Genomic DNA, 139,944 nt, shown 5'->3' with positions numbered 1-139,944 from the left:
AAAAAATTATTTTTAATGTTTATTCTTGAGAGAGACAGACAGACAGAGCATGAGCAGGGGAGGGGCAGAGAGAGAGGGGGAGACACAGAATCTGAAGCAGGCTCCAGGCTTCAAGCTATCAGCACAGAGCCTGATGAGGGGCTTGAACTCATGAGCCACTGTGGGAGATGCAGGAGAGAAGCATCAAAGGAAAAGACTTCAAAAGGGAAGAGCTGGAGAAGGTGCAAGGCCTTAGGACATGTTTACACAGCTGAACATGGCTGCGGCTCATAAGGAATGCCTAGAGCCATTAACATTGTCCAGGGCCGGATCCTTCTTCACACCTGACCCTTCCTAGTGTTATAGAAACCAATTAACTCAAAATTCAACCTTGAAAAGCTAAACCATTAGATTGATTAACACACTTGCGTAGCTGACTTTATGCACATAGTCTTTAGCAATTATCCTAATAAAAAGAAGTTTCATTCTGGAGTCAGGGTCTCATTCCGACTCGAGTATGAGGACCTTCACTTAACTGTATTTTGTTTGTGGACTCATCTTTTGCGACTCTGGCCATACTCCCTGCGACAAACCACGAGATCATGACCTGAGCCAAAGTCGAATGCTTAACAGACTGAACCACCCCAGGTGCCCAAATCTTTTCCTTTTTTAAGTAATTCTTTAAAATGCCTGATCAATGATGACATTATTTCTGATTTTCAGGATTATTATAGAGTGATTACATTTCTTATTCAGCCATCTTGATCCAATACAGCTTTAATTTGTATAACAATGTAATAATTGACACCATATGTCAGCCAAGTATTTGAATTTTTATTATGAATTTTCATTAACTTTCAAGTTAATTAATCGTATTCTATAAAGAAAGGGTCCAAAAAGATTCAAAGGACAGAAAAGGGATTTTAAAATTTCTGAACACATGAGACTGGCATATCATTTGAATATATTTATATTTGAATATATATTAAATATGTCTTTGAATATATTTTGAATATATTCAATAGTCAAATGATATGCTAGTACTCATGTGTTTAGATACCATATTAAAATACATGTTACAAAAATGATGTTGACTGACCTATTCCTATACTATGCTGTGCAGTTAAAATGCATCCGTGTGCTTATTTAAATACATTCTAACAACACTGCATCAAATATTAATGGTGCCTAGCAATATTTAATGTCCTTCTAGAGAGCCTACTGCTAGTGATTGAACTGGGAGTCCAGCCCAGGTTTTCTGAACACACATCCAGCACCAATTCCATACAAAAGCTGCCCTTTTCCATTTGCCCTCCATGTAACCCTATTTAGGGTTTAGCCCTCACCTTGGGCTATTTACTGATAATACCAGGATTTATTTTTCTCTTAATCCTGAAGCTACATACTCCTCTGGGCTCTGCCTTAAAACAAACAAACTCTACTGCTAACAATCTTACAACTCTTGCCTCATTAAAGAGTTTCTAATGAGCTAATTAAACAGGAATGTAGTTTGGCAAGGAAAGGCCCCCAGACAATGTGAATTCTGAGGCAGGGAGAGTAGGGATTTAACCCTCCGGAGAGCTCAGCCTAATAACCTAGGATCCTAATGAGCCTGGTGTGGCTCCCAACTAGCTCCCAGGAAGCCCGTCTGATCAAACTGCATATCATAATGAATATGGTCTCCTGACCCCAGCCTCTAGTGAGCCAGCTTGGCAAGCTGCATCTTCCAAGGTATTTGCCAAATCAACACGTCCAAAGTTAAGTCTCACAATCCATCTGTCCGGCTGAGCAACCCGTCCTCACACAAAGGCTTCTTACCTGTCAAAACTCTCAAAACACTGGGTTTTAAATAGTTCAGTATCTCATGGATCCAGAGTGGAAGAACATGGAACTACCCAAAATCTCATTTGGTCAAACCCCATCCTTTCATGAAGGAAGGATATGAGACCTAGACAATATGGGATCTGACTTGCTGTAGAAATTCAGAAAGCAAGCAGAAGAAGGTGCGAAAGTAACAAAGAATACTAAATAGGCATGAAAAAGAGTAATAAATAGGCATTTTTTCAGCCAGATGTTAACATTTATTTTAAAAGTAATGGTCTCTTATATGTTTTGCCTTGACGAACAGCCATTTTCTCTGTTAGCTGCCTGTTTGCATAGCTACCCACCCATAACAGACTGAAAATACCAGATATTAGCTTTCTTAGTGTCTCACAGCTAGTCTAGTTGTGACCAACAACACATGAAGGGAAACATCTAGAAAATACTCATGAACAAAAGAAGGGGGACATATACTCTTTGAAGAAGACTGATAATGCCTTTCAACATCCAATTCCTTTTGTTATATTGTAATAGAATCCTTATTATTATCCTTATTATGATCGCTCAGAATAAAGACAGTAATTTTCATCCTCTCTTGCAATGTGTGTGGCCGCATAACCAAGTCCTGATAAATGTAATACAGCAACAATTTTATTAAAGAAAAATTACTGAACCTTGATAAGAACAGCAAAGGCTATGTCATATTGACCTGGGCTTCTCCCAATCTCCCCTTTCTGGCCACCATGGGTTGGTAGCCTTGAAAGGCAGCCTTGCAGATACCAGAAGGGGAAGAGTGATTTTACAGGTTGTCAAAAAACCTTGTCCCTAGAGCAGTGTCACTGTTTCCCCCAATCTGCCATCTCCTGGAAAGGCCACATTCACGTGGTAGCTGTTTGGTCTGACCTAGAGCCCAGTTCTACCCCCAGAGAATCATTGGCATCACCAGCAATGAAGCAGATGCCAGATGTTACAGTACCAGCATTGCTGGGATAAAGAAGTGCTCAATCAAAATGTAAAAGGAAGACCTGGGGAATAAGAGGTCTGGCGGGGGGAGGGGTTTGAAAAGCTCACACATATCACTGGGGTCCTATAAGGCTGTATTCATCATATGGCCGTGTGCATGCCCAAGGACGATTAGAGGGCCCCGGTCACTTGTCAGTGGTCTTGAGGTTCTGCACAAGCAGGAAGTGAAGGCTAAGACAGATGAGATGTGTCAGTTGCCTGAGCTTTGAAGGAGTGCCTCAACACAGACAGATCTTAGCACAGGTTGGAAGATTTACTGGCTGAAGACATTTAAGAAAACCTGAGCAATCATTGACTATTAAGTTAGTCTGAGCAAGTATTGCATTGTTATATTATCCAAATTGTTAATTTATCAATGAAAAATTATGAAACACCCAAAGAAAGAGGAAAGTATGGCCACATTAAAAAATAAGGCAGTCAATTGAAACTGTCCTTAATGGGGACTAGATGGTTGGCTTACTAGACAAACATTCATGTTTTTGTAAATATATTTACATTATTTTGTAAATATATTTACATATAATTACATACAAAAAACATTCAGTTTTTGCAAATATATTCAAAGAACAGAAGGAAATCATATTTAAAGAATTCAAGTAAATTATGACAACTGTGTTTTATCAAATAGAAAATACCAATAGAGGAAAAAATTATATATATTTATTTATAATTTTAATGTATATTTAATATATAATATATAATTTTAATATATTTTAATATATATTTAAATATATAATATATGTTTATACTTTATATATATAAATTATATATTTTTCAAATAGAAATTCTAAGATAGAAAGTATAATAACTGTAATGAAACTTCACTAGAGGAGCTTAACTGTAGGAGGAAGAATCAACTGGAAGAAGAAAAACTCAGTGAACTTGAAGATAAGTCAATAGAGGTCATTCAGTCTGAGGAACAGAAAAAGAATGACTAAAAATGAGCAGAGCTTCAGAGACCTGTGGGACATTATCAAGCATACCATCATACACATAGTAGAATCCCAGGAGGAGAAAAGACAGAGAATGGAGCTGAGAAAAGATTTGAAAAAATAATGGTGGAAAATTTCCCAAACTGGATGAAAACATTAATCTGTACATACTGGAAGCTAAATGAATTCCAGTACATAAATCTGAAGATATCCCCACCTAAAAACATCATAGTCAAAGGGTTGGAAGTCAAAGACGAAAAGAAAACATTGAAAGAAGGAAAATTAAAAATAACTTATCACACAAAATGAATCCTCGATCAGATTAACGGCTGACACCAGGGGCACCTGGGTGGCTCAGTTGGTTAAGCATCTGAATCTTGATTTCAGCTCAGGTCATGGTCTCATGGTTCCTGAGTTCAAGCCTTGCATTGAGCTCTGTGCTGACAGGACAGAGCCTGCTTTGGATCCTGTTTCCCTCTCTGGGGCACCTGGGTGGTTCAGTCGGTTAAGAGTCTGACTTTGGCTGAGGTTATGATCTTGAGGTTCTGAGTTTAAGCCCTGTGTGGGGCTCTGTGCAGACAGTTCAGAGCCTTGAGCCTGCTTCGGATTCTCTATCTCCCTCTCTCTGCCCCTCCCCTTCTCATGCTCTGTCTGTCTGTCTGTCTCTCTCTCTCTCTCTCTCTCTCTCTCAAAAATAAACACTAAAAAAATTGTTATAAAAAAAACCTGACATCAGAAAATGTGGAAGTCAGAAATTAGTGGGATGACATCATCAAACTGCCGAAAGAAAGGCTCATTGGCCAAGAATCAATATATAGCGATCAATAAGGATACTTTGAATATTCTTCAAAAATGAAGAATAAGACATTTCCAGATTGAAAAAAATAATGTCACTGGCCTCTACGAGAAATACTAAAAAGTGTCTTTCTGGTTGAAAAGAAAGAACACTAGATGGTAATTGAAATCATGAAGAAATAAAGAGTACTAGTAAAGGTAATTACATAAGTAAATATAAGGACAATATAAATGTATGGTAACGCTTTTTTTCTCTTAATTTAAAATATAACTGCATAAAACAGTAATTATAAAACTGTTGATTGGCTTATAACATACAAAAATGTAATTTGTGTGACAGTAGTAGGGAACTATAGGAAGGGAACTATATTGTAATAAAGGTTCTATATGCTATTGAAATTAAATCAGTATTTACCCAAATTGTGTTATTCTAACTTGAGATGTTAATCTAAATTACCATGGGAGCCACTAAGAAAATTACTCTGAAAACATACTAAAGAGAAGGAACTAAAAGGGTACACTAGAAAATATTTATAAGCCTAAAGGAAAAAAATAATGGAGTGATAGAGGAGCCAAAAAACCAAAAAACAAAAAACAAAAGACATACAGAAAACCAATGTCCCAGAGCACCTGGGTGGCTCAGTTGGTTAAGCATCCAACTTTTTTTTTAATTTTTTTTTTCAACGTTTATTTTTATTTTTGGGACAGAGAGAGACAGAGCATGAATGGGGGAGGGGCAGAGAGAGAGGGAGACACAGAATCGGAAACAGGCTCCAGGCTCTGAGCCATCAGCCCAGAGCCCGACGTGGGGCTCGAACTCACGGACCGCTAGATCGTGACCTGGCTGAAGTCGGACGCTTAACCGACTGCGCCACCCAGGCGCCCCAAGCATCCAACTTTTGATTTCAGCTCAGGTCATGATCCCATGGTTCAGGCCGGTGTTGGACTCTGTGCTAAAAGTGTGAAGCCTGCTTGGGATTTTTTTCTCTCCCTCTCTCTCTGCCCCTCGCCCCCAATGTTATCTGCCCCCCCTCAAAATAAATAAATAAACATTAAAAAAAGAAAAGAAAATTAATGGCCCAATGGTAAGTATAAATTCTACCATATTGGTAATTACACTAAATGAATTAGATCAAACAAAAAGCAAAGATTAGTAGAATGGGTTTTTAAAACACAGGATCTAATGAATGTACTGTCTATATAAGACACACTTTACATTCAAAGACACAAATGGATTAAAAATTTAAAAATGGAAAAAAGATGAAACATACAAACAGAAAACAAAGGAGAGCTGGATTAGCTATACTAATATCAAACAAAAAAGACTTTAAAATGAACATTCTTACTACATATAAAGAAGATTCTATACTAATAGATGGGTTAATTCAACAATAAGATACAGCAATTATAAATATAAACATACCTAAGAATTGAGCCCCAAACACATGAAACTAAGAATGATAGAATTGTAGGAGGCATAGCTCAACAATAATAGTTGGAGATTTTAATATTCTCAATAATCGATAGGACAAATGGACAAACAATTAAGCAAAGATAGAAAAGACTTGAACAACACTATCAACCAACTTGACCTAACAGACATTTATAAAACACTCCACCTAATCACAGAGTGCATATTCTTTTCAAGCCCACATGGAACATTCTTCAGGATACACCAATGCTAAGCCATAAAAAAAGTCTTAGTAAATGTAAAAGAATTGAGATCATACAAAATACATTCTCTGACCATATTAGAAGTAAATTAGAAATGAATAACAGAATAAAAATTGGGAAATCCACAAGTATATGGAAATTAACAACATAGTTATAAATAGTCCATGTGTCAAAAGAGAATTTGTTGCAAGATAAATTAGAAAGCATTTTGAACTCAGTGAAAATGAAAACACAGCTTATCAAAATTTATTGGATGCAGCTAAAAAAGTACTTATAGGTAAATTTATAGCTTTAAATGCCTGTCTTAGAAAAGAAGAAAGATCTCAGATAAAAAGTCCTAAACTTCTACTTTAAAAATCTGGGGGAGAAAAAAGAAAGCAAATTTAGCCAAAGGTAAACAGGAGGAAGGAAATAATAAAGATTAGAGTGGAAATTGGTGGACTACACAGCAGAACAATGACAGAGAAAATCAATTAAACCAAAAGCTGGCTCTTGGAAAAGATCAATGAAATTGTAAGACCTTTAGCTAGACTAACAAACAAACAAGATGAGAGGGGATACATAGTTCATAAAACGTGGGAGTGAGATGGGGTCAATTAGCATGGGCCCTTCAGAAATCAAAAGGATTATAAGGAAGTACCATAAACAACTTGATGCTAAAAATTTGAAAGCTTCAATAAAATGGACAATTTCCCAGAAAGTCACAAATTACCAAGTGGACTCAAGAAAAAAAATGTAAAATCTGGATAGACCTACTACAGGTAAATAAGTTAAGTTAGTAACTTTACTTTTTGCCACACACGAAAAAGGCCCAGGCCCGACTGCCTTAGCTGGTCAATTTTATCGAATGTTTAGAGAAAAAATAATGACAATTCTCCAAAGCCCCAGGAATATGCCCATGCTGACATGACCAACTGATTATTGAAAAGGGGGCAAAAGCAATTCAGTGGAGTGAAGATGGCCTTTCAACAAGTGGAGCTGGAGCCATCGGACATCCAGAGAGAAAAGCAAACAGATCAGCAAAACAGCTCCACCTGAATTTCCCACCTTATATAAAAATGACCACAAATGGATCATGAGCCTAAATGGAAAACTTAGAACTATAAACCCTGTGTATAATTTCTTACAGCGACATGCAAACCCACAGTTATCTCAAGGTAAAAACGTAATTGAAAACACTCCTCAGTGGGCTTGAGGACCAGACAAAACCTAGGTGCCAAACATCTCATAGGATAAAAAAATTCTACAGCTGTTCACGTCCTTGGCATGGCTCTGTAAGGAAAAGGAATCCATTGCAGGGTTGCGTTGGGGGAGGAGCACACAGGCAAGCTTTCCCTGAACTTTTAGTCCTCTCATCTCACTGGCATGGGAAAATGGAACCTGGTCCCACTAAAGTGGAGTTGCAGCCATCTGGAAACTTGTAGTCAGGGGTCTTCACCTGCTGCAGGGGCCAGATGGCAATGGGCGAGGGGTGGGCAGAGAACGAGTTGAGAGACATCGGTCTGCAAAGGGATGTACATGTGTGGGGCAGTGGGGAGTTGCTCAGAGGAACCCATCAAGAGGCACTCATGGCTCTTGGCCACAGAAGCTCAGAGTGTGCAGCTCAACTTGAACTCTGCAGATTCTTTTGTGTTGCAGCTAGGAAAGGCCGAGGGCGGGGCAGGGAAACTAAGAGAAACCCCTCCAAGTCATTGCTGACATTCCCAGAATGGACCACAGCACTCTGCCCTGCAGAGCACCTTGGCACATTAAATACCCTTCGCTGGAGGATTTTTTAATTTTTTAAAATTTTTATTTAAATTTTACTTAGTTAACATACAGCGCGATGTTGGTTTCAGGAGTAGAATTCAGTGATCCATCACTTACATACAACACTCAGTGCTCATCACAAGTGCTCTCCTTAGTGCCAATCACCCATCTAGCCCATCCCCCACTCTCCTTCTCCATCAACCCTCAGTTTGTTCTCTATCCTTAAGAGTCCCTGATGGCTTGGGGAGCCTGAGCGGCCTCGGTGGCATCTGTCTTCAGCTCAGGTCATGATTTCGCGGTTCACAGGTTTGAGCTCCATAACAGGCTCTCTGCTGTCAGCGTGGAACCTGTTTTGGATCCTCTGTCCTCCTCTCTCTCTGCCCCTCTCTTGCTTGCATGCACGTTCTCTCTCTGTCTCTCTCTTTCTCTCTCTTTCTCTCTCTCTCAAAACTAAATAAACATTAAAAAAAGAGTCTCTTATAGTTTGCTTCCCTCTCTCATTCTCCCGCCTCCCATATGCTCATCTGTTTTGTTTCTTAAATTCCACATTTGAGTGAAATCACAAGTATTTCGCTTTCTTTGATGACTTATTTCACTTAGCAGGATACATTCTAGCCCCATCCCTGTCATTGCAAATGGCAAGATTTCATTCTTTTTGATGGCTGAATAATAATTTGATGGCTGAATATCCATTCATCAGTCGACGGACGTTCCATAGCTTGGCTATTGTTGATAACGTTGCTACAAATGTTGGGGTGCAGTACCCCTTCAAATCTGTATTTTTGTGTCCTTTGGGTAAATACCTAGCTATGCAATTGCTGGATCATAGGGTAGTTCTAGTTTTAGTTTTCTGAGAAACCTCCGTACTGTTCTCCAGAGTGGCTGCACCAGTTTGCATTCCCACCAACAACGCAAGAGGGTTCCCCTTTCTCCTCATCCTCACCAACACCTATTTCTTGTAATTTTAGCCATTCTGACAGGTGTCAGATGGTATCTCAATGTGGTTTTGATTTGTATTTCCCTGATAATGAGTGATGTTGAGCATCTTTTCATGTGCCTGTTAGCCATCTGGATGTCTCCTTTCAAAAAGTGTCTATTCATGTCTTCTGCTCATTTCTTAACTGGGTTATTTTTTGGGGGGTGTTGAGTTTGTTAAGTTCTTTATAGATTTTGGATACTAACCCTCTATCCGATAATGTCATTTGCAAATATTTTCTCCCATTCCATAGGCTACCTTTTAGTGTTGCTGATTGTTACCTTCACTGTGCAGAAGCTTTTCATCTTTATGAGGCCCCAATAGTTCATTTTTGCTTTTATTTCCCTGATAATGAGTGATGTTGAGCATCTTTTCATGTGCCTGTTAGCCATCTGGATGTCTCCTTTCAAAAAGTGTCTATTCATGTCTTCTGCTCATTTCTTAACTGGGTTATTTTTTGGGGGGTGTTGAGTTTGTTAAGTTCTTTATAGATTTTGGATACTAACCCTCTATCCGATAATGTCATTTGCAAATATTTTCTCCCATTCCATAGGCTACCTTTTAGTGTTGCTGATTGTTACCTTCACTGTGCAGAAGCTTTTCATCTTTATGAGGCCCCAATAGTTCATTTTTGATTTGTATTTCCCTTCTCTCTGGTGACATGCCTACTAAGAAGTCTCTATGGCAAAGGTCAAAGAGGTCACTGCCCATGTTCTTCTCAAGGATTCTGACGGTTTCTTATCTCACACTTCGGTCTTTCATCCATTTTGAAGTTATTTTTATGTATGGTCTATGAAAGTGGTACAGTTTCATTCTACTGCGCGTTGCTGTCCAGTTTTCCCAACACCATTTGTCGAAGAGACTCTTCTTTTCCATCCTTTCCTGCTTTGTCAAAGATTAGTTGACCATGTAGTTGTGGGTCCATTTCTGGGTTTTCTATTCTGTTCCATTGATCTATGTGCCTGAGTTTGTGGTAGTACCATACTGACTTGAGGACTATAGCTTTGTAGTATAGTTTGAAATCCAGAATCATGATGCCTCTGGTTTTGTTTTCCTTTTTCAGAATTACTTTGGCTATTTGGGGTCTTTTGTGGTTCCATGCAAATTTCAGGATTGTTTGTTCTAGCTCTGTGAAAAATGTTGGTGGTATTTTGATAGGAATTGCATTAAATGTGTAGATTGCTTTGGGTAGCATAGACATTTTAATAATATTTGTTCTCCCAATCCATGAACATGGAATGCTTTTCCATTTCCTTATATCCTCTTCAATTTCTTTCATAAGTGTTCAGTAGTTTTCAGAGTACAGATCTTTTGCCTCTGATTTATTTCTAGGTATCTCACTGCTTTTGATGCAATTACAAATGGGATCGATTTTTTAATTTCTTTTTCTGCTGCTGCATTATTGGTGTATAGAAATGCAACAGATTTCTGCACATTGACTTTATATCTTGTGACTTTGCTGAATTCATGTATCGGTTCTGGCAATTTTTTGGTGGAGTCTTTTGGATTTTCTACAGAGTATCATGTCATCTGGAAATACTGAAAGTTTGGCTTCTGCCTTGCTGATTTGGATGCCTTTTATTTCTTTTTGTTATCTGATTGCTGAGGCTAAGCTGAAGGATTTTTTAAAATTTTTTTAATGTTTATTCATTTTTTGATAGAGAGACAGAGTGGGAGTGGGGGAGGGGTGGGGAGAGAGGGAGACACAGAATCCGAAGCAGGCTCCAGGCTCTGAGCTGTCAGCACAGAGCCCAACGCGGGGCTCGAACTCACACCGTGAGATCGTGACCTGAGCCGAAGTCGGACGCTCAACGGACTGAGCCCCACAGGTGCCCCTGAAGGATTTGTTTTTTTAATGGCAAAGGCAGGAAGTTCTCTGATAGCCCCTTCTCACCCTTCTCCCCTGAAACAGGTCAGAAGACATCCATGTGTGAGTTTCCCTCCCTGTAGCAGGAGGAGGGAAGACATTCTTTTCACCAGAGGTGAGGAATCAGGGGCCAAGAAATCTGTACAAACAAACCTCGTTAAAAACACCCTTATCTTCCTACTTACTTTTTCACCATTTACATTTGCCCAAATCTTCACAAATTTCCCGTTCCCTTTACTGTCTAAATGTATAAAAGCTGCAGGCTCTGGGCACTTGTTTGGGTCTTCTTTCTGTCGTGAAGGTTCCCACGTAAAAACTCTATAAAGTCTGTCTGCTTTTCTCCTGTTAATCTTTGTGAGTTCACCTTTCAGACCCAGCCAACAACCCTAACAGGTGGCAGTGAATGCCACTGAAGCTCTCTCTTGTGGCACAGAAAACAGGCATGTGACCGGAGAACAAAGAGAAAAGTCCTCCATAGCCCGGAATCCTGGGTGCTATGGTATAAAGCGGGAGGAGACTTCCCACAGTTTCTAAAGAAGGCGCCGACTGCAGGCCCCCGAGATCTCGCCAACACACAGACCCTAGATGCCGCTACCACCCTTAAACCATTTAAAGCTCATGGGGGCTGGGACGCCTGGGTGGCTCAGTCGGTTAAGCGTCCGACTTCAGCTCAGGTCACGATCTCATGGTCCATGAGTTCGAGCCCCTCGTCGGGCTCTGGGCTGATGGCTCAGAGCCTGGATGCCTGCTTCCGATTCTGTGTCTCCCTCTCTCTGCCCCTCCCCCATTCATGCTCTGTCTCTCTCTGTCTCAAAAATAAATAAACGTTAAAAAAAATTTTTTTAAAAAAAACCCCGTGGGGAAGTGGATCAAACTAAAGCTGCCACAGGACCCACAGCTTGCCCAGTTGCAGCCAGACTGGCTCACACCCCACTTCGATACACCCCAGTGAAACTGCTGAAAAACAAAAACCAACAGCAGATCTGACAGCATCAGACAGAGAGAAAAGACACATAACATAGTTGGAATGACGGCAAACGTTTATCTGGCTTCTTGTAAAAGACAGGTTCTAAAGACAGTGGAACAGCATCTTCAAGTTGTTGAAAGGAAAACACTGTCGGTGTAAAATTCTATATCCAGCAAAGCTATCTTTCAAAGTGAATGAGGAAATGAAGACATTCTGAGGCAGAGGGAAGCTGAGATAATTTGGGAGTCTGCAGACCTGCACTATGAGAAATTCTAAAAGAATATCTCCTGGCAGAAAGAAAGTGAAATGATGTAGAACCCTGAGTCTTCAGGGAAGGAATAAAGAAGGCTGAAAGAGTAAGAGTGAGCATATGGGAAAGATAAAGCCGAGTCTTAGAAAATATAAGATAACGAGAGCAAGACGTTCAGGAGGGGAGTGAATGGGGTCAGACAGATGGAGTGTGCATACTGCTTATGTAATAGGGTGGGATTAATTGGAGATAGATATGCTATATTAAAGAGACATGTTTCAATTTCTAGAATAATCCCTGAAGCTAACCATATTAGTTTCCTGTTGCTGCTGTAACAAATTAACACACCCTTAGTGGCTTGAACCAACATAAAACTATTATCTTATGATTTTGGAAGTCAGACATCCAAAATCGGTCTGATGGGGATAAAATCCAGGAGTACAAATGCCGTGCTCCCTCTGGAGACTCCAGGAAAGAATCAATGCCTTGCCTTTTCCTGCTTCTGGAGGTCACTGCCATCTGTGGCTTATGCTTCATGGCTCCTGCTGGTGACACTCTGATCTATGCCTCTAATCAGAAATCTTCCTCTCCTTCTATCTTTTAAGCATCTAAGCATCCTAGTGATTATGTGGGACCCACGCAGATAATCCAGGATAATCTCCCTTCAAAAGAGATCCTTATCTTAATCAGATCTGCAAAGTCCCTTTGCAGTATAAGGTAATATTCACAGATCCTGGGAATTAGGATGTGGGCACAGTTGCAGGGGGAAGGGGGTGCATCATGTGGAAAACATCACTGTTATTCTGTCTACGACACTAACCAAAGAAGTAGAGCTAAAATATCCATACGGACTTCAAAATGAAACACTAAAAAATGCACACTTTACCCAAAAGAGAAGAAGAGAGAAACAGAGAAATAAAGATTCAAGGGAATAGATAGAAAACATGAGACTAATGTGGGACACTTAGAAAAGAACATGCACTTAATTATATTAAGTGTAAATGGAGCAAATGCTTGAGATAAAGTACAGAAAGTTGCCTTTGTTTTTAAAACACACATCTAATTTCTAAATCAATAACCTTTAAAAAGGAAGAATTGTTTTGAAAGTGCTGTTCACTCAGTTTTGCTGTGCTTGTCCAAGAATTGCAAGATGCCTGTCTCCTTTGCTTAGTGGTTTCCTGAGCTCTGGCATATGGGGCCAGTCTCTTTCTCCTCAAATAAATATCCACCGCAAAGACTGATGAGCGTTTAATTAGCATTTTCCTTTTTGGAGAAGGAAGGGGCAACGTAGGCCAAGTAAAGTAAAAGCTCTCTCCAAACATCCCTGACTGTGAAATTCTCAGCCCAACACAGGTTGAACTGCCAACAATTTCCATCCTGCCATTAGCTTCCAAACTCAAAGACTCTGCAGCCAAACCTAATGTGACCTGCATGGTTAGATTTGTATCACGTTGTTTAGAAAGGGAGCTGTTCCAGTAGGGCTCTCTCTTCTTCTAAGTCCCAGGAACCTAACATTTAAAGTTGATAGAAAGTAGTTTCCAAGGAAACTACCTGGACACTTTGCGGCACTCACCCATGTTCCTCAGTTTGGCATGCCTTTCCTTGTTGAAAACATGCACCCATGAGTGTGTGCTTTGAATGAATGCTGTCACCCTCTCACATGTTCAGGATCTTGCTCACTCTTGTTTTGTTGGGGGAAGGCACTGAGGAGAAGTTGGGACGACCAGAAGTCTTCCCCAGGATTTTAAAAAACAGCCTTAGACAGGGGCGTTTGGGTTGATCAGTCGGTTGAGCATCTGACTCTTGATTTTGGCTCAGGTTGTGACACTAGGGTCATGGGATAGAGCCCTGTGTAGGGCTCCATGCTGAGTATGGAGCCTGCTTGGGATTTTCTCTCTCCCTCTCTCTGTGCCCTCTCCCCACTTGCTTCACTCTCTCTCTCTCTCAAAAAAGAAAATTAAAAATAAATAAAACATCTTTAGACAGACCAGAAGAGTAACTCACAACTCCCCAGAGAGGTGAAATAAGAGATGTGGAGCATGGAATGTGTTGGCAGCTGTTTTCTGTTGTGTAGACAAAGACTCTGGCCAAAAAAGGTCATGGGCAGAGGAAAGCAAAGTCAGGAAATTGTGAGAACATCCCTGAGCCCTGGAACCCCTGAGACCAGCTGATCATCTGCTCTGCCTGTTCTTCCATGAATGGTCCCATGAATTTCCATTCTTCAATGTCTTAGCTACAGTTGAACTCCCAGCTTTTTGAGGTATAACCGCCCCCCACTCTCTCTTGTTTTTTTCCCTCATGGGACAGTCTTCTCCAAGCCACCACTGAATTTTCTCCAGCTAGCAGAGATGCTCCTCCAAGGAACACACAGTTATTCCAATTAGAGCTGATGGTCTCAAGCTGTAATGTGTTTTTTTTCCCCCAATGTAATATAAACTTTCTAGCTTCTGAGCTTATAATCAACAATAATATTGCTTTCATTTACAGCAGGACTTCTAGATGTGGCAAAAAATGTTATTTTTTTATTAAGGCAATTTTAAAAAGTAAAATAAATATATTTTCTATATATATGCATATATATTTTTATCTGTCTAAATATATATACATATATATATATATATTTATCTATCCATTTATTTTATTGTATCAGTGACAGCTATTCTTGAAGATGTTTGGAATTGTAAGAATATTGTGCCAACAAATTTGACAATTCAGATGAGAAGTCCACATACTTAAAGATTCACCTTATCAAATCTGACACAAGGCATAATAGAAAGTCTCAGTAGTCCTATTTCAATTAAATAATAGAATTTTTAAACAAAAATCTTCCTACAAAGAAAATTCTATGGTTTCACAGAAATTGCTATCAAAACATAAAGAAGACATAAATAGAAAAGAAGACTGCAGACTAATCCCTCGTTAACATACTCAGAGAAGTTTCTAAAAATATTAGACAAGAGACGCCTGGGTGGCTCAGTCGGTTGAGCGTCCAACTTTGGCTCGGGACATGATCTCACTGCTCATGAGTTCGAGCCCCGCATCAGGCTCTGTGTTGACAGCTCAGAGCCTGGAGCCTGCTTCACATTCTGCGTCTCCCTCTCTCTCTGCCCCTCGTCCACTCATGGTCTGTCTCTCTCTCTTTCTCAAAAATAAATAAACTTAAAAAAAAATTTTAAAAACTTATTAGATAAAATATCCGGAAATACAAAAAGTATCAAATCATGATCAAATAGGATTTATTCCATGAATTCAAGATTACAGAACATTAAAAAATTCACTACTTTAATTCACCGTATTAATAGAATTAAAAGGGGAAAATGTATGGTCTTCTCAATAAATGCATAAAAATAAATCTTTGACCAAAAAAATCAACACCCACTCAGAGTTAATATCTCAGAAAGTAGGAATACTCACTTGAGCTGAAAAGGGCATCTTTAAACTTATAGCTAAAATTATACATGATGGCAAAAAATGAAATGTTTTCCCCTAAGATTGGGAATGAGGCAGGGATATCTGCTCTCACTGCTTCCATTTAACACTGTGCTAGAGGTTTTAGCAAGGTCAAGACGACAAGGAATAGAAATACAAGACACAGAAAATGAAGAAGAAATCATTAAAATGCTTATTCACAAATAGCATGAGTTTCTGTGTATACAAATATTCAGGAATCTACAATCCAGCTATTCAATTGAATAAGTGAACTTGGTTAGGCCACAAGATATACATATGCAAAATTAACCATTTTCCTATACACTAGCAACAAATAACAGGAAAATAAAAAATTTGAAAGTCATTTAGAATACAATCATCAAAAATAAGGAGTACGTTTAGTAAAAGTACAAGATGTCTGCACTAGAAACTGTAAAACCTTGAGAAAGGAAATTAAGAAAGTCTTAAGTAAATAGAGCCATGTACCAGACCAATACCATTCAAACGCCAGTTCCTTTAAATGATCCCAGATGGAAACATCAAAATATAAAAGTCGATGAAGAGTAGCGGAAGTGTAAGTGGGAGGATAAATATTACTTATTTTGGGTTGTGTTAAATAAGAGTAACAGCATGTAGACATTAAGATTTATGCAGAATTTTGGAAAAGTTGGGAGAGACTAAATGAATTTAGACTTTCAAAGATGTGGTAGTTTTCATGAAGCTACGAAAAGAGAATAATGCACATTGGCTTGCACTGAATAAAGAAAAAAATAATAGTTACGGAGTGTGTAATAATGTGGTAAAAGTAAAAATGAAAAACTGAAAATTTAATTCATTCAATGGCAAGTAGAGAAAAGTACACACAAACGGGGGTCAAATGAAAAACCGGCAATAGATGTCAAAGAAATGTTATCATTTACATTAAATGTGAGTGGACTAAACACTCTATTTAAAAGACTCAAATTATCAGATTGGCTAAATAAAAACCCTATATGCTTTTTACAAGAGATCTACCATAAATGTAAGGATACAGAAAAGATGAGAGCAAGAGTGAGGGGAAAATGTACATCATGTAAAGTTAAACGAAAGAAATCTTGTGTAGTTATACTAGTATCAGGTAAGTGTACTTTAAGCAATTCAATAAAAAAAAAGAGATTTTAAACTGATAAAGGCAGCTTTGTGTGGTGTGGAACCTGGGCAAGTTTACCCGCAGCCCCTTCTGAAAGATTGGGGTCTTAGTAGTTTCGTGGTAGTGGTAGAAACTCAGTTTGAACGCAATATCCACCTGGGCCACTCAACATCATCCCTGTGGTACTGGAGAGTGGACAAGGGGAAACTGATGCAAGTAAAAAAATCATTCTGCCTGCTGTGTCAAGAGTAATGAAAGTCTTTGTCTCTGATCCAGGAGCCTCGTGTTTTCTGCCAGCCTCCATGAAACCACGGCGGACCCAACTGTTCGCTTATAAGCTGGTAAAACCTCAGGTCCTTCAGTTCTCGACACATAAGGAGTGCCAATGAGCATGTGAAAAGATGTTCAACATTATCAGTAATGAAAGAAATGCAAATTAAAACCACAATAAAATACCTCCCACAGTCACTAGAATGGCTAATATTTAAAAGAATGGTGTTACTGTTTTCGTGCCAATACCACACTGTCTTGATGATTACAGCTTTGCAATACAGCTTGAAGTCCGGAATTGTGATGCCTCCAGCTTTGGCTTTCTTTTTCAACACTACTTTGGCCATTTGGGGCCGGTTCTGGTTCCATACAAATTTTGGGATTGTTTGTTCTAGGTCTGTGAAGAATGCTGATGTCATTTTGATAGGAGTTGCGTTGAATATGTAGGTTGCTTTGGGTAGTATCGACATTTTAACAATATTTGTTCTTCCGATCCAGGAGCATGGAATGTTTTTCCATTTCTTTGTGTCTTCCCCAGTTTCTTTCATAGGCTTTCTAAGGTTTTCAGCATACAGATCTTTTACCTCTTCGGTTAGGTTTATTATTAGTTATCTTCTGGGTTTTGGTGCAATTGTAAATGGGATCAATTCTTTGAGATCCCTTTCTGCTGCTTCATTACTGATGTATAGAAATGCAACTGATTCTGGACATTGATTCTGTTCCTGGGATTTTGCTGAACTGTTTGGATGCGGGAGGCTGCACATCCCATATCTGGGAGTATTGCTAACTTCTATGCATATCCAAAAGGAGACCATCCATTCTTGAAGAGGGGTCTGGACAACAGTAGGCTGTGTCTGAATTCCAAAAAAACAGTAGCTCAGTGGTTGCCCTTGGCCCTAATGATTCAGTCACACATGATTCTGGAAGGATCTGCGGCTCACACTCTCCCAAAGGAGCTCACGGCTAAAGTCCATGAGTGCCGCCTAGCGGCAAACACTGGAACTTGGGACCAGAACGTTTCCAGATACCGCGATATGGTGTATGCCTTCTGAGAGACAATTACTAGGGTGATAGTGGCATTAGCTGAGAGCTAAGACTGAGGATACAAAACAAACTCGAAACCCGAAATACCCGTAATATCTTAGGTGGTGCCAGAGAAACACTGATAAGAAGAGCAGTGCCCAGAAGAGTTCCACGACGGAATGGAAATGGTTATTCCGGAGCACGTTGTCCGGGGAGCGCGAGGAGGGCCTCGCATTCAGGAGCAGGGAGCCTCTTCCTCTGTGGCTTTAGAGCCACCCGATGAGATTCCAGATCCTACGGCCACATGGCCAGCGTCCTGTGAGCGCCTCTTTATTGGCCGGCCATGAGCCGATTAGGTTTAGTTCAAGGTGGGCAGACAGCATCCTGTTTCAAAGTTCAGCCACCCTTTGACCAACTGATGGAAAAGCCCTGAGTGAGGAAGGTGAGAACCAGTCTGCTCCGAAGGCTGCAGAACATGCCACTTTCTTTGCAGGGATGGAAGGACTGAACAAGAAAGATCCGTGTTTGGGTGTTTACTCTCTCAGGGGCTGTGTGGCCAGCAGACGGGTGATGGGGACACTGGGCTAATTAACTGTGCAGGGCGCAGTTCTACAGAAATCTCTACGGTGACCTGGGGGCCCATTAAAGTGGGGCATGTCGGCGCCCGTCACAAGAATCCCTCCAGGGTCGGAGGGCGATTGCAAACCAAATGGATATCCTGGTGTGTTCACTGGAGGGGCCAGTGGGGCCCATGGGATGAGTGGACATGGGGCCGCAGTAGCGCAGAGATGGGCTGACCGTCAACATATCCCTCTCACGCCTTCCGAGGCACAAAATGCTGAGCAGAACTGACTGCAGATGGTTGTGGGGCAAGCAGACCACGACGGCCCACCGCCCGTCGCCCCAGGACCCCGATGGCCTGCTGCCCGTCACTCCAGGAGCCTTCAGAGGGGCCCTGAGAGGAGCAGACGCTTACTCGGACCAAGCTCTTTGCACACCGATGGTGGATGAAAATGCCCAAGATGGTGTAGCAGGACTGGAGGAAGATGCTGTACCCATTTGGGCCCCAGAGTGCATTTCTTACAGCCCGTGGTGTCCACAAGGGACAGAGAGAGAACACATCACACGGACCTGTGTTCGCGCTCAGAGTGGTGGTTTGACAGGACTGGAGCAGGCAATGGTGGAGGATAAAGGACATTAGGGGTTGGCTCACACGCCTTCGTGAGTGTGGGCTCACACTCAAAATGAGGGACGCCAAGAGAGGGTCTCCACTAGGTAGACCCCCCCCCACCTTTGCTGGGGAGTCACAGGGAGAGGGGTTGGGGAAGATGCATTTCTCAGCTTCCCTTTTCCCTACTGGGTGGTGGTCCGGGAAGCAGGGCTGGGTGACCGGAGGCATGAGAGGTAGGGACAGGAACTGGAAGTGTGCTTGAACTTGTTATGCCAGAATTTGTAAGGGCTGATGGGGTGGGTTGGGCCTCCATCCCATCTGGAAACCTTGGAGCTGGTGGGGAAGGCAGCTGGGCCGACCCCTGGCTCTGCACCCGCGTGTCCCCACCCACGTGAGGGGAGACCCTTGCGGGACCACGGTCTTGCTACCGGCAATGTGGACTAGCTCAGAGGCCGAACCTACTGTCTCTGCCCAAGGTGGGAAAGTTTATGCATCAAGGGGATCCAGCCAGCCTTCGAGACAAGACGCGGCAGATGTCTTTACGGCTTCTGAGAAGGCAGACGTCTCTTAAACAGGATGTTACAAAGCGCCGGCCTAAAGGAACAAATGAACCAATGAGACCGTCAACGGACCGTTAACTCCCTATTAGTGAGACCAACTCAGGTCACACGCCTACCCAAAACTGAATTTCCAAGGCAATGCCAGGGGCCGGTTTTCTTAATTCTGGGTTCCTGTGGGTCCGTCAGGGCAAAGGGATGTGATAACCACCCATGGCGTAGAGGCTCGGATTGATTAATACTTCTCCCAGGATGTAGGGATGGGCCACTTTGGTGTGAGCCCCACGGACCGGGTGGGGAAGGGGTGCACGCCCAGACAAGTCGGTGCCCGGGGTGGGGTTGCTTCTGTGCACCACAAGGAATTAGTGAGAGGGTGAACAGGCAAGACACAGGCCGGGAGAACGTACTTGTAATACGTACAAGCTCCAAAGAGACATCTGACGGCATTAGTGAGGTAAGGAATTGCTACAGATTAGTGACAAAAGTACAGTGAACCCAATTAAAACAAGGAAATGACTTGTATCCTCCTTGCGTCCCAAGGAGGACAGCTGACTGGGGCCCAGTTTTACCAGCGATTAGGGAAATGCGTACCGAAACCGTAAGATACGCAAGTGGACAGCAGGCACCTGCAAATGTGGGTTTCGTGCACACCGTGTTGCCGCATACGGTGCCAGCGGACCGCTTGCTTATCCATTCACTTGTCGAAGGGTCTGGGTCATCTCCAGCTTCCGGCGATTATGGACACGGCTACCGTAAACCTTGGCGTCCCGGTTGCCGTGGGAACAGACATGTCACTTTATAACATTGTAAGAAAGCGCTAAGCTGTCCTCCGGCCGGGCAGGACCGTCTCGCACCCAAGCTGCAGAGGGCGGGATCCCCTTGCCCGCGCGCTCCCCGGCCCCGGGTGAGGCCCTGATTTTATTTTAGCCATTCTGACGGCGCGCAGGTGTGTCTGCGGGTCTGATCTGCATTTTCCTGACGCTCACGGCCAGTTTTCTCGTTCTTTATCTTCCTTGATGAAGTGTCTACCCATCTGCCTGTTTTGTGACTGGGTCATCCTTTCCTTCCTTCCTTCCTTCCTTCCTTCCTTCCTTCCTTCCTTCCTCTCTTTCTTTCTCTTTCTTTCTTTCTTTTTAGTGTTTATTTAATTTAGAGAGAAAGCGGGGGTGGGGGGCAGAGACAGAGGGAGAGGATCCCAAGCAGGCTCCGCGCTGTCCGCACAGAGCCCAACGTGGGGCTCGAACCCACAAACTTCAAGATCATCACCTGAGCTGGAGTCGGATGCTCAACCCCTGAGCCCCCCCAGGCACCCCATCCTTTGCCCTTTCTATTGGCTGCTCTCCTGAGAGGAGGGGAAATGTGGGTGAGCTGGAATATTTGTTTATAAGAAGACACACGCTGCCACTGCGTCCTCCCCTGTGCCTGAGCTCCCTGACTCTTAGGACCCCGGGCCCCCTCGACGGCTCCCGTGTCTTCCGCTGCCTTGGGAAAGGTTTACAAGACAGACCTCTTTTGGCTTAGACTGGTCGGTGCTGTTGGGTTGGTTATATTTGCGGGAAAAGTTCTTGTCTTAGGCCAGCGCTTGAAGTTCTCTGTCCCCTTGTGAATAATAAGGTGAAGCAGTGTCTCCCAGAGTCCCTCTCCCTGGACCGGGCATGGTCACTGCATCCAGAAGAGTCCTCTGTCCCCAAGCTGGACCCGAACCCCCACCCCTGAAGGGAGGGGTGCCAGAGGCCCTGGTGGGGACAGTGCTGTGTGGCCAGAGACTGAGTGGACAGGGGAGGATGTTTGGTCCAGAGGCCTGGACCCTGGACAGCACGTGGGGGACGTTCGGACAGGCTCTGCCCCTCAGCCAGAGGCTGTCATCTGGGCCCAGGGGCCCGCGGACATGAGGTTCTGTGCTAATTGGCAGTGTGGGGCAGTCACGTCTCCGTGGCATGGTAATTGGACCCTAGGGTCCCCACATCTATGCATCAGGGGGAAGGCAGCCAACAGCCCCTTCACCCTGGCACCTCCTTTATACCAGCAGTCACTCGGGGGCTGGCCAGGTGTCGCCAGGGGCTGCCCACTCAGGGTGTCAGGGAGCAGGGTGGCCAGTGACACCTGCAGCTGCCCCAGTAGGTGCCCCCGACACCCTTCCTGTCAGCGAGCTGGCCGTCTGGGTGGCCTCTGGACCTGGTCCCTCAAGGGCGGGGGCTGGAGGGAGGCCGAGCCCCTCACCGGCACCGGCCCCTGGCCCCTGAGCGGGCGGTGTGGGGACTTCGTCCCGCAGTGCCAGGGTGTGCCCACGCCCGCCTCACACCCACCCTGTGTCTCCAGCGCCCCCATCTCTCCCTCTGAGCTCAGAAATCCGCCACCGAGGGCCACGTTCTGCTGTGTCCGCCGGCTGCTTTCCTGCCCCTCCCGCGGTGGTGCCCGCCTGCCCGCTCCAGGATCGGAGACACGCCCCAGGCCTGCCTGGTCAGCAGCCCCAAGTGGACGCCACACAGGTGATGCCAGCGCCCTGCCCTCCGGCGCCTCAGCCTGCCCTGCCTGTCCCCCTCTGTCCCCTTGGTCCTTGTAAGGAGCCCGTGGTTTGCTGAACGCGAGCATTTCAGAAGGGGCCACCTTTTCTGTGGCTGTCAACAAAACCAGGTCCCAGCAAAGCCAGAGCCGGGGGACCTGGCCGGTGGGAGAGGCAGGGTGGCAGCTGGGGCTCCTTCAGAGCCCCGCCTCCCCCCTGCCTTTGCCCCCAGTCGGGGTGCTGATGGGCCCCAGCTTCAGGGGAGGACTGCCCTGCCCACCTGCCCCTCGCCTCCCCTGCTCAGTCTCCCCTGCACCGCCCCCACGTCCGCCTCTCAGTCATCAGACCTCCGCTTACCCCGTCTTTGACGAGGCCAGAAGTGCGCACGTTCGCTTCAAAATTGGGAAGCTTGGGAGCTGCGAGAAGTGAGAAAGAAACACCGAGAGTCGCGTCCCTTAAACGCTCTGCCCGGCCAGGTGGGCTAAGGGTCAGGGGAGGTGACGCGGGACCGTTTCCCTGGCGCTGCCCCAGGCGTGCTGTGACCAGTGCACCTGAGCGGTGGCCTCGGGCGGGTCCAGCCCTAACCGGTAACGAGGGCTGAACACGGTGCCAAGCTCGAATCCGGGACAAACTCCTAAACTAGCAGTTGGACAGAGCCCCCAACCCCACTCATCAGGTCAGGGGGTGACTCCGCAGGTCTGGGATTCGGGGAGGGACGTGGAGAGGGAGGGGGCACGTTCGCAGACTCGAAGCCCCCAGACCTCTGTCTGCTCCCTCTGCCCTGCGGACTCTTCCCCGAATGGCTCGTGGCTGGGGGCCCGAGCAGGCGGCCCTGACGCCCTCCCTGACCTGCCCCAGATCACCTTCCAGAATCACCTTCCAGAGGACCCTTGTTGAAGGGCTGGTGTTTAGATTCTTGCTCCGTTCAGTCCCATGCTGTCCCCCACGCGCTCCAGACACGCCCACTGTGACCCCACGACAGCCACGCGGCTGGCACCCACCTCCTTCCAGACTGTGCCCCAGAGTCGCCTCCTCACCCCGGCCGTGCCCACCCCGACCCCTCTGCCCCCATCCCCATGCCTGCTCAGGAGTTACCTCGATGGTCAGCATTATCATCCGTCTTGTCTGCCTTCGCAAACACAGAAGATTTAGACTGCTTTCTCTCCCGATTTATCCGGGCTGCCTTGAAGCGGTGATGACCACATAGTAGGTGGTCGGGACACAGGATGGATGAATAAAGGGCGAGCCTCTTCCTCACGCCCTGCGCCTCTCCCTGAGTCCGGGCGCCACAGGCTCCTCGGGAGGCCCGCACAGGCCGGTCCACAGATGCCTCAAATCCAGCACATCTGAAACCACATTCCCCATCTTCCTCTCTTTCCGAGAATGTGCTCTTCCGTCTATACCCAAAGCCTAAGGAAGGCAGATGCCTGGAAGCCACCCTGGAATGCCCCACTTCTGGGGCATCTAGCGGCAGTGCTGGGGGCTCGAGGGACGAGGTGGGCTCCCTAGGAGGAGGTGGCGCCTGGACCAGGTCCTTCCCGGGGACGGGACAGCAGGGCACTTGGTCAGCGAGCTGCTCTGGGGGCCGGGCAGTGACTCCCCAGGGCGTGCCTGAGGGTGTGGCATTGATGGGAAGGACGCCGGATGGATGTGGTGGGACGGCGCTCCACGTGCCCTTCTCTGCCATGCGGACAACGGACCGGTCAGCGGCGGGAAAGACCACATGAAGTTGGAGGCAGCGGCAGTAGTTCAGGTTGGGGACACGGAGCCTGGACGGGGGCAGGGAGTGGAGGAAGCCCGAAGTGTGGAGACGAGAGAACGGGTTCTGGGAACACTCAGGATGCACAGGGGGTAGGACTCGTGCCCGCTTAGCTGACAGCAGGGAAGGGGTCGAGCAGAAGCTCGGTTTCTGGCCTGGACAGTGGGGTAGACCGTGCTGCCATTTCCTGGGACAGAGAACCCAAGACGGATGTCAACGCCGTGGCCAGTGCAGGCGGCCTGTGGATGGCCGGACGCCCGGGTGGAGTCTGCAGACAGACAAGGGAGGACTGAGGGGCGTCAGTGACCCTTGAAGATGCGGGCTGGGTGTTTGCTCTGAGCGTGGACAGTGAGAACACAAGGCTGGGGCCACACTGCCGAGTGCGGAAGAAGGTGCAGGGAGTGAAACAGGGAAACTAGCGACAGGTGGGTCCCTGGCATCTGCAGGACAGGCAGACCGAGGTGCATGGGGACGGAATCGAGGCGGCAGGTCGGTGGGGGGGTTGGGGGGGAGGCAGGAACCAGGCCGTGGCAGGAGGTGAGCATTTATGTAAAAGAGGAGACTTCTTGGGGCGCCTGGGTGGCGCAGTCGGTTAAGCGTCCGACTTCAGCCAGGTCACGATCTCGCGGTCCGTGAGTTCGAGCCCCGCATCAGGCTCTGGGCTGATGGCTCAGAGCCTGGAGCCTGCTTCCGATTCTGTGTCTCCCTCTCTCTCTCTGCCCCTCCCCCATTCATGCTCTGTCTCTCTCTGTCCCAAAAATAAATAAACGTTGAAAAAAAATTTAAAAAAAAAAAAAAAAAAGAGGAGACTTCTTTTTTCCTGTAAGACACAAAGTCCCAGCAGAGCCAACAGAAAGAAGAGAAGGGGGCCAAGAGGAGGGTTAGAGGTGAGCGCCTGGGGAGTGCCGGGAGCCGGATCCGGTATCCTTACCATCAGTGCCACACCCCTGCATCAGTAGCCGGGGAGCCGACAGGTGCCGCCCATGGAGGGAGGCAGGGGCTCCTGCGTGGGCCAGAGGGTCCTGCCCATTGTGGGCACACAGCGGTGCACAGCCATGTGGCCCCACATCTTCCAGAATTCTGTGCTTTTACGGTCCAATTTTCCTACACGGCCCTTCCCATCTGTTCGTATTTTCAGACGATTTTAAGAATCATTTTGTCCTGTTTTAAGAAACGTAAGATTTGGTGAGATTTCAGTGATAATTGAGTGAAATTTTGAAATCAATCTGTCCCGGGTTTTCTAGCCACCTTACGTGCAACAGTGACAGTTTTGTCTGTTCCTTTACCCCCTTTGCGGAGCAGGGGGTGACATGTTGTTTACCCTGTGGCGGTTTTCACGAGGACCCGGCTGCCTCCGTGACTCTCGTCTGTGGCTGCCGGGATGGGGTAGGCTGTTGGCTGAGACGGGGATTATTAATCACACTAAGTCAAATCACTCCTCTGGGGTGACAAATGTATAAACAATGGAATAGGTTTCCATCAAAGCTTTTCAGCATCGGCTGGGCTGTGACTGTGATCACTGGAATAGATTTGCTGCCCGTGATCCCCCCTTGCAGCCCAGAAACAAATCACGATCAGGGTGTGGCATGTGCCTTTTCAATATATTCTTGGGCTCCATTTGCTGGCGGTTCATTGGAATTTTGTAACTCTACTAAACACAAAATTTAGATCGTGGACATCAGCTTTCCTTTTGTGCAGCGCTGGCCGGGTTTTCGTGGTATCAGGAAGCTTCGGCTCCATACGACGGGTTGGGAAGCGCTTCCCCTGTCCGTGATGGTTTACAGAACACGGCAAAGCCCAGCCCCCCACAGAACTGGAGATTCGGGCAGGGAAGGAGCATCTTTGAAACCACTCCGGCAACTCCCAAAGTCCTATTGTGATGACGGTGAGTTCTCTGTTTCAGGTCTCTCGGAAGGTCGCGTCTCTGCTCCAGACTCGGACCTTTACTGTTCCACAGCTGCTTTCAGGAGCCGGGAAGCTGAGGGGGGGGGGGGGGCACCACACGGTGGTCACACGACAGGGACTTCAGAGACACGGCTGATCAGCCTTGTGGAATGTCTGTCTTCGGGGGGTCCTTTCTCTCATCATGAAAACGGTGCCTGTATTTCCCATTTATTAGACTAGCTGGGGTTTGTCTGTCCCTGTCCGCCACCCCGAGGCTGCCTCCGGGCCAGTTCTTGCCTCTATGGCTCAGTTCTATGCTTCTTCCTGATTAAGATAGCTGCTGTTCCCTTTTCTTTCCTCTGCTTGTCCTCAGATTGGCTTAATGCGTTTTCTGACTTTTTCAGGTGACCACGTATTTATTTTTTCCCTTCTTTCCGACTAAAAAGTGAAAGCACTTGGAAGCACAAAGTCGCCCACGCGCAGAGCCTGGCCGCGTTGGACACGCGCGGTGTAGTCGGCATTCTTTTCTGCACGGGCTGTGACTGCGGCTCTGATCTCCTCGCTGCCGTAGGAGTCCCCTAGCGGGGTGCTCCCTTCTTTTCCATGCGCTTGGAGTCGCATTTAGTCTGACGTTAACTAATCTCAATTTTTGTCCCTTCGCTTTTAAGAAATTGGGGAAACCATGATGTCTGCTTTGGAGATATCGTGAATTTTTCATGTTATTTCGGATTATTTTTTCCACATTCTCTGTGGGCAGTTCCCTGTTTCCAAGGCACTGAACCAATAGCTCTCAAATCAGCCTGTAGGTCACATTATTCTGACGTTCAATCCTCACTCCCTCTTGCCGTCTTGCCGTGCGGGTTCTGTCGAGGTGTCGGCGGCGTGTGCTGAGGCCTGCTGCCTCTCTCCTTCTGGCTACCTCACTGCTGACTCTGTGTTGATGTCATACTGTGCGCTACAAGGGCCGTAAATAGGACCGACCATTCGAGGTCCTGAATGTTACCTGACCAGGTATTAATTCTGAAATCCTGTCTCCTCCTTGTTTGTTTGACATGCCTGAGCTACGCCTGCAACTTCAACCTTCCTGGGTGTTTCATTCTGCAGAGTACACACGCTGATTCCTTTCTCATACACGGAGAGTCCTCTCCTTTTGCCAAATTTTATTACATTTACGTTTATTGTCACAACTGATGCATTTCTTTTCCTGTCACCGTCACACTTTATTTGTGCGCTCTCTTGGTGTTGCCTTTACTTCTCATTATAAACTCCAAGAATGAGGCACACCCGGGGTGCCTGGGTGGCTCAGTCGGTAGATCTTCCGACTTCGGCTCAGGTCATGATCTCACAGCTTGTGGGTTTGAGCCCCGCGTCGGGCTCTGTGCTGGCAGCTCGGGGCCTGGAGCCTGCTTCGGACTCTCGGTCTCCCTCTCTCTCTGCCCCTCCCCCATTCATGCCCTGTCTCTCTCTCTCTCTCTCTCAAAAATAAATAAACATAAATAATGAGACACACTCATTTGGTGTCCTGCTCTGAAAAACAAGGCAAATAACACAGTTTTTCCCCATTATAATCATTGCCTCTCTTGGGTTTTCCCTGATGTGCGTCAACCCAGTTTCTCTCTTTTTTCCAAGGAACTGTGGCTATTATTCTGCTTTATATATCTTTTCGGTCCACAAGGACTGACATTCGCATTTGGTTCTGTAACTGTGTTGACCGCGGCTGCCGGGGGAAGTGCCGTGCTGTGTGTGTGTGTGTGTTGGCTCTCCTTCCCCGCCCGTCTCTGTGTGTGGAGAGCTGTGGCAGGGGTCGCCACTCGCAGGTGGACAGCTGTGACATGTGAGCTGCATGTGGAGGAGGGGTGGGCCAGCCCCACGTTCAGAACTGGCTTGTGTGGAGAACGCCTCGTGCGATGGTCTGGACACAGCATTCTCGCCCGCACCCTCTGTCCCTCTGCCGGGTCGACCGGCTGTCCCAGGCATGTGTTCGGGTTTTTCCATTGTTTTCTGGGCTCCAGTGACCTGGGGAAAAGTAAAGCTAACCCCGCCGATCTTCCATTTTATAAAAGTTATTTTATTCTGCCTAGATACCTTTAGGATTCTTTTTCCTTGAATTTCCAAAAACGGTCTCTCCTGCGACCTGGGGTTGCCGGCACCCCGCCCTGTTACAACCTCCCGCGCCCCCAGCCAGCCGCCACACTCGTGTGAGTCCTGCTCGTTTGCAGCGGCAACGAGTCCCCCACGAGCCGTACTGCTCGCTCTGTCCAGCCCTCCTAGTCAGAGAACCGGGGTCACGTTCCCGTCGTCGCCGTGTCCTCTGGGCTGTATCGCTCCCACACGCTCTGCAGGTAAGTCGACTTCATCAGTGCTTTCTCCTCTTCCACGTGCAGGGGTCTGTCGACATACTCCAGACGTCAGGCACGTGGCCTTCTGTCCTCCCCAACTTCTGCATCAGAGGGTTTCTCTATTTCTGCATTTTCGAAGAGAAGTCTCTGGGATTCGAGGACCAGGAGGAGAGGCGAGGGGAGCAGCTGTCTGGGGGGGTCCCCACCTCTCCCTCGGCACTTTTGGCCGAGCTGCATGGGCTGCCACCCCTATCCGTCCCGGGCTTCACGTCTCCATCCACTCCCCTAAGGTTCGGGGACCCCCCTTCGGGTCCCACAACCGTGCTTGTGGCCGGGCCACTGGTGAGCGAGGGGGCAGCTCCTGCCTGGGGAAGTGAGGTCGTCAGAGACCAGGATGGCAGGCAGAGGCAAACAGAGGGAGTAGAGCCTCCATGCAGGGGGCGGGGGGGTGTGGGGTGATGGGCCCCACAGCAGGAGCAGCCAGAGCTGAGGGCGGGCCGGGGGCACCCCAGACATCAGGAACGTGTGCGCGAGGCTGGGGGCTCTCTTTACACGGTGTCCCCCTGGGCTCCATTATGGTTTATATTTGGGTTTAACCAGTATATGGACGGGAGAACTGTTTTATTATATTTCATGAATTCGGCTCCTGTGCACGTTACTACCACCATTGATGAAGTGCTCACTGCAAGCCAGGCCCTGACCTGGTATTTCCTATGCATTTTTCTCTAAAGATCTGTTAACTTCGTGTTCGTTATTTAGATTCTTAACAATGGACCTACTTATTCGTGCCCCGACAGATGCCATTGATGTACGGTTGACCTTTGAACAACACAAGTTTGAATCGCATGGGTCCACTTATATGTGGATTTTTTTCCCCCGTAAATACACTACAGTTCTGTAAATGTACCTTCTCTTCCTAATGATTTTCTTAATAGCATCTTTTTTCCAGCTGACTCTATCGTAAGTATACGGCATGTAATACATACAACATACAAAATACGTGTTCATCAACTGTTCGTGTTATTGGTAAGGCTCCCAGTCACCAGTGGTCCATCGTAGTTAGGTTTTTGGGGTGTCAGAAGTTCTCATGTGGATTTTCGACTGCACAGGCGTCAGCACCCCTCACCCCATGTTGTGCAAGGGTCAGCTGTATTTCCATGACGTGTCCGGGGTTTCTTGTCTGTGTTTTAATTACTCTATTATTTTGGGAGGACCGATGCTTTTGTTGTGATTCTGTGGTTTTTCACTCAACCTCCTTGTTTCCGCCACGATGCTGTGCGATCCCGGATTTGAGGGTTTTGCCACGTTAGAGGCACACGACACCTTATCTGATACGTTTTGCTCCCAGTGACCCGTTCAGTCTGTGGGTTTTCTGTATGGATGTAGAACTGTGGCTTAGGGAAATACCTACTTGCTGAATGTTTAATCCAGCCCGTAACACTTTCTTTTTAAAGGAGAATTTGAGAATTCAAAAATAGGTAATAGATCACTGTTTTGAATAAATAATACGTTTACAGGAAACAAAATGAAAAAAGCAGCAAAAGTCTACGCTGTGTCCCTCCACCTCTGTGTCCCAGCCACCTGCTTCCCCCCTCCTGGGGCAGCGGGCACACCAGTCCCCCGTGTGACCATCACACACGCTCCGCTCACATATGTTGCCCTTACTTACACCAGGGGAGGCGCATTGTACACGCTGCTAAGAATATCTAGAAAATGTAACTGTGTATCTCGGAATCACTCCATACCTACGGAGAGACCTGTCCCTTCTTGTCAGTGACCACACAGTGTTCCAGCACAGATGTGACAAAGCTTATGTAGCCAGCATTTCTTCCTTAAAGGGCATCGTCTGCCTCTTCCTTCTGAAAAATATTTTTATTTTGTGATCTCGGTTCGTATAAACTATTAGGGTCTCGTGTCAGAAGGCAACTCCATCTTCGTTCTTGACAACTCCGGACTTCTGACCCAGGACCAGATGGCTTTGTTTTCTCTCTTGCTGCTCTCTGGGGGGAGGGGCTGCAGCCGTGGGGACGGAGGACCCGGGCTTGTGTCCTGGTTCTGCCTTGGTGTCGGGTAAGCCCGTGAGCATTTCGATTTGGGTCTGACTTCATCTGAACCTGCAGATGTCAGCCTTGTTTTCCTAAGGCCCTGGTGACGATGGTGGGACGTGTTTCATGTTACAATACTTGGTTCGTGATGAGGGTGATGAGGGTGACGTGGTCCTTTGTCCCATCAAGGCCGGCTCTGGGAACCCACACGGGGGATGAGGAGAGCCGTGCAAGGGCAGCCACTAGACTTCTGGAAGCAGACCGCATGTAGGAGCCCTGTTTTCACCGCCTCCACCTCCTCCCGTCACACCTGTCAGGTGCTGGGAAGATACAGGCCCTTGAGAAGATTCTAGATTCCTCTACCCTTGCTGCCCCGGCCACTTTCTGCCATCTGCTTTCTTCCTTCCAGAGTTGGGTGGAAATCTTTCCCTTGCTGATATTCCCCTCCTGGTCTCTTTTGCTGTCTCGATGTTACGGGTTTTTATCTTTTGACTGCTTTGCCACACTTTTAGGGGTTTCGAGATGGCACAAAGATAGACATGTGACCGCTTTCCCTCTCAGCCTGGGAGATGCCTACTGCTCCCGTGGGTGTGCCTGGGTCTGGGGTCTGGCTAACCTGGGGCACCTTATCCCACCATCCCATGAGCCCCGCTGGTGTCCCTTCCTCTTATAAAATCAACTCTGAGACCAGGCGGAAGGTTCGGTATCTACTGATTTAGAGAGAAGGTGCGAGATGACGAACGGCGGACCGGGCGACCGTGGCGCGACCCTGGCTGCAGAGAACTGTGGGTCTCCTTACTGGGATTAGAGTCTTTGGAGAACTCCAGGTTGTAGGGAAACGACACCCCGTGGGACAGGGGGGACGACGTGGGCGGGCACTGCAGGGCCCCCTCCTTAGCATGACCGGCCCCAAGGACACCGGGAACCTCGTGATGGGAAAGGCTTCACGTGGGGACTGTTTCTGTTCCCGCAGCTGCTCGTGGAGCGCGGCATCCGCTCTTGGGGCTGAACCTCTCCTGCGGGGGGAGCTCTGCCTTCTCCCGAGTGGCCCCGAGGCCCCTCACCCTGGAACGATGGTGTTTTGCAGGCCTGGGCTCCCGGCACACGGGAATGAGGGGACAGAACGGCAGCACGGTCAGCGCGTTCGTCCTGCTGGGCTTCCCCACGGCCCCTGGGCTGCAGCCTGTGCTGTTCCTCCTCTTCCTGCTCACCTACCTCTTCGTCCTGGCGGAGAACCTGGCCGTCCTGCTCGCCGTCCGGAGCAGCTCCTCCCTGCGCAGGCCCATGTACTACTTCCTGGGCGCCCTGTCCGCCCTGGAGATCTGCTACGTGTCTGCCATCGTCCCCAAGATGCTGGACGGTCTCCTCCTGCAGCGGAAGCGCATCTCCTTTGTCGGATGCATGACCCAGCTCTATTTCTTCAGCTCCTTGGTGTGCACCGAGTGCGTGCTCCTGGCCTCCATGGCCTACGACCGCCACGTGGCCATCTGCCACCCCCTGCGCTACCACGCCATCATGACCACGGGGCTCTGCGTCCGGCTGGTGGCCTTCTCCTTCGCGTGCGGCTTCTCCGTCTCCGTGATCAAGGTGTACTTTATCTCCAGCGCCACGTTCTGTGGCTCCAACGTCCTGAACCACTTCTTCTGTGACATCTCCCCCATCCTCAAACTGGCCTGCACAGACTTCTCGACCGCAGAGCTGGTGGACTTCGTCCTGGCCTTCGTCATCCTGGTGCTGCCGCTCGTGGCCACCGTGCTGTCGTACGGGCACATCGCCCTGGCCGTCCTGCGCATCCCCTCGGCCACTGGCCGCTGGAGGGCCTTCTCCACCTGTGCGTCCCACCTCACCGTGGTCACCATCTTCTACACGGCCTTGCTTTTCATGTACGTCCGGCCCCAGGCCATTGACTCCCGGAGCTCCAACAAGCTCGTCTCTGCTGTGTACACGGTCCTCACCCCAATAATCAACCCCTTGATCTACTGCCTGAGGAACAAAGAATTTAAGGCGGCCTTGAAAAAGGTCTTGGGCTAGGTCGATTTTCACAGTAGGACAATCAGATGTCCTAAAGTCTCATGCCTAGTGATAACAAAATGCTATCTCGTGTCGCACTTTATGCTTTCGACAGTCAATTTGCAAGTGAAATTTGGCAAACTGCAGAACCGTGCCCAAATCATAAAGCTTCATCTGCTTTCGTTTTCACGAAAGGACAGCAGGCGGTTTGGTATTTTTGAGCTTTTTATGAACGCAGTCACGAAGATGCCGCTAGGTTCCTTTCATTCGCTAGGACGCTTGGGTGAATCCTTTGTGTTTTTGCATGTAGCAGTGACTCGTGCGGATCGCCTGTAATATCGCCTTGCATAAACGTATCACAACACACCTACGCATTGACTGCGTGGACGCTGCTGTAGATGCTGTCTCTTACGGGCAGTGCCCCTGCGAGCATTCTGGGTCATTTCTTCTCATCAATATACATTCACTCTCCTGGGGTCATGCTGGGATCTCACTGTACTTCAGTCTGTAGTTCCCCAGTGACAAACGCAGTGTCCCCGTGAGGTTAGCGGTCGGCTGTCCTGGAGGTGCACCTGCCCAGGTGCCCCTCACCACGTCTTCCCCTAGCCGCGTATCTACTCGCTGCTTCTTTTCAACATGTGGGCATTCTTCCACGTTCTGGGCACGTGCCTCCGTCGATGCATTTATTGCAAAAATGTCCTAGTTTCTGGGTTTCTGGGTTTGCCTTTTCCTTCTCTTACGGTGTCTTCCAATAAGGAGGACCTGCTTTATTTTCACGTCCAGTTTGTCCGTTTTCTCCCTTTACAGTCAAGTTACTTCCCACTTAGGAAATGCTTGCCCGTTCCAAGCCATAAAGATATTCCCCTATTTAATTCTAGGAGCTTTATTGTTTAAATTTTCATGTTTAGATTTACAACCCACCTGTTAATTTACGGCATGTGATACCGGCTAAAGTTCCTGCTTTTCTATCTGGATATCAAATTGACTCAGCACCTGCCATTAAAAACAGTTTTTTTAATGTTTATTTATTTATTTATTTTTTAATTTTTTTTTTCAACTTTTATTTATTTTTGGGACAGAGAGAGACAGAGCATGAACGGGGGAGGGGCAGAGAGAGAGGGAGACACAGAATCAGAAACAGGCTCCAGGCTCTGAGCCATCAGCCCAGAGCCCGACGCGGGGCTCGAACTCAGGGACCGCGAGATCGTGACCTGGCTGAAGTCAGACGCTTAGCTGACTGCGCCACCCAGGCACCCCAATGTTTATTTATTTTTGAGAGAGACAGAGACAGAACGTGAGTGGGTTAGGGGCAGAGAGAGGGAGACACAGAATCCGAAGCAGGCTCCGGGCTCCGAGCTGTCAGCACTCAGAGCCTGACGCGGGGCTTAAATCACGAACCGTGAGGTCATGACCTGGGCCGAAGTTGGACGCTCAACCGCCTGAGCCACCCAGGTGCCCGGCACTTGCCATTTATTGAGAAGACCATGTCTTCCCCCCTGTACTGTCACCCTTTCCATAAACCAAATTATCTATCTATCATCTATCTATTATCTATTATCTATTATCTATCAATCATCTATCTATCTATATATTATATATCTATCATCTATCTATTATCTATCTATCATCTATCTTTCTATCAATCATCTATTATCTATCAATCTATCATCTATCATCTATCTACCTATTATCTATCAATCAACTATCTATCATCTGTCATCTATCATCTATCAATCATCTATCTATATATCTATTATATATCTATCATGTATCTATTAGCTATCTATCTATCTATCTATCTATCTATCATCTATTATCTACCTATCACCTGTCTATCTATCTATCTATCATCTATCTATTATCTATCTATATCTTTCTATCAATCATCTATTAGCTATCTATCTATCATCTATTATCTATCTATCATCTATCATCTATCTATCATCTATTATCTATCATCTATCTATCTATGTATCTATTATCTATCCATCATCTGTCTTTCTATCAATCATCTATTATCTATCTATCATCTATCTATCATCTATTATCTATCACCTATCTATCATCTATCTATATATCTATCTATTATCTATTATATATCTATTATCTATCTATCTATTAGCTATCTATTATCTATCATCTATCATCTATTATCTATCTATTAGCTATCTATCTATCTATTATCTATCATCTATCTATCTATCTATCTATCTATCATCTATTATCTATCACCTATCTATCTATCTATATATCATCTATCATCTATCTATATATCTATTATCTATCTATCATCTATCTTTCTATCAATCATCTATTAGCTATCTATCTATCATCTATTATCTATCATCTATTATCTATCATCTATCTATGTATCTATTATCTATTTATCTATCATCTATCTATTATCTATCATCTATTTTTCTATCAATTATCTATTATCAATCTATCAATATATCTATTATCTATTATCTATCATCTATCTGTCATCTATGTATCATCTATCATCTATCTATCTATCTATCTATCTATCACCTATCTATCCACTCATCCATTCACCCAGCCATCCATCTCCCTGTCTGTCCATCCTCCTCTCTTTTTGGACTCCTAATTCTGTTCCACTTGTCTATGTGTCTATTCCTGCACTGGCCATGCAGTTGTAGTTACTATGGCTTTTTAAAATCTTGACGTCTGGTAGTAAGCCCAGCATCTCTGTTCTTGTTTTTCAAGATTGCCTTGGTTATCTTTAGCCCTTCCCAAATGGGTGGTGGAGGATACATATTTGAGAATCAGCTTGTCAATTTCAACAAAATAAAAATTTGTTGGATTTTTACTGGGATTATACTGAATCTATAGATCGGTCTGGAGAGAACTGTCATCTTTAGAATTTTGAGACTCTTAATCCAAGAGCAAGGCACACCCCTCTGTTCACTTACAACTTCTCAATACTGTTTGTTATTTTCAGTGTATTCATCTTTCACATCTTTCTGGGCATATTTGAGTTTTGGGTTTTTTTGTTTTTTGTTTTTTTTTAATTAAAAAAAATTTTTTTTCAACGTTTTTTTATTTATTTTTGGGACAGAGAGAGACAAAGCATGAACGGGGGAGGGGCAGAGAGAGAGGGAGACACAGAATCGGAAACAGGCTCCAGGCTCCGAGCCATCAGCCCAGAGCCTGACTCGGGGCTTGAACTCACAGACCACGAGATCGTGACCTGGCTGAAGTCGGACACTTAACCGACTGCGCCACCCAGGAGCCCCTGAGTTTTGGGTTTTTAAAACTAACACAAATGGTAACTTTAAAATTTTTTACTTTTTTAATTAAAAAAAAAATAATCTCTATTCCTTTGTTGCTGGCACCTAGAACACAATTTTTAGAACTTTCTTTAAAAAAATTTTTTTTAATGTTTATTTATTTTTGAGAGACAGAGAGAGACAGAGCACAAGTAGGGGAGGGGCAGAGAGAGAGAGAGAGAGAGAGAGAGAGAGATGCAGAATCCGAAGCAGGCTCCAGGCTCTGAGCAGTCAGCACAGAGCCTGACACGGGGCTTGAACTCGTGAACCATGAGATCATGACCTGAGCCAAAGTCGGATGCTCAACTGACTGAGGCACCCAAGCACCCCCTTTTTTAAAAAATTGTTTTTTAATGTTTTTATTTATTTTTGAGACAAAGAGAGACAGAGTATAAGCAGGGGAGGCACAGAGAGAGAGGGAGACACAGAATCCAAAACAGGCTCTGGGCTCCGAGTTGTCAGCACAGAGCCCGAGGCGGGACTCGAACTCATGAGCCGTGAGATCATGACCCGAGCCAAAGTCGGACGCTTAAGTGACTCAGCCACCCAGGCACCTCTAGAACTTTCTTTTTGAAATAATTATAGATTTACAGGAGGTCGCAGGGAGTCATAGAGGGAGGCTCTCTGCATCCTTCGCTCAGGCTTCCCTGATGACACCATCTAGTGTGACGAGTTCAGTGTGAATAGCAGGGCACTGACTTCAGTGCAATCCACAGAAGGTATCTGGGTTCCCACCAATTCTACGTGCACTCATCTGTGTGTGTGTGTGCGTGCGTGTGCGTGTGTGCACACACACATGTACCTCTGTAGTTTTACTGCCTGTGTCGCTTCGTGGACGGCCACCTTCTAGGATGTGGAATGTTTCTGTCACCACAGGGGGCACACTCCATGCCCTGGCCTCTGGCAAGCGCTGATCTGTTCCATCTCTGTAACTGTGCCTTCAAGGATGTTATACAAACGGAATCACACCGTGCGTTGATCTTTTGAGATCGGCTTTTCCCGTTCAGCCTGATTCCCCTGCGGTCCACCCACAGTCTGTTTTTATTGCCGACCAGTGCTCTGTAGCAGGGGTGCCCCAGCGCGGAAGGACAAGCGGGAAGGGGGGGGGGGCGTGCGAGGCACAAGGGTGCGGTAAACAGTCAAGCACAAGCACAAGTCTCTCTGTGAACCTGTTTTCACTTCTCCGCAGACCAAGGGCCGGGCTGGATCTCAGCCCGTTTTTAGCGCCAAAGGCACCTGCCGACTCTCCAGCAGAGCGGCCGCGCCGCTTCCCGTCCCGCCGGCGGCGACCGCGTGACCAGGTTCTGCGTCTTCTCCAGCGCGGGGGTCACGGCCGTGTCTCACTCCGCCCCTCCGGCAAGTGCGCGGCGGCGCCTCCTCGGGCTTTAATTTACCTTTTTCGGACGGCTAGCGATGCGGAACGTCTTCTCGCGTGCTTGGTGGCCATCGTGTGTCCTCTTCCGGGCAGTGTCTGTTCACATCTTTAAGCCGTTTTCTAGCTGGGCTGTTTCTGAATGTTCAGCTTTGAGAGTTCCTTACGGGTCCCGAACGCAAGGCCTTTGTCAGGCTGCGCGCCTCTTCTCCCCCTCTGCCGCTGCCCTTCCGTCCGCGTAGGGGCCCCGACGGAACAAACCTTTTTGATTTTGCGGGGTTCCATGAACCACCTTTCCCTTCCGTGCATCACGCTCTTGAGGTCAAGTCCAAGAAGTCCTTCCCTGGTCCTCGGTCCTGAAGGTAATTCTATCACTAGTGTCTATGACTTTGTAGGTGTACATTTACCTCCGTGATCATTTTGAGTTAATTTTCGCGTGTGGGGTGAGGGGCACATCCACGTTCAGTTTTTTGGGCCCATGGACGTTCGACTTCTGCAACACCATTGTGTAAGAAGCCCCCCTTCCTTCGCTGAATTGCATTTGTACCCGTGTCAAGTATGGGTTGAGAATATTTGTGTTGGTTTATTTATGATCCTCTGTTTTGTTTGGTTGATCTGTGTGTCTGTCCCTCCACCGAGACCACAGGGTCTTGAGAAACGTAGCTAATTGGTAAATCCCTAACATTGCAGGGATGATTGGCTCCTCCCACTTTCTTCTTCTTTTTCGAAATGATTGAAGGGCCTGTATGTTTCCTTATAAATTTTATAATAAGCTTCTTCATGTGCACAAAAAAATCTTGATGGGATTTTGTTGGGAAGTGCATTAAACTTACAGATCATTTAGAGGAGAACCGACATTATTGCTTTGCTGAGTCTTAAAGTCTGGGAACCGCAGCAAATCTCTCTGACAATTGATGTTTTCTCTGACTTCTTTCTCTGGTGGTTTGTTCCCAGCGTACAGATCCTGGACGTGCTTTGCTAGAGTATCCCTAAGTATTACACTTTTATCCTGGAGAAATTATTAACGCTATTGCATTTTTAGGTTTCAGCTTCCACTTGTTGTTAGTATATTGGAATATGCAGATTTTGTGTTGACCTTGTAACCTGCAACCTTGCAGACCTCATTTGTTACTTCTAGGGACATGTTTTGGTGTCTGGCTCTGGATCTTCTACATAGCCAGTCGTGTGATCTATGAATAAAGGCAGTCTGGTGTCTTCCTTTCCAATCGTATGCCTTTCATATCCTCTTTATTCCTACCTTGCTGTATTGTTTAGGACTTCCAAGGCTCTGCTGAACGAATGGGGAGAGCAGGTATCTTCCCAGGAAGTGTGATGTCAGCTGTATGGTTTGTACATAGATGTTCTGGGGGCGCCTGGGGGGCTCAGTCGGTTGAGCGTCCGACTTCAGCTCGGGTCATGATCTCACGGTTCGTGGGTTCGAGCCCCGCGTCGGGCTCTGTGCCGACAGCTCGGAGCCTGGAGCCTGCTTCCGATTCTGTGTCTCCTCACTCTCTGCCCCTCCCCTGCTCACGCTGTGTCTCTCTCTGTCTCAAAAATAAATAAACAGTAAAAAAAAAATTTAAAAAACATCTATCAGTGTCATATTTTGTCAAATGCTTCTTCTACCGCAGATGTTTTGATCACTGGTTTTCCTTATCTGTTAAGGGGAATCGCAGTGATCGATTTTTGAATATCAGATCAGCCTTCCAGCCTTTAAACAGATCCCATGGTGGTGGTGTCTTCACTATACATATTGCTGTACAGTATTCAATATGCTAACATTTTGATGAGGATGTTTGTGTCTAAGATCATAAGAGATATTGGTCTAACTGGGTTTTTTTCCCCCATTTTTTTGTGTATGTGCTTTGTCTGGGTAGCACAGACTGGGCTCGGGGGTGTTCCCTCTTCTATTTTCCGGAGGAGACTATATACAGTTAAATCTTTAAATGTTTGGCTGAATTCTCCAGTGAACGAGAGGGCCTGGCAATTTCCCTTTTTTGGGAGGTGGGGGAAATTTTTAATTTTTTTTAATGTTTATTTATTTATTTATTTATTTTATTATTTTTTTTTTAATTTTTTTTTTCAACGTTTATCTATCTTTGGGACAGAGAGAGACAGAGCATGAATGGGGGAGGGGCAGAGAGAGAGGGAGACACAGAATCGGAAACAGGCTCCAGGCTCTGAGCCATCAGCCCAGAGCCTGACGCGGGGCTCGAACTCACGGACTGCGAGATCGTGACCTGGCTGAAGTCGGACGCTTAACCGACTGCGCCACCCAGGCGCCCCATAATGTTTATTTATTTTTGACAGAGAGAGACAGAGCATGAGCAGGAGAGAGGCAGAGAGAGAGGGAGACACAGAATCCGAAGCAGGCTCCAGGCCCTGAGCTGTCGGCACAGAGCCCAACACGGGGCTTGAACTCATGGACCGTGAGATCACGACGTGAGCCAAAGTCAGACACTCAACCTCCTGAGCCACCCAGGCGCCCCCTAAATTACAAATTCAATTTGGATAATTTGTTAGCAAATCATTATTAGGGCTGATGTCTGTTTTTTTTTTTTCTTTCTTTCTTTCCTTTGCTCCTTTTTTCTTACCCTGGTTGGAAAGTTTTACATTCTTTAGAGAGCCATCTTGATTTAGATGTAATCTAATAATAACAATTCAGCTTACTTCTGAGGTGATGTTTTGGGCAGTACGGTTCTGTATCGTGTGGTTTCCTTAGCGCTTGCTCTAGATACCACAGCGAGTGCTGGTGACTTAACCTGTCACATCACTGCTTTATCGTTTCTGGTGGGAGAGCGAAATGCTACTTTCACTGAAGTCCTTGCACCACCACCACCCCCCAATTTCTAAATGTGCTTGTTTGAGTGTTTCCTCCACATACATTAAACACTGTACCAAATGATGTTACAATTTTTGCTTCAACCATCCAATGTGATCTGAGAAACTCCCAAGGTGAAGGATGGTCTATTACATTTACCCCCATCTCACCCATGCCATGGTCATCCCTTCTTTCCGAAGCCCCCAGCCTCCTCTTGTTACCGTTGTCTGTTTGGAGGGCTCCTTTAGCCAGACTTTAGGGGTGGGGGCCTGCTGGAAAGAGTCTCTCCGTTTTCCTTCACCCCAGAGTGTCTGTTTCCCCTTTTACATCTGAAGGACAGCCTTGCTGGGTGCAGGAGTCCCGGCCCAGGGGCTCATTCTTCCTCTGCGTTGTCGGACAGTCCCTCCAATACCGCAGGTGAGTCTGCTTGTGAAACAGGTTTCAGGGCCTGTCCCCGCTCTCCTAAGGCAGACGCTCTGGCTTTGCGGAGTAGGACTCTGCACTGTGGATAAGCAGGATTCTCGCATCGGAGGAGCATCCATTGGCCGACCTTCGTGTTCACAACGGCATTCCCACTGGGGCATGCAATTCCACGATCGTTCCGAAAAGCCGAAGCCGAGAGGAGGTTAAACGATAGAAACGTCCGGGTGTTGAGAACAAGCCCGAGAGATGGGAGATTCGGACACCTTTCCGAACGGCAGGCGGGAAAGGTATTTCACATGGAAGTCAACTCGTGCTAACCGGGGAGGCGAGCACCCGGACCCTCGAAAGGACTGCGGTGATGGAGCACTCACAGCGCGCGCGTGTTCCAGTGTCGTCCGAGGTGCCGCACGCCCTGCCAGACCCGGGGTCCCTCGGGGCCCACCTGGAGGACGAGGATGCCGGAAAGGGCCCTGGGGCGGCCAGGTCCGCCCGCAGCCCCTCTCCCTTCCCCGCCCCAGTCCCGGGCCACCTTCCCGGCCTCTCAGACTGGCTTCCGGCTCCGGGGGGGGGGGGGAGGGGGGGAGGGGGGGGAGGGGGGGAGGGGGGGGAGGGGGAAGGGGGGGAGGGGGGGAGGGGGAGGAGGGCGGGGAGACCCAGGTGATTTGCAGGTCCGCCCGGGTCGGCCTCGGGGCTGCGGGCGGGAGGGGGGTGTCCCGGGCGCAGCATCTGCCAGCGCCGGGGCGGCCTCGGGACCCCGGCGGAGTCCCGCCGACGCTCTCCAGCGTCTCTGTCGCAGCCGCAGGCCCAGGTCGGGGGGCCGGACCCTGCGAAGGCCGAGCGAGGCGCAGGCGCCGGGGGAGCCCAGCCGGGGCGGCCGTCCAACAGGAGCCCACACCCCGTCGCCCTGCGCCTGCGCCTGCGCCTCGCGCCCGGACGCTCCTGACAGGCGTCGCGCGGGCACCCCGGCCGTGACGTCACGGCGGCGCGCCGGCCGCGGAAGAGGACCCCGCCGCGACCGCGTCCCCTCGGGTCCTTGAGCCGGTGCGGACCGCGGAGCCATGGCCTTGAGGCTGCTGAGAGGGCTCCCCGCGTCGGCGGCGGCGCGGGGCCTGGCGGCGGTCGTCCAGCGCGTGGTGAGCGGCGGGCGGGGGGAGGTGCCGGCCTGTCCTCCGGCGCCGACTCCCTCACCTCCCCGCGCCTCGGGGCCGCGGCTGCCGGGGTCACTCGCGGGGGGACACCCGCGGCCCCCGGAGTATTCGGTCCTGAGTCGCGGGCAGGTTTGCTGGGGGCCGGGAGCTTCTCCAGGCCGTGTCACCTGAGCTCCAAGCACAAGGCTTGGAGGGGAGCGAGTGACTCGGCCGCCGGGCCGCCGTGGCGTGGGAGGCCAGCCTGCAGGTGCCCCGGGGGGGGGGGGGGCAGGACGACGGGCGCACGAGCAGGTGCGGCCGAGCCTAGGAGAGCCCGGGGCCCGCGCTCCTCATCCACTAAGTAAGCGGCGTCCACCGCTGCTCGGTGAAGCCCAGTTGGGGCCCAGCCCTTGCTGGGCGCCGCGGGGATGTGACTGTGGAGCAGAAAGCGAAGAGAAGGCGTTCGGTTAGATCTGAAGGGATTAGGACTTCCTATGGCTGAGAACAGTGGGATGACGTTGACGCAGAGAGAACCAAGGAAGCAAAAGAACTGAGGCCGGCAGCCTTAGGGAACTTTCTTTTGCAACTGTGGTCGCAGAGTAGCGTCTTTGCTTGCTAAGGGCTGGAACTACATTGGTGTCAAATTGTAAAGGGACTTGCTTGACCTCCTTCCTAAAGATTTTGGTGAGAGGATTTTAGAACAGTGCAACTGTCTTATCAAAGTCATATACGTGTTTTTAGGCGATAACTCAGACCGCCAAAGAAAAGTGGTTATCTTTTTAATATCTGGTGTTCTGGGAATTGTGATAGTGGAAGTGAGGGACCCAGAATAAAGGAGGTGATATTTTGCTATTTTGCTGCAGTACGTGCACTAGACAGATTGCTCCCCCCCCCCCCCCATAACCATTCACTTCCTGTTACTTTCTACAGCGGATATAGATGAACTTCAGTAAGTGGGGGAAAAATGAGTTAGATGAGAAGGGTACACACCTTGTTACTTGAATACGCAAAGGAATGGGAAATGTGTCATGAAAGGTCAGTTATTCCATATGATTCTAGAGAGCAGTAAACGGGACTGAGGATGGGAAATTGTAGAGAGTACTACTGTAACTCTATAAAAAAGCACTTCCTGAAGATTTTGAAGTCGGGAAATGGCTGATTGCTTGACCAGACATTACCGTGCACCTGCTTTGTGCCACATCGGTGCTATGTTCAAGTTGTGGACGCAAATGGAAACAGTTTGCGCATGGCCCATACGTAGCCTGGAGGAGGGGGTGATTGATGTCTAGGGTTCAAGGTACAATATGATCAACATCTCCTTATCGTCTCCTCTGCTTTTGCCTGGTCCACTTGGCATAGGCGAGCCTGGCCCTGCTGGCTTTGCAGCGCGCTGGCCTCCGGACATTTGTGCGAACAGTTTCCTCTGCCTGAAAGACCCTCTTCCACATGTCCACTTGGCCAGTTCCCTCAGCACCTTCCAGTCTTTGCTCAAATGTTACTCTTTCTTCAGAGGCTCCGTAGCCACCTGTTGTAACACACAGCCCGGCCCATGTGCCATGCTGCCCTCCACAGCACTTCATATGCTGTTGACAGTTGACTCCTGAACAACACAGGTCTGAACTGCGTGGGTCTGCTTATTTGCGATTTTTTTTTTTTTATAAGTACAGTGTTGTGAATGTAGTTTCTTTTCCTTATGATTTTCTTGGTAATTTCTAGCTTGCTTAATTTAAGAATACGGTGTATGATACATGTACAAAGTGTGTGTTCGTCAACTTTTTGTGTTACCAGTAAGGCTTCTAGTCAACAGTAGGCTATTAATAGTCAAGTTTTTAGGGAGTCAGAAGTTGTACGTGGATTTTCAACTGCATGGGGGGGGGTGTCGGCACCACAAACTCCTGTACTGTTCAAGGGTCAGCTGTAACTTCTTCTCTGTTTTGTTGTCCTGTGGAACCCTTTTGCTCATATCCACATCCCCAGTTGTCTAGAAAAAGCGCACTGCATCGTGTGGGCTCCTAGTAAATACTTGTTGAATGAATAACTAAGTGAATGAACATTTTTTCGTACAGTTTTTGGCTCTTTTTAATACTTTGAAAATAAGCTGTGAGTTCCTATTCTTCCTTATTCTGTCAGTATTCCTTATTGATCTATACAACTTTTATATACACTAAGGATTTTTTTAGTTGCTTGCCTTTTGATTGTGTTACTTTCTGTGAGCATGTGTTGTGTGCTGTGGAGAGTAGATCGTGTGGCTTTTGAGCAGAGAACGGGTATGTTGGAGACAGGAGGTGAGACGTTGCTCCGTAGATGAGAGATGTGAAGATGTCTGCACAGTCAGTGCAGTGGGGACAGGGGCAGGACAGTTCACTCCTGAGAGGTTTAAGAGTTAAGTTCAATAGGATTTTGTGAGTGCCTGTAGGGTTGGAAGGAGGAGGAGGAGATCCGAGGTGATCCTGTGTTTGCTTGGTTTTGCTGGGTGGATAGCGGATAGGGAACTTGGGAAGGAAAGCAGATTCGGGGGTTAGGGTATGGATGTTAAATTTCAGTTTTACGCCTGTTAGTTGTCAGATACCTTCAGGACTTCTGGATGGAGCTGTTTAAAGGCAGGTAACCAGGTCCAGAGCTCAGGACAGGAATCTGGACTAGAAAAATGCTCTGTTCCCTTACTCCTGTCTTCCCTTCGCCTCCTCCTCCCTGCCTTCCTTCCTTCCTTCCTTCCTTCCATCCATCCATCCATCCATCCATCCATCCATCCAACTTATATTGAACATGGTAAGTGTATTCTGTTTCAGGCACTGTTCCAGGCCCTGAGGATTTAACAGTGAACAAAACCAACAATCCCACTGTACTTACGAATTTACGCTGGGGGGTGGGGCAGGGAGACCGGTAATTAAATAACTAGGTAATAAAAATGTAGATGTTGGCTTTTTTTCAAGTTTATTTATTTTGAGAGAGCGTGCATGAGCGGGGGGAGGGGCAGAGAGCTAAGGGAGAGAGAGAGAATCCCAAGCAGGCTCTGCACTGTCCGTGCAGAGTTTTAAAACAGTTCCATCCCACAGGCCATGAGATCATGACCTGAGTCGAAACCAAGAGCTGGATACTTAACTTACTGAGCCACCCAGGTGCCCCTAGATGTTGGGTTGTTTTTGTTTTGTTTTGTTTTTTAACATTTGTTTGTTTTTGAGAGAGAGGGAGACACAGAATCCGAAGCAGGCTCCAGGCTCTGAGCTGTCAGCACAGAGCCCAACATGGGGCTTGAACTCAGGAACTGTGAGGTCATGACCTGAGCCAAAGTCGGATAGATGTTGGTATTTTTATCACCAGAGGTCTTCTTGGCATTTTTACCTAATAGCTGCTGGTGCCTGTGGGAAGTGGAATGCTCACGTCATGCTGTTGTGTTTTCCAGGAAGGAATTCATACAGGCGCCCAGTGCAGGCTACAGTATGGCCCTTTGGCATACATACTCGGCGAAAGAACAACCAAAAAATTCACAGAATACAGCAAAGTGATAACTGTAGACGGCAATATATGTTCTGGAAAAGGCGAGCTTGCAAAACAAATAGCAGAGAAACTAGGTACGGATGTACGTCACGTGGAGTTCCCTTCTCTCAGGTGCATCGTTGCTTGTTTGAGTTTGATTTTCCTTTCATATAGACTGGGTGGAATTGGGCCCGAGGTAGGTATTTTATATTTTTAAAATACACTAAAATCTATTTTTAATCTTTCGGATTTGGAAAGATTTTAAAATCCGTACTGGCTGTCAGTTTGCGTTGGAACTTTTTCTTGATAATGTCAGCGGAGCACGTTCACGTGAGCGGTCTCACCCGAGCTCTGTGACGGGCCTCCGGGGTGGGGCCCTGATCACTGCTGTCGCTTGCAGACGGGTGAGCTCCGGAGGGGGCTGCTGTCGCGCAGCTGGTGAGTGCGGAGCCGGGACCCGAACCACATCTCCCGACTCCCGGTGACGATGCTGTCGTACTCCCCGTGGTGGCTGACGGGCTGGTGCCCAGTCGCGCGTTGGGGGCTCCCCGCGGTCGTGGGCCGCTCTCCTTCTCGGGAGGAACTCCCGCGAGGGTACCAGGGACACACCGTAGGCCGGCCCTTTCGCTGACATGCTTGTCTTCCACGAGTGCTCTGGGCACGTCGTCTTTAGTGTCCTGTGTGGACGCAGACGTGAGGGTAACTTGCCCCGGGTCCTGTGCCACCGGCCTCCACCCTGTATTCAGATGGGGCTTTCTTTCTGTGAGTCCCTGCTGCCCGCCGATGGCGGGGGAGGCGTTCACATCACATTTTTTCTTCTCAGGCTTGAAGCACTTCCCCGAAGCCGGGATCCACTACGCGGACGGCGCGACGGGAGACGGGAGGCCCCTGGACGTGGAGCTTAGCGGCAGCTGCAGCGTGGAGAAGTTTTACGAGGACCCGAGAAGTAACGACGGCAACAGCTACCGCCTGCAGTCCTGGCTGTACGCCAGCCGCCTCCTGCAGTACGCGGACGCCCTGGAGCACTTGCTGAGCACGGGTATGGTGTCCGGGCGGCGCCCGGGCGTGTCCTGCACGTGAGCCCCTTCTGGCATCGCCGTTGTAGACCGCCACAAAGCAGAGCTTTTCTTTAAGGGCGTTTGCGGGGGCAGGTTCTGTCTTTTTAATAGGATCATAAATTCCCCGAGACCCACGCTGCTGTTGCTTCGGAACGAAAGTCCCCGAATCGTGTTTCATCTTCGCGTGCTGGAGCGAGGGGTATGGATGGTGTGGAATTTCTGTGCCGCCGGTGTAGGCATGGCAGTGAAATGTATCAAAGCCGTGGAAGAAAGAGAGAGCCTCTAAAGGGCTGTGAGGAAGTGGAGTCAGACTCCTGCACACGGAGCTGTGAGTCACACAGAGATGTGACACACAAAGTAAGCTCGTCCCTCGGGCCCAGAGATGGGCTGGGATCCGCCATCAGTCCACTGGGGAGCAGCTAAACCTGGAGGAAGTGCAGCGGCGGTGGAGGCAGAACACACAAGGCCCCAAGGGCCCGGACGATTGGAAGGGGGGTGTGTTTCTGGAAGTCACTGAAAGCCGGCAAGAGATGGACGAGGACTGTATGTTGGGGCGGGTACCGTTTGGAGTCTGGGAGACCAACAGCAGGGCTCAGGACATAAAGTTAGCACAGAGCAGGGTCCAATCCAGGAGGGACTGCGTTATCCTGGGCACCAGCAGCGTGGGTGACGCTCGGCCCCTACCCCAGCGTGCCCTAAGAATCGGTAACAGACACCGGGGTGCTTGGGCATAGCTCCCAAGCCTTGGCGGTGCTGAGTTCGCAGGTGGAGATGACGTGTGTGCACGTGAGAGGAGGGGGTGCAGGTTGTATGAGCCTTGTGTCCACCCCTTACGGCAGTGATGGCCACGCCCGGTCGCCAGTTACCTGGTGAGCCATTTACAGACCGCTCAGCTGCCGCCTGGAGGGTGTGCTTCGTGGGGTGTGAGGACGAGAAGGTACAGCATGTTTGACGGGGACCCCAGGTGACTGACGGAACTGGTTTGCAAAGCGGCATTTGGGAACCACTGACAGGAGGGTTCCGCGTATACGACACAGGCCAGGAGGTGCAGGATTCGCTCTTGATCGAAACGGTTACAGAGGAGTCTAGTTTTTGTCTTGGGTGTTCAGAACGTCCTTAGTGGTACTTTTCCTTCTATGAACGGAAGCCCTGATTTTCGTTGGTGCTGCTTCTAAGAAAAGATGCGGTCACCTCGTGATGTTCTGTACCAGGACCTGGCTCACGGGAACTGGTTGGTGGCTTGGGATTAACGCTGACACTTGGCTCATTCCAGATTCTTTCTGAAGCATACTTCACCTCTTGGGACTCTCCCTTTCTTTTTTTAAATTTTTTTTTTTTTTTAACGTTTTATTTATTTTTGAGACAGAGAGAGACAGAGCATGAACGGGGGAGGGGCAGAGAGAGAGGGAGACACAGAATCGGAAACAGGCTCCAGGCTCTGAGCCATCAGCCCAGAGCCCGACGCGGGGCTCGAACTCACGGACCGCGAGATCGTGACCTGAAGTGAAGTCGGACGCTTAACCGACTGAGCCACCCAGGTGCCCCGGGACTCTCCCTTTCTTAAAGTTAAGAAGAATCACTTTAAACAAAAACTTACTCGTCTCTCTCTGTGTTGTACTAGCCGTTAAGTGTTTTGTGAGTGCCCGTTGCGTGAGGTGCATTCTAGGAGCTGGGGTTCAGAAAGTGAAGCCCACACCCTCCCGGAGCTTACGTTTTCCTGGGGAGATGAACAGTAAATGTGGGGGAGTTCAGTGCCACATCAGGTCGTGAGAAGCTGAGGAGGGGTTTGCCGTGGGGCCGGGGCCCTGCTTGCAGGTGGGAAGGTTGGGGAAGGCCTCTATCCTGGCACAGCAGGGCTGAGCCCGGGGGGACCGGTACTCGGAGTGGCTGTAGTCACAGGAGGCCCCTGTGACAGGAGTGCAGAGAGTGAGGCCGGAAGTGGAAGGGGTGAGGTCAGAGAAGTTGCCTGGGCAAGATGGTTTTCCTCTGGAGGAGAGAGGAAGCCACTAGCAGATTTGAGCGGAGGAGCAACGCAGTCTGGCTTGAGTTTTGCAAATGCCCCTGTGTTGCTGTGAGAGCAGCCGGGAGTGAGCACGGAGGCAGGGCCTACTTGGTGGCGGGGGTGGGAACCTTGCCAGCAGTGAGGAGGCCTGGCTGCAGGGAGGCAGCTGTGGCGGAAAGGTCAGGTTCTGGATGTGCTTGGGAGGACGCCGGTGGTTTGCTGATGAACTGGGCACGGGGGGAGAGTGGTGGGTGCCGCTAGGGTCTGGCAGAGCCGTCGGGGTGTGTCGGGATTGCACTGAGCAGGTGGGGTGGGAAAGCTGCGGAAGCTGTGAAGCACCTTCCTCGTAACTGGGGGTTTCTGCTGCAGCCGGCGGAATGAGATGAATGTTATGTTGCCCGAACCAGAAATGTTCTAGTTCTTGAAAACAGTCTCTCACTTACGAGCCCACATACGTACGTTTGAACGGTATGGTAGAGAACTTGTCTTTTTGTAAAGTGAAGTTACTCGTTTCTGGGGCCTTGGGTTTTTTATGTGTCTGAACTTTGAATTTTGTTTCCCTGTTTTTAACCAGGACAAGGTGTCATATTGGAACGTTCCATCTTCAGCGACTTTGTTTTCTTGGACGCGATGTATAACCAAGGATTCATCCGGAAGCAGTGTGAGTCGGCGTTGCTCTCAGGCCTTCCTGGACACGCTGCGTAGCTTCGCGAAGGCTCTGGTAGACTCCCCACGTGGTCCCTGCTCTTCCTGTGCACGTCTGTTAGGCAGACGGATAGAAGCTAGTACTTGTTAAATTTCCACAGGAAGAAAGCGGGTTCCTTCCACCCTCTTTTCCTCCTAAATTCCCATCTCCCAGTGGAAGCAGGGAAGCGTTCTGGATCCTTGAACAGCTCAGCTCCCGGATTCCACCCAACCTTCCTGAGCTGCCCCGACCCTCTTCGGTCTTGCAGGATACCGCAGCCACTTTCTCTGATCTGTGGTTTAATTTCCCTGAACTGGCCAGTTTTTTAGTGTATTATCTTGTACATAATCGGGATGCCTTCTTTTTCTTGTGGCTGCACCTGCATGCCAGCGACACCATCATCCTTTCCCACTGTCTGATGTGGTGCTGGTCTGCCGCGTCCAGGGACGGTAGCCCCGGTCGGGTGTTGTGGCAGGTCTGACGGTGGCAGACGGACAGGAGTGAAGGCCTCTTGGTTCAAGGTGGCCTGACTGGGCGGTTATGGAACCACGTCAGGGTGGGGCCAGGTCGTGTAAGTAGGAGTGCGCCAGGGCGGGGCCGGGAGAGCCTGTGCCGCCTGCCTGTGGCCGTGTCCACCTGAGCGCTCGGCTGGCTGGAGCGGTGGTGGCTCACGCCTGGAGGGCAGAGCGAGAGCGCTCGGTGAGTGACTGGAGAGCGAAGCAGGCCAGGAGACGGCCTGGGATGGAGGCGCCCGGCCGTTGGTCCGCCTGCCCGTTCTGCGGTTGGGGTGCCCGCCCGTGCTCGCGGGAGGGGCCGCGGCGCCCTTGCTTCTGGCCGTGGACCTCACAGGCTATCCGAGCAGCAGCTGCGGGCAGTCAGACAGCCTTTCTGGGACGTGGGCTGCGTGCCGGGCTTCGTTTTAGGCATCGGGGATCTGGGGCGAGGAGACGGGGAAGCTCCTGCCGTCCTGGCCAGGGCGGGGCCGGCATTGAAGCGACGTGGACGCCGTTACTCCGTGACCCTGTGGAAGCACCCAGAACTCTGGCTGGGAGACAGGGTGCGGTCCGGGACGGCGCCCTGGGTGAGCCCGGAGCAGGCTGGCAGCAGGGCAGCGGGTGAGCGAGGTGCAGCGTGGCAGGGAGGCCAGCGCGGGCGGAGGACGGCCCAGGAGAGGCAGGTAGGGCGGGAGGAGGGGAGGCTTGCGCCCTGGCCGGGGGGCTTGGCTGTTTCCTGAAAGTGGCGAGGAGCCACCCAAGGTGTCGGGTGTGGGAAGGATGTGGTTGCATTGCGTTCGTTCGTCTGAAGTACGTGTTCGGTGAGGGGACATCCAAGGACAGGAGGCCAGAGGTGAGGATGTCAGAGCAGGATGGCACGCCGACACCACAGCGGGCAGGGCACAGACCCGGCGGGGCAGGGTGGGGCAGGGGCAGGCCCGGCGATCGGCCTTGTGAGGAGGAGGCCGGGGAGTACTGGGCTCAGCAGGCTCCTTGCCACGTGAAGAGGACGGGGCGCGGCAGTGGGCCGAGGTGCGGGTGTCCCACGCGGGCGTGTAAGCTGGGGATCCCTGAGGTGGCCAGGTGGTTGCGTGTCCCAGACGCGGTCTGGGGGATTGACGTGGACAGAGGATGCGCTTGTCCCGGGAGAGTCGGGAGAGGGAGTGAGGACCGAGGCCAGGGTCCTTGGGGCTGGCTTCCGGCTCTCTGGGGAGGGAAGCCCGCTGCGGAATCACACCCAAACGGGGTCGGTGAGGGTGGCAGGGGCAAGGTCGTCACTGAGTGTGTGGGATCTCGTGGGACGGGAGCGGAGAAGTGACCCAGGGTGGGGGGCAGTGGCTTTCATGAGAGTCAGTTCTGTGTTGGGCTGGGAGAACAGATTCCTTTGGGGTGGACGGCGCATGCACAGCCAGGGGTAGGGTCCCCTCAGCCGTGGGGACTCCCAGAACGCGCCCAAGGAGGGGCACTTGGCGGAGGAAGCGGGAGGACGGACGTCTTGCCTGGGGATGGGCAGGACCAGACAGGAAGCCGAGATGAGGCCGAGTGTTAGAACGGTGCCCACAGTCCCGTGAGGCTGGGTCACTTACTTGAAGCGCGCCACCGTCGTAGCCTGTCCCTCCGGCCCAGACCCTTGTGACCTTGGGTCAGAGGTCCGCCTGAATCGTCCCCAAAGCAGGCGTCGCTAGCAGTGGTCACCGGGACTTTTTTTTTTTAAATTTTTTTAACGTTTATTTATTTTTGAGACAGAGACAGAGCATGAACAGGGGAGGGGCAGAGAGAGAGGGAGACACAGAATCGGAAACGGGCTCCAGGCTCTGAGCTGTCAGCACAGAGCCCGACGCGGGGCTTGAACTCACGGACCGTGAGATCATGACCTGGGCCGAAGTCGGACGCTTAACCGACTGAGCCACCCAGGCGCCCCAATTTTTCTTTACAGCAAAGTAGTTGTCTTTCTGTGGCTCTTTGTGTGATTGCTTCTGGAAGTTTCTGCCATGTGGAAACCTGCAGATGGTCGTTTCTTGACATTGCTGCTGTGGCGGGTGAGGGTGGTGGTTTCGTTCCAGCGACCCAGACTGTGCTCTGGCTGCCTTTCCAGTGGCGTCATTGTGCGCCAGAGGACGTCCAGGTGCAGGGTGTTCTTGGAATCGGCGCGGATGGGGTTCGGCATCACCGGCCGTGCGTGGCTGTTGTGCGTACGGCTTGCTCGGTACGGCGACAGCTTCAGGAGGATTTCCCCCAGCCTTTACTGCTTGCTGCTTTGTTTTCTCATTACTAAATCTGCTTCAGAAGGTCGGTCTGCATAGCTGATTAAATTTACCGGAATACGTTGAACCCGAGTAAATGTAATCAGATGTTTTTCAGTTGAGTTTTTTGAAAAGTAAAGTGTGTACAAGATGTCCACGATGTGGACACCCGCAGGTGACAGACGTGTCCCGCTCGTGTGTGGCAGGTGTGGAGCACTACAACGAGGTGAAGAAGGTCACCGCCTCTGAGTACCTGCCTCCCCACGTGGTCATCTACATCGACGTGCCGGTTCCGGAGATCCAGAGTCGGATTCAGAAGAAAGGAAATGTAACCAGCTCTTAAATTCAAGACCCCGCTCGTTTTGCGTGTCCCCGTTGTTGCGGTGCCAGTGCTCGCGGCACTTTGCTGAGTCGCCACCTTCCTTCACGGAGCCGGGCGGCACCCACAGCGGAGCCCCCGGGGGGTGGGCCCTCGTGCGGTGGATGGAGGGGGGTCCCGGCGCAGTCCCTGCTCTCCACCGGAGCCTCGCGGTCCCTGGTGCCATCTCTCTGTCGTCCCCTGTCCCCTAAAGCACCCTGTGAGGCCGGGTCAGTGTCCTGACCGCTTCCCTGTGCCCTGCACCTTTCTGTTCTCTCGTGGGGTCTCCGTGCCCCGGTGTCTGGGCAGACCGAGTGTCATTTCAACACCTCTCAGTGCTTCAGTCCCGTTGAGCCCTGTCCCTGTGTTCCTGCCTGCTGAGCCTGCAGCGGCTGAGCAGCGAGGTCCACGCATGTGGCGCCGGGCGAGACTCGGTCAGGTGGCCTGGACACTGCAGACTGAAGGTGCCCACCGGCCGTGTGGGCGTGATGCGGGGGACAGAGGTCGTGAAGACCGTCGCCGCCTTTAGGACTGGTTCTTGGGAAGCACTGCTCCCATTTAGGGTATTTGTTCCTGACACATGGTGACAGTGTAGAGTTGTGTGAGGGGGACGCGTAGGAAGTGTATCAGGCGGAGGTAAATGCCACGAAGAAACCAGGGAACAGCGATGTGACTTGACCACAGCGTGGCTGAACTGGAAGAGGTCTTAAATTCTGAAGCTTGCTGCTCGTGATTGGAGTTTTCAGTTTCCGAATTTGGCTTAGCACACCTGGAGGTGATAGGGGGGTGAGAGGTGGACAAGTGGGAGCGGGCTGGGCGTGTGGGCAGCGGGGAAGCGAGAAGGACGGAGGGAGTGGGTGGCGGAAGGGGGGGTGAGAGGGTAGGGGAGAGGTGGGCTGGTCCTCTCGTCTTGGGCGCGCAGCGGAGCGGGCAAGCCAGGCCCGGTGTGTGTGCACACATGCACACCGTGTTCTTTCTGAGCCTGTTTGAAGCACGCGTCTGAAGGCCTGTGCAAGGTCATGCCGTGGGTTCCCTGGGCAAACGGGTTAATCCTAACCGATACCGAGGCCCCTTTTCTGTCGTCCCTACGACACCCACAAGTTGTTCCCAGAAAACCACATTTGTTGCTTGTTTTCACGTTTTACACGTGCACAAGTAAAAGAAAGAGACGCCTAAATGTTTCACGCTTGTTTTTTTCTTCTTTTGCTTAGCCACACGAAATGAAGGTCACCTCGGCCTATCTGCAGGACATCGAGAACGCCTACAAGAAAACCTTCCTGCCTGAGATGAGGTGAGCCAGGCGCACGATTCACACGTCTTCACACGCGGCTGGCTCCCTGTGCGCCGCAGCCCGGGGGGTTCACTCTCACTATGGTGGGTGTTGTGCGGCACGTTGTGCGCTGCGGTTTGCGAGGGAGCAGGACAGCACACGTTCCGGCTTGATCTGGTGGGGTCTTGTTGTTTCTTGGCTTGCTTGTTTCGTCCATCTTCCTTCTTTGTTTTACTTCTGAAATCCCGGGAAGCCGGAAGCAGACCCTTGCCGTGTTTCACGATAGGGTGTGAGCATCAGAGGACTCCTCTGACACCTGAACTGGCAGCTGGACGTTCATGTCTACCCAGGATTGCTCGGCAGTGCCCCCTGCTGGTACAGAAAATTCAGGAGGATAAACAATCCCTACAGGTTCTAAGAGTTCTTCTGAAAGGTCATTTGGATTAAATGAAACCCCACCAAACCCTCCTGTTTCTCTCTTTTCTCCTGTTCTCTTCCTTTCCTGAAGGCGCAAAGCGAATGTGTTTCCGCCCCCTCCGTGTGGCCCATCCTCGTGTGGTCGTGGGCCTCCCTCGCGTCCCACCAGAATTAGGTTGTTTGATTCTTTCACTGAAGGTTCCTAGCAGTATTTCTTAAACTTTCTGAAACTTAATCCTCTTGGTACCTAAAAATCTCATGCCTTTAAGGTTTCAGAGTGTAAAATTGTGACTAAAAACTGTGGTAACCTTGGAAGAAAAATTTGGTTTTTAAGTTGAAAACTAATTTTTTTAAGCGTGAGCATGGATGCTTACTGTTGCCGCCGTCTTGTGACAGGCCCCTTTCTGGCAGCGGCACAGAGGGTTGAGCTGCGGGCCCCCTTCGTCCCATCCTGCTGCTCTGTTTGTAAGACCAGAGGTGCGGAAACACCTCGGTTTTGTAAACCTGCGCCAGGGCAACGTGTGGAGGTGTGTGAAGAGGCAGAGGGAGACGGTGGACCGCAGCGCGTCGGTTCCGGAAATGCCTCTGGAACATCTCCGGCTGCAGAACAACTGAGAATGGCCCTGGCCCCAATTGTTCCCCGCAGATTTTCCCGTAGAACTTCGGCTCATAACGCCTGAATCCTGCTGCAGTCGGGAGGGGGTTTCCTTTCACTTGGTGGTTATTTTGAAGACCGTCTCCTTGAGGGCTTCCAGGTCACAAAGTGTGTCCGGCCGCCCCTAAGTGTCCACGGCGTGGTCTGGCTACCCGTACTTGCTTTCCCTGGGACCCCCTGCTGGGGCCGCACGTGCCACGCTCGACAGCTCACGTGCGCCCCTCTCGGGTCCAGGCAGGTGCCGCTTCCCTCCGGTGGCGCCAGAGCTCGGGGCAGAGCAGAGCAGAGCACACACCCTCCCGGGCCGGGGCGGCCATACGGCGTAGGGCTGTGCGGGCCTCGCGGATCGCTCACGGGGTCTGCACGTCATTGCCCGGCGCTAGTGTGACGGTTCCTCAGGGTGGGTTTTTACCCATCTCGGTCACGGACCCGGAGCCGCAGGAAGCCGCCGAGGCACACGGCGCACACGCCTCGGGCCAGCGCGCTGAGCTGGCTGAGTTTACACACGGCGTCGCAAACGCTGTTCCAGGCCCGCCGGCGACCGCTCCTCCTCCCCGGCGTCCTTGCCCGCGGTCCACTTTCCGAGACGCAGGTCGGGGTGCTTCCCACCCCACCGAGAGGCCCCAGCGTGGCGCTCAGGGACCTCGGGAGCCAGCCGCGCTGAGGTGAGGCGCTCTGGTGGGCAGGGCTGTGTTCTTGGGACTTGACCTGGGGCCTCGGGGCCTTTGCTAAGTCTGGGTAGGACAGTGCCGCCCCCGATGAGAAACAGAGAGCCACCCTCTGGGGGGACGAGCTCTATCTCTTGGTCCTGCTGTGATGTCTGTGTGCCCTGTCTTCTGAACAGATACGGCCTGTGCATTGTCCTGGCTCAAGCCATGTGGGTTTATGGGACCCACTTAAGTTGGAGGCCATTTGTCACAGTGAACACGTACGTGAGGTTTTCTGTGCAGTCTGCCTTATGTTAAGTGTTCACAGGCTCAGGTCACAGTGCAGCGAGGGACGTACGTGACTCCCAAGGTGTTCTCTTAGAAATTCACTGGACCTTGACTGGAACCACAAGTTTTTAAAAAAAAATTTTTTTTTCCAACGTTTATTTATTTTTGGGACAGAGAGAGAGGGAGACACAGAATCGGAAACAGGCTCCAGGCTCTGAGCCATCAGCCCAGAGCCTGACACGGGGCTCGAACTCACGGACCGCGAGATCGTGACCTGGTTGAAGTCGGACGCTTAACCGACTGTGCCACCCAGGCGCCCCATGGAACCACAAGTTTTATGTAAAACTTTAAGCAATCTACGACGAGTAGGTTATCTAAAGTGTCTAAGCGTTCGTGACTTAGAATTTGTCACAGACTCAGAGTCTGGAGTTCTCTCTTGTCCAGCAAGAGAGCGGACGCAGAATTAAATGCGAGAGAGGCTAATGTCCGGGAGGATACGAGTCTTGAGGAAGGGTCCTCGCTCCATATTTATTAGGATCAGAAGGCTCGCAAACGTGATGGACGTGCAGAAAGACAACAAAACGGCGATCGTCAGCTCGTGTGTGTCGAAGCTATGTGGTGTTAGGGGTCTGGGTCAAAATCATGGCTGCCCGAGCAAACTTGCCTAGGGGATAAGACAGATAGAGCATGCTACCTTAGGGTCAACACGACACTTTTTTTGCAAATTAGCTCCAGGCAGTTTCACCCTGCTCCGTGGTCTGTAGCCTGTTTACGTGTTTACTATTCTGGACCTTCCGTCCTGTGAAAGCAGCTTTCCGTTCTCGTCCTCTGCTGGGGGTGCTTTGCCCTGTTGACCTAATCTCCGATGCTTTAGTCCTAAACCTTGTTAACGCAAAAGCTGCAGGCTCGGGGAATTCCTAAACTTATTCCCCACAAGAGTTCAGGAGGTGTTTTCCCACAGGAACGATTTTAGGTTTCCCGGGCATGTTTATTCGAAGTCATTTGGTTCAATATTATGTATTTACAGTGACTCACCTTGGAAGAGAACATTATTGGAGTATCAGTAATTAAGCAATAAAATCAAAATTGCTTAAGAGAAATTTTTTTTAGTTCGAATGTCCGTATTTGAAGCAGAGTGGGTTTACCTGACTTGAGGGCAACTGCCGTCAGGGCTGGCTGTCCTGTCAGCTCTCCTCTCCCGAGCAGGCACGCAACGCTTCGTCGTGTTCTTATGTGTTGACCGTGAAAGCGTGGGGAGCGTTGCAGCTCTCGCCAGGAGACACAGCTACCCACCACAGGAATACGTTTTCTGGCTTTGAGACCATTTATGCTTAAAATCATTGGAAGGCCTGTGTTTTGTTCTCCTTACCTTGATTATGAAACGTGTCGGAAATGAGTTTGCACCGTGGCTTGGCTTCACACGCTCGTGAGGAGGCCTTTACGCTGCTCTGTTTGTAAATGTTGCCGCGACCACTGGCGTCACGGGAGACACGGGAGGCACAGTGGTTCCCGAGACCGGGGGGGGGGGGGGGGTGGCCTGAGGGGGTCCGGCGGACGTGAGTTCGCTCCACAGGCCTTGAGGGTGTCTCCGAATCTCTGAGATCTCTGCCACCCTCCTCGTTCAGCCTCCCTTCACAGGCCTTCACAGGCCACAGGAAACGCAGTGACCTCGTAGCAGCAAGAAACACTTACCTCGTTGGAGGACGTCTTGGAGTGCGCCATGCAGGCTTACCTGCAATTTCAGTGCTTGGGGAGTTTTTTCTTACACTTGGAATGAATGTGAGTCCACAGTAACGATACGAATACAGACGCCTTCCCTGCACTAACTCTGCTCATTACACCGGTGACCTGTCGAAGGTGGCCAGCAGTTGGCGACGTTTGATGCCGTTGTGGAGGGTCGCACGTGGATTTCAGTTTGAGCGTAGCTCGTACGTTCTTGGACTCTCTGTCAGCGGGAGGGTGCTGTGGTGTAGACGTCGAAAGAGAGAATGGCCTCGTTTACGCTGTACAGATGATCCTTGGGAAGTAGCAGTCTGTCCTTGACATCCTGCTGTCCCCTTTGCTGGATGGGGGTGAGGCATTCCTGTGGTGACGGGCCGTCCAGTGGACCTCTGGTCTGGGCGGCCTTGCTGGCCTCCGGCCGGGGTTGGGGCGTCAGGTCTCCCACTGGCTGGTCTGGAGGTGGCGGTGGGGGCAGACTTCCCATCTGTGGCTTGTGGCGGTCCAGTCGTCTCCTGGCTGGGCAGCTGGCCGTCCAGGTGGCAGTCAACGTGGCGGGGGGATAGGCAGAAGTGCTGGAAATGGCGCTGTCCCCGTCTGGGATCCAGTTGTGACTTTCCAGTGTCCAGACTCAGGCCAGGGACCGGGGTAGTGAGCTGCTCTGCCCTGCTGCGGGCCTGGGCTGATAAAGGTTATCCGGAGGGCCGGTTTGTCTCCTAGATTCTAGCAGCTCAAGTAACCTGTCCTTCCTCCTCCACCACATGGCCACTCTCTGTGCCCACGCCTCAGTGAGGCCCCAGGTGCCTTCGTCCTGTCCTGTAGCGAAACCCGTGGAGGTGACCCATGGACCCCGTCCCCCTTCGCCACTGGTCCTGGCGCCTGTGGGGTGGGGGTAAGATCGTCAGAAGGGAAGTCAGGAGACGCACCCGCTGTCCAGCCTAGAGCACGTTTCTGCTGCTAGTGGGTCCTCCTTAGCCGTTCAGACCACGTGAGCCAGCACGTGCCCAGCGTATCACCCTACCCTGTTCAAAGAATGGGAGGTTTCAGTGTTTGTGGTGATAGTTTTTAACGTATTCGTTTGTGCATTAACGTAAGCTTGGAAAATTTACGTTGAATTCCATCTTGTTTTTTCTTGCAGTGAGAAGTGTGAGGTTTTACAGTATAGTGCAAGGGAGGCTCAAGATGCGGAAAAGGTAAGCAATCGGCCGAAAGTTTGTGGTTATTCTTAAATTTGTTTCATGTGTAGGGTTCTTATAAATCAGATAATCAGTTCAGCTGCCACCAGTCTTAGAAATGTCTATATTTCATAAGGTTTTTAAAAGAGGTACTGAGCCAGCGTATCTCACTCCCCTTGTCATGAGATTTTGATTTTTATTTGAATAACTTAGTTTCTAGGATCTTAAAATTGTAGAAAATATATCAGTAAGTGCATTTTGTAAAATTCGAGTCAATCTCAGTGCAATGAGAACTTGATGAGTAATAACCAAAAACAGTGGAAAAAAATAATGCAGGAACATTTGCCTTCCCAAATAACAAAAACATATTACAAAATGATGGTAATGAAAGCCATGTGGCGTTAACACAAGAATTGATAAATGGCTAAATGGAGCAGAGCCGAGAGTAGAGAAGCAGTTGCGTGTGCGCGTGCATGTGAGACTTTGGCAAAGGCAGTGCCTTAAGGGAAAACAAAACATGACGTAGAAGAAAATTATTACTTCTTAAATGGTGTTGAAGCAGTCGATCATCCATTAGGCAAAAAGAAGGTCCCATGTTTTAGAAGTTAATCATAAAATACTAAAAGGCAAAACAAAAGGTACAAAAATTCTGGAAGAACAGGTTTTATGGTCGGGGGCTGAGGTACAGGTGGTGACATCAGACAGTACCGTGGAGTTGACCGCTGCAGAGGCAACGGGCCCGGTCGGCTCTGGGCATGAGAGGAGGAGAGGGTTACGGAGTGAGGTCTTGTCCACGGAGAGGGGGACGCTCCCTTAGGGCCCGGGGCCGCATCCGAGTGCAGCTCCGGGCCAGCTCCAAGGACTGCACATGGCTCACCCGCTTGGACTGCCTGAGTTCTGTTGACTTTTGTCCCTGGGAGGCGGGTGTGTTTGTCGTAGGTGGTTTTATGCCTGGACGGACCCATCAGATGCCACGTGTCCGAGCAGAAGGTTGCATTTGCTCCTAAGATCGTGCCATGCTTTCAGTTTATAATTGGAAGTACCCAAATTCCTGAGACTCAAGAGAGGACCCCGGGTGTGGCGTGTTTTGGGGAAAAGTGCATCTGAAAAGGTCGCCCCTCTGGGAGATCAGAGTACAGACTGAGGGTGTGGAGGCTGGGAACACAGATTGTTGGATCTCTTCAGGAAATGCATTAATTTTCTTGTTCTTTTGTTGCTTCCAGTGGCCAGGTCTCGTCTTCTAGAACGAAGTCCCTGGGGCGGGGGAGTCTGTCATGATCACTGTTTCCCCCGTCTTGAGGCTTGTTTTGTCCCGCGCCTCGTCTCCCGGCCCGACGTGTCATTTCTGCGCCACCCACGTGTCAGCGGGCCGGGCGCGCACACTGAGGGTCGGCGCTCAGTCCCATTTCTTCACCGAAGGCTGTCTGTCCAACGTCCTTTCTTTTTGACTTCCATGGGGATTTTTCCTGCTAGGTGTTTGTGGCTTGCAATGTATTAAAACGTGACCTCGTTTAAATTTCCAAAATGGGCCTCTGCGTCAGGCTTGGAATCGTTTGTGTCGTAGGTGGTGGAGGACATCGAGTACCTCAAGTACGACAAGGGGCCGTGGCTGGAGCAGGATGACCGGACTCTTCACCACCTACGGATGCTGTGAGTCCCACGCCGTTGGGGACCACCCAGACGGGGCGCGGGGCTGGGTCTTTGAGAATAGTCCACGGCCCGCGGTAGAAACTGACAGAACGTGAAGGAGTTCTGTTTCAAGTTAGATGTTAACTGTGCCACCAGGAACGAGGTGTATTTCCTTTTCCCTTCAAACAGGCTCTTCCGTCCCCGAGTCGGACAGTTAATTAATCGATTGCCAATATCAACTCGGCAGATCCTTTGCCGCTTCCGTGTGCCGAGCCCTGAGCCAGGTGTAGAGGAAATAGAATCAAATAGCAGTCTTGCTTTCATCTCCGGTGGGCACTTTGTCCTCCAGCTCCAGGCAGAGGATGGTGGGGACGCGGCCGTGCGTCCCGCTACCGCTCAGCTTGCCAGACAGCCCGACCCTCGCGGACACACAGCAGAGGGCCTTCTCCTGCTGGTGCCCTGGCGTCCTCAGGGGACCACTCCCTTCAGGTCAGGCCAGCTGTGTCAAGACCGCAGATGTCCCGTGCGTGGAGCCGTTGTCACATTTCTGTGCCACGGCGTGAGTTCCTCGGTCAGGGCCGCTTGGTGCAGGTGACCCTGTGAGTGCCCTGGGGCTGCTGTAGCGAGACACCACCCACTGGGGGCGCTGCACACAACGGAGGCTGCTTCTCCCGGTTCTGGAGCCCGGAAGTCCAGAGTCCAGGTTGCTGCCAGGGCGCCCTCCTCTGCGGGTTCTAGGAAGACTCCTTCCCGCCCTTCAGCTTCTGGTAGCCTCCGGCCATCCTGGGCTTTCCTGGGCAGGTGTCTGCGTCACTCCCACCCTGCCTCTGTCTTCACGTGACGTTCCTCCCTGTGCGTCTGTGTCTTGCCTACATTTCTCTCTTCCTGTCAGTTCACCAGTCACGGGAGGAGGATCCGTGCCAGTGCCCTGGGATCACATGTTAACTTAATGTCTGCAAAGGCTCTTTCCAAATAAGGTCACGCTCACAGGTTCCAAGTGGACATGAATTTGGGGGGGACACTATTCAACCCAGTACACCATGTGTTTTAAGGGTCCCTAAGCCCGACTGCACACTTGGAAACTCACTGGAAAGACTCAGGAGTCTCTGTATGGAGTTGTACTCAACGGCTGGGGTCACAGGGAGTTAGCAGGTGCACGGCTGGGCAGTGAGGAAGAACCATGGCCAGTCTGGAGCCGTCCACGCCCCGGCTTTCGATGCTCCCTCCCTGCCATGAGGGATGTGCCAAAGGTGCTACTTTGTTGAGGGAAAGGCAGTAACACGTGGGCGGGATCTCTGCCCACAAAGCCCATTGGACATCAGTGCCCAGTGTTTTTGGGGCACTGGCGCCTTCTGCCCTAGCAACTACTCAAGGCCTGACCTCCAGGCAGAAGGCCCGTGTACATCCCATCGTACCTTGGTGCATAGGGTTCGGTGCCCCGGCCTCGGGGCGCTGTTTGGAAACCGAGCTCCCAGGCATGCTCTGTTTATGACAGCAGAAGGGATTCCATGTGCACGTGAACTGGGCTTCTCACAGAAACGTCTCGGGCGGGAAGGCAAATCTGAACCCAGCAAGTGGAAGTTTCTTGTGAGGGCCACTGGCTGCCCTCCATGATGGGGGGACCCCATGTTACCGACTTCCCTGTTTTGTCCCCCAGGACGAGCTATGCTGGGGGCTCAGCACTGGCCGTGCTGTGGCATGCTGGGCACACACAGTGGCAGGGCCACATCAGTTTTGAGGAGCGCCGGTCTCAGTGTTGAGCCCACGCGTAGCACCCGTCCTGCCCCGGTGACCAGTCTGCCCATCGGACTTGCTCCCGCGGAGCTGGGCTCCGAGCGCCAGACCTTCCCGTGTGTGCCGGGTAGTTTGCTGCGTTGCGGTTTCTTTTGTCTGATAGCTGGATGCAGCCCAGCGTCGGCACACGTGGAAGGGTGCCATCAGCTGTTCTCATCCTGTGCTCGAGGTGGGATTACTTCTCGTTTGAAGCTACTGACTTAGGTATTACGAGTAAGGTAACTTTTAATGGCTTTTGTTTTGTTTTTTCTTGTTTTGTGCTTCAGATGGAAAAAGTAGCGGCTCATGGGAAAGATCCCGTGGTTGTAGGGGTGGGGTCGACAGGGACAGGGAAGGAGGCTCCCCGGGGGAGAGCTGGGAGTGGCCACTGAAGGCGAGGCCTGGCGCTCCGTGGCGGTCCGTGCTCCTCACGTGGCTCAGGGCGAGCGGGGATGTGCCCTGGGCCTGTGGAAGCTCTCTGCCGGCCGCCCCGTCTTCATGGTGAGATGGGAAGTGGGCCGGCGGCCGTGAGTGCCAGTGAGGGTGCGGGGCGCGGGGGGACACAATGGAGGTTTGAGGAGGGAGGAAATGTCTCGGCCTCGGTGTGGGGAAGACCGTTGGGAGGACCTGAGAGAAACGTACTGTGCGCGGCTGGTGGGGCAGCGGCCCTGACACCGAGCGGAGAGAGGGCTTTCCCGGCTGCTGTGGCCGTCCCCGGGCTGTAGGACCCTGGATTCCAACAGGGTCGGGGTCTGGGGGTGAGTGGGAGAGAGGGCAGGAGAGCCGGGAGAGTACAGAAGTGAATGAGGGTCGGGGTGAGAACTTTGACTCGGGTGATGAGGCAGGTGAAGAACACGGAAGTGACCGTCGGCCCCAGCGGGTCAGGGGTGGGAGCCACACCACTCACCATAGAGAGGGAGGAGGCCCAAGTCCAGGATCACCTGTGATTCCTGACCGCGGACGGCAGGCTGTAAATGTGTGAGCTCATGTTTCTAAATACAAGTTACCTCGTATGTGTCTTTGTATTCTAGATTTTAACACCGTAGCACGTCCCTCTCTTAATGAAAACTTAAAAATTTGATTTCTTGATGGCTGCTTGGGGATGCTGTTTGAACCCTTTGATGGAGATACAAGTCAGCGGTTGGCAAGCTGTGGCCTGTGGACCAAATCCAGCCCTCAGCTGCCAAGAATCGTTCTTACATTTTTAAAGGATCGTGAGAGAAAACTGGTTTATGCTACAGAAACTCTTTGAAGCCCTCAGAGGCTGAAGTACTTACTGTCTGGGTTTACAAGTAAAGTCGGTCAGTTCCTGAGATGCTGCCCTAATCCACTTATTGTTTCTTTAATTTTGATTTTCGGGTTGCTTTGATCCCTTCCTGTTCGTAGTCAGCAAGCACGTTGCACGTGTGTCTGTTCCACACCGGGTGTGAAGGCGGAGGGACCAGGGGAGGTCGTGTGAACACAGCTTGCAGCTCTCTCTCTCAGAACCGTTCTCCAGAAAAGGCGAGCCAGGCTGCACGCTCGACCATCCCCCAGGGTCCCGGACGGACCACGTAGTTCGAGCAGACAGCAGACACTTGTGATTTTGACACCAGAGACAAGTGGTTGCTTTATTTTGCATTTTATGAACCCTGAACTTCAAACAGTTTGTATTTCGGGTGCCTGTTTGTCGTTGGTGAATTTTCTCTTCACGTTTATTGATCTTTTTAAAGAACCAGCTTTTGTTTTCTTGAATTTCTCTGTTGTCTGCTTTCAGTCTGATTTCTGCTCTAGGCTTTATTATTCTTTTTTTACTCTGCTTCCTTCAAGGCTTCGGTCGTCTTTTCCCTGGTCTCCTGGGGCAGAGGCCTGGACGCTCGACTCCAGATGTCCCGCGTGCACTTGGTGCTGGCAGCCTCCCTCTGCTGTGCCTGCACTTGTGGTCTGAGAACACACTGAATTCCGCGAAGGCCTTTTATGTGCTCAGGAACGTTCCTGTCTGGATTCGTGCTCCGGTCGAGTGTGAGCACAGTGTGGATGGAATGTTCTGGAGATGTCAGGGAGAACGGGCGGTTCATCCACATCCCCGTGGCTTCTCTGCCTGTGGGTCTGTGGGCCGGTGAGGGGTGACCAGGTCTGCGGCCACAGGAGTGCAGGGGCGGGGGGGGGGGGGAGGCGGGACGGGGGCCTCGGCGGGGTGCTCCCCTCTGCTCCCCACCACCCAGATGGCACCGTTGCCACGCGCCAGCACCTCCCGGCGCACCGTTGCTCTTCTTCCAGAGCGGGTGGTTGGTTGTCAGGGATAATTTGCTGTGTGGATGAGAGTGGGGACTTTCAAGCTTTTATCTGGAGCTAAAAACTGCAGTCTCTGGTTTTGAAAACTCCGGTTGAGTTTCTGTGTCGAGATGGTTGTATATTCAGGTGTTTTTGTACATTTACCCCAACGAGGTCACTTGCCTCCTACGGCATTCGGGGCCTTGCTGGAAACGCAGTGTCCTTTCTCTCAGCTGCTGCCTGGTGTCTCCGTGTAGGTCTGAGGCCTCGAGGCGTGAGCCTGAATCGCAGTTACGGTGTCAGGACTGTGTCCGGACGGTGTTCCGGAAGCGCTTTCCGATTCCAGCGCGCTCCTGCCTGGTGGGGCCCTCCTCGCTGTACAGGGGTCTGGCCCGCCCCCCGAGGCGACCGGGGCGTGGATGGGCTGACGCGACCCCGCCCGCGGTCGCGTGCACAGACCGTGCTGCCTTCCCTCCGCCCGGTGGCTCAGGCTTGGATCCCGGTGGGGCCGGCACCTCTGCAGCCGGCACCCTGCTTGGACCCTCCTTCTCCTGGCTGGCTGCCTCGCCCCCGCCGTACCCTAAGGGACGTGCTAGGGTCTGCGCTGTCTCCAGTGGTTTCTCTCCCTGCCCTTTTCTCTTGTGACTCCTGCTGCCTTGGCGGTTTGCCCCTTCGTTCTTGATCTTCATGCTGTGCTTAGTTATTTCTTCCCACTGCTTGTCCCGTGTGCACACGCCTAGCAGGTTAATTTTCATGAAAATGTCACCGTGACCCTGCATTCCCTTTCCTCAGAATCCTTCAGTGGCTTATCTGTGTCTTGTCATGAATCCACATTTAGTTTCTGGGAATCAGTTCAGAGTCCTATTGACGTCCTTCTGCCTCTTCCTGAGTCTGCGGTCTCCCCCACCGGCCCGGTAATTATCTACGAGTCCTAGCCTTCTTCTGAGCCTGGCTGTAGCCACCTTTTCCCGCCACCCCTGAGTACCTTCTCTTAACTTCACACTGTAACAGCCACGTGCTAGCTTGTGGATTTCTATGTGATTCTTTTTAGTGTTAGCTACTGCTGGACACAGACGTGAAATACCACGTGAGGGAAGGTGGCTGTCCCGGTGTCCCCACCCCCTGTGGCTGGTGATGTGCTAGGGCCTTTTGACTTGTTCCACTGACAACAGTGTCATTTTCTTTTTAACTTCACTTACTTATTTTGAGAGAATGAGCAGGGGAGAGGCAGGAAGAGAATCCTAAGCGGGCTCCGCGCTGTCAGCACAGAGCCCGACGCAGGAGTTAACCAACCCCCTGAATCGTGAGATCATGACCTGAGCCAAAATCAAGAGTCGGATGCTTAACTGACTGAGCCGCCCAGGCGCCCCCACAGTGCCATTGTCTAAACGTTATCTGGAATGTGTGTTAATTTGATTCTAGACTCTGTCCAAAATTGATGTCTTAAGACCGTAATTTTAGTGGTTATTTAGTTATGCTGTTATTGGAGCAGAGAAGGACTCAGTAATTCCCTTGAAGTTTACAGACGATAGCGTTCAATTAACTGCTTTCATTTATTTTACTAAAAATGGCCTGTCCTCTTCTCCCAGTTTATTGTCCCCTGCCCCTGACGCCCGGATATCTCATCACAGTGTGCCACGGTAACTGTTTATTTTCACTTGAGCCTCATTTCTTAATTTGGGGGACTCCAGTGAAAATTACGACCAATTTTCTAAGTTAAGTACCATAAACATGCCACTTAACCAGTTACACCCATTTTGTTTAGAACCTGACCAAATTACTGGTTTAGAGCATTTTTGTTGCACGCCAGTTACGGATGCTGGTGTACGATTACGTGTGTGTGTGCTTATGCCGAGGGACCGCCGCTGTCTTTTTCAACCTTGATGGCATTCTGTGTTCATATGCGTGGTCCGTAACTTGTCGGCGCCTGCCTCTGCTGCTTTCATTCCCATGCTCGAGACCCTGGTCACCAGGCATGGCTCCACGTGTGCAGGGCCCTGCTTCTTCCCCAGAGCCGGGGCCTTCCTGCCCCCCCAGTTTGCTTCCTCATGGAGACTTCTGTTTCCTGTGACTCTAGGAGAAGGTCCTTGTGGTAGGAAGTTTCAGTTACAGAGACTGTGGGGTATGAGTTTGGTATCAGAAGTGTAGCGTTCGGACAGAACTTGGCGGTTTGGGAGGGACTAACCAGTACCCTTTGGACGTGTTTTAGGAGCAAGGGTAGACATTCTGTTGATTGGGAAACCGTTCGAGTCGTACAACATTATCTACGGTTCATTTTTTCTCTCTTTTCCTGCCTCACTCTTGTAGAGTACGTGGCATAGCATCTTGTGTTGTAAACCAGGCTCGGGTACGCTCTTGCTTCTTCGGGCACTTTGGCTCATGATGTTAAGAGGTTATATTATCCTCAGCCAGTTTTTGAATTCTCTTCAATTAGACTAAGTGCTTTGTGAACAGAATGTTTTCTGTCTCCGCTTTTTGCTCCCTGGGTCATAAAAGGTTTCCCGTGCCTCACTTCTCTTCCATCTGGAGTGAATCTGTGGTTGATTGGAGGTTACGACTCCTGGCGTTTGGTGGAGACGTGACTCCGTGGGCTCTTCGTAACGGGCCCCCTTTAAGCTCACGGCGACAAGTGGACAGGCGCTTAGCCACGTTTCAGTGAGAACAGCGGCAGTGGGTATTTTTTTTAATGTTCCAAACCAGTGGGAAGCGTGTTTGCTCAAAGAGACACCGTTTTGGGGGCTTTCGTGTAAGCTCTCCTTCGGCCCGACGGAGCCTAGGTGGCACTGTCGCTCTGTGTGCTGCGGACCAGCTCCCGGGCCAGGAAGGTCTTTCAGGGTTTCCAGAATGTTTCAGGTTTTTGGAACTTACTGAGAAAACCCAATCAAACTCCACCTTGATATCTGGTAGCATTTAAAAATACTGATTTCATTTTTAGTGTAAATTGTTTATTGTGAGGTCACTTTAAAAATTATCCTTGTAAAATAAAAAGTAAGAATAATTGCACTTGTGTGAAAAATAAAGAGATGTGTACTTGGGCGTTATCTGCACGTGCTCACAAGGCCACACGTTCTGTGAGCAGCTCTCTGGGAGAGGTAAGAAATAGCTCTCCTCCGAGCACGTCTGTTGTGGCCACTTACACGATCAGTGGATGTCCACGTAAATACACTTAGGAAGACTCCTCGGGTAATGTTTGCCATTGAGTCATTATTAGTCTGTAGTTTGTACTGGTGACACTCAGGCGCTGCCTTTTCCCACCGTCCACGTCCAACCTGCCGCGGGTTCTCGGGGTGTGTGGTCCTCCACGGGGGAGGGCCTGGGGGCGCTGGGCTCGGGGTTCGAATTGGGTTGTTCTGGCGGTGGCAGTGTGCCCCGGGTGCCAGGGTGCCCAGGCCTTGGGTTTACATGAGCCCGGACTCTTTATCACAAAGTAGCTGAAAGCCAGATGCATTTGAAGAACTTCCATTTGGGCCATTACGAACAGAAACGTCTTCTGCCATTATAACTCATTAATGGGAAAGTGGTCATTTAAAATAATTATTTCCTTGTTTTGAGCCCTTCAGAAAGGAGACTTTATTTAAGTGTTTCTTCCTAAAAGCCCTCAAAATGCTTTCCGCCTTCAAGGACAGTGGTCATATTCAGACTGAGTTTAATTTGAAATAAGCAGTTAAAACACAATGTAAATGTTTTTGCAAAATAAAATAGCGAAACAAGGGGCGTTAGACCTTTACAGGCAAGGGTGCACCTGGCGTCCTGCGTGTGGCTCCCCACCACGTGCTCCGGACCTGCCCATGGTCTTGCTCTCCTGGAGTCTCTCAGGCAGAGAAGGAGGACGCTGCGTGGTGAATTTGGGGGAACTGGACTCCCTTGCCGCCTTTCCTTCGGGATTCACGAATTGTGCACGCTTTTAACAAGGGCACACTGCACGGCCCTGCTACAGATGGCGTTGGGCTTAGTTTTTTTCCTCTGGGCCATTCCTGTGTCTAAAGCACACCGTGGCTCCTTTTATGTGTCTCCCACACCTCCTCCATTCCCGAAAGGCCGTCCTCTGTGGCCTTTGAGCCTTTTGGAAGACTCTCCCTCAGGTTCTGAAGGTCATTTCAGAAGAGCAGGTGCACACAGACCACATGGTCTCTGAGGTGAAAGTTGGCTCCCAGAGGAATGCTGGGATGAACGGCGTTTATTTGCACGTGTGAATTTTGTAACATGGGTGTTTTGAAAAGCCTTACGGCTTGTGTCTTTATTTTACGGTTTAGCGTGATCTGTGTTTGTCTTATTTATTTTCTAGGGTTCAGAATAAGCTGGAGGTGCTGAATTACACAACCATTCCCATCTATCTCCCAGAAATCACGATCGGAGCTCACCAGAGTGACCGCATCTTCCAGAAATTCACAGAGGTGAGATTTTGAACCAGGAGCGCTGGCTGCTGGGCCCCCACGACTGTACCAAGGTCACTTCTCCAGAGAGTGGCTTTTGTTGGTTTTTTTGCGTGTTGGTTTTAGTGAAAGAGCTTCCCTTCCCTCGAAGTAATTCTCCTCCCCTCCTCACTCTGTCCAAAGCTGGTGAGGCTCCTCGGACGGCCCCAGCCGTGGGCAGTGAGCCACCCTAGGGAGGGAGCGCGTGTGGCACGCGGCCTTCCTGGGCAGCAGTTTCTCTTGATGTGGAAACGTTGTCTCCTCTTTAGCCCTTGTCTACGTTTCTCCAGTGTCAGATTTCCCTTGGGGTACCACCTCACTCCTCACGGGACACGTGTCCGCGGAGGACGAAGGCGTGTTTGTGCAGGAGGCCCGCGGGGCGGGCGTGAGGCCGAGCTCGGGGGCTCCAACTGGGTTTGGGATCTTATCTGCTTTCCATACCTTTGTAGTGAATCACTTGTTTTCAGAACGGTTTGGAGAATCGTTGGCAAAATCCCACGAACCTAGAGGACACTTAAACCAGTTGTGTTCTAGACGCCGGCGGGTGAGGGGAGCTTCCCTTGGGGATCCTGACATCGGATCGAGAATAAGAGCAGGATTGTGTCTACACCCACTGTCACTGGGTTTGTTATTGGCAAATGTGTGAAATGATCGTATTCAAATTAGCTCTTCAGGCTAAGCAGCCAGCATTTAGCTCAGTTGAAATCTTAGGTATTTCTGCATCTCTAGAATGCTAGCGCATTGCTTGACGCACCGATCGGGTGTCCGAGTATATCCCGTTGCTCACTGTCTTACTTGGGATACTTGGTATTTTCTTTAAGTACTTTTGGTTGTTTTCAAAGTGAGTTTATTCAGTGAGATTTGGGGAAGTACGCAGTAAACCCACGCAGCTGTCACCCAGCAGTGCCCACGCTTAGTACGTTTGCACGTCTCTTCTGAGTGTCGTAGCACCTAAGTGCGTGTAGCTCTGGCGGGCCGTGGGGGCCAGGCTGGCTCCTCCCTGCTGCCTCTGTCGTGGCTCTTGCACAGGCGGGAGAGCCTGTACTTGCTGGTGCCTCCGCTCTGCAGCTGATGGCTCTCCAGGTCCTGCGGAGCCCAGGGCACAGGCGGCCTCCTTTTGTTCTGTGTCCTCACGACTCCCACCTTCCAGGCAGCCGGCGCTGTGCTCGGATTGGCACCGTGGCTTCCTCTCTATCTCCCTGGGTCCTCTCCCGTGTTGCCAGAGCTGCAGGTGTGCATGCAAAACCTGGCCCCGCCCCCTCTGGCCCTGCCCCTCCGGCCCCGCCCCTCCGGCCCCGCCCTGGCTCCCCTTGCCTGGGACCCCGCCAGACCCTGGGACATGCTCCCTCTGGCTTCCAGGGAGCCTCGTCCCCCACTGGAGCCCCAAGGGTGTCCACCGTCTCCCGGGTGTCGTGTGCTGGTCCATACCACTGGCGTTGTGGGCTTGAAGGGGGTGCACGCACAGGAAATTTAAAACCAGATGGGTATTAAGTTATCTAGTGAGAAAGTTTTGCCCTTTTAAATTTTTAAAAAAATTCATCTGATTGTGTGAGCGTGTTGATTACTGATAACATGTCTGTAACATTTCTGTTACTTTTGATGACCTCACTTTAAAAAAACTTTTTTTCATTTTTTTTTAACGTTTTTATTTTATTTTTGAGAGAGAAACAAAGCGCTAGTGGGGTTAGGGCAGAGAGAGAGAGGACACAGACTCAGAAGCAGCTCCAGGCTCTGAGCTGTCGGCACAGAGCCCGACGTCGGGCTCGAACTCACGAACCGGGAGATGGTGACCTGAACCAAAATCGGACACTTAATTGCCTGAGCCACCCAGCTGCCCCCTGATGACCTCACTTTTAAACAAGAAAGCAGTGGGCCGCAGGCTCAGAGATTTTGCAGTCACTGATATGTGGGTAGAATTTAGCAATAAGCCCTTTTTTATAGTTTCTTGTTGTGCTCTCTCGTTTATGGTGGGTGGTACTGGCTTTCCGCTTGAATTACCGATACAGTTTCCTCTTTAAACTTACTGTGACAAAGGGCATTCAGTTTTTCTAAACGTAAGCAACAGATTGGGCACACAGCTGTGGCTGGAGCAGGGCAGGGGCCTCCGGTGAGCTGCGTGGCCGTGCCGCGCTCTGCTGGCTTAACGTTCCATAGGCGTCAGGCGTTTTCACCTCATCCTCCCGCACGTTCACTGCCTTTGGTCATCAGTTCAGTTATCCAGTCCGCCGCGTGCTTTCCGGGTATGTGCGGGGGACCATCGCGGTGCACAGGATGGGCAAGAGCCCCTGCCCTCGTGGAGCTGACGTCAGGGTGGAAGGACCTAGAAAGTGAAACTGGGAGTTTGTTAAATGGTGGCAGGTGCTGTGTAGAAACCTGAGTTCCCGGAAGAGGGCAGGGCAGAGCCTTGCCAGGTGGCGGCTGGATCTGGAAAGCCTGGGTCTTGCTCCCAGAGGCCACACTGAGAAGGTGGCCTGTGAGCGGAGAGCTGCAGGAGGTGAGAGGAGCAGGGGTGGGTGCTGGGGGAAAGGCCCGGGAGGGGAGACGGGCAGATGCAGAGGTGAGGCTCAGTGCTTCCAGCACGGTGCAGAGGCTGGAGCAGGGGCAGGGAGGGGGAAGTGGTAAAGAGACGGGGGAGGCCAAAGAGAGGCCTCCTGGGCCCGTGGAAGAAGGTGCAGGAGGAAAATGGCATATTTTGTAATGGGAATATGGTGGTGTCGGATTTGAGAGTAGATTGAGTAGCGGTATGGACGGAAGCAGGGAGGCGGGTTAGGAGGCTTAACGGGAAGGTAGACGGAGAGGCAGCGTTAGCTCAGACCAGGGCGGTCCTCGCACGGGTTCCAAAAGTGGCCATTATTATGGGTGGAACCAACAGTCTGTTGAAATTTTGTATCGGAAAGAGAGAAGTAAGCTGTTCGCTAGGTCGGTGCCCTCAGGAACTAGAAGTTGAGTTGGAACTGGCGGATGTTGGCAAAAGAGAGACACAGGTTTCCGTGAAGGATGAAGGATTTGTCGTTGGGGGTGTTTGAGATGCTTACGATCCCCATGAAGAGATGTTGAATAGGTTACGTGCAGTGAGTTTGCGGTTTGCAAGTAAGTGGGACTTGTAAGTACACGTTTAGGGGTGGTCAGCGTGTGGTTGACGTTTGGAGTCGCGGAGCTAGTGGAGCTCACGGGTGGTGAGCACAGGTAGAGGAAGAGAGTGAGGTCAAGGGGTTGAGGGGGCAGCAGAAAACCAAACTGCGTCACCGTTTTCACGGAGTGTACGTTGAGTATGTGTTTTATTCCGTTAGTTATTCTTACAAGTGGGGATTGGTAGCGCCTGTAGGAATTTTTCTGTTGATACACGTCTGCTAATAAAGTGTAGCTTTGGGGCGCCTGGGTGGCTCCGTCGGTCGAGCGTCCGTCTCTTGATTTAGGCTCAGGTCATGATGTCACGGTCGTGAGCGTGGAGCCTGCTTAAGATTCTCCCTCTGCTCCTTTAGCACTTGCGTTCACTCTTTCTCTCTCTCTTAAAAAATAAAAATAAACAATAAGGTGTAGCTTTATGTACGTTTCTTTGTGTAAGTGAGAAACAGCTGGATTATCCCAGCAAAGCAGGACTGGCATCCAGAACACAGGAGACTCTCGTCGTCCGTGTGGGGAGTGGGCAGGGCAGTGCCCCGCTGTGGGGCATGGGCGGACCCCTCTGCCACGCCATGGATGGGGCGGGGGGTGTCCTTGCGGTGGATGGGACCCCTGAGTGGCTTTGCTCACCACTGTGGTGAGACGCTGCTCAAAGCAAGGAGGCTTCCGGTTGACCCGCGGCCCCAGCCTTTGTAATGACAGTTGTGGGCAACACTTAAAAGTCCCAGCGTGGGAAAAGAAAAAGGAAAATGCGTGCCAGCAGGTAACGGCAGTGTCACTTCTTTCTGACCTTTATGCCACCTGTTTCCCCTTGCCTTGATGGGCTGCACGGATCTCTGGTTCATGGGCAAGTAGGCGCTGTGACAGTGGCTGATGTTTCTGACATCAGTAATTCACCAGTAGGGGTTATGCTGCTGTGGGTTAGCGGTAGATATTCTCCCTTAGGAGCTGAAGGAAGTTCCATTTGACTAGTAGTTGAATTTCCGTCCTGTGTGGGTGTCGAGTCTGATCGCCTGTGTCTGCCCCAGACGATGCTTTTCTCCTTTTTTTGTTCATGAGCTCAATCTTACCCGTTGATTTTCTAGTGGGACACAGATCTCGGTCTGGTGGAATCAGTCCCCCTTTTGTGTGTATTAACCTCTTCATCTGGAGCTGAACCCAACTCGCGTACTTGATTTAGGACTTTTGTACCTGTGTTCCTGAGAGATTGTAGTTTTCTTGTGATGATCGTCCTCAGGTGTTGTCGGGGTCACACTGACACATGACACGGAGTTGAGGCGGCACCTTCACTTTTTGTTCTCTGCAAGAGTTTGCAGAAGGGGCACGTCACGGCTTCCTTTAGCATGTGGATGGGTTGACTGGTGGAGCTCTGTTGGAAGATTCCCGATTCTGGCTTCAGTTGCTTTGATAGACACGGAATATTCAGTATCTTGTCCCTTCTTGGGTTCGGTTTTGGAAGTTGTATTTATCACAGAATTGGCCCCCATTTCATTTAGATTTCCTAATTTCTTGGTGTGAAGTTGTTTACAGTGTTCTCTTTTATGCTTTTAACTCGAGTGGGCTGGAGGGTGACCGCCATCCCCGTCCTCAGCCCTGTGGCCAGTCCTGGTGTCTCTCTCCTCCTTTGCTCTTGGAAGGAGCTCAGGATCCAAGGAACGGTTTGTTCGGTAACGTCCGTTATACAGTCTGGTTCGCCGATTTTTTTCTCTTTTATTTGCTGTCTCTCAAACTTTTTATGATGAACAGATGGATCATTGATTTTTCAGCCTGTCTTGCTCTTGAACAGGTATGTGTAAGGCTGGACATGTTGCCCCCCAGACCTGGCTTAATTTGAGCTCTTAAGTCTCTGCGCTGGGTTTTCCCTGTCATTAACTCAGAATGTTTTCTGATTTTAATCTGACTTCTGCGTACACCAGTAACTCATTTGAGTTCTACTGGATCATTTCAAAGCAGTTGGGATCTTTCTAACTATCTTTTTGTTCCTGATTTCTGGCTTAATTCCACTGTAATCCAAAACATACTTTTTATCATTCCGATCCTTGGATGTGACTGAGGCTTACTTTTCGGCTCAGCATTTGGTCAATCTGGTGACGTTTCGCAGTCCCGGAGGAGAGTGCCCCTTCCCCGTGCTGTGCGCGGCGTCCCGCTGGCATCCCGCGGTGACGCGTGTCACGGCAGGACTCGCGTCGCCGTCCTCCGTGCTGGTGTGCCGTGCGAGGTGCGTGGAAGTGTGCCCCTGTTGGCGAGGCGTCACGTCTGTCGGGCGTGGGGTTGTGTCTCGCGCGCACCGAGCCTGTGTCGTCACGCGTCCCCCGTGTCGTGTGCTTGTCGCTCTCTGTGCGGATCCACGATGGCGCCGCGCACCTGGAGACGCGTGTGCTTCAGCCCGTGCGGTCCGTGCGCGGAAGGTGTACCCGCTCGCGTCTCGTGCCGCTGCCGTGTCTGAGGGGCGCCTCTCACTTGGGGTTTTGTGTGTTTCTCACCTGCTTTTGATTTTTTTCCTTTCTTGCCTCCTTTCGGATTCAGGGTTTTGTTTGTTTTCATTCCATTTCCTCCCTCTGTTTGCTTCCTGGCTCTCGTTCTCTTAGCTGTTAGTAGCCAGCCTGGTGGCGAAGTATGTGTCCTTGACTCAGTGGGGTCCACGGTGAACTAGACCTCATGGCCGGGACGGGGGCCCCGGGGCTTTTCCTCCCTTTGCCCGTGGCTCTCATGCCGCTGTCATCCTCTGTCCGCCTGCCCGCTCGTCGGTGCACCGTCAGCCCCCGCGACGCTCCGGTCACCGCTTTCTGTGGCCGGTGCTCCCGCGGGTCTGCCCGGGGCCCCGCTCTCCGTGCTCTCGCTCCGTGTCCTTGTCCTGCCTGAAGAGTCGTGGCTGACAGAAAGTCCTCTCGCTGAGTTTAAAATGGTCTTTCTGATCTTCGTTTTATCTCTTCTTTCATTTCGGGATGTGTTGAACTTCCAGAAATAGCAGGAATAGAAAACTAACTCGCGCTGAACCAGTGCCCGTGCTCCACACGACGGCGTCTTGGCTGCAGACGCTTCGTGCAGAGATTTCCAGTGTGGTCCCCGCACCAGCTCTCCTTAGGAATGCAGGTTCTCAGGCCCCACGCCGGGCCTACTGGACGGGGCTTCTGGGGGCGCGGCCCAGGAATCTGCTGTAAGGACAGAACCGTAGCTTTGGCGTGTAATTCTTGCAAACGAGGACGTACTCCTTCACAACCAGCGTGCCGCTCTCCACACCAGGAGGTGAGCGCTCGCGTCTTTCCGCCTCTGACGCAGAGACCCCTTTGAGGGTAACCGTTGTGCCTCTGAGAGCGACGCTCTTGCGAGCGGAAAGACCCAGTGCAGGCTCATGGTCTGCGTGTGATTAGGGCGTGAATCGGATCCGTTCCTCAGGCTTTCTGGGACACTTTTTGAGGTGACGGGACAGGCGGTTTTTGCATGCCCCTCCGTTTGGTTTCCCCAGAACCAGGTTTCAGTTGTGTGCCTTCTTGTAGGGACGTCCCAGGATTCGTCACATCTTCTCAGACGACGCAGTTCCCGTGGGCCCCCTCCCCACGTACGTCGACTTTGATCACTTGGCGGAGATGATGTGTTCACTGTCAGTCTCTTATTCCCTGTAACTTATATAAATGTTTTCCGGGAAAGTACTTTGGAGCTTCATAAACGTCCATTTCGTCATCAGACTCTCACCCGGTGGCTCTAACATCCGCCGATTTCCGCGGCTCAGTTACTAACCTGACGGTTGCCAAATGGTCACCTGCTAATGCTGTCACTCTTCCTCCAGTGCTGGTTAGCGCTCCACTGTGTGCGAGTGCTTTCTCCTGTCCCTGTGCACTCACTTATTTGGCTGTGCCGCAGGGGACACAGGCTGGGGGGCTCCCGGGACCCCCGTGTTCGCCCGCATGCCTGTGCTTCACTCTCCTCCCGTCCCGGGTGCCAGCGACTCTGGGCCCATAGCGGCCCCGCGGGGTCTGTCCTCCTCGCCCCCCACTCGTAGGTCCTCACGGAGCAAGGAGCTGGGCTCTCACGGCTTCGGTCTCTGTGCTTCCCGAGCTGACCGTCGTGTGTGACCGGTGTCCTGCCATGCCTGTCTGCCGCCGTCACCACTGACGTCCCCAGCCCCCGCCGGTGCCCCCGCCGCGCACATCTCCACTTTGGTCTCTGCTTGGCTCGAGGTTCCTAACGTTGTCTGGAAAAGGTCTGCTGGTGCGTCTTCGGCGTGGCCTGTGCCCCACTCCCTGTCTGCCCCCTTCTGGGGCCCCAGTGGGCCCCGTGGGCCTTTTCCGCACGTTCCATGCCCTCGCGCTCTTCTCTGTTTGCCGCACCCTGTTTTCTCTCGGAGCCTGGGTGTGTTCTTCTCGTCCGTCCCCCCAGTTACTAGTCTTTTCAGCTCTTCCCAGCCTGCCTCTCAACCTGCATTTCCTGTTTGTGTTTTTAATTTTAATCGTAGTCCTTCTCGACTCTAGAATTTCCATTTTTTTAATTTCAAGGTATTTGCCGAAATCATTTTGTTGCCTGATTTCTTGAACATACCAGGTAACTGCACTACCTGCACCTGTTTTAGATCTGTCTACACTGCCTGGTTCTCTCCGTCCCTTCGTTTTCCTGTTTTAGATCTGTCTACACTACCTGTAGTGTAGCGTAGGACGGAGAGCCGTCCTTTCATTTTTGGTCGTTAAGTCTTATTTTTGGTGCGCCTTGTTTTTTCTTTACGTTCCAGCCATCAAAGATAGCTCAAAGCTCTGGTGGTGTTACCTTACTCTGGAGAGGACGTAGGTGCTGTCCCCTGGCACCTAAAGTAGGGCCGGGTCCCCAAGTCCATTGAGAAACCGCCCGTTGGTGCTGCGCTTAGGCTTGTGAGGGTCTGCTGTGTTCCCCCTTTGCCCTTGCTGATGGGAGTGCGTTCAGTGGGGCCCTTGCTCTGTGGTGGGTCCTGACCCACCGTACTGGGCCCACCGTCGCCTCCCCCGGTGCCCTCGGCTTCCCAGCAACCGCCTTTGAGAGCAGCCGAGCCCTGGGAGGGAGGCGTGTGGAGACCAGGCAAGTCGCCTTTTCCCCTTTCTTCGCTGGGACCTGGAGCCTCCCCACCTTGGTGCCTTCGCTCAGGTGTTTCCCTCATGTTGCCTGTCTCTCCTGGTGGCTGAGGAGGGGCATGTTGTCCTCGCTGGTCCCCTGGGAGCTGGATGTGACAGCCATTTTAACCAGAGACAAGGTGGCGGCATCTGGCAGTTTTCTATTGTCATCGTGTTTTGCGTGTTGTTTAACTTGTGAGTGTTAAGAGAATCTACTATGTTGGACTTATAGTTTTAATGGGTTTTTTAATGTTTATTTTGAGAGAGAGAGAAAGAGACAGAGCGTGAGCAGGGGAGGGACAGAGAGAGGGGGAGACACAGAATCCGAGGCAGGCTCCAGGCTCCGAGCTGTCGGCACAGAGCCCGATGCGGGGCTCGAAGCCACAAACCGTGAGATCATGATCTGAGCCAAAGTCGGACGCTTAACCGACTGAGCTGCCCAGGAGCCCCAGACTTAACGATGCTAATTAAATGTTGAGAAACGCTGGACGTTTTAATTGATTTTTAAAGTTTGTAAGCATTTTAAGAAAGAACTCCATTTTTTAGAACAGTTTTAGATTTACAGAAACATCGTGGAGGCGCGGGGGAGTTCTCACGCACCCGCCCCCAGTTTCCCGTGCTAACGTCATGTTCGCGAGGCGTGTTGTCACGGTGCATCAGCCAGCACTCGTACCTCCATACCTTCCTCGATTTCCTCACTTCTTCCCTAATGCCACGTTCCTGTTCCAGGATCCCATCCAGGACACCGTGTGACAGTATGTTGCGATGTCTCCAAAAGCTCCATTTGGCCGTGACAGTGGGTCAGATCTCCGTTAGTCCTTGTGACGGTTCTGAGGAGGACCGGTCAGGTGTTGGGTGGGGCGTCCCTCACTCGGAGTGTGTCTGCCTTTTTTCTCAGGGTGAGCCGGTGTTTGTGTTCTGGGGGAGAGAGCCTGCAGAGGCGAAGCACCGGTTCCATCCCTTCACGGATCGTAAACCTGCCTCCTCCCTGCTGGTGTCGGCCTTGACCCCCTAGCCGAGGCCACGCAGATGCGCACGCTCCCTTTCTACAGTCTCCATGCACACCGCACACTTTACGTCCGTCCACTGAGTAGGAATCGTGTGGACATTTAGAGGGATCCTGATGTTTTGGAAGGAAATTCCGTTGCTTGATATTGAAGCAGTGATCAGTTTGGGCACCTGGGGGGCTCAGTCGGTTAAGAGTCCGACTCTTGATCTCAGTTCAGGTCTTGATCGCAGGGTCACGAGTTCAAGCCCCGTGTTGGGCTTCCACACTGGGTGTGAGCCTACTTAAAAAAACAAAACACAAAACAAACGATGGATTGAATTTAGATAGAACGTAAATACCGGTAACTGTTGTCCTCGTTGGCAGAGCACTTCGTCTGGACGTTGAAGACATGGGCATCAGTTCTTCCCAGGTGTCCCTTGGACAGCACATGGCGGGGCATCTGGGGAGGAGCGGCAAAGCCCCTGCTGCTGATTTCTCCCGCAGCTGTTGTAGGACTGGAGAGATTTGTGGTTCCAGGAGGGGTCCCTGGCCAGGCTGCAGAACTGCTTTCTAGAAATGCCTGAGGGAGCAGCAGGTGAGGCCGGTCCTCCCCGGGACACCCGAGGCACCGCGTGGTCTGCTGCCTGGAGGACAGCAGGGTGGGGACGCGTGAGAATTGTTTCCTTCAAGAGGAGGAATTGCTTGGTGTCAGAGCCGGGGGTGTCCTGTGGCCACGTATGTCCTGGGACACGTGAGTTGCTGGGGTGGGGGCCGTTGCGGGAGGACCCTCAGAAGCCCACCACCCTGCCGGCCATTTTCTCATTTTCCAGGGAAAACTAGTTTCAGTGTTGAAAGTGTGTTTCAGCCAAAGTGCCTCGACGGCATGACAAGTTTGTATGATTCTGATTCAGGTAGTAAAGGTGATGAAGTTACCAAGGTCACAATCCTGGTTTCGTGAGAACCTCGCCAAGCGTGTGCCCTGTGCTTGTAGAGACGTGAGGAGCCGGAGGAGGGCCGAGCTCTGCGCGTCGCAGCCCCAGTACACGCTGCGCGTATTTCACGCCAGACCCTGAACTTGCTGGGGCTTGTGGTGGGAGGTTATTGGAAGCGGGAGCAGGGCGCCGACCTTTTGTTTTTCGTCGAGTGCTGTGGTCCCCTCTCCCTGTGAGGGTCCTTCTTCTCTTCCTGTCTTTGCTGTTCTGGGTCTGTGTTTAAGTCTCTTTCCTTCTGCCAGTGCTTTCTGAATCTCATTGACAGGATGTTATTTCTTGCTTATGGTTTCATTGGCTTCCCTTTCTTGAAGCGTCTCAAATATATAGTTCCTTGTATTCTGCACGTGGTAACGTCAGGTCTGGAAGAGCGTCAGACTTGGTCATTTCTCGTGTCCTCTGATTCTGACCCTTGGTGGCTTATTCCCTTCTGTGTTTGGAGACTTTGGACGCGAAGTTCATGCTCTGTGGGCATATATCTGTGGGCGTTTGGTGAGAGTCCCTCCTAAATACAAGATGCCCACTTCAGTTTGAATTCAGATAAGCAACAGCTACTCTTTTGGTGTGAGTATGCCCCGAACATTCCGTTCCTCGGGGCAGCCGGGACTGTGCGGGGACTCCGGGCTCCCACGCCAGGGTGAGGACTGACCGTGGCCGCCCGGGAGCTGTGCTGCGTGTCCGTCAAGAATCCCCTTCCCACACGGCCCCGCGGCCCTGCCTGTTGTCTCTGGGCGGCTCTCCAAATGTCCCCGGGGCAAGGAGGCCACAGCCCGCCATCCTGCCTTCCCGTCTGCTCTTCGCTTTCAGCCCCTGTTGTTGCTCGTGGAGCTCAGCAGTGCATTTAAAGCATTTCCAGAGGTTTTACATCAAGAGCTTTCTCCTGGCGTTGGGGCTGTTGCCTTGCTGGAAATGGAAAGCCACTGGGTTCCCACGGGATCTGAACGCCGGCTTTGGTGCCGGTGCTTCCCGTGTCCGAGCTCCGGGGCGTCTGAGTCGGAAGCTCCGTGTCTCTCTGTGCTCAACAGGTGTTTGCCTGGTGAACCCCCAGGACAGGACTCATTCAGTGCCCGACCCGCAGGGCATAGAAGGGAGACCTGGCTGGTGAAGGAACTCCGTCTTCTGTCATCATCCGAGAATCCCAGGCAGAGGGTGCCCTCGGGCAGCTCGGGAGCGCGAAGATACTGTGAGCAATGACGGCTTACCCCTGGCGCTGGCTGCCGTCCCTCCCCCCAAACCGTCATCACTTTACGCTCACTCACTTACCGCTCGGCAAATGTTTATTGTTCCGGGCACTGTTGTAAGCGCCGGGGCCACATCTGGGACTAGAACAAAAGCTTGCTCGCAGGAGCCTGCGTCCTGGTTGGGGGAAGGCGGGACAGACGATAAACACGTATGTAGCGGGGCGTCTGAGTGCCGCGGGGCAGAGATGAAGCTCTCTCCGGTGGGAGCTGCGCTGAGAGAGGGCGCCCGCACGGGCAGGTGACCCCTGCACCTGCAGGCTGGGCACGGAGCCCCCGCCCGTGAAGTGGAGCCGGTGGGGCGGCAGGCGGAGCTGGAGGTGAGGTGGGAAGGTAGCAGGGCGGGGTCAGAGGGGGCTGGAGGCCGTGCTGTGAAGACTGGCCTGATGTCTTGGCGAGACCGGAAGCCAGCACGGTGTTTTGAGGGAAGGATCGCTCCGCTTGATGCGTTGGCCCTCGAGTGGGGGCAGGGAAGGGGGGTGTTTGAGGAGTCTGGGTGAGACGTGGTGGGGCCTGGCTCACGTGCCCTTACCCGAGGGCCCCCTTCCCCGCTACAGGTTTACAAGGAAAGACGCTGTCCTTGAAGGGTTGAAGGGTTCAGGTGCCGGAGAGTGGTCAAGGCAGGGCCGTGACCGCGGGGGCAGGCGCCTCGGGCAGGCGCTGGCGTGGTGTTTGTCTCACTGCGTTTCTTGGAGCCGTGTCGTGGGTGCGGTGCCGGGTGCAGGTAGAGACGACGCTAGGACTCGTGCTCTGAAGCGGATTGGCGGTGACGTGCCAGCTGGGGGTTTGTAGGCCACACACAGCTGCTTGTTTTGACAGCGGGCTTCATTGTGGGGCCTCGGGCACACTTATTAATGGATCCTGTGTTAACTGAGTGAACCCAGAAAAGGTGTCTCACTAGAGAACTTTCCAGGACCAGCTGGACCCCGAGGACGCCTGTCCCCTCTGCATGCTGGAGTGGCGCTCTCGTGTGACGGCCTGTCGGTCAGGCCATCCTAGGGGACGCTCGTGGAAGCAAGTCCGCCCAGCCTTGTGAAGCACGAGGACCACTGGGGGCACAGTGGGGGCACAGGGTTCGCCCCCACCGAGCTCCTGTACCTGCTCCCACGCTGTGTTCTGGCCACTCGGCCAAAGCGTTTCAGCCCCGTTCTCCTTTTCAGGCTCACGCTTTCTGTTCTCATAACGTTTGATCGAAGTCTGCAGTTGCGGCGACAAGTGCCATCGGCGTGGCTGTTTGAACTAATGACCCGTTCCCCTCGGAGGGTGGGGGCAGGGGAAGCACCATGGCCCCCGGAGGAGCTGCCCCTTCCCCGCGGCGTGTGGGCCCGGGGCCTGGGCCAACGGGAGCCGCCGCGGGAGGAGGGGCGGGGGAGGACGGCTGGTGCAGCGGAGGAGCCCCCGGAGCCGGCCCAGCCCCCGCGGCCGAGGGCACGGCGCCTGTGTCGGTGCTGCGGGAAGGTCGGGGTGGTGCGGGCTGCTGGCCCTCGCCCGAGAGTTTGGGCGGGGTGGTGGCAGTGGGCTTTCCCGTGTTTTGTTTTATCTCGAAAGGCCGGGACCTCAGTGTTTTTGTAGCCCAAGGGCAAGACCCAGCAGGAAGTGAGGGGGAAGGTACGGGAGGGTGGGCGCAGCAGGTGGGCCCAGACTGCAGGGGTGCAGAAGGGGTCGCCGGCCCGCCGCGCAGGTGTGGCCGCCCTCAGGGCCGCGGGCACAGTGCGCAGGCGGGCCCCAGCGCCTGCAGGAGCAGTCGCCCTGAGCGGGATGGACACCACTTCGTGAGATCTGGTGGGCGAGGCTCTTTCGCGCCAGAGACCCCTGCCCCAGTAGAGGACCTGCCTGCGGGGGGCGCGGGGCCCGACAGGCTCCGTCCAGCTTCAGGCGAGGACAAGAAGAGGTAGAAAGGGCTTTCGTCAGTCCTTTATGCTGAACCGCGGGCTTCACTGGGGATTACTCACTGTCTACAAGAAAGCCTCTGAGGTGAGTTGTAGACTCACCTTTCGGGAAAGGCGGGGCTCAGAGATCAGCTCCGGTGGCGCCCTCCTAAGGAAGGGCGTCAAGGGTGGAAGTCTGGGGTGATGGTTCGGAAGACGCCGTCCTGGCTGGCGAGGGCCTTCTGTTCGCGGACAGCGGGTACGCAGCAGGGCCCGGATCCTCCGCGGGCCTCAGCGCCCTCCTGGTGGTCGGCAGTGAGAAGGAGAGGGGCTCTGCGGGGACGGCTGGGGTGCAGGCAGGAGGGCCCCGGGGCAGGGGTGAGAGCTGAGAGGGCTGACGGGGAGGCTGCAGTACAAGGGCGGCCGGTTGTGAGCTGTGGGCGAGGCCCCGTGCTGCTGCCCCAGGAAGGCAGCGTTGTCGTTATTCCCGTTTGTAAACGAGCCGCCTGGCACAGAGGTTATCTGCCGTTGGGGGTGGAGGTTCCCGGAGGACGCACCGGGGCTGCGTCCCGTCAGCCAGCCCTTCGGGCACGGCAGCCACACGGGGGCCGCCGGGGTGGCTGGCGTGCAGGCGCGTGTGCGTGAGCATTTCCGGCTTAGCTGTGTCGTGACCTGGGGGCGCGGACTAGTGAAGACAGACCTGAGATTTAACAGGAATAGGATTTTTTAGTTTTCGTCTGGTTTTGTTGATCCTGTGACCTCGGCGTTTGCTCGGCCCTGTCGCTGGCTGGGGTCCGGGGCCTTTCAGGTGCCTGCCACACTCCGGGTGACCGCCTGTCTCCGGTTTCTCCCGAAGTGATGTTTGCAGAGGGGCACGCGTGCCTGGAGTCTGAGAACATCCATCCGTGTTCTTTCTGTTCACCCGGTCCCCTTCGGTACTTGGAACGGCCGGGGCCTGCTCGGGGCGGGGGGGGGGGTGCTGACGTGTGCGAAGCAGCCTGCTAACTTTTGAGAGTCATTTTTCAGACACGGTATTGGGTCACTTTTTATTTCCGTGCAGCCCTTCCTCAGGGCAGACAAGCTGTGAATTGGTTTCCACTTTACGGATTCGGTGTCTTTTCCATTTAGGGAGGCCAGATGCTATTAGGATACGGCGCTCGCTCCACCAATCCGATTGTTCCCAGACAGTTGCTAGGACCACGGTCTTCTGCTTCCTCCCTGCTGTTTTTATTTGTCCACTCTCTCAAGTTGTCTCCACCGCAGCACCTAGCGACCATGTTTCAGAACAGAGACGGGCAGTCACTCCAGCATGCTAACACCGCGTGCCCTCGCTCCTGTGAGATTCCCTTTGATACAGACAGACGTGCAGTGACCAGGAGCCGTAGCACCCGCTCACGTGAACACGCTCGGGAGGAGAGGTGCAGACGTTTAATTGTCCTGCGCTTCCTCTCGACGCGTAAGCCTCAGTTAGAACTTAATCTGCTACGTGTGTTTGTGTCCAAGTGCAGACTCTCAGCGTGGACGTTGTTTAGTTGAGCGCGTAGAGTGCTCTTCAGCCTGCCCTTCGCCCGTCGGGGCCGGAAGACGCGCCGAGACGTGCGCTGCGAGTGCCCCTGCACACGCTGCCTGGAGAGCGCGTCCCCGAGACTGCGCATCGGTCCGTGTGCCCCGTGACCTCGAGTCCCGCGTGTGAGGATAACGCGTGTCCCCCGGAGAAGACCGCTAGCGCACGACGCGGGCTTTTCACCAGGTGCTTTCCCCTGAGTGAAACTGCGGATTGTCACGTGTTATCTGAGGCTCTGCCGGTGGCAGGTCACGGGGAGACGCCTTAGCACGCAGCCTGACAAAGCCCGGGTGCCCAGACTTGGCGGTGCGCTCAGTCGGTACTTTCGTTTTAGGGTTTCTGGAAAGAATACTGTTTTCAGGTATTTAAGCGAGTGCTTGAGTTAGGGCCTTTTCTTTCCACTCACTGCTCACGTGAGTCCTTGCGAACACACGAGTCTGTGGTGCTTCTGGCAGCGGATTTGGCCGCTGAGTGTGGATGTGTTTGTAACAGGCTGTGGTGTTTGTGCTAAAGATAGAAGGCACTTGTTCTTTAAAAGATGGCTTTTGAAAATTGTCTCGATAAAATGAGATTTCGAGGGGGGAGTTGATTTCAGAGTTTCACCCTTGATTTATGCTTAGCAGTAATGGAAAATCAGGGAGATTGTATATCAGAGAAGTGACTCTACTAAATAATTTCTACCACGCTCTTTGAAATTAATGAAAAATTCTTAGAGTCTATTAGCATTTCTACATAATCATGGGAAACAGAGATCGGAAGTTGGAATCCCGGGGTCACTCCAGACTTACCGAGCCGGCAGAGCATCTGGAAAGAGCAGAGTCCGTCGTAGCCGGTATAACCCACGTCCCGGCTCTCGTGGGGTGAGGCGGGTCCGATACAAGGAGGGCTTCATTTGATCCTTTTAAAAAAATTCACCTCCCGACAGTAATACGACAAAGGATTTGAGGCCAGAATTCCTGCCTGGGTTCTAGTTCTCTGGAGAGCCGCTAAGAGACTGTGAGCCTCAGTGAGCGCCCTGCGGTGACCGCTGAGAGCCAGGGTTCCCAACCAGACACTGCAGGAAACACGAGAGGAGGTGGGAAAGCCTGGGCGTCCACCCTCCCAGGCCAGCGTGGAGCGGGGACCGTGCCCCGACACATGCCCAGGCGTCTCTATTCTAGAAACTTGAGCGGCACAGCATGATACACCAGGACTGGCAGATAAACAGAAAATCGGAGGGAGTGAATGGAATTTGGTAAAACTCAGGAAAGGCAGCATGTGGTCGAGAGAGACAAAGCTACTATATCATTTTCCAGAGTTAGCAGCGGGGAGGACTTCCTGTCTGCTAACCCGCTCCCGGTGTCCCGGAAGATGATCCTGGACTTGAGACCCGCGGTTCTAGCTTGCCGCTTGCAGCCCGGTGGCTCGGGCAGGTCACGTAACATCTTGTCAAGTAGGGAAGGCGCCTGCCTGCCCCTCGTGGCGGCGGGACCTGTGAGGCGGTGCCGGCGGCGGGACTTGGTGACCATCGCTGGCGTCGATAAGTAGGCCGGTGACTGCCCTGGGCGTCGCTTTGAGATGAGTGCCAGGAGGAGAGTCTGTGGACGGGTGCAGGGGCTCCCAGGGGACAGGGAGGGCTCGTGGAGAGAGGGGCAGGAGCCGGGGAGGAAGAGCGGCCCGGGGAGGCACCCCAGAAGAGCAGGAGCGAAGAAGAGGCAGAGGCCCGGACAACCAGTCGTCAGCTGCTCCCTCGGGGAGGTGCCTGTGCGGGAGGTGGGGCCGGCTCTGTTCCCCGAGCACCAGTGTTCTAGTCTCTGTCACAGACGGGGGCCAGGGCGCTTCCTTCCCGGGAGGTGGTGATGGAGCAGGGCTGGGGGGAAGGGTGGGGGGGAAGCAGGGCTGCAGGAGCCAGAGCCTGGCCCAGAGAGGGCCGCGCAGTGAGCCACTGGGGAGAGGCGAGGTCTCTTCCTGCTGGGAACCTGCTCTCCCGCGCCACGCGTCGACGCTGTAGCAAGTGCGGGTCAGATTTGCATCGTTTTCTCTTTTCCTGCTGCTTTTGGCTTGGTTTATAATGGTCTATACTTCTGTTTTATTTCCGCTGTTGACTCAAACGCTATACCCGTCTCACCGTTAATGGCCGCTCCAGCGCACGCCTGTCCCTCGCCACGTGAGCAGCCCGTCCTGTCCTGCCGGGCCACGCGGAACGCAGGCGCCTCACGGGGGCGCCTCCCGCCCAGCTCCTCCCACCTCTGCCGGGTTGCTCCCCTGCATTTCACGTTGCCCGTGTCGGTAGCCTCATGACCTGTTGTTATCTCGGCTTCAAACGGTCAGTTCTCTGTGAAAGAGGTGAGAGGTTCTTCGTGACCCGCCACCCGCCCCGTCGCTCCCTTCTCTGGCGCGCTCGCGCTCGGTGGTCCCAGGCTTCCGTCTGGCGGCTCTCTCGTGTGGCCTGAGCCGCCTCCGTCGCTGGTGCTTACGGCACGGGTCTGCGGGCAGCGCGTCCTGTGAGCTCTTGCTCGAAGAAAGAGAAGAACCAGCTTCAGCTGCACTTTCACAGACACGGGCGCCCGGAGAAGAATCCCGGGTTGGCGCGCGTCCCCCCCGACCCGCTGAGGCCCCGTGGATCCTGGCCACGCGGCTTCCGTGGACGAGTGTGAGGTCCCGCTTGCCCGCGGCCCTTGTGTCTCTTGCTCTCTGTCTTTGTCACCGCTTCCCAGCCACTTTGTCGCGACGCGCCTCCGCGAGCCGTCGTGGCCCGCCTGTGCGCGGCGCTCGCTCGGTCTCCGTAGCATCTGTGAGCACGCTTGGGCCCTGTTGCCCCGGGTGTTGTCTCTCACCCCTTCTGGGGCTCCGTGCACAGACGTTGTCCGACTTGACGGTGACCCAGAGATCACCGAGATTCTGTTTTGGGCCTTTTTGTCTCTGTGCCTTACTTTCAGTTCCCCGTTTCCTCGTGTGTGTGAGACACGCTGGCAGTTCCCTGGTGTTCGTTTGGGTCCTCCGAGGAACAGAAGCCAAGATGGGATTAAATTGCCCAGACTGTTGGGAGACGCCCGTGAGGAGTAAAGGGGAGAGATGCGAGGTGCAGGGGGAGCCCTTCGTCCTCCGCTGCGTGCCGTCCGTGACCGGAGAGGGACGGGAGGAGCGTGGTGTGGCAGCCGTGCAGGATGGACCTGGCCAGGTGGACGAGGGAGAGGCCCACGGCCCCCACAGACGGGCTGGCCCGGACCCTCTGTGGCTCTGAGCTGAGGGCCGAGCTCCTCACCAGGGTGTGGCCTCGGTGCGAATGGGGTGGTGGACCACAGGGTCGGCGCGGGGGCGGTGGGGACGTCGGAGCCGCACGCTGCTGTGACCACCACCCCCGTCAGGTGGAATCTTATTTCAGAAATCCTATTTTCTTTTAACCCTAGGATTTTTATTTGTTTCTTTTTATGTTTTCTAGTTTTCTCATTATTTTCATTTTTCATTTAATTCCTTGAGGAGGTTGAATATTTTTATAATAGCTGTTCTAACGGTCTTGTTTCCTAATCCGTCATCGTCATTGACGATTCGTCTGAGCCTGATTTGTTTTCGCCCCTAATTTGTTTTCCCCTGGTTACAGGTTATGTTTTCTTCTTTCTTTCTTTCTTTCTTTCTTTCTTTCTTTCTTTCTTTTTTTCTTTCTTCCTTTCTTCCTTCCTTCCTTCCTTCCTTCCTTCCTTCCTTCCTTTCTTTCTTTTCTACGTTTATATTTGAGAGAGAGCAAGTGGGGAAGGGGCAGAGAGAAGGAGAGAGAGAATTCCAAGCAGACTCCACCTTGCCAGCACAGAGCCCGATATGGGGCTTGAACTCACAAACCAGGAGATCACAACCTGAGCCGCAACCAAGATTCAGACACTCAACCGACTGAGCCACCAGGCGCCCCAAGTTACATTTTCCCTTCACGTGTCTAGAGACTTTTCAGTGGTTGAGTACTAGATTTTGTTTTATTCCTCTGAAGAGTGTTAGAACGTTTACTCTGCCAGCCGGAGGTAACTGCAAACCAGTTTAACAAGCTTAGCTTTTTGGTGAGTCTCAGGTAGCCTGACTTCTAGGGAAGGATTAGCCCGATATGTGGCGTGGCGGGCCTTGGCTGCCTGGAGCTCAGTCACTCACGGCCTGAGGGGAGCACCTTGCAGCTCCCAGAAATGCTCTTTCCCTCGGATGGCCCTCTGCCTGCCTGCCTCCAGGAGCATCGTCTCACACGTGCATGGACGTGCCCAGCCGCAGACCCAGTGGGTCACTGCGATGAGCCTCTTTCCTTGCCCGGGGCCTCCCTTCTAGCTCTCTGCCCACAGATGCTAGCCACCCTGACCTGTCTGTCCTGGTGTGGATTGGTCCGGTGGCTCTCACGTGGTCTGTCCTCAGTGGCAGAGCACATACGGCCGCTCCCCGGGCCCCTCCCCCAGCCCCTCCCTTGGGCACGTACCCCCACTGCCCCCCTCTCCCGGGCACATACGGCCCCTCACCCGGCCCCTCTCTGGGCAGAGAGGCGCCACAGTCGGTCTGCAGACAAGCGGCATGACCGACTTCCAGCCAAACCGTGTTTTCCCCGAGCACAGTCGTCAGGCTGGAGGTGGTCTTCGGGTCCCGGCACTGGGCCGTCCCCGGCACTGGGCCGTCCCCGGCACTGGGCCAGCGGCCTGTGTTAAGTGCACGAGGACACGTGGAAGCCCAGAATCGCCCCCGCGGGGCAAGCCGCGGCGTCACAATCTGGGCCGGCGGCTTCCGCGCCTTCTGAGTGCTGTGTCAGCACCCGTCTGCTCACCGTTTATTTGCCCTCGAGTGAGCAGCCCCCCTTCTACAAGTGTACCTGAAACACGGAAACCTGGAGGCACGCGTCGAAGACGGTTTCTCTCCAGGAAAGCCTCAGGAACAGGTTGGCCCACGGGCTGCACACGGGAGGCAGTTGTGGCCGGCGGCCTAGTGAGTGGGAATGGAGTCCGAGCCAGAAGACGTAGCTTCGGATCCTAGTCCCGTGCGTACTCTAGCTGTTTGTCCCTGGGCTACTTAGCCTTTCTTTTAGAGAGAGAAGAGAAAGGACTGCGTGTGCTATGAGCTTCAGGAGGCATGGAGCGTGCAGTTAGCTCAGCTCTCCTTCCTTGGCCCCTGGCCCCTGGGCCCCTAAGAGGCAGCCTGTGAGAAGTTTCTTTTGAACGTCCCCTTCCAGGGGTCGTGTGCTAGCAGTGCGTGCGTGTGTGCGTACTTTTGTGCCTGTGTGCGTGCACGCGTGTGTGTGTGTGTACGTGCGTGTGCCTGTATGCGTATATGCATGTGTTTGCGCGTACATGTGTGTGTGCAAGTGTATACGTGCGTGTGCATGTGTGTACGTGCCTTGTGTGTGCATACGTGTGTGCGAGCGTGCATGTGTGTGGGGGGGGGGGCTGTCCAGTAAGCTGTCGTGTGCTGTTCGCCAGGAGGGTCAGGGATCTCACAGTTCTCACCGTTATAAATGTTAGTTTAAATTACACACGACCGTCTGACACGCAGATTTTGCACAGTTAAATCATTTGGGGAAATCGGGAATGATTTTGCAAATACGTACTTTGGTATTCGTGTCTTTTCCCATCTCTTCCGTGCCAATCAAGATGATGCCAGTGGGAACAAGACCTGGGCCCGGGGAGGAAACCACTGAGCTGCGGACAGCCTCGGATGCCCACGTCCTCGGTCTCTGGACTGCGAGGCTGTGCGCCCCCCGACACCCCGAGGAGGGTTGCCCAGGGGGAGCTCGGGTGGAAGGCCACCCTTCTGCCTCCTCCGGGACATCAGTGCCCGCTCTGTGCCACTCACCCGAGCCTCCTGCTTGTTCCTGGCTCTTCCCAGTGCCCAGCCCCGATCGCCAGGTTTACGGGGGCACTGAGCCCACTCATCACGGAGAGCCCCAGGGGTGGGCCGGCTCACCACAATATCGGGCACCAGGCAGCTTGGCCACTTTTCTGGAAGAGTTTGTGTTTGTGGTTTGCTGCAGTGTTTTCTTAAGGAAATTCACTTTCTGATTTTTTTTTTTTAACGTTTGTTTATTTTGAGAGAGAGAGAGCACGCGTGCACACACGAGCAGGAGAGGGGCAGGGACAGAGGATTCCAAGCAGGTTCTGCGCTGTCAGCGCAGGGCCTGACGTGGCGCTTGATCTCAGGAACCTTGAGATCATGGCCTGAGCCGAGATCAAATCGGATGCTTAACCGACTGAGCCCCCCCCTCAGGCGCCCCTAAACTTTTTGATTTTTAATGGTAAATGGAAAAGGTGGGGAAACAAATTCCTGGGAGTATTAAACCGGCACAGCGCCGTGACTTCAGAGGACAGGTGTGTGCAAGATTATCCTCAGCTCACATGTCCCACGTGGATTTTCAGAGAGGGAGCGCTGAAGGCTTGAGTTCCTCCCTCGCCCCGTGCACACGCAGCGGTCCTCAGGCCCGGTCAGCAGGTGGACCCCCCACACTTCACATGTAATGCTTCCTGGGATGTTTTCAGAGTGAAGAGGGGGCCTTCCGCTAGTCAGAATTTCTTCTAAGATATTTTCCCGTGCACGAAGAACAAATTAAGACCAGAAGTAAGTTCAGCTGGGAGAACCAGAAAACAAACTGGAACATCAGCGGCTTGAGGAAGATAGGTGGTCATTTGTCCTGTACAGGCTGGAGGCTTATACTTGGGAGGCGCTGGGCAGCTCCTGTCTACAGAGTAGTCCGGCTAGCGGCCCCGTCACCGAGGGGGGGGCCCTCGTCCGGGGATGCGCACCTACAAGCCTGTGTGCGCTAAGGGGTGGCCGGGCCCGGGGAGGTGTCACTCTGGTGCCGGTTCCTGAGCGGTGCCGCTGCGGGGCTGTGTTTTCTCACATGACGAATGTGAACTGGGTTCTACTGGTTTGCAGGTTTATTTAAATGAGCAGACGCAGCGATGAAGTAACGTGTAAGCAGCTTATCTTGTGCTCCCGCGGTGTGAAATGTTCCGAACGGAAACCCTCCCTGGGGTCTCTGTTGGCTTACATGCACTGGAAAGGGACCCTGAGGATCTGGAATCAAAGGCCAGTGAAACCGCGCCCTGAGATGTCCGGGGAGCAGGCTTCACGAGGCAGTTAGCAGATACTGGCCGGACTCAGCAGGTTTGACGTTCTGCTAGTTTTTATTTGCTCCGTGGTGGGAAATTGGATTTGCGAAGAGGAGGACAGAGCCAGCTGTCGCCTGCCCAGCCTGTCCTCAGCAGGTGCTGCCATGAGGGCCCGTGTGGCAGACGCCAGCACGAAGGACACCTTGACCTCAGAAACCCGGGGGCTCAGCCGCGCGGGTTTGCCGCAGGGTCAGGCGGGTCAGAGCCTCAGTGCTCTTGCGCGGAGACGCCAGCGCTGTGTTGTTCGCCTGTGGCGCTGCGGCGGGTGCTCAGAGAGAGGCCGTCTTCCGGCAGGTGCGCTCTCCTTTCCTGCTGCAGCTTGGTGCCCGGACGGCCGTTTGCTGGGTGTTTGCGGATGGCGCCCGGCCTGCCCTCCCTCCTTGCTCTTGCCCTCAGTGGGCCGCCTGCTGGGTGGCGGGGGCCTGCCCGCGGATCTCTGGAGCCTCGGACCCAGCCTTCCAGGGCCCCGCACCATCTCCACGAGGTGCCCCGGGGCTGCTCCCGTGCGGTGTCCACAGCCCGGCTGGGGCCCCCTTCCCCGGGGACATCGCCTGTCCTCCCCCTGCTCCCCTCTATTTACCCAGGACCTTCAGCCCTTCGGGCCCAAGGAGGCCAGAACGGCGTCGGTCCCTGTGGCCCTCGCCCGCGGCACTCCCTGCACCTGCTCCGGCCCAGCGACCACCTTACACCCAAGTGCCTGTCGGAATCAGAGAGCAGAAGAGCTCACCTCTTCCTGCCGCTTCCGAGTCCTGTGGCTCGCACAGCGGCCCCGGGCGCCCGCCTCTCCCCGGGGTGTCCCCCGTTCTCTGCCCTGGGCTGGCCCGCAGCGCCACCGTGGGCTGTGGGCGTGTCACGCGTGCTCCCTTGCCAGTCTGCCCCCGAGACTCTCAACTCCTGGAGAGCTGGGTCTTGTCCTTTGTTTTCCTCTTGTGTTCCCGGAGTGCTCGTGGCACCTGGGTAGGGCCCCATTAGCAGGGTACCCCGGGCCTGAAAGTAGAGATGGCCCACGCTTGTCTCCTCTACCTGTGTGCCAGCTCCCTGCTCACCCCTCCCGCCAGTGCCCCGGTGGCCGGACCTCTGCTGCCTGCTACAGAACCCCCCGGAAACCTGAGGCTCCAGTAGCCAGGAGAGAACATGGGTTGGGGGCCTCAGAGCTGGTCGTCAGGGCTGTCTGGCCTTGGGAGTGGCGTTCAGGGCCTTCATGGACACGCTGCCCACATGCCCCTCCGTGGTTCCCCTCGCTGTGGCTGCAGGTGGATGCCTTTTGCTGATCAGGATAAAGGAAAGACTGATTTATTTTATTTTATTTTTTTAAGTTTATTTTGAGCGTGAGAGTGATCAGAGGAGGGGCAGAGAGAGAGGAAGAGAGAATCCCAGGCAGGCCCCATGCCGATAGCGTGTCAGGCTCGAACTCCCGAACCGTGACATTATGACCTGAGCCAGAACCAAGAGTCAGACACTTAACCAACTGAGCCACCCAGGTGCCCGTGGTTTATTTATTTTTTAATACTTTAGTACTATGTGCAAAATTTGGAAGAGTTTTGCATGTGGCATGTACAGATCTTTCCACATCGATGTGAAAATAGGAAAAAGAAAATTCAGTATTTTGTTCCCATTTACGTAACTTGAAAAACATGCTGTATCTGAGTGTTTCCCTGCCTGTGCAGCGCGTCCCTCGGGTCTGGGTGAGCCACACGCTGGTGCTGCCTTTTGCAGCCACTCAGGGCCGGCGAGCCCTGGTCTCGATGCCGACTCCTTTGCCCGCGGGGCTGGGCTCGCGTCTGCGTGGCACGGTCTCTCTGCCCTGCGTCCCCCGTCTGTGCCCCTGACTTCCCTCGGGTACACGGCGGGCAGGCCGGCAGGAGACCTCCCTCCTCCCGGCCCCATTGCTCCCCTGACAAACAGCCCTCCTGGGTCCGGCCGCTCCCCCACCCCTGCTCCTGGAGGTTCCCACTGAGGTCGGGCCTGACGGTTCACCCGCTTCCATAACCTGCCCACATGGAGGGCGGAGGGCCCTGTGTTAGCCTCACCCGAGGACTCACGAGAGTGTGCTGGTCCAGACTGTGCCCCCCGGAGGTGTGATTTCATTGGCAGGTTTTGCAGTGTCGCCGTGTCTTTGAATCATGGCCGTCAAAGCCAGCCAGAGGCCGCCCCCAGGTCTGCTGGTTGCCGCAGCATGCCAGCCGGCCGAGCTCTCACCGGGGGCCTGTGCGACTCCCCTTGGAGCAGCACCCGTCGTGGGGCGGGCCCCCTGGTCCTGCTGAGGAAGCTCGGACTCGAACAAGCTCTCGGGCGGGTGAGCCGGGGGCTCCGTGTTCCTTGTAAAGCATGTGACCGTGGCTTTCCCTCCCACAGCTGCCGGGACGCAAGTACTGCCCCGGGTACAATGCGGACGTGGGTGACAAGTGGATCTGGCTGAAGTGACGGACCCTCCTCCGTGGCCTGCATCGCGATGACGAGGACACTTCCGGTCTGCCTCACTCGTGGGGTCCCTGCAGCTTACTCGGGGGGAGGGGCGGGTGAGCCGGAACCAGGCCGCTTGTAGTGTAGCTGCTGGGGGACCGGGAGCCTCTAGTGTTCGGGAGGCGGAATCTTGTAGCTTTGGGAATGATCCAGAATTATCACCGGGGAAATAAATCTGCTATTAAAGACCGGATGTTACTAGATGTTTCTAGAAGAATTCCCTTTCATTGCAGCCGTGTTCAGTGTCGTGCCGATTTTGTACCTGTCTTCACACTTCGAGAAATAAAAATAAAACTGTTTCCGTGGCATTTGCCTCCATCACACGTCTGCACACATCACATACATGTACGTGCACACACGTGTCTGCCTGCACTTCACCGACCGTGAGCTTTGATGCATTTGGTTTATTCAGTCAGAGGCGAGGACAGAGAGGGCCCCTGAGGCACTGAGCCGTCTGACCGGCCGTCTGGCTACTGCAGGGGGCACAGGAAACAGGCAGGGAAGAAATCACCGCCTGCTTCTAGAACCACCCGTTTCTTCTAAAAGACATGTCAGGAGACACACAGGAGGACCATCGTTGTAATTCCTCCGAAAGCAAAGCGACAAACTCTGTGTTGTCTTCAGAAGCGAACACGGAAAGGGAAAATCCCACTTCTCCACTGAGACGTGGAAAACTTCTTGCACGCTTGTTGTAGAGTTCTGCGCGTCGGGGCCGCCGTGGGGCAGGTGCAAGTCGTGGATCCCGTCGGACCCAGGGCTCCCTCCTCGGAGCTGCACCCCGGCCACCTGCCACCTTTGAGACGTGGGAGACTGACGCGACGTGCAAGTTAACGTCCAGCTCCTGGCACCCCTCCCACCCGTCCAGCCCTGCCCACCCCTCGGGTGCTCGGCGGGCACACGGCCTGCCGTCCCGGGACTGGAGCCTGGGCAGCGCTCTTTGGGCCCGGTGGCCAGAGATCTGCTCTCCCGCCCTTCCCCCCTCACTTCCCCTCCCTGCCTCTCTCTTCCCCTCATCTCTCCCCTCCTCCTCCCTCCCTCCATCTACCCCTCTCCCTCCCCTCCCCTTCTCTGCTTTCCTCTCCCTCCCTCCTCACACCTCTCCTCTCCTTCCCCTCCCTTCTCCCCTACCGCCCTCCCCTCCTCCCCTGCTCCCTCACCTCTTCTCTTAACTTCCTTTCCCCTTCCCTCCTTCCCTTTTGTGGGGGTGGGAGGGGGTTAACAACTGAAAATAAAGTTTCCCAGCAGCATGTGACTTGGAGTCAGACCTCAGTGTTGAAGCTTCGCGGTTCCCTGAGAAACGCCGCCTTCATCGCCGCTCTGAAGGGTACGGGGCCAGTTGTGGAGCGTTTTCTGGACGAAGTGCCTCACAGACCATTAAGGAGAGGAGGAGGGAAAAGAAAGACATCTTTAATTATCTTGGCTGTCCCTGGTGTCTCGGCCGTAACGAGCCCGCTCACCACGTCGGCCTCTGCATGGCGCCGCCGCATCCCCAGTTGGTGGCGGGGTCCGCTGTGCGGTCAGGCTGGGGTGGGAGCCGGCTCTTCACACGCGGACGTGCCCTTCCCAGCTCGTGTGACAGCACCGGCCGGAGTCCGCGTCTGGCCCCGCGGGCAGTGCATGCCCCGCCGGCCCGCGCACCAGGGCGTTGTGCTGAGCGAGGACCCGGTTCGCTTCTGGCGTCTCCTCTCCTGCGAACAGCAAATAAACAGTGTCCAAGCCTCCTCTCCGGACGGAAACCCGGGGGAGGTTGGCAGACGCCCCTGTAGGATCTCCTGACTTCAGAGCACCCCATCATTTCGTTTCACAAAAGATGCTCACCGCCCCCGAAAACCCCGGAGTTGAAATAAAACCCTGTGTTTTAAATACCCCGTGTCGGAATATTTGCTGCTTTGGGGACCAGGGCCTAAGTGTTGCAGCAACGTGGTTTTGTATGCAGTTTTTCTTACGGGCGTGTGTGTGGACGGGAGAGTTTTGTGTTACGGAAAAAGTGCTGCTTTTTCCTTCCAGGACTTGCCTGTTCTGCCGGCTCTTATAAGCAGAAGGTTGCGAACACTGAGCTTCTTAAAGGGGGTCGGAGATACTCCTCGCGTCCTCTCTGCAGCCGCTGCCTCCGCCAGCCCTGCTCCTGCACACGTGTGTGGCCGGAGCAGCAGGTGAGGGGACGCAGGTGTGCCAGAAGCCCCCGGTCACGTTGTGCTTCCATTTCAGAGACAAAGCAAACTCGTGTCCTCCTCGCCAGAAGCCACTGTGTTTGTCAGAGTCCCATTTTTCCCCAAAGCCTGCCGGCTCCTGACTCGGCTTGGGGTCCTTCTGGGTCCCGTCTCCCAGTTGCCCATGTCTGGATTGCTTGTCGTTAGCGGTGCACATGTCAGAACAAAGGGGCCAGCCGGCAGCCGCTTCCTCGTAGGAAGGCACAGTCCGTGCTCACACTGGGGCAGATCTGCAGGACGTGGGGGGTTGGCAGGGTGGGGGTGGAGAGAAAGCCACAATTACTGTCACGCATTTGGGCTTGCACAGGGAAGGCTGTGTAGGCAGCAGCCCCTGGCTGGCTGGTCAGGACCCGATGAATGGAAGAATGTGCCCAAGTAATTCTAGGTTTTATACCTGGGTGGAAATAAAAGCTGGGGACCTGAGGCTTTGCTTTAGGAAAATCAGGAGCCCGAAAACGGAGGCAGAGATTCGCAGCAGTCACCCCCATCGAGAGGGAGCATCTCGTACCGTCTGGGTTTCACAAGGGAAAGGGCACTTTGCGGGAACGTGTCCACGACGTGAGTGGCCCTCACCCTCAGCCCTCCCAGCGCCTGCCTGGGCTCATTCTGGTGCCCCGTTGTGTCGGGGACCCCCACCTGGACTCTGCTGGGCTGCACCCGTTAGAAACTCCTCCCCAGAAGCCCCAAAGAGCCTAAAACTCCGTGCAAGATGTGGTCGTCTGGCCTGCCACCACCACCGGCCCGAAGTCACCGAAGGCAGCTCAAGTTAGGGCTCTTCCAACGGGAAGCCGATGAGACACAGACAACTCTTTTCTTTAAATGCGTACATATGTTTTGTGGGCCTATACTATTGCCTTGAAATTCTTAATTAAAAAATGGTTTTAATAAGAACGGTAGCAGATTTTCCTAAGTGTTCCTTCCAGAGTTAATGTGTAGCTTCGAGGTTAGACCCACCCTTCAGTTGCATTCCGGGAAGCAGTCTGTTCAGTGCTATGTAGTTTCGGGGAATTAATTTTTTTAATGAGGCTGTGCCCAGCGACTGTTTCCAAAATCCCTCCTGTAGTTTCCACAAAGGCATCTTCCTCTGTATATTTAGTGCGGTAATGAACCCACTCGCAGTGGAGGCCCGCGGAGCCTGCGTCCCGGCCGCCACACCGTAGCCCCGCATGTGCTGAAGTGATCACGGCCGTGGGGCCCAGCGGCGGGGCGAGCGCACAGGCCCAGCAGGTTGGGCCCGACCCTGGGGCGCCCGACTCCGCTTCCAGAGAAGAGCAGCGTGGCTTCGGGGGGTGCGGGGCGTGTGGCTGTTCTGGTGGATCTGGATGGGACGCCATGGGGACACAGTCTCAGAGGACAGTGTGTCGGCGGAGGAGGGGGCTGGAGGCCTGGTGGGGAGATCCGGGGCGCGGGAGCAGGGACGGTAGGGTGGAGGCGCAAGCTGGAGGGAGAGCGGGGTCCTTTCCAGCCAGGAGCTCCCTCCGGAGAGCCGCGGTCCGGCATCGCTCCTGCCAGAAGCAGGCTGGCATAGGCGCTTCCCCGCTCCTGGTGAGCCCTGTTCTGTCAGGGAGCGGGAGAGGGACACCTGCTGTGCCGCCCGCACTCCTGGAGGGGAGGGTCACTGGCGCAGGACGCCCGCTCCCTCTGACTCTGAAAGACGCTCAGGCGAAAGGCACCACGTGTCTCTGAATGTCGCAGCACAGAGGGCACGACCTGAACCCTTCTGTAAAAATCGGGAGCCCGAAGGATCGTTTTAATCTTGGTATCCTAGACGCATGAGGTGAAGTGGGGGCTCAGGCCTCGCACCACGATGGAGGTGGTGTCGGACGGGCCCCGGGGTGGAGTCCGTGTCTGGCCCCGCGGGCTGTGCGCGCCCTGCCGGCCCTTGTGCTGAGCGAGGACCCGGTTCATTTCTGGCGTCTCCTGGCCTGCGAAGAGGCCGGCGAACAGCAAATAAAGTGTCCAAGTCTCCTCTGCGGACGGAAACCCGGGGGAGGTTGGCAGATGCCCCTGTGGGATTTCCTGACTTGAGAGCGGCCCGTGACTTGGTTTCACGTCAGGGCTGAGCTCGGCCTGGACTCCTGTCCGTGCTGGCTGCTCACGGGCCCTCGCCTTAGAGACGCCGCCACCCGTGCGCGGTGGAGAGGCGGTGTTTTGTCGGGCGCGTGTGCACCTCGCCTGTGATGCCGTGGACGGCCCGTCGTCCGCCGGTCAGGGGCTCTGCGGGGGCCCAGTGGGCAGCGCATCCACGGCTGGGCTCCCGGGCCAGTCCTGGTGTCGGGGCTCGGGGAGTAACTCCGGACGCTGACCTGAGGTCGGGTTGCCCCTCTGCTCCCTCCTCTTCTGAACCTGACTCCGGGCAGCGGACCAGCCCCCGACCCTGCTCCGGGGGCAGCTCCGGGGCCACTGCAGCGTCTGCCCCTGGGGTTCCTCCGCCCTACACGGTCCTGCTGCCTGCCCGCCTCCCGCCCTCCCCACCAAGGAGTCAAGGCCGGGGCAGCAGTCGTGTCCGGGGCCAGAGTCTCGTGCACCTGGCCCCGGGCTCAGAGCTGTTGACCGCCCCCTCCCTAAGAGCCCGGGCCCCTAAGGGCACCGTTCTTGGTCATCTCCCGGAGCCCCGGCAGGCCTTCTAGCGGAGTCGGCACAGAACCGTGCCGGATGTGAGGGCCACGCCTTGTGGGACACCTGGGGGGCCAGGGCTCTGAGTAGATGGGTAGTTCTCCCCCCGCCCCCTGCCCCGGCTGCTGTGCCGCAGAGCACCTTTGGGAGAGGGCAGCGGGCTGGACCTTGAGGAGGAGGACAGAGTGTGTCCTAGTGTGGCCGTGGGACAGCACTCTTCTGGTCACGTTGACACCACCTCTCCGCTGTCTCTCGGCCTGAACCCCCGCACTGGTGCTGCCCTGCGCTCGGGTGCGCTCGGAGGCCTCGCCACCCTTCTCTGCCTTCCCGTTCTGTAGAAGCAACGGGGGGCGGGGGGGTTGGCCACGCGGCCCCCAGCGTGTTGCTAAGACGCGCCCGATGGCGGGTGTCCGTGTATTTCCCGTCCATAGTATTTGTGCCCTTAATGTGCAGCCTGCTTTCTCAGTGGACAAACGTAATAGACTCGTTTCTGTTCAAATGAAAAGCGAGACGAGCTTGCTACGCACCGGCCAGAGCCGAAATTAAAACGAGCCCCTCCCGCGAGGGGGAAACAGTCTTGCTGAGAGGGTGTAATTTAGATGCAGAAAGAACTCCAGCTGGCTGCCAGTCCCAGCGCAAAGAGCTGGCAAAATGAGCCATTTGTCTGAGGCAGGCAGGCGCTGCTGTCCGCGGCGGGAGGAGGTGGAAGGGAGAGGGCTGCACTGTGTGGTACTCAGAGTCCGCTAGCCCCTCCCCCGGCGCTGAGCGCTGAGTGCAGAGGGCGGGCCTGCGCCTGCCGGCTGTTCCCAGCTGTGAGCTGCATGTGCAGCTACGAAGACGACCATCGGATGATCGTTGTTACCTGGTCGGAAGTAACTGCAAAGACCCCAGACCTTTCTTTTTTTTTTTTTTTTTTTAACGTTCGCCCCTTTCTCTCTTCCGGCAAATGTTACGTTTGCTCATCTAGCGGCATCATCTAGCGGGCATCCCCGCAGCCACCGCCGTTCACAGCAACACTGAAGGGTCAGTGACCCAGGCTTCTCTTGCCCTCCTTGAAATGGGGCTTTGGTCCCTAGGTGCCCTCTGCGCTGACAGCTGGTCGTCCGTGAGCCCCGCTGGAGCCGAGGCGTGCCCCTCGGGGACGGTGCGGGGGCACGGGGGGGACAGACAAAGAAGTGGCTTTCCCTGCAGTGATGGGACAGGAGCTGGCCTCGGCACGCCTCCCCGGAGATGCCAGGGCGTCCGGTTGGCGGATCGAGCTCCGTGTTGGCAGGCCCCGAAGCGTGTGCTGGCGTGCTGTGTCCCCACGGGTACGGCCTCCCTGCTTTTTAGAGGCCAGCGCCGCCTCCTGCTCGGAAGGTGGTTGATTTCTGGAAGCTGACAGGGTAGAGGGGCACGCGGGGCCGTGGGCGCTGCACGAGGGGGTGAGCACACCAGCCAGGCTCTCGGCGTGGGCTCAGACGCGTGCCTGTGACAGCCAGCCCCCGCCCCAGCGCCCCCTGCGTGCACTCTGCCTGGTGCCCTCGCCAAACCGACCCCTGGGGCGAGCCGTGCACACCTCCCCGGGCGGGACCATCGTCCACCCCGCGAGCTCCCCGAGGGCTGGGACCAGCCGCCGTGGGCCTGCGCCGGCTGTGGAGGTCACGGTGCTGCCCGCTGGAACCTTCCGGAGGCTCGGAGGGACCCTGCTTCCTGGCCTCGGCCCCTTGGCTCTCGGACCCCCTCGCCCCGGCTGAGCCCTGCTTCTGTCCCCACGTGTCCTCTGTCTCTCGTAAGGACCCTTGTGATGACGTCGCCCTGCAGAGTGTCGGGACCGTTCCCACCCCGACATCCTTACCTGCCAAGTAAGCCCTTGTGCCGCCTGAGGTCACGCAGTCACCGGTCCGGCAGTCAGGGCCTCAGGGGGCTGCCATCTGTCTGCTGCAGGCGCCCGAGACGGGGCCCCTGGAAGGCCTGTGGGTCTGCTGGGGCCGTCTCTGTACCTCGTGTGTCACCTCCTGCGGGGCCCGGCCAGGAGGCCCTCCGAGGAGACGGGGCTTCATGTTACCGACGGCACTTCGCTGTCCCGGCAGCTGCTGGCGGGCTCCCCCCCGCCCCCTCACTGCCGTGTGACTCAGTCCCGCCTCCTCCTGCGGAGCGGTTGCTCTGTGTCCCCATCCCAGGGCTCACCCGGGATGAAGTGACGTCGGGCCACCCCGTCTTGTAACGGAAGTGAGGGGAAGCCAGGAGGGCCCTGCCTGCACCCGGTGCAGCCCGTGGTCAGAGCCCCTCTCGCCTCGCGGGACTCGGGGCAGGACCTGTAGATGAGCTCCCCTGATCGCGGCTTCCTCCGGCCCCCACCGTGCTCCCCAGGCGCCCGCCTCCCGCCACCCCACGGCCCGCACGCAGCCTTCCCCGTGTCTGGGCCTCTGCTGCCCACAGGCCTCCCCACCCTGACCTCCACCCTCGGCCCGTCCCTACCGACTGGGAAAGCGGGGCCTGTGCTGGCGTCTGTCATGGGCCCGTCTCGGTGGGTCACTGGACGGCTCGTGTGACCGCGAGCTGGACCAGGAGGGTCTGTGGCTGGCAACTCCGCAGAGACCACCCGCCAGCCTCCTGCCCCGGCCACAGGAGGCTGCCTGGACGGCAGCGGGAGGGCCCCGGGCGCCGCAGCGGGAAGGGCGCCCACCACCTCTGGGCACCGCGCATGTGGCAGACCCCTCCCACTGGGCCGCCCCCCTGCTTTGGTCTGGGTGTGTGGACCCCTCCCTGCAAATGAGCACGGAAGCCCCTCCCCCGCTGGCCTGGGTTCCTGGTGGCCCGAGGGTGGTCTGGGTGTGGCCTCCTGCCCGGCCTCCTCCACGCTGGACGGCGCTGGCCCCTCGTGGGGGCCCCTTCACCCCTGACAGCCCTGAGCTTCAGGGACGTTACGCCTGCGTCCAGAGACACGGTGAGGAAGTACGAGGGTCCGGGTACGGGGCCGTCTGACCCCGGCACCTGCAGGGACCTTGCTCTGCCCTTCCCGAGAACCAGACGGAGGGCGCGAGTGTGATCTTGCCGGATGCCCCACGGAGCTCTGGTTCCGCTGGCTGAGGGCTCTCGCCACCCGAAGGGCCCTTTGAGTGCACGGCCTCTCTGGGGACAGCCAGGGGAGCACCCACGGAGCCCGCAGCCACTTTGGATGGGTGTTCACGCGTTCGGGAGGTGCGGCCCGCCTGCGGACGCTGCACAGACACGGCGGGGGCTGACCCCACGGCAGGGGCGGGGGGACAAGGCCTTCCTCTTCCCCTTCGGGACCCCCTCAGAAGCCCCCCTCTACTCACGTGTCCACCTCCCTCCCGCCGTGGTGGCGGAGGGCAGAGCTCTGCCCGTGACCCCCGGGTCCCCTGGCCACCGCCTTCTGTGCCGGCGGCTCCCGGGAAGCGGGAGAGCCTGCCAGCCGGCCGAGGGCGGCTGAGGTTCAGGTCACTCAGTGGCGGCTGCTCCGTCCGTGAGCCTGTGTTTCTGCCGCAGAAGGGGGGTCGTGACAGCGTGGTTTTCGTGGTTTTGTGAGCGCAGTGACCTAGTGCTGCAGAGTGACTGGCATTTATCGGAGGAGCAGGTGACCTTGAGCGGCTGTCATCACCGGGGCGTCAGACCCGCCTGGGGGCCGGCAGGGCCCAGGGCTCTGGTCCCAGTGCTCGGAGAAGACAGACTTGGCTTCGCGGAGGAGGGGCGCACAGGTCTGCAGTTCCGTCACCCATGCCCCGCTCCATAGAGAAGGTTCGGGCCTCCACGGGAGCCGTCTCAGGGTCTGCCCTGGGTCCTGGGGAACCGTGGCCCAGGCAGGTGTCCCCGGAGGCTCTGGGCGCGCAACGGGGGAGCTTGTGAGGGGGGACACCCTCAGAGCCGCTCTGAGCCCAGAGCACCGGGCAAACCCAGCTTGGGGACGCTTCCTTCAAGAAGTCAGCATGGCCTCGGGCATGGGGAGCGGGGCGACAGGTGTGAGGGCCTGACAGACGGACAGAGTGTGGCCCAGGGCCTGCCAGGGGACTGTGGAGCCGCCTGGAGTGTGGTCTCTTTTTGGAAGCCCCAGGCTTCTGCTGGATGGCAGATCCTGTCTCTTGATGGCTGAAGCCCTCCACGCGGAACCCCACCCCCCCACCCACAGGTGTGGCGGACCCTCTCCCGGGACAGGCGTGGGCCTCAGGGCGCTGCCAGGCAGGGGGGCTTGGGTCTCCAACTCCTCCTGTCTTTCCTCGGGAACCTGGGTCTGTCTGGCCGGAGGGCGGCTCCCGTGTCCACCCCTTCACCAGGCTGGCAACCCTGGAGGCATCGATGGGCTGGGGTCGCCAGCTCTGGGGGCGGCCCGTTCAGAGGGGTCGGGGGCCGTGGGAGACGGCTGAGTTTACCCCCATCTCCCCCAGCTGTTCCTTCCGCGCCTGAGCCTTTCGGAGTCTCTGTGAGCAGTCGCTGCCCCAGCACCCGACAGAGGAGGTCCCTCTGGGCCAGGCAGAGGGCATGAGGCCCAGCCCAAAGTCAGGCCCCTGGTGGACGCTGTGTGCCCAGGGACCTCAGTGATCTCACACATCTCCACTAGTGCATTTGGAGAAGAGGGGCTTGGGAGAGGGGTGCCAGGGCCTGGGTGAGGGGCCAGTAAGTGGTGGGGGGATGGGAAGGGAGGGGGAAGGGGGTGGGCACAGGGACCTCCCAACTCCCAAGTCCCTTTTCTGGAGCCATTGAGTCCTCCTCCTCCAGGAGGGGCTTCTGGGTTTGATTGGCCCAGTCCTGAGCAGCCGCCTGGAGCCCTGGCATCCGGGAGCCCCGAGGCGGGGCCGGCTCTGCCGTGGTCATGGCTCAGCCCACGAGTTTTCACAGCCCGCTGGGAGTGCGCAGGGCTACCGCCCCCTTCGTAGGAAACATGGGGAGCCCGTCAGAAAATTCCCTCCCGTCCCGTATGAGTGACGACAGCTCGGGGAAAACCCCGTGGCCGCGGCGGCTCCGGTCCCTGTGTGGCCGCCGCGGCTCCAGGCGCGCGCGCTCTCAGGTGCATTTTCCCGTCGAGTCTGGGGCTCTCGCCGTGGCGACCGGCGGTCCGGCTTCCCAAGCAGCTTTGCAAAGGAAAGGCTTCGATGATTAGAGCAAATGACGGTGAGACAGGAGATTTAACAAGTAGGTTTTTATGAAGAACTTCACAAACTAATCCGTATTAATAGACAAGACAAGCCGACATGAGGATAACTGGAGTTCTTGAAGAGGTGCTTCCAACAAACGGAGCAGGAAAAAGTGCGCACACGTGGCGTGTGTACGTGTGTGGTGTCCCCGTGGACTGTACCCGGAGGCCACGGCAGAGGAGCCCCGGGGTGAGACCCTGGAGCCCGGCAGCCCCACTTCCCCGGCCGTGGGGACTCGCGGCGTTTTAGGTCGGGGGCTTGGCAACGGTGGCCCACGGGCCAGCTCGCGGCCTGTTCCCACCAGTGGAGCCTCACCGGGGCGCGGCTGCCTCGCATCTGTGTGCCCGTGGTCTGTGGCCGCCTTTGCCCTGCGGGGCCGACTCGGAGAGCTGCCGGAGGGCCCGTCTGGCCCAAGGATTTAGCGCCTGGCCCCCCGACAGGAGAAGCTTGGAGAAGCTCACCGGCTCATCTGCATCGCTGCTGCGGATGGCGGGGGAGGCGGGGCTCCATCAGTCTGTCCCCCCCATCCCGGCGCAGGCTGGATCCCCGAGCGGGCCGCGGTGACCCGGAGGCTGCCCCTGGCCAGCTCTACCCGCAGAGGGCAGGCTTCTCAGCAGAACCGAGGCTCCCGTCTGCACCCCAGCCGGTTCCGTGAGGCCCCCGCGGCCGCTGCCGGGTGGAGCCACAGGGAAGGCCTGGCCTCCGTTCCTGGTCTTGTGTGTGCGAATCTGTTGGCGCCTTTGCTTCGCGGTCTCGACTCTGGGGCTTCTTCTGTGCCTCCTGGCTGCGTCATCCGCTCCGTCCTGGCCGAGAGACCCGTCCGTTTCTTGTTGACGCAGAGAAATCCCTTTTCTGTTGTGGAAATCGTGGACGTTACAAATACCTTCGACCATTTCTTGCATTTTTCTGCACGGCTCTGATCCTTTATAATGAACTCGTACAGCGTTTACACCCCATCAAAATGTGATTCTTTTTTTCCTCTTAGAGATGCAGGGAGAAACAGAAACGCTTTAAGCAACGGCAGAAACACTGGAAAAAGTGAACGGCCACCCGGGGACGCCTGTGAACGTAGCAGCGTCACTTCCCCGGATGTGAACTTCACTAGTTCATGTCTATGTGTTGTCACCCCGTAGAGGGCTGCACGCCTCCTCCCCCAAGCCACACACACGTGCCGGCTGTCGCCCCGCTGGGCCGGAGTCAGTAAATCCCCTCCTCGGTAAGTGGCCAGAGGGTGCCGGGGCGTCTGTCTGGGGCCCGCCGAGGCCGAAAGGCTACGGACCCCGATCGGCCACCTCTGTTCCCACTCAGCCGGGAGCCGGTGAGGCCAGTGAGGCTCTGATGATCCCCCCGGGGGGGACGGTGTCCCGTCAGCCGGGGTCCTAACTGCCCACAGGCCTCAGGAGCTCCTTCTGGATACCTGGCATCCAGCTTGCCGTTACCGATGTCCTGAAACCATTAGCCGTCTGCTGGCAAAGTCTTTCCACCGAGCAAATTTCTCCCAGCTTTATGGCCCAACGGGAACCAAGCGGTCAAGGAGAGACACTGCCACCCGCGTGACGCCCTGTTTGTGTGTTTGAGCGGCTCACGCGCACTTCCCGATGGCTGCCGGGACGCACGTCCGCGGTTCTGCCTCCTCTGTGCCGTTTGGGCAGCTCTCATCCCTGCCGACAGGCCCCACGCGGCCGGCCTCCGCTCCCAGCCGCCCCCTCCATAGGACTGGCACGGGGGCCTCCGTGCGGGGACCGGGCGCGCGCCACCGTGTGAGTCACGCTGAGCAGAGTGTCCAGGAGGGGCCCCGCGCCCGCCGTGGTCGCCGGGCGGGGGACGTGTTCTGCTGCACACGAACGCGGGCTCTTCTTCAGCGACTCACATAGCCTCTACAAACAAGTCACAGAGGCACGCACAGCCCGCCCCCCGTGTGCCCCCGACCCCCGCAGGCCCTGTGGTTCTGGCCGGTCTGGGCGGTGTGGCCGGAGGGCGCTGTGTCACGTCAGTGGCAAACGTAGGCACGGGCCGCCAGGCCTGCCCTCAGGTTTCCCCCACTTTCCAGGTGCGGAAACCGAGGCCCGAGAGCAGACATAGGGGCCTGGGGGCACGTGGGCGGCTGGGTCACACCTGAGGCCGGGCACGGTCTCTCTGCAGCTACCCCGGCCGCACGTAGCACACGGGGACAGAGACAGTTCCGGGGCTCCTCCGGGACCTGGTACGGAAGGCTGGGAAGCAGGGGACACGAGGCAGAAGCCCCTGGCCCTGTGGGCTGCCCCCCGGGACTTTACCCGCGGCTCGGACGGTCCCTCTGGGGACCATGTGGGGAACTGGGTGCCATGAGCAGCTCCGGGGTTTGTCACAGTTTCTTGCAGTCACCGTCGGCCGGCTTGCCCCACGGTGACTTACTGCAAAAGGCGGGCAGGGACAGGTGTCCTGGCACGGGGGGCGGGGGCGGGGTGGGGGGGGGTACTGTGTGTGCAGCCCAGAGCCCTCCTGCACTGCTGGTGGGAATGCCGTTCTGGAAACACGTGGCGCATCCCCCAGAAGGCAGACCTGGAACAGCCACGTGACCGCGTCCCTCTCCCAGGCGTGAAAAGCCGCGTCCGCACACATTCGCGGCGGTGCCGTTCACTGCGGGCAGAAGCGGGAACACCCCCAAAATACCCGTCCTCGGCGGAGTGGACGGACGGACGTGGCGACCCCGCTGCGGCGTGGACGGGCCCGGAGAGCAGGTGCTCAGCGGGGAGGCCGGTCAGAACGCGTGCCCCGTGCGGGGTCCACGGCCAGGACGGGGAGAAGCCTGGTAGGGGAGGGGAGCGGGGCCACCGAAGCGTCGCACAGTGGGATGGCGCTGACGGCCACAGCCCCGTCCCTCGACCAAAACCTATCACACCGCGCGTGCCCTTAAAGTGGTGAATTTTAGGGTGATTCACGTGTCCGTAAAGTTGTTAAAAGCTGAGTTGCGAAAACACGGTTAAGGGTTCCTGCGCTACCACTGCTCCCCTAGGTCACAGAGGCGGTCTGGGCTGAGGTGCCCTGCTCTGTCCCTGCCCTCTCGTCACCGGAGGGGTCAGCTGGAGGGGCACGTGACCCCGCTGGCCCTGGAGGCTCTGGGAGGGCCCCCTCACTCCCCGGGAGGCACCGGGCCAGACCCCCACCTCTGCCTGTGGACATCCTCTTGTCGGCAGGTGCGGCCGGTCTGCAACCAGGAAGAAAACCAGCAGAGACACGGGCAGAGCCTGGGTTCTGGAAACTTCCTCCTCGAGTGGGTGTGTGGGGGAGAGTTCTGCTGCTCCCACCAAAATCGTCCTGCCTGTGTTTACTCACTCCCCTCCCTCTCTCCTCCTTCCCCTCACCCCTCTCCTCTCCCTCCCCGTCCCTAGTACCCCAACCCCTCCCCCTCCCTCTCCCCTCCTTCTCCCCTCCCTCTCCTTTCCCCCCTCCTCCCTAGCACAGTCCCCCCTCCCTCTCCCTCCCCGCACCCTCGCGAACAGAAGAATGGAGTCTGGACCCACAGTCAGCATTTTCAGGGCTGCAGGAACGCACTGCCGAGTCAGCCCCTCGGAGCCCAGTGAGCAGGTGTCGACAGTTCCCTTTTTCGCGGGGCGATTTGCAGCTACAGCAACGCCGGATGTCTCTGAAAGTAACAGGGTCCCTCCCGTCAGGAGACAGGGTCCCGTCAGGAGTGCCAGGGGCGGGGACACCTGTGCAGTGAGGTCATGGGTGATTCTGCGGGAAAATGCGGGTGCCGTGAGCTAACCGATGGGGACAAACGGGGAAGGCGGGAGCGCGTCAGTCCCACGTGGCAGGACGAGTACGGAGCGGCCACTCGTGTCCCCGTGGGCAGCGGGGTCCAGGGCATCGAGGGAGACGGCTGTCTCGTTCCGTCCCCGGTTCGCGGTCTTCCTACCCTGCGCCACGTCAGGGCAGCGTTTCTCCACTGGGGTCACACTTACAGCTCAGTCCCCAGAGTGTTTGGCGGCTGTGGGCTCTGACCTCACAGGATCACATGACAGCCCTGCTCGGAGGCGCCTGGCCCGGGGTGGGCGCAGGGAGGGTTGGGAGGACAGGTCCGCGCGGAGGAGGACACACCGAGGTCGGGGAGGGCGTGCAAGGACCGCGCACAGGACGCGGTGGTGCACAGGTTCCCAGGTGGGAGCCCAGCACCCCCGGGGGGAGAGGGGACGCTCTGGGGGCGGGGGATGGTCGTGAGAAGGCCAGGTCCAGGGGACACCACGGGGACCAGGGTCCAGAGGCGGGAGACGGCGGCAAAGGTGCCTCCTGGGCTCCCGGCCTCGGGTCCCTGCCGCATCCCTCCTCCCCGCATTTCTCTGTCGCTGGCATTCGGGACGCGCCCAGCATGGCATCCGTGAGCGCACACACCTGCTCCCACGGGAGTTACAGATCTGCCGGCACTGGGGGCGCCCCCCCACCCCCGGGCCAGGCGATGAGGGCTCAGCGGCTGGAGCATCCCCCACCCCGGTCCCTGTGGTGGCCGTCCTCCCCCGCAGCCCCCGCCCTCCCTGCCTCTTCCCCAGTGAGGACTGTCTGCCCACCCCGTGCCCCAGGGGGGGCTAGAGCTTGGAGATCTGGAGGGACCTGAGGGGAGACTACTTCCTGATCTGTTGTTGGCCCCGGAGCAGTGTGGCCACAGGACGGGGCACCCGCCCCCCCCCCCCCCCCGCCCCCCCCCTGCCGCCCCGCTGCCCTCACAGCCCCTGCACCACACCTGCCGAGGACGCTCCCGCTGCTGCAGCTGTTTGACCACGGGCCTGCCTTCCCCACTGAAGGAAGCTTCCAGAGTGTAGGGTGGGGTCACCGACGGTGTAGACGGGGACGAATGGATTCATGAAATCAATTGCATGCTTTGGGCAGAGTCTCCCTTTTGGAAACAGATCCCAAAGAAAGACCTTCTTCACTCTCCCTCGCGGCCTCAGAAGGAGCCGGTCCTCACGGCCCCTCGGGTTTGGGCTTGTGTCCCCCAGACGGAGAGGGCAAGCGTCTGCCGTTTGAGGCCAGCTGTGGTGCCTTGTTAGGGCGACCAGGAGACCCCGCAGTGGCAAGCAGAGGAGCAGACAGGCCAGCAGGGCCTCGAGGGGCAGGGCTGGGCCGGGCGGGAGGACGGAGGGGGCCCTCGGCCGGCCATGGGGAAGAGGCGCCCGGGCAGAGGCGGGGCCGGCCTTCCCAGGGAGGAACAGCAGGCTCAAGGCCCTGGGGTGGAACACACGTGTGTGCCCAGAAAGCGCAGAGGTCACAGGGGCAGCAGAGGTCACAGGGGCAGCAGGGCCCCCAGGGCCGCGGCTTCGGACCTGCGCACTTTGAGGGGCAGCCCGTGGAGGGTTCGGAGCGGAGCGGTGACCGGTCTGACGCCTGATGTTGGGGCCCCAGGCCCTCCTTGGCGACACAGGTCTCCCCGACTGTCCGGGTCGCCGGAGGTGCAGCTTTGGCCTTGGCCGCGGGCGCACTTTGACAAAACGCTGTGGCTCCCTCGCCCCTGCACAGGGTGGGCTGTTTGCTGGTGCACCGTGAATTCAGAGTGACAAGCTGGGGCGAGCTCTAGAGACCCATCCCGGGAGTCCTTTCCTGGGAGGAGTGTTCCACGTATTATTCTAGAACGGTCCTTGAAAACACCAAAGAAAACTTAAAATCCCAGTGCTAGATGGAGCAGCTGAGCGGGACTTGAGGGCCGACCCCGAGGGGAGGTCAGAGAGCGCAGGTCACATCCCGGGTCACAGGAGGGGACACAGGAGACGGCCAGGGTGAAACGGCAGTGAGCCCACAGAACCCGGCGGCCCAAGGAGACCCTCAGCAGGCGGCCCCTCGCGGAGGGCGGCGTCCTGGGGCCCCCGTCCGGGGAGCGGGTGCCCTGTGGTATGTGGGCACCTGCCAGGCTTCCAGGCCACGGTCGCTCCCATCTCTGTCTTCTGACCCTCCCGCTGCCCTGGTAGTGCAAACTGCAGGGGAGAGGGAGATCAGGGAGAGAGCACTTCGACGGAGGTCCTGCAGTCACCGAGCCTTGTCACGTGACACGAGCTCCAACGGAGAACAGGCGCCCTGCGGTGGGGGGGGGTGGTGGTGGGGGCACCTGGGATCCCAGCCACACGAGCCTCCCACGTGGCTGGCAGAGGGCCGCTTCCCCCCAGTGTTTGGAGGAGCCCCAAGCCCCGCGTGGCGACGCCTGAGTCCCGCCGCCCGCTCGCGCTGGCTAAAGAGCGGGGCCCAGGCGGGTCCGGGAGGCGGTGGCAGCGTGACCCGGCGTCCGAGCTCTGGCTCCAGCCTGGTAGCCCAGCGGCCGTGCCCTTCTCCGGATTCACTCTGCTCTGCGAGGAGGCAGAAGGGCCCGGGGCACAGCCGAGAAGCTGTTAAAACGCTCGTCAGAAGCGATCCCTGAGTGAGCTGTCTGGTGCTCATACAAAGAGGGGAGGATGTATGTTTAGCCCCCTTTAGAGAGCACACAGTTAGCGTGTTTGAGGGAGCAGGAAACAGCCAGGTTCACAGAGGGGGCCGCCCACAAGTGGGCACTTCTGTAAACCCGCTCCTTAGCGATCCACCCAGACGGACTAATCCCTTTGCGAGTGGGAGGCATAATTGCCCGTCTTTGGCAGGTAAGGGCACCTAATCTCTGGTTTTGCCACAAGTGTGGCTCTCTCCTCTGTGGGCCCTCAGCAGCTGTCGCGGGCCCACGTTTTCCCCAACCCTGGTCTCAGAGGGTCTGTCCTGTGGGTGGGTGTGACGCTGGGGGGGGGGGGGTGACAGGCGTCAGACCAGGGGTATTAGGAAATGAATGGGTTACCACCAGGCCCAGCGGGGGAGCGTGGCAGAGCCCGTGGCAGGCGTGAGCCGAAACTGGCCCCGGGGCCCCGGTTCTGACCTGCCGGGGTCATCTGTCGCTGCAGGGTGCCTGAAGTCCCCTCCAGCTACGCTGTGCCCCCCGGCCCGCCACCCTGCCAGTCCGGCAGGGGGCCCGCCTGGCGGTGCGGGGCGGCAGGGGCCACGGGCATCTCTGGCTGGTTTCGGCACACCCCCAGGATCCCGGGGCTTTGTGGGGTCGCTCACCCTGTGGTGTGTGGGTTGTAACCAGGTTGGATGCGACGGTCTCCAGTTTCCCTAACGGGTGGAGAGTTTCCCTAACGGGTGGGGCCCGGGGATACAAGGAACAGGAGATGCCTCGGGTCTCTGGGTCCGAATCTGGGGCGGGGAGAGATGCGGCCCGCCATGAAGGCTCCTCCCTTGCCTCGGGTCACCCGTCCCCTCCCTGGCCACAGGCACCTGTGAGGGGACTGCGAGCTGAGGGGAGGCACCTGCCGCCCTGCTCCTCCTCTTCCTCCTGGCGCTGTGGGCTTCCGACCCGCAGGGGGTCTGCTCAGTGTCTCCTCTTGTCCTCCCAGGACCCAGCAGGAGCCCGCACGCCGCAGCTGTTTCCACTCGTTGAACGAATCAAGCGTGGGTTCCCCAGAGACAGAGAGACCCAGAGAGATTTAAGTTTTATGGGACTGGCTCGCACAACCGTGCGGTGGTCAAGTCTGAGATCCGCGCGGCAGGCTGGCGAGGCTGGGAATCCGGGCGGGACTTGTTGCCACAGTCTTAAGGCCGGCTTCCTTTCCTCCAGGAAACCTTGCGTTTTTTCTGAAGGCCTTCAACTGATTGGATGAGGCCCACCCACCTAACAGAAGGCGATCTCTGCTCAAAGGCTGCTGATGGTGGGTGCTAACCACACTTGCCAGATACCTTCACGGCAGCACCGGCATCAGTGTCTGGTTGAACTGTGGGTACAGCCGCCTGGCCCACGTGGCACCCGAGCTGACCCGGGGTTAGGCACGAGATCCCAGGCACCGGGGTTGGAGTATCTGGCCTGGCCTGGGAAGCAAGGGAGCTTGTGGGTGGCGCAGGCCTGGAAACAGAGGCCCTGGTGAAGACCGCCCCCCTCCACTCGGTGCCTCACCCCTTCCCTCCCCCCCACAACTGCCAGACCCCTTCACCCGGCTGGGGGAGGCCACGCCGCCAGCGACCAGGTGGGAACGGCCGGGACCCCTGGGGCCTCCACCACCACAGGAAGGGACCCGGGGAGGAGCTGGCGGGGACACTAGGGGTCTTCCCGTAGGTCAGGGGGCTGAGGATAGAACCCAGGGAAGATAGCCTTGGAAAGAGGGGCCGGACTAAAGATGGAGGGAAAGGCCACGTCTGGGGGGGGGTGGGTGGAAGGCCAGGGCGAGTGGAGGAGGGGCCCGGCTCGCCCGTCCCCTCCCCCACCCCAAGGGAGGGCAGCTGTAAAGGGAGCACCAGGGCCCAGCACAGCCGCCCTCCCTGTCTGCCTGTGGGCCCACGGATCCAGGCCACCATCCAAGGGCGGGTGGCCGGCCGGGTCCTTCACGCGGTCGGCAGGATGTGGAAGTGGGAGAGAGGGGAGGCAGCAGGGGGAGCGGCAGTTCAGGAGGAGGGTTTGGTGTTGGGATAGGGCTCTGGCTCCCGAGGATGGCCCGAGGATGGCCCGGGGGGAGAGCCGCTGCAGGCCCAGCTGGAAAGGGAGAAGAGACACTGGCCTGTGACAGCGTGACACTGTGCCCCCAGCACCTACCGCGTGCCAGGCCCTGGGCGTCCACTATAAACGGCCACGGAGTGGGTGTAACCTGGTGGTTTGCCTCCCCAAGGCCCCTGCGGTCGGTCGGAGGGCTGGGGGAGCCTTCCAGAAGATGGGGGAACCTGCAGGTGGAGGGCAGGAACCGGGGGGAGATACACTGAGGGAGGAGCACCTTCTAACCGGAAGGAAGATCACTGTCAGTTAAGTGCTGTTTCCAGACGGGGAAACTGTGTGGTCGCGGGTTGCTTCTTCCTCAGGCCCCGGGGAAGGGGGACGCGTGAGAGCAGGGCGAGGCGGCAGAGGGGGGACCTGGTGTCTGCACAGGTGCCCTCCTGAAGGCCCCGGTCTACCCTGAGTCACCCCCACCCCCCAGGGCCCAGGCGTCCATCCGTTGTCTCTCCCGACCCCTCCTCCCGACTCCGGGGCAGGTGGCGGTCATCTGGCCGCCGATGGCCGCCATCCTCCTGCGGCCCGGGGCAGCCCCCCACCTCCCGCCAGCCCCGTCTTCCCTGCTTCACACCTGCTTCATCCAGGGGGGATGCTCAGAGTGGATGCTCTCTGCGCTTTTATGAGGAGCGGGGAGACCTCCCCACCCCCCACCACCCAGGGGGCAGCACGTTCGGGCTGGGGGGGGGGGGAGGGGAGAGGGGGGCGGCGCAGCCGAGAGTGAATGCAGGTGGGCGGTTCCCCTGACCCCATCCTCAGGGAAAGGCACCCAGGGTGCGGGGGGCCTGGGGTCCCTGACTGGGTCGGGGGGAGGCGCCCGGGGTACAAGGAGCCGACCAGCAGGGCCCCTGACCCCGACGTCCGGTGGAGGAGCCCGGAGGGGCAGGGGCAGAGGTGGCCCAGACCGCCTTGGTGGCGTGGGGAGGGGGCGGGGGGGGGGAGGGCGCCCCGGGGCAGGGGCTGGCAGGGGCCGGGGCACCAAGCGTCTGGAGGCGTGGCTGGCGGCGCCCGCGGGGCGGGACCCAGGCAGGACCTCCGAACCCGGGGTGTGTCTGTCGTCGCTCACAGAGGGGGCCCGGGGCTCCGAGCGGCAGACCGAGGTGAAGAGTCGCGCCCCGGCTGGGGGGCGGCCGGGCTGCCGTGTGGCTCCCGAGGAAGGGGCAGAACCGACGGCCGGGCTCCCGGACGCGGCCCCCGGGGCGGTGCGCCCTCAGGGAGCCGCGCACGGGGGCGGGGAGGGAGGCCGCCCGCGCGCCCGGCCCGCCGCACCCCTGCAGCCGCTCAGGGGCGGGGGCGCCCTGGGGCCGCCGGGAGGGGCGGGCGCACAGGAGGGGGTGTTACTGGGCCCCCTGCGGAGCAGAGCCGCTTTCGTTTTTCCGTGTTTTCCGGCCGGTGTTCTGGGCTCTCGCGTGCTCTCTTGGCTCGTGATGCTTGGACTCGCCGCGCTCGGATTTCCCTGGCACGTGAGAGTACCTCGGGTGTAATTTTTCTTCCGTTTCTGGAATAGTCGTGTCTTCCCGGTGGCACCTGGCCTGCCTGTCCGCCCGCACGTTTGCTGCTCCTCGTGCCGTCTGGCGCAGACGCCCTTCCGCGGGGCCCGGGGTTGCAGGGGAGCCGGGCGGGGGGCGCTGTCCCAGGCCGCGTGGCCGGGCCTCCTGGGCCCCCAGCGCTGCTCACCTGGGGACGGTGCTTTGCTTGCTGGCTTCCTTTTAATGGTGCAACGGTTGTGGGTGCACAGGACACGGCGAAACCAGCGCACGGCGTGGGGGAGGGGGCGCACGGACCCTCCCCCAGGTGCCGTGAACCTTTGCACACAAGTGTGTGGGTGGACATTGTTTTCACTTCTCTGGGATTCGTGCCCAGGTGTGAGGCTGCCGGATCCGACCCTGACTGTAGGTTTGGGTTTTATTAAGCGACCCCAAAACGTGCCCGCGGAAGGGCCGCCACGCACCTGCGCTCGGGAGAGACCCTCTCTCCGCCTCTGCCGGGGTCCCAGTCCTCCCTCCGGTCTCTGCCCGGTGAGGGGCGGGCTCGACTTCACGGGGGTCTTAATTTGCATTTCCCTGGTGCCTGAAGTCACTGAACGTCTCTTCACGTGCTAATCGGCCTCCCCCCCCCCCCCCATGTCTGCTCACATCCCTTGCACATTTTTTAACTGGGCTGTTTTGAATTTTTTACTGTTGAGATCGCGGCTCTTCACGCGGGCAGAAGTGAGTCGTCTGTCACCTGGCCTGCACGCGGGCGTTTCAGGAGCAGAAGTTTGTCATTTTCACAAAGTCCAATATTACCGTTTTTTTCTCTTACGGATTGTGCTTTGGGTCACGTTTCAGAGCACTTTCCGTCGCCTGGATCCCCAGGGTTTCTCCTGTGCTGTTTTCTACATTTTGTATGCGGTGGGAGACTCGGTCCCATGTCCCCCCTTCTGCCCGCGGATGTCCGCGTACTCAGGTACCTGCATAGAGACGACATTCTCTTCATTCCCCTTCTTCCCAGAATCCCTTCTTTTCTGCTTTATTTCTGAAGGCTACTTTTACTGGGTATAGAATCTGGGACTGGTAATTCTTCTTTGGAAATCATTGTGCCAATTTTTTCTGGCCTCCGGGCTTTCGGATGAGAAATCTGCTGTAATTTAGGTCCCTTTCCCCTCCAGGTAATGCCTCGTCCCATCAGTACAGACTTTATATTTGAATATTAAATATTTATTATTTTAAGCAGTTGTCAAATATTTTAATATATCACGTTAATATATTAAATATGTAATATTTGAATATTAAAAAGAAACTTTTACAGGTTGGTAAAGCACACAGTTGCAAAAAGAGCTGTGAGCCTTCTCTATGACTTACACCGGGCTGTCAGTGGTAAAGAGTGGATGTAATCAGCAATATGGTTTATTGTCAGCATGTTGTGGACATAATCTAAGGGCATTTCCTCTCAAACCTGAGACCCTTAAAAAATATCCCTCAATAAAGTCTCATGAACAGCTGCCCATGTGTGGACCAGCCACAGGATACCAGGCCACTGTCTCTGCCCCCCGCCCCCCCCCCCCCGCACGCCCAGGTCAGGCCCCAGGGTGCTTCTTTTGTCTGGCTGCACCCCCTCCCCTCCCAGGTGGGCTGGGGGGCATGAGTGGCTTGACAGGAAGCCTCTCCCCACAGGTGGCCCTGGGACAGGCTCTGGGGCTCATGGGACGGAAGGCCAGGGAAGAAGCTCAAGGTTTACACAGCCCAGGAGTCCAGGTAAGGGGTGTGGGTTGAAGGGTGAGAGGCTTCACAGCCCCATGTCCCCAAGCCCAAAGCAGCTCAAGTGACCATGGCACCCGCAGCTGCTCCCACACCCTGGTTTCCAAGGCCCCGTGACCCCTGGGGATTCTATCCCGTCCAGGGAGCATCATAGACTCTCTCTCAAGAAAGGTCTCCAGGCTTGGGGCAAAGGTCTCTGCGCCGCTGGCCTGGAAGGTGGAGGTGGGGAGGTCCCAACGGCCCCTCCGTCCTGGGGTCCACTCGCCTGGTCTGGGCTGCCGCTCGCCGCCAGACACATCCTGTAGACTTTGAGGTCAAGCCTCCCAGTGCCAGGCTGCCTTTCAGAACAGCTCCCACACTATCCAAAGAAGCTGGCACCTCCAGAGCACAGAAGAGGTTGGGCAGGGCGGGGCACCCAGTGCACTTAGCACGCACGGAGTCATGACAAACTCCGTTAGGGGCGATTGTTTATAATCGAGGGAAAGTGAAAAACGGAAGGAAGAAAGGGAGGAAAAGCAGAGGAGGAGGGAAGGAGGGGTGGGGGAAGGGGGAGGAGGGGGGAGTGAAGATGGAGGAAGAGGAGGGAGGAGGGGGGAAGAGGGAAGGAGGGGGGAGGAAGGATGCAGGAGGGGAGAGGGAGGAGGGGAGAGAGGGGAAGTGGGAGGAGGGGGGAGGGAAGATGGAGGAAGGGGAGGGAGGAGGGGGGAAGAGGGAAGGAGGGGAGAGAGGGGAAGCAGGAGGAGGTGGGGAGGGAGGAGGGAGGAGGGAGGATGGAGGAAGGGGAGGGAGGAGGGGGGAAGAGGGAAGGAGGGGGGAGGAAGGATGCAGGAGGGGAGAGGGAGGAGGGGAGAGAGGGGAAGCAGGAAGAGGTGGAGAGGGAGGAGGGGGGAGGGAGGAGCGGAAAGGGAGACCTGAGCAAAGAGTAAAGCACCTGCCCTGCGGTCAGGCCTGTCCTAGCTTCGAGAGATCCACCTGTAGAGCAAGATCCCCACCGTTTGGTGTCCCTGGGGCCCCAGGAGTGTCTGACCCAGCATGGTATCTGTGTGGCCCCGAAACCCTCACTGCAGGACAGGACTCGGGGCCTGCTGCTGGCAGCTGTCCCGGGGTGGGAGTCCCATCCCGCAGACACTCCGGGGACTCCGGCCTGCATCAGAGGAGGGGCAGCCTGGGCCTAGTAAGGTGGCCTCGGCCACGTTGGAAGATCAGCCTCAGAGGGCGTGAGGCCCCGCTCTGGGGCGACCGGGAGCCACACACACCCTAGCGGGCCCAGTCTTCCTGCACGAAGACCTCCCCGGTTTGCCCTGGCTTCAAGTCCGTGGTCTGTCACGGCTCAGAGGCCATCGGGACCTGAGCGGCACCCCTGTAATGTGTGTCTTTCCGGGGCAGGGATCCCCGGTGCACAGGGTGCAGGGTGCAAACGTGGTTCCGCTAAGGACATGAGGACAGACCCACCTGGAACATTCCACATCTCCCCTCCCTGGACAGCAGTGGCCCCAGGTGGCCCAGCACTGCGGCCCCTGAGTGGGCACCACCCTGCTCCCGTCTCCAGAGGCTTCCAGTCTCCCTGGGGAAGCCACTGACTCCTGGCTCTGTGCTGCCCCTCTGGCTGCCCTCCTCGCCCTCTGCCAGCTGACCTGTGCCCTCAGCCCTCCGGCAGCCGGGCAGTGTGCTGTGTGCCTGCTCCCCTCCTGCACCGTCCGTGCACCTGCTCCTGTCCCTGTCTGTGCTGAGTGCTCCTCTCCGACACTGTGTGTGGTGCTTTCTCAAGGGCCTGGATCCTCTGGTCATAGGCGGGTAGGAGCTGACCAGTGGGTCCCCAGTGCAAGTCTGAGCCTTGTCTTGCGGCCGTGGCCTGGATGAGACCTCGGTTTCCCCTCCTGTCAGGACCGTACCAGGACTCACACTGGGGCATGTGAGGCCTGATCAGAGCGAGGGTCCTGGACACACAGGGCGTAGGGACGAGACCACATGGAGGCCTCACTCTGAAAAGCATGGCAGGACTCAGTGGTCCTGCTGTGACCCCAGGTTCCTTCCAGCGAAAGCCTCGTGTCCTTAGCAGAAGTCAAAGGCCGGGGTGGGCATAGATACCTGTCATAGGAACGGGGTGACCTTTCCCAGAAACCGTGAGGGCGACCGTGAGGGTTGGCAAGTGGCAGGGTGCTGGGGAGGCTGAAGCAATGCAGCCCCACGGCCAAGATTTGGGGTCCCACCCCGTTCCCGTGTGGGAAGGCAGCAGGGCCTCCCCAGGTGCTGCAGAAATGCTGGCCGGGGCCACTTGGGCAGAGAGAAGAGCTGCCACCCATCAAGGCTACCCCGTGGGCTGGTGACGGCTGCTGCTTTCCTGATCCTGGGGCTTTCTCATCGAGACTCCCTGGAACGGGTCCCCGCCCTGCCGGCTGCAGGCTCTCCAGAGCCCTGGGGTTAGACAAGTGCCTCTCCCTGGGGCAGGAAGGCCACCTGGGTTTTCCCAGGACTTCAAGGCCATGAAGTGCACCCCCGCCCGGACCCTGGCGCCCCTGCATCTGAAAGAGAGACCCGTCTCCCCACCTCCTTGTCCCCGCGATCTTGTTTTGCAGGGCCTCGGAGGAACCGGCAGCTGCTCGCTAAGAAGGGGCCATCTGTGAGCAGGGGAGAGACGGGCTCGCGGGCAGCTGGACAGCAAGGAAGGACACCGCAGGGAGCAGCAAGAAAGGTCAGACCCTGGACCAAACCGCAATGATTTTCTGACCATACGCCGAATAATTTCTGTTCTCTTCCTTGTGAAGTGCTCGCAGATTCTCTTCTTTATTTCTAAACAGGGGCCTGTGTGGTCCTCTTTGAAAGATGTGCTTCTTATCTGTGGCCTTGCGGAGAAGCTCACCTTCAATCTGGGAGTCTCGATCCAGAAGGCTCTAGCGCTGCCTGGTCACAGGTGGTCGCGGGGCGTGCGGGACTGACGTGGCCAACACCCTTCTGGGTCATCTCCAGACAAGTGTCACAGGTGTCTCCCTGCTCCGTGTTTCGGGCACAGTAAAGAGTGTGGGTCCCTAGTTACTGCGTTCCCGGAAAGCACATCGTGAGGTTCAAGGCATCCTCGGGAAGCCTGCTTTTCCAGAGATTCGCCATAGCTCCGACGAGACGAGAGTGGCCTGGGTTAGCCGAGAGGGTGCTCTCCAGTCCCACTGCTGTTGATTGCCACGCCTCTCAACGCTGGGCCTCGGTTTCCCCGCGTATAAAGCAGGCACGTGACTGCCCTGGGAGAACGTTGTTTAGACTGAATGGAATGACCGGCTGCACCCCAGCATTGGCTGGGCTTATGCCGTGTCTTACTTTGGGCTAAAATCAGTCAGATCTGCCTCAGGGGACCCCAGAGCCCTCCCCAGGGGTCCTGCCTGTTTCCAGGGGTTCGCCCCCTGGGTGCCTCCAGGTTCGACTCCCGAGGCATCGGTCCACACCAGGGAACGCCTGGCCGGCCACGTGCAGCTGGCTCAGTCACATCCTCTGTGGCCCCCGAAGCCGCTCTTGACAGAGCAAGGACATTCACACAGTGTGTCACAAAGCATGACCCCGCCCCATGTACCCCTGCTCTGTGTACATGTGCGTGACAGAAAAGTCTCTTCGCGGGACAGCCCCCGCTCTGGACTGCGCAATCTGGCATCTTCTGTGTCGTTATGTTCCAGTCTGTTCTACTCGTTAGGAAGAAAACGCTAGTTGTGAGCCACCAGATTGACTTCCTGACCCATCTTATGAGTCGCAGCGCCCCCCCCCCCCCCCCCCCCCGCACTCAGGCTTGAAGAGCCTGGTGGAGAAGGCCACAGTGAGGGCTTTGGGTGAATACAGTATTTATTTTTCGAAATGTGAGCACAGAGACGTTCAGCATTAGATCCAAGTTCCTCTGCTGCATCTGCGCCTGGGGCTCAGGCCGAGTCCCTCACTGCCCCCTCATCGCCTCCTTCCTCCAGAGCCAAGAAGACACCGGAAGCCTGTGCCGGCTGGCTTTGGCGTGATCCCGGTGCACACCTCCCCCCACCTCCCCCCAAACATGGGCTTCTCCCTTATGTGGCATCTGAGGCCCCGGAGCCTTCTCTGCCCCGCGGGGATGGGGCCAGGTGGCCGGGTGGTTAGATGTCTGGGCTCTGAGGCCCACCAGCCTCTCCAGCTGACCTTGGTGAGTTTGGAGACTTGCTTTCTCCAGAATGAAAGTTACCATCTGCCAGCCACCTCCAGGGGCCAGGCCCGCCGGGTTCTCCTGCAGTGTCGGGTCCGCTGCTGCTTTCTGTGAAAGGGGATCCTCATGGTCCGGCCCCACCTGGAGAGAGGGCAGACGAATGACCAGCGTAGAATAAATGTCAGCTGCGCTCGCTCTCGAGGACTCCTGTTCTTTTCACAGACCTCTCCCCTGATCTGCGGGGGCGCGCCTGGTTCTAGTCTTGCACATGCTGAAATGTCGCTAGCCAGCAGGAGTGAGTCACGAGAAATGCCCACGAGCTCCACGCGCAGAGAGAAGGGAGTGAAGGAGGGAAGTCTTTGGTCCTGATGTTGGCCACCTGCCCCCTTGGTGCACCTATTAGGGCCTGATCTCTTTGGGGGTTAGAAACCCCCGGGGTTCAAGTTCACTGGCAGCAAAGCTCCCCTAGTCTGCAGCATCAGCTCCTAGTTCTAGAAATCCAGCCAGGGGGAGGGGAGCAGAGGAAAATGCAGTGTCTGAGATGGCTCCCTCGGGGTGTCTCTGGGGGGACCAACCTTTCTGGGCTCCGGGTGCTGGCACGGGGAGGGGAAAGAGGAGGGGGAGGATGGCAGACGGGGAGGAGTAGGGGGTTGGAAGGCAAGGCTCAGGCTTCGGTTGGTTGCCCTCCTCTCCCCTCCCCTCCCCACAACACCTGGGAGGACTGATGGCAGCAGAGGTCTCCGATCTAGGAGAGGACTGTGGAGCCCAGATGTCATGAAGTGATGACACTTCACGTGGCAATGATGCCACGGGAACCCATGTTCATCATTTTGAGTACCTTTGCACCAAAGGAGGGCCCCCAGGATGGTGCCTGCATGCGGTTTTCAACCCTGCTGCCTTCTTGAGCAGCCTGGAGGGTTCAGACCAGGGACCCCGGCCCGGTTCCAGCTCCCAGGGAGGGACTGCTCACCGGGGTCGAGGCTCATCAGTAGAGTAACAGAACAAAACTGGGGCTTCAGAAAGTATCTTTGGGGCCTAGATACTGGATCCCTCTTGGACTCCTCCCAGTTATCTTCCAAAGCCAGGGCTATTAAGTGCCAAACAACACCCTGACTCCACGTGCACAACCCCAGCTCCCGCCCCCGGCTCAACCCCCCCAACCCCTCAAACTCAGCCCCCATCCCGCGGGCTACCCACTAACCCCCGGGCTCAGACCCCGCCCCCCGGGCTCAAACCCCACCCCTGGGCTCAGCTCCCCCCCCCACCGCCTCCCAGGTTCAGACCTCGCCCGCAGGCTCAGACCCCGCCCTCTGGGCCCAAACCCCACCCCCGGGCTCAGGTCCCCCCGCCTCCCAGGTTCAGACCCCGCCCCTGGCTCGGTTCCCCCCCACCCCAGGCTCAGACCCCGCCCCCTGGGCCCAAACCCCACCCCCCGGCTCAGCTCCCCCCGCCCCCCAGGCTCAGGCCCCACCCCCAGGCTCAGCTGCCCCCGCCCCCAGCCCTCTGCCCCCTCCCCCCCACTACGGCTCAGACCCCGCCTAACGGGCCCCGCAGAGACCAGCCCTCCGCTCCTGCAGAGCCCAGGGCTACGCTGACGGAAGACACTAGGGACCTGCCGAATTTGGGGTGTCTCAGGAACATTCCCGCCCCATATTCAGCGTGGACGAGGGCACCGCGCTTGGGGGTCGGTGGCCCGCGCGTTTCGGCCGTGCTGTGAGGCAGTCGTGACGTTATCAAGAGAGGCGTGGGGCGGGGGCACTCGGCGCGGCGGGCTCATTCTCCGCAGGTGCCACCCGCTCCACCCCTGCATCCGCCTTCACGTGGGGGCTGCCATATTGGCACACTTGAGGCTTCTCCTGGTCTCAGCCGATTGGCTCAGGGATGGACACGTGATCCAAGCTGGGCCAATCAGGTTCTTCTTGTGCGGATACTCCCGATACCAGACAGGTGAGGCAGGGCTTTGCCCACCCGCTTTCTGTGCTGGCAAGCAGGCCAGTGTGGCCAACATCAGCCTGCCTCCCCCTGGGGGCCCCCCTGGGACTTCCGCTCCCCCCTGCGTTTGGCCTGTTGGGGAGCGCAACAGGCCTGATGGGGAGGAGGGGGGCCAGGAGTCAGGATACCTACCGTTCCTGCTGGCTCCCCGTCTCTGGCTGTGTCCCCGCTGAGGTCACAGCCCCCAGAGGCTGCCTCCTGTCTTCTGGTCCCTTGTGGTTCCCTTACCCTCTCCCTGCCCGCACGTTAGTAACTGGTCTCTTTGTTAAGCCCTCCTGGAATTACCCTAATGGACTGTGTCATCTGATGTCTGCCAGGATCCTGGTCCCCCCCTTGGAATTGTGCGCCAGAGCCCAGAAGGAGAAGTCGGAATTTGGGTGGGGGGCAGAACTGAGAACTCGACCATCGCGTGGCTCCGGGGGCCGGGGTCAAGCAGATGAAGGGGGAAGCCGTCTCCCTTCCCTGATTGCATGCCTCCCAGCCCCGTGCTCCCAAGCTGTCCCCGCAGCCTCAGCATAAATTTGCTTTTCTGCTTAAACTGTCGCAGGGTCATTCTGTTACGTGCAGCCAAAAGTCCCGACTGATACACCACCAGGCAACATACAATCTTGTAACTGCTTCAGACTACTTTTAAAACAGAAACAGAAGAATTTTCATTTCCTTCCAGCCATTAACTTTCCCACAAACCCAACACCAAAATGTTGATTACAGGTGCTGTTAGAATAAAGTCGTCTTTAGCAGAACCAGGTAGGGATGACTCGGGCCACTGGAGAAGGGCTGTCCTGTCGCCGAATACAGGCGTGCCAAGCAGTGAGGGACAGAGACCCTGACGGTGGGTGACAAACTGGGAACAGAGCCAACTACCGGCTTGTGTAGGGACGAGATGCTTCTCGGCTGAATCTCTGGGGCCCGCCTGCCTCCTCCTTCCGGCACCTTCCAACCACTGGACAGTCTACGTGCATCCTGGGCCCTGCTGACCTCTCAACTGGCCCACCTTGTGTGGTAGGTGGAGAAGCTGAGTGCTGGCCCCAGAGGGAGGGCAGGACCTCCTGCGAGGCAGCTTGGATCCGAAGGGCCCATGTCACAATGAGTGACACCCAACTTGGACAGCGAGCAGTTTCATACGAAGTGCGATGCATTTGGTTTTGGGTTTTCTCTTGGCCACACTTTTTTTTTTTTTTTCAGGTACACAAAAGACTATCGGGAACGTTGGCTAGCTGAAGTTCCGATTCACGTGAAGATACCACGAACACAGATACTTGTGCACAGTCCCGGGGGTCCTGGGCCGTCCCCCGAGGGCTGCGTTTTGATCAGCGTCTCCCTGTGAGGACCGACCGCGAGGGAACAGCTTTCCTCAGTCGCAGCTTGCGTTGGAGGGAGGGTGTCTCCAAAGATGTTAGGCGTACGTATTCATGAGCCACAATCGACTCAAACCTTAAATGGAAACTTCACAAATTCTGTCCCCGCTGATGTGTCCCGGACCAGCTTAGGAATCGGTAAAAGCCCTGCCCTGAAGAGCCAGACAGTTGGAGCCAGCAGGGACAGAAGGTAAGGCCACGAGCCGGCAAGTGAGGCCAGGTGTTTAAACACACCTGCACGAGCCTTTCGCGAGTGCCGGGGACAACAGAGGACTGTCCCCCCGGCTTCCCTCCCCCTTTGCTCGCTTTATTTCAGTGCAGCCGTGTGCGATCGTAATAGACGCTGGGTAGTATCTGAAGGAAAACGCACACCCACTTGTCCTCCAGCTGACGGAGGCGACCTGCCGCCTGCCCTCTCTATCCCCAGCGGTCTCTTGCCCACCCCCCGTGTCATTCTCAGCCACTCCCGACATCTCCTGTTTCCTGCGGGTTCGCTGACGTGAAAATGCCCGTCCGGGGTTCGTGTCAATTGGCCTCTCGGCGCGGAAGGCCCTTCACTCTGTTTTGCCAATGGAGCGCCCTCTTGGGTTCTAGATCACTTTTCTCACAGCGACAGTGGTTATTTAGCTCCCGAATTAGCCCTCGTGGCGATGGCGAGTTACCCGTTGTACTTCGTGGCCTAAGACTATCCGCGTAACCTTCATCGGCAGCAGCGTCATTCCCCGGGTGGGAATCCTCTGCGCGCTGTCTCCGGGCCGCCTTCGTGCCCTGCCCACTGCCGGCGGGCGCCTCGGAAAACAGGGCCGGCCCAGGGCAGGCCTTCCCGACCACCCCGGTTGTGCCCACGCTGGCTGGGACACGGGAGTGTCTGACCTCGGGGTGCGGTCAGCAGGCTCCCTCTGGGCTCCACCCCGCTGCCTTTTCAGTGTTTCGTCCCAGGGAAATGTGAACTTGATCTCCGGCGCCCACGGCGGGGAGACCCGGCCCCAGGCCACGCCTGCGTCTCCACCATTGGTTTTTGGAAATCTGTCTGATGTTTTGAACGAGATGAGCTCGAGGCAGGCCCCAGCCCATGGGCACTGGGCATGATTCGCATAGGTAGGCTCCTGAGCTGCTGTCTGATCTAGACCCCACTCGGGAGGGCGGGCGCCCAGAGCCCGCCGTCTCCCGCTCCTGCTTGGGGACAGGGTGACCAGTAGGGCGGACCGCAGTGTGGACACAGCTGGGACTCCGACCGCCGCCCCGAGTCCAGTGGAGCCGGGACCCTGGGGCTGGGGATCCCCTCACGCCAGGCCGGTGAGAGGCTGGGTCAGACGCTTGGCGGGGTCCCGTGGAGCTGGGCTCGGCCGGGCCTCGGGCGAGACAGCTACGCGTGCGTTTTGTGCTTTCTCAGGCTAGCCCCTCTCGGGGCCGAAGTCCGGCCACCTGGGCTCGCGCTTCTGAGTCACATCCCGGTGTCCTTGTCGCCCTGTAGCCCTCCCAGCAGGCACGAACGGTTTTCCCATTTGTGCTTTTTGCTGTGCTGGCCGGGCTGACATTTTTTATTTATTTATTTTCCAAGGGTTTTTGGGTTTTCTCTTGGCCACACTTTTTTTTTTTTTTTCAGGTACACAAAAGACTATCGGGTCAATTTTTATTTTTTTATTTCCAAGGGTGCGGTTTTTTTTCCAAGGGTGCGGTTCGGTGGTTTTTAGTATATTCGCAGATACGTGCAGCCGTCACCGTGGTGAGTTTTAAAACTTCTCGTCCACCCAGGAGGAAACCCCGGCCCTTAGCCCCCACGCTCGGTCTTCCCCCCGCCCCCACCCTGAGTCGCGGCTGATGCACTTTGGCCTGTTCTGGACCTTTCCTTCCTGTCTTCTCTCACCGAGCGTGTGTTTAAGGTCCATCCGGGCTGTAGCAGGTGTCAGCACGTCTTCCCTCGTCGTGGCCGAATAACGCCCTGTGGGGGATAACCTTAGGAACCCCCCGGGCTTACACCAGTGGGTTAACAAGGCACAAAGAAATACGAAGTCAGTATAATGTGCACACCCGAGTTTGGGTAAACCAGATTGGCACTCCGAGAATAGGGGGTGCAAAGGCACCCCGAGAGTAGGGAGGGGGTGCTGCGCCCCCAAGAACAGAGAGAGAGAGGCCAAGACCTGAAAGATAAATGGCACAAAGGTGCCCAATACACAGGAATAACAAGATTAGATATTCAGGGTGAAAGCACCCCAAACTTAGTACTATAGCAGAAAGCTGCTTTCATAGGAGAATAGGGCCAGGTTCGGTAAATTGGTGAATCGGACTTTGGACCGCCGCGCTTTAGGCAAAGCAGCCCTGAGCGGAGATGGTTAACAAAAGAAAAGGTGTCTTGTCAACCCTGCCCCAGGCCGGCAAAGACAAACAGGCACGGCGCCTCCTGTCCGCTGTTAACAACCATCTGCCCATCTGCCCGGCGCCTGGATTTTGTCTTATGTTGACCCAAGCCCCAAACGGGGTATGTCTTCGAAGTCCCCCTTCCCCCTCACATCCACAAGTTAACACGTTCCTGGTTTCTTTGTCTCTATGTACACGCCCATCGCGTTTGCAAGCCTCCTGATCTGAATACAGACGGGGCAAGGAGCCTTATTCCGGGCTCTTGTCTTTTTCCCCCAACAGCAGCCATCTCTCGTCTGAATCCTGCGTCCGCTCTTTTGCTGGCCAAAAGAGAACTTCGGACTTAGAGTCTACGACACGCCCCTCTGTGTGGCTGTGCCACGTGTGGCTCTCACGGGCATCAGTTGGTGGGCGTGGGGGGTCGGTTCCACCTGTTGATCTGAGTGTCCGTGCACAACTGTTCGCGTGGCCGCGTGTTTTCACTTCTGTCGGGCGTCTACCCAGGAGTGGTCGCTGCGCCGCGCGGTAGCTCTGATTCACCAAGGGGCTGACGGGCGTCACAGCGGCTGCTCCGGTCGCATTCCCACCTGCAGAGCACCGGCCTCCCGGCGCTGCCATCCCCACCAACCCGCCCTTTCCTTTTCAACCCTTTGTGTTATTGTGAGGTTGGTGGTGGTGCCGCCTCTTTTCCTTTCTGATTTTAGTAGTTTGGAGTCTCCTCTCTTTTCTCCTTGGTCAGGCTGGCTAACGGGTCGTCGCTTTATTGAACTTCCCAAGGAACCGGCTTTGGTTTCATGGATTCTTCTGTTTTTTTTTTTTTTTTTTTTTTTTTTTTCATTCTCTCTTTCATTAACTTCCATTCGAATTTCTACGAGCTCTTTCCCTCTGCTTCCTTGACATTATTGTGCTTTCTTTTTCCGGTGTCATCAGATGGCAAGTCAGAAAGACTTGAGGTGGGTCTCTTCCTTTTTTACGATTTTATTTTATTTTCTTTTTAAGTTTATTTTCAGAGAGAGCACCAGCAGGGGAGGGGCAGAGAGAGAGGGAGAGAGAATCCCAAGCAGGCTCAGCACTGTCAGCGCAGAGCCCAGCTCCAGGCTTGAACTGACGAACCGTGAGATCACGACCTGAGCCGAGATCAAGAGTCAGACGCTTAACGGACTGAGCCACCCAGGCGTCCCGAGGTAGCTCTTTTTTAACGCAGTCACTTAGCGCATGAGTGTCCTTCTAGAAACGCTTAGCCACACCATGCACGTGCGGGCCTGTTGGGTCTCGCTTTTGTTTTATCTCGAAGTATTCGGAGGCTTACTTTCCGATTTATCCTTGGACCCCTTAGTTATTTACTATTTAGGGCGTGTCGTCTAACACGTCGCTGCGAGCGTCCCGGTTTGGTTACCATTTCGTGTCGGTCACAGAACACAGCGCTGTTTTCCGTCCTTTCTCGCGATGGAGGTTTATTTGTGGCCAGCACGTCGTGGTCTGTGCCAGAGAACGTTCCGTGTGTGCTCACGAAAGGTGCCTCCTGTGGTTGGTGGGGCGCCCTGTGGAAGGCTGGCAGGTTTTCTGTGCGCTTGGGTCTATTTCCTGGTGATGGTGTCCTGGCCACATCTGTTGCGGGCCGCGGGGGGTGTTGAAGGCTCCCGCCGTGGTCGTCGAGAGGTCTCTTGCACTCCCATTCCTGCCCCTTTTGCTTCTCGGATCCTGGAGATGTGCTGGTGGGGGCTCTGCAATCGTCTCTTCCTCATGGACGGCCGCACAGTGTCCCGCTGACCCCCAGCAGCATATTTGGCCCACGTCTGTTGTGTTTGCCACCGGGGTGGCCACTCCAGCCTTCCCGCGTCGGCCTCTGAGTGATGCACCCGTTTCCGCCATTTTACTCTCGACGCGTTTGCATCTCGGCTCTGCAGCGTGTCTCGAAAGTGGCCGTGTTCCCAGGTCGGCATCTCACCCCCGCTCACCGAGGGGGTCGCAGGAGCTGGGAGGCACCCCTGCCCTGCCACCTGGGTGTCTTGCCCGACTCCGAGTCCCGCACTTCGAAAGCTCCTACGTCACCTGCCGGTCTGCCGACGGCTGGGGCGAGTTCGAAGCCCCGGGTCCCTCGTGCACGTTTTCTCATCTGGTTTTCACGCTGCTCGGCGCACTGGGCCTGCTGCCTGCCTTTCCAGAAGCACAAGCTGAGGTTCGTGGACGCAGGATGCTCTGCTTGGGGCTCTACAGCCAGTGGGGAGCGGGGGGCCCGGCTCCGGGCCCCCGCCGCCTGGGCGCCGCCCCGCCGGGCCGGGCCCGCATCGCAGCGACGAGACGGCTCGGCACCGGGGGGTTTTACTCCCAGGTGCACGCACTGTGGCGGAGCCCCCCTCCCGGACCCCTGACCCCGCACAGACGCTCAGCCCGGCCGTGGCCCGGCCGCTCCAGTCTCTGGCATCTCTCCGTCCCGCGGCGGTAGGAGGTGGGGGAGGTCGGGCGCCAGCTCCTCTGGGCTTCTGGGTCCCTGTGCCTCTTCTTTCCGTGGCCCAGCGGCCAGAGTCGTTGACACGGCAGCGCCGTCCACAGGGTGCAGGGGGTGGGGCTCGGTGGGTGCCCAGGGAAGGGGAGCCGGACGCCGGGGTGCTGGCCACGTCCCCTGCGCCTGGGCTGCCAAGAGCGATCACTGGATGCAGCAGTTTTGAAGGGACTTTCTTCTGATTTGACGAAGAAACGCGGTGGTTTCTTCTCAGTTTCCCACGCAGTGACAGGCCGCTCACGCAGCACGTACTCGGCCGGAGGGAGGGGCGGCTGCTCCGCCTGGCGGTGGCTTCACAGCCTGGCTGGGCAGGTGGTGCACCATGGTCTTAGAACCTCCCCTCCCCCCCCCCCATGGACTCTGCTCCAGCTTAGCACCCCTCCCCTCTCGACGCCGCTGTCCACACGGGAGCCAGGGTTCTCTAGCCTCCAGCACCCTCCGATGACCCTGCTGTGTGGGCACCACCTCCAGGGGGCGTGGGGCCCTGAGTGGGGCCGGGCAGCCAGCCGGGAAGAGGCGGGAAGGGGCTGAGCTCCCAGCTGACTGGTTGCCCTGGCAAACTGGGCGGGGAACGTGGTGGGGGGGGGGGGATGCCGGTGGCACCTGGGACACTGGCTCAGGGCTGGCGGCCAGACACGACCTGCCCCACGGGGAGCCGCTTCGGCCAGTTGCCATGCCCGGGGGGCCTGCACCCCAGGGAGGGCGGGGCCCCGTCCCCAGAGCCCCGGGCCTGTGGGCTGCTGGTCCCACAGAGATGCCCTCCGGGGGGATTTGCACGCCACGCTGAGGGCGCGGCAGTCCCCTGCCTGTGTCCTGTGGGTCCTGCATGCGTCACACCTGTGTCGCACATGAAGCCACAGCCTGGGAGAGGAGGGACCTAGCGATCTTCTCATCTGTCCACCTCTGTTTTAGCCAAGAAAACCAGGTCTCGGAGCATGGTCTCATGAGGAGGTGTCACGCGGGAGGGGAGCCGAAGTCCGGTCACCGGGCACGCTGGTGGTTCTGGGTGTCAGGGGACAGCAGGTGCTGCTCAGGTCCACGAGCACAGTCAGCGCCTCCACAGGTGGACATCTCTGCTGGCCCTTGTTGCGATCAGCCTCTCTCTGTCCCTCAGCTCTGCCCAGAGCCGTGTGGCCTCGACCCGGCTCCCTGCTAATGCAGGTTGCGGGGCGGGGCGGGGGTGTCTCAAGCTTCCAGAACAGCAGCCCCCCCCTCCCCCCCACACACATGCTGCCCTGTCCTCCTCCGGTTAGCCCTGAGCTTTGCGGACATCCCGCGGGTGCCAGGGAGTTCTCTGGCCCCGGAGTCCCCTCTCACCTGCTGGGAAACGCCAGGACCTCGGTCCCTGGGGAGCCGCTCTCCAATGATGCACCCGAGGTCCAAAGACTCACAGACGACTTCCTTTCCAGTTACAAAATGTCTCACACACACACGACTGAGGACGGTAGGACTGAGGACTGAGGCACCTGTGTGCCCACACACACATCAGCCAGACTGGCAGCGGAGGGCCTCCAAGGTGTGTCCTGGCCTTCTCGGGGTCGTGGGGTGATGGGGGCGGAGTGACCACAGGAGCGTCCCCTCCCGGCACGTACGGCCTGCGGGGCCAGGCGTCGGGTGGGATGCGGGGCTCCCCGTAGCTGGGCACGGTCACCCTCACGGACCACGGGGAACCGGGGCTGCGTGCTGCCCGCCTCCCGACCCGATGCTTCAGAGAACTGGGAGCTGCCGCCACCTGCAAGTGTGGCCTTCCCTCTCGAGTCTGCTGGTTTGTTGCTGCCCGCTTGGCCGCTGCGGGAGAACGCTGGCATTGGCTCCCAGAAATTCACTCTGGGCTGGTGGCACTTACCCCTCCCCACCCCGGGGCGCTGGCTTCAGGGAAGTCGGACCGGCCTGGTCGTGATTAATGGACACAGGTCTGCCCCGGAGAAGCTAACGTAACAAGAGCCGTAGGCCTCTGCCTCTGCGCTCCTGCCTCGGCCACGGACGCACGCGTGTGTTTCTGTTGGCCGCGGCCCAGGTACCATCGAGAGGTGGAAAACAATCTGGAAATCTGAACAGTGTTGAACAAGGAAAGAAAACGCTCAATCGACCCAAACAAACAGAGATACGGTCTCTCCGCCCCCGGCCCCCCGACGTGATGCTCCGCTGGGTCTGGGAGGAAAACAATGAGATGCTGAAGGAGAAACACGTGAAAACACGCAGCCTGTGAAGACAGAACAGAGTGCATCCGCCCCTCGGCCGCAGCCCCGGACAGACCTGGGACCCCGGGGCAAGCCCCCCGGGGAAGAGGGACCTGGCGAGTGGGGCAGGGCTCTCCCGGGGCTCCGGGCCCGGCCCAGGCGACCTCTCTGTCTGCTCTGTGGACAGCACGGGCGTCCGGGTGTGATGTGAACGCCTCTCCACGTGTCACCCGCTTCCCTGTCACGGATATGTGAGTGATCTTCCCGCAAGGATGCGCTGCGCCGGGCACAGATGGGCCTGGGACACGGCGGTGGGGGGGCCCGGGGGCTGTCACACGGAGGTGAGAGGGTCGGGGAGCCCGAGGGGCGGCGCCGGGGTCTCCGGGCGGAGCCTGGTCGTGGAGCATGAGGACCAGGTTGTAACCCCACCTGAGGCAGCAGAACTGCTGCCCTTGGAGGCCGTGTTCCGGCAGGTTCCACATCCGGTTGCAGGGGGGTCATGGGAAAAGCACCGGGGCCGACACTCTTGGTCCTTCTGGAAGGAGGGAGCACAGAGCCAGGTTCCACACGTGCTCTCTTCATGGTGAGGGCTCCGGGGACCCACCGTGGGCAGCGGGGGGACGTGCGCACACAGGCAGTCGCCTCCCCCTCAGAGCCTCGGGCGTGGGCCAGGGGACCCTGATGGCGCCCCCGTGCCAGGGCCGTGAGGCGTGCGCTCTGGGCGGGCTGGGGGGAGGAGGGCTTCCGAGGACGTCCCCCCGCTGCCGTGCAGGGACCGCCCCACCTTGCGCCGTCCTGACAAGTGGTCGTGTGGCAAAGGTGCCGCGTGAGGTGCTGACGAGGAACGGCTTTTGGAAGGATGGGGGTTTGCGGGTCCAGGGCAAGGCCCGAAAGAGCTCTGCTGTTCCTCCGAGCCCTGCGGCTGCGCCAGGGGCCCACGGCCCCCCCGGGGTGACCGAGGCCCAGGGGACAGCGGACGAAGCGATGGGAACTCACAGCCATTCACCCAGCTCCTGGCTCAGCGTCAGGCGTGTGGCCCCCCCCCCCCCACCGGGGCCGAAAACCGCACGGCCCGGGGAGGGTGAGGAGCCGGAGGGCCGTCCTCCTCTCTGCAGCCTGCCCCCCACCACCCCCGGCTCTGCCTCGAGGGCTCCGCTCGTTCTCAGGTCCTGGGCAAGACCGCAGCTCAGTTGTGTCCCTTTCATCTCACAGAAAACTTAACCTTTTTACCCAATTATGGAGGACAGGATTCTAAAGGGGCCCCGACATCTCCCCACGTGGGGCGCCTGCCTGGGACACTTTTCCCCGTGCAATGGGGCGTGGGCACATCTGTGGACACTTCACACGGCCAAGAGGACTTCGTGAGTATAATTCAGGCTGCGGGCCAGTGCACTTGGATGTCAACCAAAGGGAGGTCGTTTGGGTGGGCCCGGCCCAGTCGCTGGAGCCTTTTACGTCTGAGCGGGGAGGTCGGATCGGAGAGCGCGTGTGGTCCTGCTGGCCTGCAGACGGTCGCGTGATGCCGCCGGCCCGAGGGCCACCAAGCAGGGGGGGTGCGGGCAGCCTCCACAGGTCAAGAGAACGAGACGGTTCTTCCCCAGAGCTGCCCGCAGGGGACACAGCCTGGTCACGCGTCGACTCCGGCTTCGTGAGACCCCGAGCAGAGAACCCGGCCACGCCGCGCTGACTCCTGCCCCACAGAACCGTGGGCCAGTGAAGCAAGCGTTGGCCGAGCTACTAAATTGTGATTATTTAATACGCAGCAACAGGTAATCATACAAAAAGCAGCACAAACGCATGGTTGCAAAGTTAGCAAAACCAGACACAAAAAGAAGGGAATGGAAACCACTGATGGTGAGTCCGCCCAGACGGGCCTCTGGCTAACGTGGCTGAGCAGCCTTTCACCTATTCTCTCTCTCTCTCTCTCTCTCTCTCTCTCTCTCTTGCACATTTACCAGCTGTATCGGGCTGCGGTTGACCTACACCGCGTTTTAATGTTTTTAAATCATGGTACGGTTCGTCAGGTGGACGTGCGCTTGCTCCCACGAAGCCTGCCCCTCAATCAGGATATTGAACCTGTCCTACCCCCCGGAGTCCCTTATGCTCCTCTGAGGCCCCTTCCGCCCACGCCCGCCCATCCCCGCCACCCCCAGGTGCGTGATGACACCGTTCTGTCACTGTGCAATGCAGCAGTCCCCCCCCCCCCCCCTCTTAACTGTGGTCTCAGTGACCGGCGCTCAGCCGTGGTCCCGGAGCAGATGATCCTGCATCACCAGCCCTCGTCACTGGCCCACCTCACCGTGTGGGCGTTCCGTCACCTCCCAGCCTCCCAGGAGGAGGGGCGAGTGCAGGGCAAGAAGACATTTCGAGAAGAGAGAGACCACATTCACGTACCTTTAATTATAGTGCATGGTTATAATTGCCCTATTATTAGTTATGGCTAATTTCGTACTGTGCTCGAGTTTAAAGTACACTTCACCGCAGGTGCGTATGTGGAAGAGCACAGTCTCTGGAGGGTTGGGTGCTGTCCCTGGCTTCGGGCATCTGCTGGGGGACTTGGAAGCATCCCCTGCAGATAAGGGCGGGGGCGCTTCTGTGCTCTCACGTCCAAGAACCGTGTGTCGGTGGAATCATGCAGTCTGTGCTCTTTGGTTTAGTGTTTTGATCTCCGTGTTTCCTCACGCTGCCTTCAAATTCAGTAAGTTCAAGTTCATCTGCAAGATCGGACCTTCTGTTGATCCCATCCAGCCACTTTCCATATGAGACTCACAGTTCTTGTCTCTGGGCCTCTGATCTGGGTCCTTATGGCCTCTCTCCACCCTGTTCAAGGTGCACGCCTCCCCCTCCCTCCTGGAACGCACGGGGTCAAGTTATGACGGGGGCCACAATGTCCCGTCTACCTACACATTCATCTGCGTCACGTCACCCTGTCTCAATCAACTTGTCCTAATGGGTCACACTTCCCTGCTTCGTGGCACGCCTGGTGGCATTTCACTGGATCCAGACGTTGTGTGCTTTACCTCGTCGGGGGCCTCGGAGTTTCGTAGTCACGTGACTACTGGTCTCCTCAGACGCGTGTCCTGCTCAGCGCTCCCCTGTCTTGGGTCTGTCTTATCAAGCTCCCCACACTCCAGGCCGGGCCCCTTGTCCCCGGGCGGTGAGCCCGCACCGGGGGGCGGGGGGCTCAGCTGGGCTTTGTTCCCATCCTGCGGCATAATGTCCTTCGTTTCCTCATGGCCAGCGTCTCCAAGAGAGCCCTTTCCTGTTTTGTCCGGTGTTTTCTTGGTTCAGACCAGAGGGTAACTCTAGTTCCTGTTATTCCATCTCAGCCAGATGTAGAAATATTGGCATATATTTTGAAAAAGAAACAATCAAGCCAGACCCGGTGTTTTGAATCCTAGTCACCATGCCTGGAAATGGTCAGTCAGTGGGGTTCGGGCTATGTCCCTGCAGAAGGCCCGAGGAGGTTGGCTGCAGGAGATCGAGCCCCACCCCGTGCCCTCGGGGTCACTGCTGGGCTCAGGTCCCCGTCGGATGTGCCCATGGGCCCGTCTCGTCTGTGAGCTCTGGGGAGCCGGGTCCCGAGACGCTGACCAGCGTCAGAGTGGGGCAGGGGGACCCTGGGTGAGGACGGGTTGCCCGTGGAGGAAAACTCACACGCGAGCAGGAGATCCTTGTCGGGACCTGGTTCCCGGGGCCGAGGCGGGGAGGCAGCTGCGTCCACAGGGCCGGCCTCGTGGAGCCGACACGCTCACACCGTGAGTGTTGAAGGAAACCACGACCTGTCGTAACGGTGTCCCCCAAACTTTTAACTTAAATTTAGTGAGTTGAACCCATCGGTCTCGTAACTAGAGCGAATCCACCTGTCCGTCCACACCCAAGTTCCCGTTCGGGGCCCTGAGAGCCGGCCGCACCCCCACCCCGTCCTCCGGTCCAGGACCCGGGAAGGGACAGGGCGCTCGGAAATTCTCTGCCACGGAAGCTCCGCGTACACGTCGCTGTCCCAGGGATGTCAGTCCTGTCCAGCGTCAACCTGAGCGATGGTCCCCTAACCACAGCAGTGACACCAAACGAGAGGAAATTGCTTTCTGCGAGAGAGCCCAAACATCGCAGTTTCTGGATCAGTAGAAGAGACGTGTTGAATAGAGTGACGGGAATGTTCGATTTGCTCCGTCTAGAAATCACATGAGATGGGAGCCATTTACTAATAAGATTCACATGTGTGGAACGAACCCATAAAACACTACCCTGAAATTATAATCTTATCAGGTCTCTAAAACATGGCGTAAACACTTAGTAATAGCAATAAAACCAAAGGAGGAAAAAAGTTGAATTTATTTTAGAAGACAAAAATCTGGCTGTGTGTCTGGGTTATTTTAGTGAATTTATTGGCAATAATAAAGATAGTGTAATTACAGTACTTATAAATAGGATAAAATGTAAGAATCTCATGCAAGAGTTATTTAAATACTCCGCAGTTGTAGAACATTATCTAAAAATTATAATCTGAGAGGTTTGAGACATTGATTAATCACTTCATGGCAGTAAAACTAAGAGAAAAACCAGAATTAACTTTAGCAGAGTGGAAAGTGTCGTGCTGTGGTTTTGGGTCTTCAGAAGCCTCCTTGGAGGATGGGGACAACTTGGAGGCAAATCACTTCTGCTTTGAGGCTGCGTGGACAGTGCTTGGTGTAGACACATCTCTGGGCACGTCAATGGGCATATGCATGTCGGGGAGTCCTGGGGTGGGGCCCCAGGCCCCTAGGCAGTTTCTTCCTCCCGTTCTGGAATCTGGGGAAGGACCGACCCTCTGCTGTGAGGCCAGGGTGAGGGAAGGAGGGAGCCCAGGTCGGCGACACCTTGTTCCATGGGCAGGCTGGATCGAAAGAGTTCTGTCTCCCGCTTCTGACTGTGATTTTCTGCTGTGGCGAAGCGTTCCCAGGGCGGTGACTTCCCTGCGTGATCTTTAAGGGCATGGACTGTTCTGGCACGTCCATTAATCCCGCACACATTTGGGTGTTTTCTTTATGTTTAACTCAGCCGCATCAATGTGTCCTTGGAACCCCTTTGGGTCACCGTCCAGAGGGCCCCCTGAGACCCGCTGTCTCTCCGTGTTCCCGAGCTTCTTTCTGCTGACGAACTAGGTCACCAGGCCCCCCTGCGTGCCAAAGCTCGGTCGGGAGCTTGGTCGGGGGCTCCCCGTTGTGGAAAATGCCCATTTTCAAAAAAATCTTTATTGCAGGGGCGTCTGGGTGGCTCAGTCGGTTAAGCGGCCAACTTCGGCTCAGGTCATGATCTCGCAGTTTGTGGATTCAAGCCTCACACGGGACTCTCTGTGCCGACAGCTCGGAGCCTGGAGCCTGCTTCGGATTCTGTGTCTCCCTCTCTCTCTCTGTCCCTCCCCAGATCGAGCTCTGCTTCTCTCTCTCTCTCTCTCTCTCTCTCTCAAAAATAAGTAAACATAGGGGCGCCTGGGTGGCGCAGTCGGTTAAGCGGCCGACTTCAGCCAGGTCACGATCTCGTGGTCCGTGAGTTCGAGCCCCGCGTCGGGCTCTGGGCTGATGGCTCAGAGCCTGGAGCCTGTTTCCGATTCTGTGTCTCCCTCTCTCTCTCTGCCCCTCCCCCATTCATGCTCTGTCTCTCTCTGTCCCCAAAATAAATAAACGTTGAAAAAAAAAATTTTTTTTAAATGTAAAATAAAATAAAATCTCTATTGTGAAGTTCACCCTTTTGAAGTGAGCAATCTGATGGTTTTTAGTCACTTGACTGTGTGGCACAACTGTGGCCATAAACAAGTTGGAGGTTCTGTTCGTCACCCACTAAGATCCCCTCAGGGCTGGAAGTTTGGGTGAGTTGACAGCCTGTCCTTCACTTTCTTTCTGATTCCGGAGCCCCTGTCTCCTGCCCCAGGACACCCTGGCACCCTCTCTGGGGCCACAGGCAGCCCCGTGGCGAAGTTTCGGGAGCGTCCCCAGGAGGCTGTCCTGCACCACGAAGCTGCCGCTGGGACGGGGCCCACTGGCGGGCTGACCCCAAGAGCCCGGCGCGGGAAGGGCGGTGTTCGCTGGAACCTAGTTTGAGAAACACTGACGGGGAGACTCGAGTCCAGTGTCCCCAGCTGAACGCCCTCCCGCATCCTGCCTCCCTCGCTCCATCACCCTCACGTGCCACCTTTCGCACGTGTGGCCCTGCACTCCGCCTCCAGGAGGCGCGTGGTCAGCACTTGCTTTGTGCCACATACTCTCAGAGCCCGGACACAAGGCGCAGAGCAAAACGTAACAGGGCCCCCCTGTCCTCCCGTAGACGTGACACAGTCCAGTTGTTGGGATTTTGCTTTGGCTCCCGAACAGCTGCCCCTTCTTGGGAAAGGAGGTGGCGGTTTTCAGGGCCGCGGTGTGTGAGACGGCCGCTGCTGAGACTTGGCGCGTTCATGCCGGTTAGCCACCTGCACCGACCCCTGGCCTCTCCTGTGTCACCCGTCACTCGGCCTCCCTGGACGCATCTTCATTCTTCACGGGTGTCTCCAGTGGAGGAAATACAGCTGCTGGCAATGTCCCTCCAGCATCGTGGGGGCTCTGGGTCCACGGACGTCCATCTCTGTCTCCCCTGCACCGTGACCAGATCTCAGAGCAGCCTGGCTCAAGTTCGGTCGAGGAGAGTGTCTTTGCCAGTGGGTGTGGGGCGTGAGTGTATGTGTCATGGGAGCAGAGACTCCCCTGGGTTCCTGGCCCCCCAAGAGGAGGGACAGGGCATTTCAAACAGTGTTTATTTTATTTAAAGCAGGAAAGAAACATGACATTTTATGCAACTCCAGGATCTTGGAACTACCATATTTACATTACACAAGGAACCAGCAAACAAGGCTGCCTGGGGCTCATTTGGCTGCATATTGGGTAGCACAAGAGCTGTTTGGGCGCAGAATCCAGGACACCGGGCACCAGCGGGGACATCAAGTCTGCACCCCGGGCCGCTGTGTTGAGGAGGCAAACACTTCCCCCTTTGCCTGAAGGTTGGGCCACCGTCAGACTGGCTGCTGCTGGCTGTCCCCATTCTGGGCGGCTGCTGTCTCAGGCTCGGCCTGGCTCCCGCCGTCCGACGGCCTCTCCCAGCTTGCTGGGGACCCCTGTGCACCTTCCCCCTGACAGCACCGCGCCCTCTCTGTGCCGTGTCACACCCTCACCCACCAGCTACGCGTCTGGACAGAAGACACACGAAACCAGCGCCGTGGCAGTTGACGTCCTGTTCCACGTGCACCTGTCTTTCTTCTTCCGTATTCTGGGCTCCTTGCCTTTAAGTAGGACCCGGCTGACAACATCGGCACTTACTTACTGACAGACAGGCCTCCTCCGGCCGGAACGTGCCGGCCTCGGGGGATGCATGCCGACGTGCATCCCGGAGCCGCCCATGGGGTCTGGCGCACAGTAGGCACACAACACAGACTTGCTGGATGGCTGGATGACTCCGCGATCTCTCAAGATGGTGGGAAGCGCTGTGACCACTTACTGAGCGTGCTGCTGTGTTCCAGCATCTCGACTGTGGCCGATGACCCTCGAGCAGTGCAGGTTGAACTGCTTGTGTCCACTTACCCGTGGCTTTTTTACAGTACACACTAAATGCATTTTCTCTCCCCTGTGACTTCCTTAAGAACGTTTTCTTTTCTCTGGCTGACTGTGTTGTGAGAATACAGTATACAAGGCATACAGTGTACAAAATACGGACCAATCAGCTGCCTATGGCATCAGTAAGGCTTCTGGTCAGTGGTAGGCTACTTGTAGTTAAAGTCTGGGGAATTCAAAGTTCTCTGTGGTCAACCGTGAGGGGTAGGCACCCCTCACCCCTGTGTTGTTCAAGGTCAGCTGTGCTTTGTCACCGTCATGAGGGGAGACTGTGCTTCTCTGAAACTCTTATTTAAGCATTGCCCTGCTCTGCTGTCGGCTGGTCCTGTCACGTACGCACCTCTGTGACCCGGGTCATGGGAGGCGGCGAGGAAAGAATGAGGTGCCTCTTCTCAGAAGGTGTTGGCAACAGAAGGGATGAAATCCGTGTCCCCTAAAGTTGCAACACAGCAGCAGGAGAAGTGTGGGAAGGGGCCGGGACTCTTGAGGGCCACCCCAGAGAGGGGCAGGAGGCAAGGGCAGTGACTACCCTTGCTGGGAGGCCGCTGCCTGAGGCTCTGACCACCCCCCTGCACAACCATGCCAGCCACTGACAGGAGGGACGAGGCCCAGGGGCCTTTCCAACGCTTTCCTGGTCCTCTTTCATTTGATGTTTAGTGAAACCTTGTTCATTCTTACTTAAAAGTTACCAAGATTTTTTTTTTCTTTTCTCACCATCTTTGATGACTTCCCTCCAGATGAAATTCATTTCCAAAAGTGCATTTCTTTTTCATTCCCCCCTCCCCATTTGTTTTATATCCAAGAAATATTCACTCTTTGGCTAGAGTATAGAGATTATTGAGGCAATGCCATGGCTTCCAGAAACACATATATTAGCAGGGGGACAACCTGTCTGCATTAACACACGGTAAATCCCATGGAGATTGCCTTCTCCTTCCTGCCCACTGTAACCCCCTGAGGCCCATGTAACCCTTGGGTGCAGATACATTTGGTGAAGGAGTGAATAAGAGCTAGTTAGGGGCACATACCATATGCCAAGTGCTACGCCTTGTGGTGCTTGTACTTTATCGTATTAGATTCTCGCAACCACCCCAAGGCAGTAACACCATGCAACAGGGACTGCCATGGGAGCACTGACAGGTGACCACGTGGAAGGACATTTCAAGAAGAGGAGCAGAGAGAAGACATTTGAGCAAGAACTTGAAGGGTGTGAAAGCAGGATCTGGGGAAGGGATGAAAGTCAACCAGAGTCACCAGCAGGGTTAGATGCCCCATCAAGTGACTGACACGTTCACCATGATATCATTTCCTCCCCTCTGTCCCAGGAGGACTTTCAGATCATTGATGGGCTGGACCACCCAGAGAAAGGACCTGAGCTCCTGAGAGTATAGGGTAGGACTGAAGCATATATGACTAATTACACTCAAGTTAAGAATGAGACCTGGGGGCGCCTGGGTGGCTCAGTCAGTTAAGCATCCAACTTCGGCTTGGGTCATGATCCCATGGTCAGTGAGTTCTAGCCCCACATCGGGCTCTGCTGACAGCTGGGAGCCTGAAGCCTGCTTCCGATTCTGTGTCTCCCTCTCTCCCTGACCCTCCCCTGCTCACATACACACACTCTCTCTCTGTCAAGAATATATAAACACTAAAAAATTTTTAAAAATGAAAAAAAAAAAAAAAAAAGAATGACACCTGGATGCTTTTTGGTACCATTTAAGAGAGGAAGTCAGCATCAACCTTGAGAACTGTTTGAATTTCTAGAACCTATGGGTTTGTCCAAATATGATCTTTTAAACACACTTCTGTTTCCTTGAAGGCTAGAGGGCATTCTCAAAACATTAAGGGCCCCCGACCTTGCATCTTGAACAGCAGGCAGAAGGAGGGGGTGGATTGGTGCTGGGTGCTAAGAGGCTAAAGCTGCTGGACAAGTGGCTTGAGTAGAAGGGAGCACCAGCAAGAAATAGCACCACAGTTCTAGAGAGGAGGGCACCACATGTGTCCTCCTTGAAGCCTGTGGAATTAAGACATGGAAGGAGGGAAGGAAGTTCTCATCAAATTGAGACATAGGACAATTTCTATTATATATTTCCTCTTGAGTAAGTTTTGGTTGTCTTTCAAGGACTTTTCCCATGTCCTCCGAGTTATTAAATACATTGGCATAAAGTTGCTCGTAGTATTCATTTCAATATCTGTAGAGTCTGTAGTGATGTCTCCCCATTCATTCCTTATGTATACAACTCGTGACTTTCCCTTTTCCACCAGATAATCTCGATAGATGTTTACCATGTTTATTTATATTTTCATAGAATCAACTTTTTAAAAAAATATTTATTTATTTTCGGGAGAGTGCAAAAGGAGGAGGGGCAAAGAGAGGCGGACAGAGGATCTGAAGCAGGCTCTGCGGTGACAGTCTGATAGCAGAGAGCCTGATGTAGGGCTCAAATCACAAACCACAAGATCATGACCTGAGCCGAAGTTGGATGCTCAACCAACTGAGACAAGCAGGTGCCCCAGAATCAACTTTTTGATTTATTTATTGTCTCAATTTTTATGTTTTTGTTGATTGCATGGATGCCTGATTTGATTTTTAATTCCTTTTTTATACTTCCTTAGAGATTAATTTTGCTATTTTTGATGATCTTCAGAATGGAAGTTTTGATCATTAATTGATCATTCTTCATACATTTAATGCTACAGATTTCCCTCTAAGTGAAGCATTAGGTGTGCTCTATAAATGTTGATATTTTATGTTTTCATTTTTATTCAGTTCGTGATATTTTCTAATTTTACTTGTGATTTTTTTTTCTTTGACCCAATGTTTATTTAAAAGTCCGTGTTGGGGCGCCTGGGTGGCGCAGTCGGTTAAGCGTCCGACTTCAGCCAGGTCACGATCTCGCGGTCCGAGAGTTCGAGCCCCGCGTCGGACTCTGGGCTGATGGCTCAGAGCCTGGAGCCTGTTTCCGATTCTGTGTCTCCCTCTCTCTCTGCCCCTCCCCCGTTCATGCTCTGTCTCTCTCTGTCCCAAAAATAAATAAACGTTGAAAAAAAAAATTAAAAAAAAAAATAAAAGTCCGTGTTCACTTCCTAATATTTGGAGATTTTTAAGATTTTGTGGGGAGGGTGTAGGATTCTGGTCTAAGTTCGTTGTGATCAGAAATCATACTTGCATGATTTGAATAGCTTTTAAAATATTGGGAAATTTTAATGATCTCTCTAGATAAATATTCCATGTACAATAAAAACAATACGTATTCTGCTTTCATTGAGTGGACTGTTCTGTAAGTGTCAAATAGGTAATATTGGTTTATATATTTACTCAGGCCTTTTTATCCTTACTGATTTTCAGTGTACTTGTGTTACAGACACCCACGTTCAGCTGCCAGTCACTCGAAAGGCCAATAGTCAAGAGATGATTTTAAAATGAAAACTTCTCCACTTGGGGAGAAGGCAGACTCTTGTCCAAAGGCCAACTCCCAGGTCTCAGTCTGACTCAGAGACTTTTTAAGGGGTTTAACCAGTTAAGGGAGTGCAGTCGTCTGTGACATTTCTTGATTATGTGCAGACTCAGTGATGCCAGCTACAGAATTATCTCTGTGCTCAGTGGTCGTACAAGGTCTTGTTCCTTGGTGCCCAGGAGAGGTTGTACAGGAATACTCTGTTCTTTCTACAAAGGAGGGCAAGGTCTACAGGTGTGAAAAAGGAGGTCAGTAAAGTCATTTGTGTGACCTTAAAAAAGAAAAAAAAAATGCTAAAAGATCACTGGGCTAATCAGAAAGCTAAGGGGGTGTCAGACCTACTGGCCTCTGTGGCCTGGGGATGCTCTGGTGTTTTATTCCCCAAGGCCAGTAGTATGCAAATCTCAAAAAAAGTAAATTAATTCTGTTACAGATCAAGGGCTTTAAGTCAGGGAGCAAGGAGTGTGTTACCTTGAAC

General features: G+C 55.0%; 3 protein-coding genes across 5 annotated transcripts; all 3 read left to right on the top strand.

The window, feature by feature from the left end:
- Window positions 1-31,252: 31,252 nt before the first annotated feature.
- LOC125158947 (olfactory receptor 6B2-like) lies at window positions 31,253-32,173 on the top strand. The gene has a single exon (XM_047846630.1). It carries the CDS (start codon window positions 31,253-31,255, stop codon window positions 32,171-32,173), a length of 921 nt encoding a protein of 306 aa, XP_047702586.1.
- An 8,877-nt stretch (window positions 32,174-41,050) lies between these two features.
- NDUFA10 (NADH:ubiquinone oxidoreductase subunit A10) lies at window positions 41,051-92,454 on the top strand. Its single transcript, XM_047846542.1, has 10 exons — window positions 41,051-41,191; window positions 44,589-44,757; window positions 45,486-45,701; window positions 48,297-48,383; window positions 51,351-51,472; window positions 52,714-52,793; window positions 57,637-57,691; window positions 59,238-59,323; window positions 67,614-67,722; window positions 92,041-92,454. Exons 1-10 carry the CDS (start codon window positions 41,117-41,119, stop codon window positions 92,107-92,109), a joined length of 1,068 nt encoding a protein of 355 aa, XP_047702498.1. The 5' UTR covers window positions 41,051-41,116; the 3' UTR covers window positions 92,110-92,454.
- A 21,314-nt stretch (window positions 92,455-113,768) lies between these two features.
- LOC125158938 (uncharacterized) lies at window positions 113,769-137,515 on the top strand. 3 transcript variants are annotated; one of them, XM_047846613.1, is made up of 4 exons: window positions 113,769-113,854; window positions 116,434-116,549; window positions 121,182-121,544; window positions 134,306-137,515. In XM_047846613.1, exons 3-4 carry the CDS (start codon window positions 121,390-121,392, stop codon window positions 135,171-135,173), a joined length of 1,023 nt encoding a protein of 340 aa, XP_047702569.1. In that variant the 5' UTR covers window positions 113,769-113,854; window positions 116,434-116,549; window positions 121,182-121,389; the 3' UTR covers window positions 135,174-137,515. The 3 variants fall into 3 exon arrangements, 2 of the variants coding, with proteins under 2 accessions (XP_047702569.1, XP_047702568.1); XR_007149584.1 differs by lacking the exons at window positions 113,769-113,854; window positions 116,434-116,549; window positions 134,306-137,515 and adding exons at window positions 119,547-119,951; window positions 133,638-133,697; XM_047846612.1 differs by lacking the exons at window positions 113,769-113,854; window positions 116,434-116,549 and adding an exon at window positions 119,547-119,951.
- Window positions 137,516-139,944: the final 2,429 nt, after the last annotated feature.

Source organism: Prionailurus viverrinus, unplaced genomic scaffold, assembly GCF_022837055.1.
Source record: "Prionailurus viverrinus isolate Anna unplaced genomic scaffold, UM_Priviv_1.0 scaffold_39, whole genome shotgun sequence".
Lineage (NCBI taxonomy): Eukaryota > Metazoa > Chordata > Mammalia > Carnivora > Felidae > Prionailurus > Prionailurus viverrinus.
This window is presented reverse-complemented; position numbering and strand designations above follow the sequence as displayed.

Bases quoted from the DNA above. Each gene is read 5' to 3' on its own strand.
- NDUFA10 (XM_047846542.1), top strand. From the start codon at position 41,117: ATGGCCTTGAGGCTGCTGAGAGGGCTCCCCGCGTCGGCGGCGGCGCGG. The intron at 51,473-52,713 runs GTAACCAGCTCT...TCTTTTGCTTAG, and splicing joins GGATTCAGAAGAAAGGAAAT to CCACACGAAATGAAGGTCAC. The intron at 52,794-57,636 runs GTGAGCCAGGCG...TTTTTCTTGCAG, and splicing joins ACCTTCCTGCCTGAGATGAG to TGAGAAGTGTGAGGTTTTAC.
- LOC125158947 (XM_047846630.1), top strand. From the start codon at position 31,253: ATGAGGGGACAGAACGGCAGCACGGTCAGCGCGTTCGTCCTGCTGGGC.
- LOC125158938 (XM_047846613.1), top strand. From the start codon at position 121,390: ATGTTAGGCGTACGTATTCATGAGCCACAATCGACTCAAACCTTAAAT. The intron at 121,545-134,305 runs GTAAGGCCACGA...CTCCTGCCCCAG, and splicing joins GGAGCCAGCAGGGACAGAAG to GACACCCTGGCACCCTCTCT.